Source organism: Bos taurus, chromosome 17, assembly GCF_002263795.3.
Source record: "Bos taurus isolate L1 Dominette 01449 registration number 42190680 breed Hereford chromosome 17, ARS-UCD2.0, whole genome shotgun sequence".
Taxonomy (NCBI): Eukaryota; Metazoa; Chordata; class Mammalia; order Artiodactyla; family Bovidae; genus Bos; species Bos taurus.
The window spans coordinates 18692955-18837133 of record NC_037344.1 but is presented as its reverse complement, the minus strand read 5'-3'; the positions used below and the strand labels follow the sequence as shown (position 1 = coordinate 18837133).

Here is a 144179-nt window from a genome sequence, read left to right as displayed (position 1 = left end):
ACTTTCACTTTCCTTTACACAAGCAGATAACGGTAGAAGCTGAGTTGAAACTCACGGGCAAGAAAAATGTCACCCCTGTGAAGTAAGTGGCATTTTGTAGGACAAGAGAGTAAATCACCTTTCAGGGTACTAGGTGCCCTAAAGGAGGTCATTTCCTCCCACACATCAGATCACTTTATTCCCAGGGAGTTTTACGTTCGTAGCGGCTCATTGACCATGCAGTCAGGACAGTTAGGCAGCTCTTAATAGATTAAGGGTTATTTCCTTATTATGTTTGCTAAATGGTGGTGCAGCTAATCATTTTTACCATGTGGGGAAATTTCATGAGGTCTCTCTGGCCTAGCCAAATCCCAAAACAGGATTCCCTGTTTATTCCCTTATGCCATAACTACAAGTTAGCGGAACCAATTAAAGAGTACGTAATAAGCCAATTAGTAGCTCCTTATTTTTCTTAATGAGTGGATAATGTGTGCCTGCTCAAATTACAGCTCACTTGAGAAGATTCTTTGCCATGTTGCTACTACAACTTGGCATTAGTTCATTTCTTTCAGCATCAACAGCATCAATTCAATAGTTGAGATCCTCCGTTGAGATTCCATAGGAACTGAACTTGTCCTTATGACCGTTCACCCTTCAAGTCCAGCATCACGACCAGCACTCCGCATGGCTGCATCGGGGCACCTCAGCAACACTAAGGTCAAGCCAAACCACATCCAGAGGACAGGGCACCTCCTGGAGAATCAGTTGACTCTTGGGGTATAAGGGCTATGGGTCCCCTATTTTCAAACTTGCAGTATTATCTTGCTGCCACCAGAGGTTAATCGTTACGTTGTTAGGTTCTTTTTGCCTTGATCCATGCATCAAGATCAAGCATGCAAAACAAGCAAAACCCATCCAAGGCCAAGGCTGAGATCCTATCCATGGATGATGTGAAAAAGATAAACTCTTGGATTATTGCAAAATAGCCAGCTCCAATACCCAAAAAGAGAACAACAATCTTTAAAAAAAAAAAAAAGGAATAAAAAAGAAAATTTTGTAACTTTGTCAACATTTATTTTCACCAAACAACTCATTAAATCACTATAAAAGTCAAGGCATATGGTCGGTTTTGACAGTTTAAATTCCAGAAAGAGTTATAAGTCAAGTTAAACTCATAATACATAATGTAGTCTGGGTGTCTCATCCATGAATTATAACATTTTTATTATATTCCAACTCCAAATTACTAATGTCTTCCCTGTCCTGCCAATCTCTTGATTAAATGGGGGACTATTCAGGGTTATAAACATATATTATGGTAAAGGATGACTCCATCACTTGTCTCAGTTATCTCAATATTCTTATTTAAAGCTCCATCACTAGAGCAGCTGGCCCAACCTGAATTGTTGATTTAAAGAAACGAAAGCAGTAGGCATAAACAGAAAAAAAAAAAAAAATTGGCCCAAAATGCCCATGTTCCGTAGTCATCATCTCGCTGTGTCTCATCATATTTTTCTGTAATATCTGTGTGCCTTCAATACTTTGGTGTCCATTTTGATCACTTTAGTTCCTTCTCTTCAAAGTTATTCTTGCTTTACAGGTCTTATTCCCATAGGTCCAACTGAAGGGTATTTTATTCTGTGTCTCACACTGATAACGGGGCAATAACTTGTACCTATCAAGTCTCCTCATAAAATGGTTTAATGTCTTGAAGCTCTGCCAGTATGTCAGCTGAGGGAGTGAATCAAGTAGATACCACTTCGCATTTATTGGAGACCCACAGAGCATTAAGTCCTTAGAAAGAACTTGCTTAAAAATTATCCTCTTTTAGAAGTTTTGATTCTAAAACTATAGGACACATAAATATTTCAAAATACAAATAATAAGTTGATAAGTTTTAGTATTCTTTTATTTGTATTCATTTTGGATTAAGCGGTTTGTTCACTTTTTGCTAGTTGCAAATAAATACACATTCACGACAGAAAATTTTGAAGATTAAAAGTTATTTTAAAAATGAAAACAATAATCACCCATAATCTCAGTACCCAAAATATGGAGTGGTAACATCTTACATTTTTCACAATTAATTCTGATTTATGTTTTCCACTTACAGTAAAAGAGAAAAAATATTGTAGAAATTTCTCAAGGAGAAAACCATCTTTGTTTAGGAACATACCTATATAGACATGTTTGATTACAAAATTGAAACCCACAAGGCTTGACTTGAGTCTTCTAAAACAAGACGAAAGAATATCTAGTTGATTCCCACCCACTCCCCTCACCAGAAATGAACAAGAATTCTCATCTAGAAGGAGACAGGAGGAATTAAAGGAGAGAAGGGCAACCCTGGCATGGTAGAAGAAATGACCAGTAATTCTTAAAGCAGATCTATCTCAAGAGTAGAATAGTAATGTCTAATATGTTTTTCTGTTGTTAGTATCAATAAATTCTGTAATATTTTCTCTAATATGCTTTAATAGAATCAGTAAACACAAATCCTCTGACCCTCTGGGTCGACCACCAGACCCAGTATGTATTACAGTAACGTCTGTAATACATAGAAGCTTAAGTTGGTGGGGCTTTGGAAAGGAAAGACACTGGATAAGGGCAATATACAGCAGGATAATACCATGCAGGAAAAGAAACAACATTCAAGAGGGCAAATGCAGACTGGAAACTTAATCTGGAACCAAAGCAGAATCTCACAACCAGAAGTGATTATGAAAAATGTCACTTCCCTGGAATCCCAAAGATGATGGGAGAAACACTGAATTTCCCACTGGAATGGAGACATAAACCAAACTTTATTTAAATATCAAGGATAGACGACCCCCAGGAAGGTAGTTTTAGACTGATGTCTGCATTACATTTTCAAGAAAATACTGGACGCTTTAGATGATGATAATGACGGAGAAAATGATGATGCTGGCGGTGGTGCTAACACACTGACAGGTGGGCATGATGAAAAACACGATGGACGTGCTCTACAACTGTTCTGTCAATCAAGTAGCCAAATAAAATTCCAGAATTTGCCAAGCACTTTCAGAGACAGTTTGCTGAGGCAGATAGAACACAACTCTGATAGAGCACAATCCTGATTGCATCAGGTTTCAGATCTGGTCCCTTTAATTTCTTCTAAATCCAGTCTCCCTACCTCCGGGTAGCACTATGGAGAATCTCTGGAATTGGCTACATGGTAACGAGGGAGGTATACAGAAAGCAAGAGAGAATGGGATCAGCTAAGTATGAATCTATTTGCATAATCACCCTGTGCACTGCCCTGAATCACAGATAAAAGGAACTACAGGAGAATAACCTTGAACTCACAAATAAAACCACATGGGTGGTACCAAGTACAATTCAGTGATCAGATAACAGAAAGTCACCAGAAATTAGAAGAGTCAGGGATGTTTGGTAACTGAAGTGAAACTTTAAAGAATGTATAGAATGTTGGTGCAAACAAAGAAAGAAAGGGAGAGAGATAGGAAAGATGGAAGGAAGGGAGGGAAGGAAAGGGGGAATCAGGAGAGAGGAAGAAGATTAAAAAAGAAAGAAGATCAAAAAAGAAGAAGAAAGATGAGGGAAGATAATTCCAGGCCAGACAAGGGTTTGCTACAGCTTGGGATATAGTAGCTAGGAAGACAGTAACCCAATCAAAACAGCAAGTTCAAGGTCAGGCTAGAAATCCAGAGTAAGATAAGATTTTGAAAACTAAAAGGAATCAGTTTATTAGGAGACGGAAAGTCAGTGTCAATTCTTGATCAGGGACTGCCATGATAAAAGGGGCATATTAGGAAGGTCAGTTTTATCCAGTTAGAGGGGGGAAAGCACAGTATGGAGAACACAGAGGAGGTTGCCACAGTCATACAAGTTTAAAGTAAGAAAGGATATGGCTGCGTGGGCTCAGTAGTGCCAGCTTTGTATGTGCAAATGGCTGCATTTAGTGGGCACCTGAGAGTAGTTACACAGAAGAACAGAAATTAAGTAAGTACCTATTTCTATTTTATTATCTAAAATTCCAATGGATTAACAAAACTAATACACCTCAAAGCACAAGACAGGGTGGGAAGAAGAGGGAGACAGTGGGGAGTTATTCGGAGGAAAGCTTTTGGGTAGGAAAACAAGCAAACCCAGCGTATTCATTTCCCACTATTAGCATAACAATTCTTTTTCTGCCTTTTTGTTTCATTTTTCATCCAGATATTTTTAATACAACTTTTAAAGGTTACACAGCATTTGCAGTCTTATTAATTTTGTAAAAACTTAACTTTTACAAAATATTAGCTATATTCCCCATGTTATATAATAATCCTTGTAGCCTATCTTATACCCAATAGTTGGGACCTCCCACTCCCCTTCCTCTCTATTGTACCTCCCCCACACACATTGGCAACTACTAGTTTGTTCTTCGTATCTGTTAATCAGTTTCTTTTTCATTATATTCACTAGTTTATTTTTTAGATTCCACATATAAGTGATATCATACAGTATTTATCTTTCTCTGTGTCACTTACTCACTTAGCATAATGCCCTTCAAGTCCATCCGTGCGTGCATGCATGCATGCTAAGTCACTTCAGTGATGTCCAACTCTTTGTGACCCTATGGACAGTAGCCCACCAGGCTCCTCTGACCATGGGATCTTCCAGGCAAGAGGACTGGGAAATGCCCTTCTCCAGGGAATCTTCCAACCCAGGGGTCCAACTCGCATCTGCCTGCATCTCCTGCATTGCAGGAGGATTTGCTACCTATTGAGCCACCTGGGAAGCCCATACGTGTGTATGTGTGTGTGTGTGTGCGTGCGTGTGTGTGTATACACACTACAAACACACATCACACACACACACACACACACACACACACATCTTCTCTATCCATTCATCTGCTATTGGACATTTAGATTGCTTTCACATCTTGGCAATTATAAATAGTGCATCTATGAACATTGAGGTGCATGTGTCTTTTCAAATTAATGTTTCTGTTTTTGGTTTTTTGTATGTATACCCTGGAGAAAAATTGCTGAGTCACATGGTAATTCTATGTTTTAGGTTTTTTGAGAAATCTCCATATTGTTTTCCACGGCAGCTGCACTGCTGTAACAAATTATCACAAATTTAGTGGCTTGAATAACACTAGTTTATTACCTTATATTTCTGGGAATCTATAAATAGCATCTTCTATTTACACTCACTGGGCAGAACCCTGCCATATAGTCACACTCAGCCAGCAATATCTGTAACATCCCATAAAACTACTTCCTTTGTAGAAACAGAAAGTTTCCAAATGGAAACAAACCACTGCTTCACAGTCACACACCAAGAATGAGAAAAAGAAGGGTGAGGAAAGAGAGAAGGAGGTGGAAAAACATTTCCTCCTGGAGAACAACTTCTTGATATTTGATAGTATTTATGGGACATCAGAAGCTATTTCCAAGGGAGTTGGTGGTATGCTTTTCCCTGGAGAAATTTAAGGATTTTCAATTGCAATCAAGTGAATGGAAATAGTTTATAGTTTCTCTCTTACCAGAAAGCAAGGAAATTAACCATAGTCCTCTGAGTTGCCATTTAATCCCAATCTGTTTTCATGGCATATTTGTTTTCTATCTTCTTAGAACTGTTCAGGAAGGTGTTCCTGGCAATAAACTATAAGCTCCAAGCACAGAAATGAAGACAAGAGAAAAAAGAAGCCAGACGTTTTTAAATGATACTGAAATATTCGCACATTAATGTTGTGAATGGTTTGGTATGTCATCTTGTGTTTGAACAATAATTTTCCAGTCAATATTACCTGTCCTGTACTCAGTTGCCACAGTCATGTCCAAATCTTTGTGACCCCATGGACCGGACCAGGCTCCTCTGTCCATGGGATTTTCCCAGCAAGAATACAATATTACCTGTAATAAGTCAAATTACACACAGGAACTTCCTCCATAGCCCCAAATATGTAAATCAGAGACAGAAGTAAAAACAAAAATCATTAAATCTTTTAAGAATCTAATCACTTAAGAGAGAATATTATCACCCCAAATATTCAGTGGAAATCATCCAATTGAAAGACAGAATGTGTATATGTGTGAGTGTGAGTGAGTGTGGGTGGTGGCGGGGGGAGATGGAGGAAGAGAATTCGGAGACAGCATCAGCAAAAAGAAACAGAAGTGGTTTTCATGAATAAAACTCTGAAAACACTTCACTCCACTTGTGCAAGAATTATGGAGAGCAGCATTATTTTGCTGACCCAGCAAGATACTTGCTTAGCAAATCTCTTGACTACCTAAGAACACTCTGTCAAATTATTTAACTTGTTAATAACTTCTAAAAACAGAAAATTCTTGGCAGCCTCTTCGCTAAGAGGCATCGCTCTCATTTCAGAGCCCTCTTCGCTGCTCTCGCTGCAGTTACTACTCACCCTCATGCTCTTCAGTCTTCCTCTTGCCACCGTGGGCTCCAAATCCCAGTCTACCTACTTCTCTCTGTTCAAGAACCTGCATCACAGCTCTTCATTCTCATGTGTCCTTGCCCAGACTGAATATATTCAGTGGTTCCCTCCAATAAGCCTCTTATCTCGCCCCCTATAATTTATGAAGAGGAATTCTGTGCAGGTTTAAATGTAGTCTGTGCCATAACCAATTTAATTCAATAAATATTTATTGAGGGCCCACCTAGAATTGTGCTCTACACTGTGTGGAATATAAAAGAAATATATAGCACAGTCCCTCCTGTCAAGGAGTTTGCAATATTCCTGGGAATAAAGCTTGGATGCTGAAGTAATTACAGGATGCAAGATAGAATAGAGCAATGCAATAAAATTATGTAACCAAGGCCAAAATATAAGGCACAGACAACATTATGTTTGGTCAGGGCTGGCAGGATGGAGCTATGGGGAACTGTTCATAGAGAAGATAGAACTTGAGCTTGTCCTTAAAAGATGCATGGGTTCGACTGGGTACAGTGGTGGAAAAAGGCACTTCAGGTAGTCTGAATAAAATCAGAGAGCAAGAACAGCAGGCAGGGTATGTAAGAGGGGATTCGAGAGGCCAGGCTGACTGGAGAGAAGGGGATGGAGGTCGCAGAGTTGTGTTAGAAAAAGCTCCATGGAAAGAATACAGCGAAACCACAGAATGCCACAAAGGGCACAGTAACAAATCTGGACTTGAACTATCTGCTCTTCATTTCTCTCTCTCTCTTGATATTGATGCTTTCATTGTCAGCAGAGAATTCACTCATTGGCAACCAGCATGATGTGTTGAGAAGAACATGGGCTATGGAATGAGGAAACACTGCTCCTACCCCTGTGTGACCTCAGCAAGGTCATTTAAGTGCTCAAGCTCCAGTTTCCACAACTGTGAAAATGGGGATCTCATTGCCTGTCATAGGGTTGTTTTGAAAAATAAAGATAATGTGTGCAAAGTACCTTGTGGGTACAAGTATATGGAATACTTTATGCATTATATTCACTCAGTAACTATCTATTATTGAACATCTACTCTGTACCAAACATTGTGCTCAGCACTAGGGGTTTAAAACACATGGTGACAGTGCTTATTTTCAAGATATGAACAGACACAGTTTAAAATGACAGAAAGAGTAGCATCTTAAAGTCACATACACTTGCTGGGTTTTGAATTGGGGGAAACTATTTCATTAGTCTGAGCCTCAATTTTTTCATAAATGTGTGTGTGTTAGTTGCTCAGTCGTGTCCAGCTCTTTGATTCCATGGACGGTAGCTCAGCTAGTCTCCTCTGTCCACAGGATTTCCCAGGCAAGAATACTGGAGTGAGTTGCCATTTCCTTCTCCTGTTTATCATCTGTATAATTGGTCTAATAGTATCTACCTTATAGGCAGACATGAGAATTAAATATAAATCTGTAAAGAAATTAATATACTGCTTGATAATCAGAGGCAGTAAGGGATACTTCTTTTATAACGGAAAAGCAGACATGAAAAATCATAACAGTATTGGCAGGGAGTTAGAGAAGTTTTCATAGATGACAAAGTCGCTGCACTAAGACTTAAGAATGAATAGTATTTGCTGAATGGGCATGTACTGAGAGGACATTCCTGGAAGAGGAAATAGCATGAAAAAGGAACAGAGACATTAAAGTGACTGGCATCTTCTAAGACACGTAGGTATTTAAGTATTGCTATTTCATAATCTCAAGGAAGGAGAGAGTCCAGAAGATGACAGTGGTCAGATAGACTCGTGTCAAATAATGAAGAGCCTGGAACATCACAGGAAGGGGTAGAGTCCATCTCATAGCATCAGGGAGATGCTGAGTAGTAGGCTCACTGTTGAGTAGGAAAGTATCATGACCACCTTTGTAGGTAGGACAACTCTTTGCAGTGTGGAGGGACAAGGGTAGGAAAAGCATTAAGAAGGCTACTGAAAAATCCAGGGGAAACAAGGAGATGGAGAAGATGGGATGGTTACTTAAGATTTTTACAAGTTGGTTCCAACAGAATTAATTTTAGTTGGATTTTGGAGGAGGGTAATGCTGCGAAAGTGCTGCACTCAATATGCCAGCCAATTTGGAAAACTCAGCAGTGGCCACAGGACTGGAAAAGGTCCGTTTTCATTCCAATCCAAAAGAAAGGCAAGGCCAAAGAATGCTCAAACTACCGCACAATTGCACTCATCTCACACGCTAGTAAAGTAATGCTCAAAATTCTCCAAGCCAGGCTTCAGCAATACTGAACCGTAAACTTCCAGGTGTTCATGCTGGTTTTAGAAAAGGCAGAGGAACCAGAGATCAAATGGCCAACATCCGCTGGATCATGGAAAAAGCAAGAGAGTTCCAGAAAAACATCTATTTCTGCTTTATTGACTATGCCAAAGCCTTTGACTGTGTGCATCACAATAAACTGTGGGAAATTCTGAAAGAGATGGGAATACCACACCACCTGACCTGCCTCTTGAGAAACCTGTATGCAGGTCAGGAAGCAACAGTTAGAATTGGACATGGAACAACAGACTGGTTCCAAATAGGAAAAGGAGTACATCAAAGCTGTATATTGTCACCCTGCTTATTTAACTTATATGCAGAGTACATCATGAGAAATGCTGGACTGGAAGAAGCATAAGCTGGAATCAAGATTGCCGGGAGAAATATCAATCACCTCAGATATGCAGATGACACCACCCTTATGGCAGAAAGTGAAGAGGAACTCAAAAGCCTCTTGATGAAAGTGAAAGAAGAGAGTGAAAAAGTTGGCTTAAAGGTCAACATTCAGAAAACGAAGGTCATGGTATCTGGTCCCGTCACTTCATGGGAAATAGATGGGGACACAGTGGAAACAGTGTCAGACTTTATTTTTTAGGGCTCCAAAATCACTGCAGATGGTGATCTCAGCCATGAAATTAAAAGATTCTTACTCCTTGCAAAGAAAGTTATGACCAATCTAGATAGCATATTCAAAATCAGAGACATTACTTTGCCAACAAAGGTCCGTCTAGTCAAGGCTATGGTTTTTCCAGCGGTCACGTAGAGATGTGAGAGTTGGACTGTGAAGAAAACTGAGCGCTGAAGAATTGATGTTTTTGAACTGTGGTGTTGAAGAAGACTCTTGAGAGTCCCTTGGACTGCAAGGAGATTCAACCAGTCCATTCTGAAGGAGATCAGCCCTGGGTGTTCTTTGGAAGGAATGATGCCAAAGCTGAAACTCCAGTACTTCGGCCACCTCGTGCAAAGAGTTGACTCCTGGAAAAGACCCTGATGCTGGGAGGGGTTGGGGGCAGGAGGAGAAGGGGACGACAGAGGATGAGGTGGCTGGACAGCATCGACGACTCGATGGACGTGAGTTTGAGTGAACTCCGGGAGTTGGTGCTGGACAGGGAGGCCTGACGTGCTGCAATTCATGGGGTCGCAAAGAGTCGGACACGACTGAGTGACTGAACTGAACTGAACTGAAAGATGAACAACAGATCTAGGATGTTTTCCTTACTAGAAGGTGATGCACTTCTTGAGATTGAGAATGCAGATGGAAGCAGGTTTGGAATAAAGGTGATACATCATGTCTGGACACGATGAATTTGAGGTGCCTGTGGAGCATGCAAGTAGAGATCTGGACATGCTGTTCTGGAGTGGAGACTGAAGAAAAGAGGTGGCTGTTGATGTCAATCCGGAGGTCGCTGACATGGACGGATGGATGGAAACAGCCACGAGGGCAGACTCACCCAGGGAAAAGGACAAGAAAAGTGGCGGCCCCAGTCAGGCCTTCTCTAGCTAGCCTTAATAACTGAGCTGCTCAAGGAGATGACACTCAAATCCTTTAGGGCAAAGACCTCAGAAATAGGGTATGCTTAGGTATGCCCAAGGTCAAAAACATCCATTTTCTGGCACACCTTTCCTCCACATGGTGTAAGTTTCATTTGTCTGAAAATAACCAGAGGGAGCTCATGGAGAGAAGCTCTTGGATACTGAGGGACTACATACAGGATGACAATTATAAACACACTGTCTCTAGAAAAGCACTTCATTTACAAAGCAGATTTGACAGCTCAAGTTGCTTTTCTGGCAGAGCGATCGGCCTGGCCCCTGAGCGACCTGGTGAGCTTCGATTACAGCTTTGATGCTAGCTCCACCACAGAGACCCCCTAAAAGGGGAGTGATAGATGAGGTCCTGTCAGGCTTCATTCCCTGGGTGGCCTTGAATCTCTGCCGTTATCTGTTACCCTGCCAGCGCTGACAGTGATGAACACAAGGCAGGCAGCTAACGACACCCCGATTCATTATCCAAAAAGAAGGGAGAGCAGAAATAAAGGGAAGGTGACTGGCATGTCGAAGCTTCATTCACATCAGTGCCATCTTCCTCCTACAGGGCTGAGTGGTGAAGAAATGATGGAGACCATTTGTCCCAAACAAGGACTCCAGTGCTACTCAGAACAGAACAAGTCACAGCGAAACTTGCCCAGGAAACTGTGCCCCGGCTTCTTCATGGCTAAGCTCTTCATAAACCTTTCAGACATAAGAAAAAATATTTAGAGGGCCTGAATTTTTTTCTCAGTCCACTTGCACTCTGGAAAAACATAAAAGAATCAAAGATACATAAAACCATCGATCTCTACTGCTTGCCCAGGCTAAATTGTTATTCATTCCAGAAGAGTACACAGTTTCTCTTTGTACAATAGTATTAAGCCTGTGAGTCAGCAATAGCAAATATTTGAGGCAGGCCTAACCATTGCTTCTCATAATAGACATTTATATCTTGAAGTGGTTTCTCCCTAAACAATATTTCATCAAGATGTTTTGTGTCAACTGGTAGACCTGATGGGAAATGAAGGCTTTTTTACTTACTTCATTGTCTCCTTTTTCTTATTAATGGGATTCTTGTGATACCTAAAGACATGGTTATATATTCAATAAATACAACTTAAATTTAATGCCCAAAGAAAGCAAGGTTTTCCATCTTAATTTAATCTATTTTAATCTAGAGTGTTAATCAGAGCACTGGTTTAGTGGGACATTAAGGCAAAGGAAGTTTTTAAAAAGAGGGGAAAAAGTTTCTGGTCAAATAGACTTGAGAAACCCTGGATTGAGTACTTTGCTGCAGATTTCCTTCCTACTGGACTTCTTTTCAGACTCTTTAATATAGAAATGTACATTTTGACTCCCCTAAATAAAGTACAATCTCAATCTATATTTTCTTAGAATATTTGTATGGGATATACATCTAGACTAATGTTACCTAGAACCACACTTTAGGAACTCTTGGTCTAGACTTGCCCACAAACTCCATCTTCTTGCTCATTTACCCCATCAACAAAATCAAATGATTGTCACGCTAGATTCTAAGTATTTGGCAGAGAGAGACAGTCTATGGATGGAATAAACACTGAAGAAGATATGGTTTCTGCCCTCAAAGAATGCCTGTATCTTGAGCTATATCCTACCTTCATCATTCCTGCCCTCTGTCCCTGTCTTCCCTGTCTAAAAGAAAGCATGGGGCAAAGAAGATGCTCAAGCAAAGGGAATGACAATAATCTTAAATTTGGAACAAAGGCAATGGAGGTGATTAATACACAGGTTTTATCCTCGCTCTTTGATAAAGATCAAATTTTCTTTCTAAAAACAGTAGCACAGACACTATTCTTTATTTGGGGGAGCACTCCAATTTTTCACTGTAAGTATGAATGAAAGTGGTCAGAGCTCCAGAATACCTAAAAACTACAACATAAATTAAAAAACAAAAAAGTACCAAATCTGAGAGTGAGCACAAAAGGATAATTCACTTTGATATTATAAGACATACTATATGTTTTTGTTAAGCACCATGTTTCCTGTTATGTATGACATATACACATTGGCAGTATTTCTCATGTTGGCTGTTCAGTTTATTCTAATAAAGGAAGCCACTAGTTATGTTCAAAATAACTGAGGAGAGCTGAAGTCTGGGCTTCAATACAAAACTAAAAAGTGATAGGAACTAATCGGTTTTGTTTATGAATGTTTGTTTGCTAATCAAGCCATGGAGTAAAGAAAAAAATTGAAAACAAACTGGAATTCTTATTACCCAAAGAATTTTAAACTAGTATCAAAAGCAATGTGTAAGCTGCAAACTTATAAAGACTAGAAATGGACTATACAGCCTCTGTGATCTTTTTCATCTTCAAAAAGCAATCAGGATTCAGGTGGGGAGAAGCGATCATCCAAGAACTAAAGTAATATCTGGGGGAGATGAAACCATCATTATAAATTAGAAGTAACCCATCATTCATTTTTCTGCTATCCTCTCTCCAGAAGAAAGAAGACTCTGAAAAAGCTAACTTCATTCTTTCCTCATGCGCTCTATGAATTTAAAAGCCAATCAGGATGTTTTCTAAATAAAATGCCAAGGAAGGCACCTCCATTTTTTACCCCTTGTTGCTAGTGGCAGATTATTTGGATCCAGATGTCATGGAATTTACCAGAGATAGGATGACAATAATTCTGTGGCTTTTAACAGAATGAGTTTTCTCTTTCCACCATTTCATGTAAAATTCTCTTTCCAGTTTCTTACAACCAACTGTGTGCCTTTTACGTTTCCTGCAAAGGCATTTATTTCTGTCTGACCAATCTGAATTGTTCTGTTGCCTTGCTACCCACCAGTGACAAATATACTCCTTCATTTCTGAGTTCTCCAAGAGCTGGAGGATTGATGGGTGTGAAGAAAGAACTGGGATCACCAAGGCAAGGGAGGAATTCATCTTATTAGTCTCTGATCCAGGTTAACCACCAGGGAGACAATATTTTAAACTCCAAAAGACTTCTTAGAAGTTTCCAGAATTTCTCCAGAGACACAGATCAACAGACCAGAATAATCAAGAAAAGGGAATGAGTTTGCCAAATGCCACTCACTTGGTAGATTGTTTTACTTGAGTAAGCAAAAGACTTTTAATGGAATTATTTCAACCCAGTGAGAAAAGGAGCAGATCAACCCTCAAGGGAGGTACCTCCAAACTGCAGCTGAAGATAAAAGAAAGGGTGACATTTTCATTCCAGTCTTCAACCCTCAACACAGGGATGCAGGCAGCACTTGTTCTGAATGTGGTTCAGTTGATGCACAGCTTTCCCAGAGCACTGAGCAATCAGTGTCGTGTCCACTTAAAATAATGCACAATGATATGGGGGTCCTGGGCCCCATAATTCTGCAGAAAACTCCCCTTCTCTTTCGGCTACAAGTAACTGAAAATGAAAGCAGCCTGATTGCGGTGAGGGCTCCTTTGGCTTCTTTGATGTTTAAATATTAGCCCCAGGGCTAAGAATTAACAGCTCCCCATCAGCAAAGCAGAGTCATCTGCCCCGTTATCCTGAAGCAGGGATAAAAATTCAAATGTTTAAAAGCAAGGCCAAATTTCTAAAAACAACAAAGGAATTACACAGGGTAGAGTCTGAGTAACAAGTGAACCTCCAGCTCCCAAGAACATTTCCCAAAATGGCTCCTTTATATTTGTTCATTGTAAAGTAGAGACATACAGGCTCACTGGATTTCTTCCTCTCTAGATGCCCCTGAGCTTGAAACTGAGAGTTCAGTCAGCCCCTCCAGCTCCCTCAGGGCTCGGGTCTTTCCCAATCCACTTCTGCCTTCAACTTGATAAGCTCTTCTTTTCTCGCCCCCTCTCTCCTCTCCCTGCTCCATCTCTTTCTCTGCTCCTCTTTACTCCTGTCAATCTCCCTCCAGGAGCCTCTCTTTTCCAGTTATGGCAGCCACGGAAGCATCCATAGGTGCCCAAACTTAGCTTAGCTGGCAGGGGGCCACGGAGGCTGCCCAAGAGAAGGGAGATCCTAAGAAAGTGTAAAACTCTGAGCTGGAACTAAGCATTTCTTTAACTTGAAGTCAAAAGCATTTTCCTTAGCCCTTGCTGCATATGCTGTATTGTTAACTTCTATCAAAGGGGTTCATATCTCGGGAATCACGGGAAAGTTTCAAACATGATTGATGGCTGGTCAAAAGAACATCCTCAGCGCGATAAGCCACAGAGAGGGTCTGTGCTGAGCCAGTGCAGGGCTGCCCGGCTGTGCCTTTCAAATTCCTTTCATCGCAATCGGAGACTGTAAGCACTGCAGGGTGAGAACAAGCCAGGACTTTGTGGAATATTCTTAACTGCTAATATGTAATCCATACAGCCAGTGCTAGCAGCCCAAGGATAAAAGATTTAAAGAAATGGAGACACAGGACTGATTTTTTTTTTTTGAAAGGCAACTTGGAAGGGAAAAAAAAAAAAAACAGTGAGAATAGTAAGATTTATGTTAACCCATTGGGAGAGCTCTGGAAATCTCTTTGATGAAGGATTGAGATTGCTTTGAAGCTGACGTTATTGAAGCAAAAAGTAAGTGTGGTGCCCAGGGACGCGGGTTGACTGGGTCACTTATCAGTCTTCTGGACTTTGTGTTTCCTTTTTCTTGCAAATGCTGCAAGCTACCATACTCCTAAACGCTGCCCTACCAAAATATTCTCCCTCTGAAGAGGAGGCTTTATTTAGCCTTTGTAATTAGTAGAAACTTAACCAGTGGGACATATGTAAAAAGAACCCAGAAAAAAGAATACACAAAAACACACACATCAATACAACATGCAAGAGGTTACTAGAAAATCTTAACACTGTTACCCATATCCTTTCTTACTCTGAGCTCAGATTTCAAACATGTCGCTGCAGGAGCATGGGGATAAACCCAGAGGATATCACAGGGAGGCAAAAGTGGTTAGCAGTTTCCCCTGATAGAAGAATCATGGCAGGGCAAGTATGGCTTTAGGAGTGAGAAATAAAGATGGGGTTGGATAGAAAAAAAGAGAACAAACAGAGGGCTTTGAACCATCAAAGAATTTGCCTGGAACCGGGAATATAGTCTGTGTTAGTCGCTCAGTCCTGCCGACTCTTTGCGATCCCATGGACTGCAGCCCTCTAGGCTCCTCTGTCCATGATATTCTCCAAGCAAAAATACTGGAGTGGGTTGCCATGCCCTTCTCCAAGGGATCTTCCTGACCCAAGAATCAAAGCCAGGTCTCCTGCATTGCAGGCAGATTCTTTACCATCTGAGACATCAGGGAATATAAAAGCTTCTCTTAAACAAGTAAGACTACCAGTTTAGGGATCATGGGAGAAAGACTTAAAATTTTTTTTTTAGTGAAAGAGGAAAAAAACAATGAATGACATAATGACTAGAAAAGGATATGCAGCTTATGATTAAGGAAAATCTAATACTCTGGATTGTCCTTTCTAGCACGAGTTATTGACTACAGCTGTGCTAAGATGTTATTATAAATATTCTTTTCTATCCTTGTCAGTTGTGACCATAAAGTAATGAGGCTGATATTTTCTTGGTAAACAAACCACAGCTTATACATTTAAAGAGTGTTGATTTTCATAGAGATCAATACTCCTGTTCTCAGATTTTAAAGTCCCTGATATCAGCAAACTATTTTCTTTGTGACTAGTGTTTTGCCTTTGAAGGCAGTTTCCAAAGGGAAGTCCCAGAAATGGTTCAAACAATCACACATCAGCCTCCATGGTATGACTGGAATTAGTGCTGAGCCTTCCCAGGTAATTCTTTAGAAAGACAATACTAATCTAGGGATACAAACTCAAGAACAATAGTACAGATGTCAGGGTCTGGTCACAAAATGAAGTCATAGAATTGCTGGAGCAGGAGGAACTAGTCCTCCTCTATAGTCCTTTCCACAGATACTGAGAAATATATTAATAGCAATCTGGTTCCACTGACCAATGAAGAAACCATAGTAGAAAATATGAAAGCAAGTATAGCAGAGAATCCACCTATTCAATCAATATAGCTCATAAAGCAAAAGGAAATCACTATGCTGTCATTTGTCCTGATAAAGACATATAAACACAGCATACTCTCAGATGTTTAGCAAAAACAGATATGTCCCAGGGAGAACCAAAGACTCAACACTGTGGCCAACGTGGCTCCTAGGGAAATTGATAACAGCACTAAATGGGTAAATGCTGAAACCCACTGCCTCCCCTTAGATTTCCCACCAGAGGGCAAGAACACTTTAAGACACAAAAACTTCAATATCTTAAATGAATAAACGTCTACACACAACTCATCCTTTCCCTATAGAAGGAAGCGGTCCGGGGACCTAACAGTAAACAGATATATCTCCTCTGCAGGAGGCTGAGCAGCACAATCCTACCCAACCTCCAAGAGTGTCAAAATGACAAATCTCTTGTTGTTTTATAATATCTGGGCCAGTTTCATGTATTTTATTACGATGTCCATCCACCACTGTTGGAGTTGCTTAGGAGTTGTCGACTCCAGTGCCTTAGAATTATGGTATTCTTATGTGGTCTATGGGAAAATAAACACAGGAAACACACAAACTTGGGAACGGTTTTTTCCCTACTATTTGCCACTCCAAACCCGGGTCTCCTGCATTGCAAGTGGATTCTTTACCATCTGAGCCACCAGGGAAGCCCAGTAATCTTATTGGTTAGCTGAAGCTTTTCCTCAAATGTAAAGGTAGTAACTCTGTAAAATGTTGAACTGGGGCACTTAGAAGAGACCCAGAATTCAACACAACAGATTAACATGGTGGTAAATGTGATGAATCCAATGTTACATCACTTCTAAGGACTGGGAGGGGAGCAGGGCCCCAGGAGGGGGAGTCCCTGTGGCCACTGCAGGGGTCAGAGTCCGAAAATTATCATAGGTGACTTCATACTTGAGGATAAATCACCAAAGTCCAAGAAAAGCACTAAGAATTATTTTGAGCAAGAAACGGTGTCTTTACCATCACTGGCCAATTTCTCTGATAAACCAAGATGATGCTTTCAGTTCAACCTAAATGGGTGTGTGCTCATACACCCATAGAGAAAGAACAGGATGAAACAGTACTTGTTGAGCCTCCATCATGTGTCAGAAACTTTACATCATAATGACCCAGTGCGAGAAGAATCATTACCTCCATTTCTGCACATGAATCAGCTGAAGACTCAGAAGCCAAGTGATTTATCCAGTCACAGAGCTTGCAAATGGCGGACCCAAGATTCAAACCTGATATCTCTCTGCTATGTAAAGCTAGGTACTTTTCACATCCCCAGGCTCAAGTGACATTTAACAAGGGGTTGACAGTTGCTTCCTGCTTTCCTAAAGTCTGTACTTTGAAAATCCAGTTTTACAAAATACTTAAATTAGGAAAAAAATCTATTTTAAAAATAATTTGCCATTGAGCTCCTTCAGGAAAAAGCTCACGTGGAATATCTTAAATAAAAAGAATTTGTGTCTTGCATGAAATGGTGTATTTGTATAAACAGGGTCAATTTTCCTGATGCATCCCAAGTTTCCTCCCCCCTCTATCTCCTTACTCTTTTCCCCAACAGCAACACTATCAACAGCCCCCCAATAGTAACAAGCATTTAATAAAGAGTGGTCCTCAGGGGAGCCACAGGGCACGGCATTGAAACAGGTGAAAACAATTGAGGAGCAGGCACTTGGTAATAACAGGGCAGGGTATATCTCCCCACGTCAAGCTCCCTTCTACACTATTGCTTCGACTCCCTTCCCCAGCCTCCCACTAGAAAGTCACACAGCATCCATTTTTCAGTATCAGGCTATCATTAAATAAAACATAAACTCTGTGCTCCACAGGGCCAGGATTGGGCTCCAAACAAATTCTAACGTGCGAACAGCTCTTAAGGGTCCTTGGTTGCCATTCTGTTACCCCCATCACCAGCCTGTTTCAGATGCCTCATAACTTGTCCTCTTCGCCAGTGACTTGGCTGCAAAGCAAGTTGTTTCGAGCAGCAGATAACAACCTCCCTTGAAAGAAACTAGTGCAGCATTTTAGAAAATAGGGTCTATAGTAAATGTGGTCATGGAATCACACAGCAACCTCTCAGGACTCGTTTCCTTCAGCATCGCCCTAATGATGCTGCTTACAGCCTAAATGATGGAGAATGGCTCTCCCACACCCCCTAAGGTCTATGATGCCCCAGTATTTTCTGATATAGGGAAAACTGAAAGGATGACAGCACCAAAGAACTTTCTCCTGGTTCAGAGAGAGAGTTTGAGGTCACCTGGAGAGGGGCAGTCTATTGTAAAGATGCTTTGAGCAGAAATGAGACTTCAGAGATTGATCTGCCTTCAGGCAAAGACTCCCCTAAACTACCCAGGATGAGACACTGGCCTATTTTAAACATCGCCTAAGAAAGGGGGTTCTTAACTCTTCCCTTCTGTACAGGAATACAGAGAGAAATGGAAAGGGAATTCATTTACATCTCAAATCAGTACATGTGTGAGTCAATATAATTGGCCAAAGAAAATCTGATCCCATGATACCAGGTAAGTTATCCTTAAATCATTCATCATGAAAGTCCTTTCCTATCTATTGCCTAATTATAGGATCTGAACCAAGGAAATCCTACCAAATACTTTCCTTGATCAAAATTCTTCTATGGCTCCTTGTAATTTAAGGACTCTCATGTAAAGGAGACTGAAGACAGAAATCCCTTTGACACTTACCAGGCATGCTTTCACTTAGGGCTTTACGCTTTCCATCCCCAGAAAGCCTATGGCTCATTCCCTCACTTCCTTCATGTCTATACGCAAAGGTCATTTAAACCTTCCATTACTATCCCATTAACTGCAACACACACACACACACACACACACACACACCCTGTACCCTCTCACATTGTTTCTCTATAGATGTATCATCACCATCCAACACAGTATGTAATTACATCTTTTTTATTGTCTATCTTCCCCTATCAAAATGTCAGCTCCAAGAAAAAAGAATATTTTGGTCCATTTGCTCAATATGTTTGAGATCCATAGCTATTAAAATAGAGACTGAGCCTAATATATAGTAAGTGCTCTAACATGACTGGTGAGAGAACTGAATGAACATGTAGCTTACTGCGAGACTTAGAGTCTTAGAGTTTTGTATAAGCTAATAGATGATTACCTTTCTCAAACAGGATATGAACTAATAAATATGCAACAGTTATTCCTAGTTAGGATTCTTACCTCTAATTCTCTTTAAGAGCCCGAAATGGTGGGTTTGCAGCCGTGATTCCTGGAACCTTGGCACCCCTCTAAGACATGTCCTCTTCCCCCCAAACCCCTGTTGTAGAGCCACAAGAGGGAAGACCAAAAAGCCAAACATCTGGCTTCCTGGAGCCTGCTTCAGTTATCTGTCTTATGCACTGGCATTTTCTGTAAGATGCTACCAGGGAGGAAACTGTCCCGTTACTAAAAACAGAAAAACTCGAGCCTGGACCATGAGACAGAAAAACATGAAAAGACATTGGATACAGTGTCACAGAAATATGAATATTTATAGAGCATGTATTGTGTTCTCAGCTATGATCGGGACATTGGGAATACATAGAAAAGCAGAACATAGCCAAACTCACATTCAACCAAGTTCATATAACAGTATTTTCAGAAATTCTGGAAAATCAAAGGATCACTGAGGAAGGATTTCAGGGATATGTCCTTCCAGAGGCATCTGCTAGTCTTTTTTCATTGAAATATAACTGAAATACATACTGTGCTAGTTTCAGGTATGCTACATAGTGATTTGACATTTGCACACCTTGTGAAAGGATAACCACAGTAAGTCCAATAACTATCTATCTCCCTGCAGAGCAATTACAATATAATTGACCATGTTCCTTATGCTGTATATTACATCCCCATGACTTATTTATTTTATAACTGGAGGCTTAAAATTCCCTTCACCTATTACATGCACCCTCCCCCTCCCCTCATCTCTAGTTACCACTCATTTGTTCTCTGTATTGATGAGTATGTTTTTGTTTGGCTTGGTTTGTTTTTTAGATTCTATATATTAGTGAAATCATATTTGTCTTTCTCTGTCTGTCTTATACCACTTAGCGTAATACCCTCTAGATCCATTCATGTTGTTGCAAATGGCAAGATGCCATTCTCTTTTGGCTGAGTAACATTCCATTGTATGCATAAACCACATTTTCTTTATCCATTCATCTTATGGATACTTAGGCTACTTCCATATTTGGCTATTGTAAATAATGTTACAATGAACATTGGGGTACATCTTTTTGAATTAGTATTTTTGTTTTCTTCAAGTAAATACCCAGAAATAAAATTGCTTGATCATGTGACAGTTCTATTTTTTATTTCTTCAGGAACCTCCAGTGATATTTTCCAATCTGCTAAGTTTTAAAGACAGTTGTTAAGCAGGCAAAGCATAAAGAAGACTGACTTTCACTTTGTGACTTTAAATAAGACTTTAATCTCTTTAGGAATTAGTTTCTCCAACTCTAAAAAGAGAGGCTTCAAAATTAGCTATATGTAAAGTCCCTACAAAATTTAAGGCTATGTATCCAGCTTCTCCTACTTGTCCTACGACCAGATAACAGGAATCATTTGTTTCATGGAATATTGCTGAACATCAAATGTTTTGGCCAATTCATCTGAACATTAAGACTGTATGTGGCACATCATGATGATCAGTTGTCCCAAGGACAGTCATTTAAATTAATTGATGTTTTCTTCTATATATGAGGGGTTTTTATTGCATTGTCCAGATTCAATTTCAGTAATTCCATTATAACTATCCTAAACATCAGTTATGAAGTTATCTTAAGTATGGAATTAAAAACTTTATTGTTCACTATTAGCATCAAGTTTGTTTTTACATTTAAGATAAGACATCCTTTCACATTTAACATATTGAACAAGGAAGCAGAGCTCTCTAAATCTGTTAAATTTGGAACTAGGGAAAATTTCAAGACATTTTACTCCTCCATACTTTCAAATCATAACTAACATGTCAGCCAGGAATTTTTTAACTGTCATCAGCTACCAAACTATCAAAAGTTAACAGGTTGGCATGACGATAATGAGTGGAATTCCAAAGTATAACTGCCTGGGGAATGTCTGTGTTGAGTCTGTAGATGTGTATAAATCTCGTTACATTCATGGTACCCAAGAACCTAGTCCCTACACAGATGCATTAACAAAAATGACTTAGTGGCAAAGAAATCAAATTAATAGCAATACTTCTAAACATAAATACTAGGTTGTCCTTAATTTTAAGAGAAAATAAGGAGAAAGTGAAAGAATATGAAAAGAGATGTTCTTTTATTACGAAGTATGCAATGGATTTAATTTATAGTTCTAGTGATGTCTGGCTATATGACTGTGAATAAGGACTGTTTTATTTTAGGACTGTTGTCCTCATTTATCAAATGAGAGTAATAATACCTATCCAACTGGGGAAAACCCAAATGTTGACCAGCTGATTAATAGATAGACAAAATGTGGCTTATCAATAAACAAAATAAGAAATGAAAGTGGAAAAATCACAACTGATATTACAGAGACACAAAATATCATAAGAGAATGCTATAAAGTTATATGCAAAAAGTTGAACAAACTAGAAGAAATGGATAAACTTCTAGAAACACACAATCTTCCAAGACTGAATCAGGAAGAAACAGACAATCTGAACATAGAAATCACTGGTAGTGAAATTAAATTTCTAACTTAAAAACTCACAGCAAACAGAACTCCAAGACCACACAGCTTCATAGGGGAATTCTACCAAATATATATAAAAAAAAATTAGATAATATCTATCCTTCTCAAACTACACCAAAAATATTGAAGTGGAGGTAACACCCAAATTCCTTCTAGGAGCTCACAATTACCCTAATAGCAAAAGCAGGAAAAGAAAACACACACACACACAAAGAAAATTAGAGGCCAATTTCTCTAATGAATACAGATGCAAAAATTCTCAACAAAATATTAACAAATCAAAGTCAATTATATATATAAAGGATCATACACCATGATCAAGTGAGATTTATTCCAGGGATGCAAGAATGGTTCAATATCTGCAAATCAATCAATGTAATATACCACATTAACAAAACAAAGGATAAAAAAACACATGATCATCTAAATAGATGCAGAAAAAGCATTTGACAAAATTTAACATCCATTCATGATAAAAACTCATCAAAGTTGGTATAAAGAGAATATATCTCAACATAATAATGTCCATTTATGACAAACCAACAGCTAACATCATACTCAATGGTGAAAAGCTGAAAGTATTTCCTCTAAGATCAGAAATAAGACAAGGATGTCCATCCTCACAACTTTTATTCAACATAGTACTGGACTTCCTCCACAGCAATCAGGCAAGGAAAAGAAATAATAGGTATCCAACTGGACAAGAAGAAGTAAAACTGTTACTATTTGCAGATGATATGATGCTATTTAGAGAAAACCCTAAAGTCTCCACCCAAAAACTGTTAAAACTAATAAGTGAATTCAAGAAAGTTGCGGGATATAAGATTAATACACAGAAATCAATTGCTTTTCTATACACTGATAATGGACTATTGGAAAGAGAAAGCAAGAAAACAACCTTGTTTAAAATTGCATCAGGACTTATCTGGTGGTCTAGTGGTTAAGACTCCACACTCCCACAGCAGGAGGTATGCAGGATTTGATCTCTGGTTGGGGAACTAAGATCCCGCATGCTATACAATGCAGCTGAAACTAATTAATTAAAATGGCATCAAAAAAATAAAGTATCTATGAATAAACTTAACCAAGGAGGCAAACGACATACTCTGAAAATTACAAAACACTAATGACAGAAACTGAGGTCAAAACAAAGAAATGGAAGAATATCCATATTCATGAATTGGAACAATTAATATTGTTAAAATGTCCATACTACCTAAAGAAATCTACATATTTAATGTGATCCCTATCAAAGTACCCATGCCATTTTTCACATAACTAGAAAAAAAATCATCCTAAAATTTATGTAAAACCACAAAAGATCCCAAATAGCCAAAGCAATCTTGAGAAAAAAGAACAAAGCTGGAGGTATTATGCTCCCTGGCTTCAGACTATACTAAGTGTGTGTGTGTGCGTGCGTGCGTGTGTGTGCTCAGTCCTCAGTCAGTCCTCAGTCGTTTCTAACTCTTTCTGACCCTACTGACTGTAGCCAGCCAGGCTCCTCTGTCCATGGGATTTCCCAGGCAAAAATCCTGGAGCAGGTTGCCATTTCCTCCTCCAGGGAATTTTCCAGACCCAGGGATCAAACCTTAGTCTCTTATGTCTCCACTTTGGCAGGAAGATTCTTTACCACTGTTCCACCTGGGAAGCCTAGACTACACTACAGACTACAACAATCAGAACGATATTATACTGGCACAGAACACGTAGATCAGCAGAACAGAAGAGAGGCTCAGGAATAAAGCCATGCACTTACAGTCAGTTAATCTAAAACAAAGGAGGCAAAACTATACAATGGAGAAAAGACAGTCTCTTCAATAAGTGCTACTGGGAAAACACAGCTACATGTAGAAGACTGAAATTAGAACATTTTCTCACACCATAAACAAAAATAAACTCAAAATGTATTCAAGACCTAAATATAAGATACGGCACCATGAAACTCCTAGAAAAAAACATAAGCAGAATACTCTTTGACATAAATTACAGCAATATTTTTTAGGATCACTCTCCCAAGGCAAAAGAAACAAAAGCAAAAAATAAACTGGATCTAATTAAACTTAAAAGTTTTTATAAAGCAAAGGAAACTAACAAAATGAAAAGAAACCTACTGAATGGGAGAAAATATTTGCAAGTGATATGACTAATAAGGGAGGATATCAAAAATATTAATATATAAAACAGCTCATACAACTCAATATCAAAAGCACACACAACCTGATTTTAAAAATGGGCAGAAGACCGGAACAGACATTTTTCCAAAGGAGATATACAAATGACCACAGGCATGAAAAGATGTTCAACATCACTAGTCATTCAGGGAAATGCACTTCCAAAGAACAACAAGATACCACTTCACACCTGTCGGAATAGCTATCATCAAAAAAAAACCCACAAATAACAAATGCTGGCAGAGATGTGGGAGAAAGAAACCCTAGTATCCTGTTGATGAAATGGTAATTGGTGCAACCATTCGAATAACAGCATGCAAGTTCCTCAAAAAACTAAAAATAGAACTACCATGCGCTTGGTTGCTCAGTCAATCGACTCTTTGGGACCCCAAGGACTGAAGCCCACCAGGCTCCTCTGCCCATGGGGAATCTCCAGGCAAGAACACTGGAGTGGGTTGCCATGCCCTCCTCCAGGGAGAACTACCGTATGATCCAGCAATTCCACTCCTAGGCATAAATCCAAAGAAATCAAAAACCCTACAATTTGCTCCCCAATGTTTATAGAAGCATTATTTACAATAGCCAAGATATGGAAGAAACCCAAGTGTTCATCAACAGATGAATGGATAAAGAAAATGTGAAAGACAGATAATCAGTATACTCGGCCATTAAAAAAGAATGAAATTTTGCTATTTGTAATGACACGAATGACCTGGAGGATATTATGCTAAGTGAAATAATCAGACAGAGAAAGACAAGTACTGTATGATATCATTTATATGTGGAATTTTAAAAATAAAACAAGTTGATGAATATAACAAAACAGAGTCACAGAGACAACAAACTAATGGATAGCAGTGGGGAGAGGAAGTGGGGAGGGGCACACTCAGGGTAGGGGATTAAAAGGTGCAAACTACTTTTGTAGTGTGTATAAAATAAATAAGCTACAAGGATATATTGCACAGCACAGGGAATATAGCCAACATTTTATAATGACTATAAATGGAGTTTAACCTTTAAAAATTGTGAATCACTGTACTGTACACCTGTAACATATAACATTGTACAGCCACTATACTTCAATTTTTAAAATCTCCTGCAAAACTGTGTGGTCTAGGCAAGAGTACTGGAGTGGGGTGCCATTTCTTTCTCCAGGGGATCTTCCCAACCCAGGGATTGAACCCGGGTCTCCTACACTGCAGGCAGACGCTTTACCTTCTGAGCCACCAGGGAAGCCCATACAATGGATTATTAAACATTAATAAAAATAAGGTACTAACACATGCTACAATATGGATGAACCTTGAAAATATTATACTAAGAAGTCATTCACAAAAGGCCACATATTAAAAGAAAAAAAAAGGCCACATATGAATGGTTCCATATGTATGAAATGTCCATAAAAGCCAAATCTGTAAAGGCAGAAAGTAGATTAATGGTTGTCTAAGGTTGAGAAATAAAGACATGGCGAAGTGACCATTAATGGGCCTGGGACTTGGGGAGGGGTAATGAAAATACTCTAAAATTGAGTGTGCTGATGGTTTCCCCACTCCATGAACATAAGAAAAACCACTGAACTGAACACTTCAAAAGGTAATTGAATGCAGCCATAAAAAAAGAACAAAATAATGCAACTTGCAGCAACATGAATGGACCTAGAGATTATATTAGGTGAAGAAGTCAGACAGAGAAAGACAAATATATAATATCACTTATATATAGAATCTACAAAAAGGATACAAATGAACTTATTTACAAAGCAGAAATAGAGTCCCAGATGTAGAAAACAAACCTAAGGGTACCAGGGGTTAGAGGGGGAAAAATAAATTGGGACACTTGGATTGACATATATATATTACTACTTATAAAATAGATAGCTAATAAGGATATACTATACAGCACAGGGAACTCTATTCATTACTTTGTAATGGCTTATATGGGAAAAGAATCTTAATAAGAGGTGATACATGTATAACTGATTCACTTTGCTCTACACCTAAAACTGATACATTATAAGTCAACTATACTCCAATAAAAATGAAAATAAATAAATAAGAAAAAAAGGTAATTGTATGTTGTTTGAATTATATCTCAATAAAGTTGTTATTAAAAAATAATACCAGGACATCTCTGGTGGTCCATTGGTGACGAATCCATCTTGAAATGCAGGGCATGCGGATTTCATCCCTGATCAGGGAACTAAGATTCCCACATGCCTGGAACTAAGCCTATGCCCCACAGAGCTGACAAGCGGCGACTACTGAGCCCATGTACCACAGCTAGAGAGTCCGAGGGCTGCAACAAAAGATTCTTGAAGAAACACCTGGATCCCACATGCTGCAACCAAGATCTGAGGCAGCCAAATTAATTAATTAACCGAAAAGTAATCCCTATCAGATTTGTTGCAAGGAGTAAACAATGTAAGATATATGAAAGCTCTCCATTAAGAACATTCTATGTTATGTTAACCATATGACTGACTACTTTTATATTTCCTTGAAAAAGGTTTTTTGATGCCGTCCTGTCAATCCAATGATATTTAAGAATAAGCCTAAAACTTATCAAAGCAGTCACTATCTGCACGTTCTTAAATTAGCATATTTAACAAACCTGAAGCCTGTCCCCAAGATACAGTGGTATGCCAGGAGTCTGTCCATCTCACTAAGATCTTGTATTCCATCTCCACTGCTAAAATTTGGGGCAACAGTCACTTTAGACTTTGTCAAATTTCTGAAAGGCTCACTACTTGATATCTTACTCTGAATATAAGCCAATAAACAGACAAGGATAAATGTGCTGTAAGGTGGTTTTGACATAGGAAATTTAATGTGCAAACAGAGGGGGACTAGGTGTACATAAAGCAGAAAAGTTCAAGAGAGATTTTTCTTGTGACATAACCATGTTGATTCCAATTCAGAAGCCCATTTTCCCTTGAATTTGGAGTATATCCTGGTGAACACAGCTTTCTCTTGTTTCACTTAACAACTGCTGTTAAAATTTTAGTGACAGAATGAGAAAGCCATTCAATGGAGATTGCCAAATGTCTAATTAAACGATGCTGAAAATCAAAGGAGGAGAATCCAACTGCTAAATATAATAAGCTCAGGCATAAAATCATTGATGAAAAAAGAAAACAGCATCTTCACTTTGTCAAGATGGTGTGCATGTATTAGATATCTTCTGTGATTGTCCATTGACTAAGTTCATTAGGACCAGTATCGACTACCTTAGTTTCCACTCCACATTGATTTCACATCTGATAAAGCTAAGAGCCAGAATTACTGAAAACTCATTGTACTAGAGGAAGAAAAGGAACTGAACCTGTCTTCCTAAAATTTAAAAAAGAAAAGCCATAAAATACAAATTAAATTGGTTACCTGAAAATTTTAAAACTACGTCTAAACCAAAGACACCTAAATAAAGTTCAAAGACAAGAACCAGACTGTGAAAAATATTTGAAACAAATATGAAAGACAAAATGCTTATATCCCAACTATAAAAAGAACTTCTAAACATTAATAAGAAAAAAGCGATCCAGTAGGAGAATATAATAGGCAACTGGTTGAAGAGAAACGTCATTGTTCAGTTGTTAAGTCATGTCTCACTCTTCGTGACCCCAAGAACTGCAGCATGCCAGGCTCCCATCCTCTACTATCTCCTGGAGTTTGCTCAAATTCATGTTCATTGAGTCGGTGATGCTATTTAACCATCTCATCCTCTGCAGCCCCTTCTCCTTTTGCCTTCAAACTTTCCCAACATCAATGTCTTTTCCAATGAGTCAGCTCTGCGCATCAGGTGGCCAAAGTATTGGAGCTTCAGCAACAGTCCTTCCAATGAATATTCAGGATTGACTTCCTTTAAGATTGACTGGTTGATCTCCTTGCTGTTCAAGGGACTGTCAAGAGTCTTCTCCAGCACCACAATTTGAAAGCATCAGTTCCTCAGCACTCAGCCTTCCTTACGGTCCAGCTCTCACATCCATACATGACTACTGGAAAAACAATAGCTTTGACTATACAAACCTTTGTGGGCAAAGTGATGTCTCTGCTTTTTAATACGCTGTCTAGGTTTGTCATAGCTCTCCTTCCAAGGAACAAGGGTCTTTTAATTTCATGAGTTCAGTCACCATCCACAGTGATTTTGGAGCCCAGGAACATAAAATTTGTCATTGCTTCCACTTTTTTCCCTTCTATTTGCCATGAAGTTATGGGACTGGATGCCATGATCTTAGTTTTTTGAATGCTGAATTTTAAGCCAGTTTTTTCACTCTCCTCTTTCACCCTCTTCAAGAGACTCTTTAGTTCCTCTTCACTTTCTGTCATTAGAGTGGTGTCATCTGCATATCTGAGGCTGATATTTCTCCCGGCAATCTTGATTCAAGCTTGTGCTTCATCCAGCCCAGCATTTCACATGATGTCCTCTGTATAGAATCAAATAATCAGGATGACAATATACAGCCTTGACGTACTCCTTTACCAATTTGGAACCAGTCAGTTGTCTCATGTCCAGTTCCAACTGTTGCTTCTTGCCCTGTATACAGGTTTCTGAGGAGACAGGTAAGGTGTTCTTTAAGAATTTTCCATAGTTTGTTGTGATTCACACAATCAAAGGCTGTGTGGAAGAGGAAATACAAATGGCCAAGAAGCATATGACAATAAGTTTGCCCTCTCTAATAACCAGGGATATATAAACTAAATTACTAGGGATATTTTACAGTGATCAGATAAGAAGAAATGTTAACATTTGAGAATACCCAGCATTGGCACGGAGAAGGCAATGGCACCCCACTCCAGTACCCTTGCCTAGAAAATCCCATGGATGGAGGAGCCTGGTAGGCTGCAGTCCATGGGGTCGCTAGAGTCAGACACGACTGAGCGACTTCACTTTCACTTTTCACTTTCATGCATTGGAGAAGGAAATGGCAACCCACTCCAGTGTTCTTGCCTGGAGAATCCCAGGGACGGGGAAGCCTGGTGGGCTGCCGTCTATGGGGTCGCACAGAGTCGGACATGACTGAAGCGACTTAGCAGCAGCAGCATTGGCAAGGTTTTATAGACAGAAGGATTTATTCACCAGTGGTGACCTTGTGAATGAGAACATTCACTTCATAACACTTGTTAAAATTTTAAATGTTCATATGGGGGGTATGAACATTAAGAAACCCTAACCCTAACCCACATGTTAAACGTTAAGATATCTATTCATTTAAAAAACACTCTAGTACAGGCAAAGCTGTTCACTACAACAGAAATCGTGGAACTGTTAAATAAAATTGATGTATAGTTAAGATGTGGAATACTATATGGTAGATAAAATGAATAGACTAGAGTACATAAACTGATGTGTGTGTATGTCACCACTGATGGTTTTGTTTTAATGTAATTTCCATAAAATACATGAAATATAATGTGAATATATTATACATAACATAATGTGAATGTTTTTCATGTTACAAAAAAATACTATACATTTCACAGAAGTACATATATATGTATGTTGGTGCAAAAAACAACCATGTGGAAGAATATAAAACAAACTCATGATTATGAACGCCAAAAAGGGACTGCCACTTACAAGAGGGAGGACAGATTTAAATGATCATCAAAGAAGACTTCAGCTCAATCTAAAATGTTTTCCTAAAAAACAAAAAAGGAAAATACAGTCAAGTGTTTCTTGGATATTATTTTAAGAAGATGCTTAGGATAAAGCCAGAACAGAAGTCTATCAAAATGTTCAAGCACCTTGCTTGATGATGGATACATTTGAGGTTGTTATTTTCACACATACAAGGAAGGGTGGTGGGTACCGGGAGCTGGGTATGTGTAGATGTGTTTTCCAAATCTCTCAAATTTAAAGAAAAAAAGGTAGAAAATGTGACTACTATAGTTTGATATTCAGTCATATAGAATAACAAGCCCAAATGTAAGGCGGGCCTAATTTCAATGTGATAAAAGCACCTTGCATATTATAACCCACTAACTAATCCACTATTATCCATTAGATTAAACATTGGATTAAAAACTGTATTAAGTTTTAAGCTTTCACCTTAGAAATCAGAGAACAGACCTTTGAAGAAATGAGCTGAACCAGTAGATTTTTGTGATTAAATATTACTACATAATTTGTCTTAAACACTTCTCCCTTTTAAAATGTCAAGATAATTATATGTTAAATATTACCTTAATAAGCCCTAGAAATTCAGATTTTAATTACAGAAACTTAGAAAATGTGAGTGTCTAGCCTCACATCATTTAACTCTGGCCTCAAGGAATTTGCAGGTTGTGCCAGAATCCTTCATTACCTGGTTACACACTAGTGGACAATATGACATTTTGCTTGGAAATGATATAGGATAATATGATGGAAAATAACTGCACTTTCTCTATTGTGCTTCTCCTGTAAGGCTATAAATAAGTTGAATTGTGCTCCCTTGATTTATGTTTATGACTATTATTATGATGATTTATTTGAGGTTGAGTGCTGACAGTGTGCTGAGTGCTATACCAGACTCATAAGAAGAAATGGTTATGCCCCAGAGGCTTACATACCAAGACAAACAATTCAGTCATAAAACACACCAGCTAAGAGATGCTTAATCTCAGCAGTGCAATGCTTCTTGGAGTTTATCCGTAGGTGGAGAAAATTCTCTCCAACTGGGGGAAGGAGGTTAATGCTCTTTGAAAGACTTTGAGGGCCAGTTTTCAATAGAGATTTCATATGGGGGTAAATAAACATCAAAGTGCATGCTCTGAGAGCATAATAAAGGGGATAATCGATGGAGGGTTCCCCAGCAAACAAAGAGTTTTAGGTATTGAGTTAGGTATGGTGGATATAAGACTGCCCTTCAAGGACCTCAATCTAATGGGCATACTCAACTGTATGAGTCCAGGTAGGTTCAACGTACTGTTTTTATACAACCATCTTAAATCTTTTCTGGAATAATATTGGTTATGGACATCTAACTCTCCAGCCCAGTGTTTCAAAACATATATTTTTAAAGAACACTAAGTTTAGAGGATGTTTTTAGGTAGGGCAAAGTTTGAAAACCTGTGGATAAACAAACTTGAGAAATGCTGGGTTAAAGTGAAACAAGTATCTCTATTGCAAGAATTCTCAGAGTCATCATGAAAACTGTGGATCTCTGAGTCTGAGTGCAAAATAATTTTGGTAGAGTATTTCACAGGATTAGTACTGTGGAAAATACACATCGGGAAATACCAAGGTTGGTGGAAGAGAGAAGGAAAGAATGAATTAAAACATTTTGTTTTAACCATGATGGTTGTTGTAGTTCCTTGTTTCCTGATTCACTTGCTCAAAAGACATAATGTGCTCCAGTGTCTCTTCCAGCTCAGCTAAACAGGGCACAATGCTTTTCACCACCTTCCAAATGTGGTTGAAAGGATAACAGGGGTAGAATAAGGCACAATAAATAGATCTACACATTTGTGGTAGCCAGCCTCCAAGATGGTCCCCAATAATCTCTGCCTCCTGGTATCCTACCTTTGGGTGGTCCCCTCCCACAGTAAATAGGGCTGACTTCTGTATGGGGATTCCCAGGTGGTAGAGTGGTAAAGAATCCACCTGCAATGCAGGAGACGCAGCTTTAATTCCTGTGTCGAAATGATCCCCTGGAGGAGGACATAGCAACCCACTCCAGTATTCTTGCCTGGAGAATCCCATGCAAAGAGGAGCCTGGCAGCTACAGTCCACAGTGTCACAAGGAGACGGACACAACTGAAGTAACTGAACACACACGTGTAACCAATAGAGTACTTGGAAACAATGAAGTGCAACCTCCAAGGCTAGGTCATATAAGACATTAAATCTTCTAACTTGCTGTTCTGGGATCACTTGCTCTAGGGGAAGCCAGCTGCCATATTGTGGGAACACTCAGGCAGTCCTACAGAAAGACCTATGTGGTGAAGAAAAGAGTTTCTACTGACAGCCATGTCAGTGAGTCCTCTTAGAAGCAACAAGTCCTTCAGATAACTGTGACCTCAGCCAACATCTTGACTGCATCCCTATAAAAGACTCTGAGCCAGTACCACCCAGTTAAACTGTACTCAAATTCTTGAGCTACAAAAACTGTATGAGATAATGAAAATTTGGTGTTTTAAGCCACTAAGCTTTGGTGTAGTTTATTACACAGCAATGGATAACTAATACTGCATCAGATTTTTCATGATCTCAAATATTCTGTCCTATGTGTCTTGAGTTGGGGATTCAAAGAATTTGATCAATAAAACCATTGCTTTCCCTGCATACAAGGTTATAGTCACTTAATCTCAATCAGTACCAAAACCAAAAAGTTCTGTATGGCACTCTAGGAATATTCTATCACTACCCAGTTCACCAAAAACGTTCTATTTCCTAGATGTGAGTGTATGTGTGTTCAACCGTGTCCAACCCTTTGCAACCCCATGGACCTTAACCTGCCAGGTTCCTCTGTCCATGGGATTTTCCAGGCAAGAATACTGGAGTGGATTGCCATTTCCTTCTCGAAGGGATCTTCCCAACCCAGGGACTGAACCAGCATCTCCTGTGTCTCCTGAACTGGCAGGCAGGTTCTTTACCACTAGCACCACCTGGGGCAGGGCAACTTCTTGAGGAACTGATAAAATCACAGAGATAGCTATTAAGACTCTTTGGGAAAACAGGCCCCCTGACCAGGTTACTAAGAGTCAAGAAGTGGCTTCTACTATGGGAGTCGACACTGGTAGTGTCTAAACTCCACTATGGGGTAAAGCAGAAGGATCAAGTTGAGCAAGTAGAGGTAAATCCAGCTCACCCCTGTGGAACACTAAAAAGGAACTGAAGAGTTTCCAAGGATGAGGGCAAGATTGGGAGAAAGAGAAACAATACAAATGATCTGAAGAGAGTGGTTCAGAGACGCAAAAACACGATACAAGGCAAAGGGGGCTGGAGCCAAGATAACAAGAATAGAGAAAGTAGGTACAGAAGGGCCGGCCGAGGGCATCAATAGGAGCCCTGTAGATGGGAGTTGTAAAGAATGCAAGCAACTTCGGATAGACAGTAATCCAACTCAAATATGTGAAAATCTTCAGAATGTTCAAGAGAAGCAGGCTGACCAAGAAAAAACAGATACGTGAATTAAGCCCTATGGCTCAGAGGTTAAAGCGTCTGCCTCCAATGCGGGAGACCCGTCTTCGATCCCTGGGTCGGGAAGATCCCCGGGAGAAAGAAATGGTAACCCACTCCAGTATTCTTGCCTGGAGAATCCCATGGTAGGCTTCTCTGAGCGACTTCACTTTCACTTTTCACTTTCTATGGAGTCCCCTCAGAGCAACATGTCCAAAAGAGGCTGCATCAGCATGCGTGCACCAAAAGGGAAATGGAGCATAAGAAGTTCCTCTCTGAGCTATGACCTTGATATGTGTATGTGTGCCTTGTGTGCTGAGTCATGTCTGACTCTTTGTAACCCTATGGACTGTAGCCCACCAGGCTCCTTTGTCCATGGAATTTTCCAAGCAAAAATACTGGAGCGGGTTGCTGTTTCCTTCTCCAGGGGCTCTTCCCCATCCATGGATAGAACCCTCGTCTCTTGCATCTCCCGCATTGACAAGCAGATTCTTTACCAGTTGATCACACCCAAAACAAGTGAGGGGCAAAGAAAGGGGGAGGGGGAGGGAAGACACACAGAAGTGTGTAGACTTCTTTGCTGGTGGCAGCTACCACTCTCCTTGAGGAAGCTGGGAAACCCTTACTGGGTTGTCTAGTTGAGCATGGGATTTCTGGGTGAAGAGGTGAAACATCTGGACCATGGGCACCTCTACATAAGTGTGTGTGGTGCTAAAGTGTGTGTCAGGCTCCTTTTGCAACACTGGCAATCTTTGGGGAAATTCTGCATGAATAAGTTGGAATTATTTTCTCCCATTGCACCGAGTCCAGAAATAGTCCATGACCAATGATCCATTACAGCTGCCGGTAGAAATAAATTTCCTTACAACTTTGCAACAGGCTCAATACACAGTCTTGCCCATGGAAACGCACGTAGCAGTAATCAGTATTCCTCTCCGACTCCAGACCTGGTGGATAATTACAATTAAGCTTCAATGGATTAGCTGCCAGCAGGACAGTAGATTGTGGTATTTTACATCTGTACTTTTTCAGCAAACTTGGGTATGTGAGGGTTTTTTTCCTTCTCCATGGAAAACAAAAAGTTATTTCCAATTAATTCAGGAGACCATCAAAATTACTGAAAATTGTGTTGTTCCCCGTGATGGGATGAATGAGGTATAGAATGACTCTCCTCATTGTGTTAGAAATGCAAGGGTCACTCGCATTTCTTACAGAGCCCCTAGTTTACATTTTTCAATTAGGAGATAATCAGTGTGCCATTATGAGTAAAAATTGTTGGAATGACCTTTTGGCTGTTGCTTTAACCAGCAAATCTTTGGGGAGGATTTGATTGAAAGCATGACAGGAGAACAAGGCAAGTTATACTGATGATAAATAAGAACAATTATCACACCTATTATCTGATAAATAATTTATTGTGATTTGCCATTAATCCATTTCAAGCCACCTCCTGGATAAAAACACACCCCAAAGACTGACTGAATTCAGCTTTTCCCACATCATGTCAGAAATTCTTGTCTGAAAAGCACAAAGGAAGCACTTACCTGGAATATAAAGAGCTGTCACGGTATACTTGATCATTTTAATCAGTGCAGATAAATTATGCCCCTTATAGAAATGGTAAATCAGTACTTCTCTGTCAGTTTAAAAAAAAAAAATCTGTGAGGTGTTTTAAGGAGAAGCCATAGCTCAATACTTAGGAGTCTGTTTTGTTTTTAAATCTTGTCTTCCATTCTTGTTAAAAGCCATCAGCCTATGCATTTTCAGTCAAAGCCTGCAGCATATTTCTAATTTCAAAGTGTACATACTATTATTATAGGATAATTAAATTCTTTATAATACTCCATAAGTCCAATTGGTAAGGATTGGTGGAATATATAAAAATGATTCTCAGTGTTAGAGTTTAGTGGCAAATGTTGTTTCTGCTACTGCGCTCTTCTTCTTGATAATTCCAACAGGCATATATATATATATATTATTTTTAACCCTGGTGACAGAAAAGTAATGTGGACCTTTTGGACATAAAGATCACATTTGTCTATAACTTCCCTGGTGTCTCAAATGGTTAAAAATCTGCCTGCAATGCAGGAAACCTGGGTTTGATCCCTATGTCATGAGGATCCCCTGGAGAAAGAAAACGCACCCCACTCCAATATGCTTGCCTGGAGAATCCCGTGGACAGAGGAGCCTGTTGGGCTACAGTCCATGGGATCGCAAAGAGTTGGACACAACCGAGAGACTGAACACCATGGTCACTTAACATCTTGAAAAAAATTATACTATTTTTTCCCTTTGTGCACTCGCCTGATGCATGTATGACCCCATGGTGTCTCTTGTTCCAAGACCAGGTTTTAATTCTACTTTTTCTCCTCTTTTGTAATTTTTGTTCCATTTCAAAGATGGGTTTTTTTAAGTAAATTAATTTGACTTTTTGTTATTTACCTCTGATGTTAAACATATGTTCTTTGTTAGATTTTTTCTCCATGCTTTATTCTCTTGATGTTTTTGGTTACTGTCTTACTATTATTTACTTAGTCATCCTATCAGCTTGGATTCATTTCATAGGATTCCAGAACATTTTTTAATCAATAGAACATCAATGTTGGGCAGAAATCCCTGTACCATTATCAGAAATTACAAACTGTCATGGTTCCCCCTACTGAAGAATTGAGTTATGGACCTAACGTCAAAGGGTTCTGTCTTCTGCCTGCAGGTATCTGACAGAGATTAAAATAGTCTTTAAGGTCTGTTGAGAATGTGATTATACAACTATTCAAGCAATTGGACATCTTCAGCATCAGGAAATTCTTCCTCAGAGCTACCCAAAGCCCTCCAGCTACAATAAAAGCTCATTTTAAACTTGACTTTAGGACTGGGTGACTCAACAAACTCCTTTATTTTATAGATGAGAGGACCATAGAAAAGTAGACACCACAGTGTTTTATGGTCAATGTACCCTCTGCAGTGAAGGGGGCGGGGGTGGGAAGGGGTTGGTAATGGTGGGGGGAGGTCTTGATAGGCATTCCCTACCACTCCTTGGAAGAAAAGTTATGACCAACCTAGATAGCATATTCAAAAACAGAGACATTACTTTGCCAACAAAGGTCCGTCTAGTCAAGGCTATGGTTTTTCCTGTGGTCATGTATGGATGTGAGAGTTGGACTGTGAAGAAAGCTGAGCACCAAAGAATTGATGCTTTTGAAGTGTGGTGTTGGAGAAGACTCTTGAGAGTCCCTTGGACTGCAAGGAGATCCAACCAGTCCATTCTGAAGGAGATCAGCCCTGGGATTTCTTTGGAAGGAATGATGCTAAAGCTGAAACTCCAGTACTTTGGCCACTTCATGTGAAGAATTGACTCATTGGAAAAGACTCTGATGCTGGGAGGGATTGGGGGCAGGAGGAGAAGGGGACGACAGAGGATGAGATGGCTGGATGGCATCACCGACTCAATGGACATGAGTCTGAGTGAACTCCAGGAGTTGGTGATGGACAGGGAGGCCTGGCATGATGCGATTCATGGGATGCAAAGAGACGGACATGACTGAGTGACTGAACCGAACTGACTCACAAGCAGAAGGTCTTTTATTCACCATCATGATATGAGGTGGGATCAACTTCATCAACCTCAACCAGAATAGTTCTGAAAGACCCCAGCCACACGTGCTTTACAGAATAAAGCAAGAGAATACAAAATTATGAGTGCCCTTCATGACATTATAGTTTTAAATAATGGGGGAATTCCTGGATTATAAACTTAAGGACAAGGCTATTTTTCCTAATACACTCAATTTCTAATATGTCATACAGAAGTGACAAGACCTCTCTCCATGTGAAATCATAGAAACTGTTTAAAATAAGCTAAAAAGACCAGAAAAAAATCTGTAGCGCTTTCTCTTGCCTGACACGAGAAAGAGATGTCACTAATGTAAATCAGTACAGCTGAAGGTCTGGTGATAATGCAACATTCAGTCTTGTCATGCCAATACCATGAGAATTAACAAAAGGGAGATTTTTTTTCTCTTTCTCTCTCATGTCTCCCTGTTATATATATATATATCTTTGTGCCTATCTCAATGTGTGTGTGTGGCTCAGATCCCACAGATACAGTACCAGTGAAGAACAGATGACATGAGAAAAAGTTTTCTATTCTCTTTCAACCAAAATTAGTATGAGTTTCTTACAGGTGTGTCTCTCTTTTTAAAAGACAATCCACTTTGAAAACTGATGATCATCCAATTCTCCCCACCTAAAAGCTCTCAGGGAAATTAGGTAGATGCTGTTTGATTTATAAAGACTAGCAGATGTCTTTTCTTTGAAGGAATTCCAGATATGGCCCTTCTGTGAGGATGCTTGTGACAGAACATTCCAGCACTCCCTACCAAGCAGAACAAAGCTCCCATTTCACACAATTCCAGATATCCTCAGGCCTTCTAAGTTACCACCTGTGGTTGGATCTAAGCAAACAAAAACCTAAAAGAGGAGACAAATCATCAGTAAATCTCTTAGGTACCAATCCACAAATACTAGGAGGCAAGGGAAATAACCAGGAAGGTCCTGAAGTGATGCTAAGGAATTATGATCTGGTTGGCATCAGGGAACCTGTTAGGATAAATCAAATGACTGAAATGTCAATACTGAGGAATGCAAACTGTGAAGAAGAGAGGACAAAGAGGTGGGGAGAAAGGGCTCACGCTACAGATCAAAGAGTTGGACTTACGATGAAATACAGATGGAGGATAAAGGAAGTAGCCGTGCTGAAGCTTTATGAGTTAGGGTAAAAGAAATATACGAAATAAAGGGGAATTAGCAGTGCGGGTCCTCTGTGCACCACTAAATCAAGATGAACTCGCTGATAAATTACTGTAGAGGGACGAAACAGATACCCATGTCCCATAAATAAATAAAATGTAGCATGCAGTATCAGTCTTGGCATAGATGTCTCATCTCTCTGTTGCTGTCCACTAAAAATTTCCATGTTCTTCTCCGCCTTTTCCTCCTTCTGACTCTCAGGCAACCGTGGGTACTAAGACCTCTGCTTAATTTCTTACCTTTGAATTAATGACAATATTCTGGGTTTCGTTTCTTTAGGTCCCTTAGATTGTGACCACTTGGAGTTTAAAGGCACAGTATAAATAAACCAAACGTAAGTAAAATGCTAAATGACAAGATCACAAAACTTGCTACTCTAGATTTCAATTTCTGAGACATTTCTTAAGGGATAATAAAAAGAGCAAAATGCAGGTCATCCGGGAATTTTTAGAGTTGTGTTACTATTAGCTGCTTGTTTCATAAAGTGGAAAGGGCAGCGAGAGGTGAGGCAATTTGGGCCTGCTCACGAAAAACAAGGAAGGAACCATCAGGAATCTGGAGGTAAAGGGCACTTGGGATCGTAACCTGATTCCATTTGCTATGCTGAGAGGAGGCTGATTTGTGCAACTTCTCCCAAATACACAAAATAGGAAAAAGGTGAAGCCATAAGAGAGAATTCTACCCTGAAAGTTAAAACTCACATGGGAAAAATCTGTGAAGCAAAATTACACTGTGAAATGTCATTCTCTAAAGGGCTTAAACAAGAAGTGTGATAAATGTTATTACTCTGCAGTGCCATACGGGTGTTGAGGACTCAATCACTGCTCTGATTTTGCCCAACAAGTGCAAGAAGGCAGTTAGAGGAAAACAGACCCTGTTCCAAAGTGCTTTCAGGTTAAAGGCTTCAGGGAGAGAAGCAAAATGGGAAAACCACTAATACAGCCATCAAGCTCATAAATAACTTTGAATCATCACTGACTAGTTGCCCTCTAAGGTTTAAAGGCAACTTAAGGTCAGGATAAACAAAGAATGAATAGAGTTAAAGGTCAGAAAAGTTCAGAGAAATTCCACTTAAGAACCAAAGGAAAACCAGCCTAAACCAATCTTTAAGACTGATTTTCTTAATGATCTCAGCAAAACAGTTGCAAGAAACCCCCTAATGTCATTCCAAGATCAAGCAAGTATGTCTAAGACTGGAGAACAGCTGCACTTCTAATCTGGGATACAGATAAAAGAGCATCTAAACAGTTAGAAATTAACACCCACAGGGATGATGCCCAGATACGTGAACACAGAAATTGTACAAAATGCGTGCATGCATGCATGGTATGGAGATATATATGTGTATGTGTGTTTGTGTGTGTATATTATGTCATGTAATCCTGAATTCTAGTTTCAGTACAAAAGAGACAGATTTCATTAATTGAAAGTGTCATTTTAAACTTTGTTTCATATTTAATTTTGACCTTTGAAATGAGTCAACATTACACATACATAATATATAATATAAGCTATATTATCCAAGTTGTGATCAAGTCTTCCCAGGCTAAAAACACCCTGACGACATCCTCCATGAGCCAATAAATTAAGCATCTGAGGATACCATGAAAGAGAAGAGCAGAAAGAGCCAAGAATCAAAAGAAAGGAGTTTATTCTCCAAATTCCATTTGCGTGCATGAACAAAGAATGTTCCCTCCCAGGGCACAAGGCCACTTTCAAGTTTATTAGTAAACCAAAACTACCACCAAAACCAAGATCAAAGACTTTGAGCAAGAAAAATACTTTGGGGTTTAGGCTTTCCCAGAAAGGATCCCAAAAGACTACCCTCACATACCTGCACAGCCAGACAGGAAAATATACCAATGACATATTGAATTTTTTTAAAAGAAAGTTATAAAGCAAGACACATGGTATAATCTCATTTTTGTTAAAATACAAGCACAAGTTATAAATGCACATATTTTATAAGCATAGTAGAAGATCTGAAAAAATACTTTAAAATCTCTAATGGCATTTACTCAAACAGAAGTGAAAGTGAAGGGCTGACTCCTATTTTGAGAATTCACTTTTGTATTATAGTAATTGTGTCTGATTTTTATAATTTTGTAAACCAACATTAATATTCTCAGAAATTAACCTTGAGATTTCCTAGCTGCCTTCTATGACTGTTTGTTAAAGTAATATTTGTCCATCCAAATTCTAGAAAATCTCTTAAAGTCAAGAACTGACATTCTCTTAAAAGACAAAAGTAGTCAAATCACCTATATCCATAATAACTAGTTGAAGAATACACAAAAAGATATAAAATATGACGTGAGAAATGGTAAACATGGGGATGGGGAATTAAAATGTAGTGTGGTTAGAATGTGTTCAAACTTAAGATATCATCAACTTAAAATAATTAGATATACATCAGTCTTATGGACTCTGTGGGAGAGGGAGAGGGTGGGGAGATTTGGGAGAATAGCATTGAAACATGTATAATATCATGTATGAAATGAGTCGCCAGTCCAGGTTCGATGCACGGTACTGGATGCTTGGGGCTGGTGCACTGGGATGACCCAGAGGGAGGGGAGGGGAGGGAGGAGGGAGGAGGGTTCAGGATGGGGAACATGGGTATACCTGTGGCGGATTCATTTCGATATTTGGCAAAACTAATACAATATTGTAAAGTTTAAAAATAAAATAAAATGTTAAAAAAAATAGATATAATATATTGTTATTATGAACCTCATGGTAATGGCAAACCAAAAACTTAGATACATGCACAAAAAAGAGAAAGGAAGCCAAACATAAAACTAAAGATAATCATCACATCACAAGGTAAGAGAGAAAATAAGAGGAAAGGAAGAAAAGAGAACTACTAAAACAATCACAACACAATTAACAGAATAGCAATAAGTACATACCTATTGACAGTTACTTTAAATGTACATGGATTAAATACTCCAATAAAAAGATATAGGCTGAATGGATTTAGAAACAAGACCCATATATTTGCTACCTATAAGAAATTCACTTCAGATATAAAGACATACACATAGTAAAAGTGAGAGGAGCGGGGGGAAGGTATTCCCTCCAAATAGAAACAGAAAGCTGGAATAGCTATCAGTTCAGTTCAGTCGCTCAGTCGTGTCCAACTCTTTGCGACTCCATGAATCACACAGCACACCAGGCCTCCCTGCCCATCACCAGTTCCCGGAGTTCACTCAAACTCATGCCCATCGAGTCGGTGATGCCATCCAGCCATCTCATCCTCTGTCGTCCCCTTCTCCTCCAGCTATACTTAGCTCAAAAAATCTCGATTTTACAACAAAGACTGTAAGAAGAGACAATGGGTGCTATTACCTAAGAAAAACAGACCAAACAAGGAGATAACAGTTGTAAATATATATATTCCCAACATAGGAGTAAAATTAACAAACGTAAAGGGAGAAATTGACAGTAACACAATAATAGTAGAGGACTTTAACACCCCACCTACATCAATGGACAGATCATCCAGACAAAAAAATCAGTAAAGAAACACTGGCCTTAAACAACAAACTGGACCAATCAGATGGATTTAAAGATACATTTCATTTCAAACAATCCATTCAAAATCAGAAGAACACACATTCTTTTCCAGAGCACATGGAACATTCTTTAGGACAGATCACCTGCTTTGCCATAACACAAGTCTCAATATATTTCTAAGAAGATTAAAATCATATCAAGCATCTTTTCTGACCACAGTGCCACAGGACTAGAAATCAACTATAAGGTGGGGGGGAGGAGGGAACTGCAAAAAAATAAAATACATAGAGGCTAAAAGTATGCTACTAAACAAACAATGGGTCATTGAAGAAATCAAAGAGGAAATCAAAAACTACTAGAGACAAATTAAAATGGAAACACAACAATCCAAAATCTATGAGACACAGCAAAAGCAGTTCTAAGAAGAAAGTTTATAGCAATAAAAAAGCCTACCTCAGGAAACAAGAGAAAATAAACAACCTAACATTAAACCTAAGGGAACTAGAAAAAGAACAAACAAAATCCAAAGTTAGCAGAAGGAAAGAAATCATAAAGATGAGAGCAGAAATACATGAAATAGACACTAAAAACAACAGAAAAGATCAATGAAACTAAGAACTGGTTCTTTGAAATTGACAACCTTTAACCAAACTCATCAAGAAAAAAGAGAGATGATCTGCCCAAATAAACAAATCAGAAGTGAAAAAGAAGTTACAATGGACACCAAAAAATACAAAAAATCATAGTTGATCACTATGAACAACTATCTGCTGATAAAGTGGATAGTCTAAAGGGAATGGATAAATTCCTAAAATGTACAATCTCCCAAGACTTAATCAGGAAGAAATAGGAAATGTGAACAGACCAATTACCTGTAATCAGATTGAATCAGTAATTTAAAAACTCACAACAAACAATTCCAGAATCAGATGGCTTCACAGATGAATTCTACCAAACATTTCAAAAAGAGTTAACACCTATCCTTCTCACACTATTCCAAAAAACTGCAGAAGGAACACTTCCAAACTCATTATATGAGGTCAGCATCACCCTGATACAAGACATCACACATAAAAAAAAGAAAATTACAGGCCAAAATCAGTGATAAACATAAATGCAAAAATACTCAACAATATATTAGCAAATCAAATTCAACAATACAGTGAAGGGATCATACATCATGATTAAATAGGATTTATTCCAGGGATGCAAGGATAGCTCATTATCTATAAATCAATCAATGTGATACATCACACTAACAGAATTGAAGAATGAAAATAATATGATCATCTCAATAGTAACAGAAAAAACTTTTGACATAATTCAACATTCATTGATGATAAAAACTCAACAAAGTGGTACGAAGGCATGATACCTCAACATCATAAAACATCATATGACAAACCTACATCCAACATCATACTCAAGAGTGAAAAAGTGAAAGCACTTCCTCTGAGGTCAGGAACAAGACAAGGATATTCACTCTCACCATTTTTATTTAACATAATACTGGAAGTCTTACCCAAAGCAATTGCACAAGAAAAATAAATAAAGAAGCCAAATTGTAAAGGAAGAAGTAAAACTGTCAGTGCTTGCAGATGATATGATACTTTATATAGAAAAAAATGAGGATGAAACTCCCTCAAAAAAACCATTAAAACGAATAAATGGATTCAGCAGAGTTGCAGGATACAAAATTAATATTAAAACACAGGCAGGACACTCTCTGACATCAGCTTTAGTAGTTCTTTGTGAAGCAAACAAAAGCAAAAACAAACAACTGGAACCAAGTCAAACTAAAAAGCTTTTGCACAACAAAGGAAACTATCAACAAAACAAAAAGGCCATCTACTGAACAGAAGATATAGAGATGGCCAACAGGCACATGAAAAGATGCTCAGCATCATTAATCATTGAGGAAATGGAAATTAAAGCCACGAGATAACACCTCACACCTGTCAGAAGGATGGTTTTCAAAAAGACAGCAAATAACAATTGTTAATAAGAATGTGGAGAAAAGGGACTCTCTGCACTGTTGGTGGGATTGTAAATTGGTGTAGCCATTATGGAAAACAGAATGGTGGTTCCCCAGAAAATTAAAAGTAGAACTTCCATATGATCCAGCAACTTCGCTTCTTGGTATTTATTCACAGGAAACAAAAACCCTAATTCGAAAAGATATTTTCACACCAATGTTCACAGAAGCATTATTTATTTATAATATCCAAGATACAGAAGCAACTTAGGTATCCATCAATAAATAAATGGATAAAGAAGATACGATATGTATAAGCACATATATACACACATATATACGAATATATATATATGATATATATGCACATATATACACACATTATATATATGTATATACACAGTAGAATATTACTCAGCCATTAAAAAAGACATCTTGCCACTTGCAACAATAAGCATGGATCTAAACAGTATTAGGCTAAGTGAAAAGTCTCACAGAGAAGGCCAAATACTGCATGATCTCACTTAAATGTGGAAACTAACAAACAAAATGAAAAGAGTCATAGATACAGAGAACAAGCAGGTGGCTGCCAGAAAGGAGGGAAGCCTGGAGGCGGTAGAAATAGACAAAGGGGATTAAGAAGTACAAACCTCCAGTTAGATAATAAATAAGCCACAGGAATATCATATACAGCATGAGAAATATGGCCAATAATATTGCAAAAACTTTGGGGACAGACTAGATATTGCAGTGATCATTTCATAATGTATGTAAATGTCAGATCATTATGTAGTATACCTGAAACTAACACAATATTGTATTTCAACTATATTTCAATTAAAAAAAAAGAATTTCCCTTTACTATGAAAGATGGAATATATATACACACACATACATAAATACATACACATATATATGATATATATGCACATATATACACACATTATATATATGTATATACACAGTAGAATATTACTCAGCCATTAAAAAAGACATCTTGCCACTTGCAACGATAAGCATGGATCTAAACAGTATTAGGCTAAGTGAAAAATCTCACAGAGAAGGACAAATACTGCATGATCTCACTTAAATTTGGAATCTAAAAATTAAAACAAAATGAAAACAGTCATAGATACAGAGAACAAGCAGGTGGCTGCCAGAAAGGAGGGAGGCCTGGAGGTGGTAGAAGCAGATGAAGGGGATTAAGAGGTACAAACCTCCAATTATATAATAAATAAGCTACAGGAATATCATATACAGCATGAGAAATACGGTCAATAATATTGTAATAACTTTGCATGGGGACAGATTAGACATTGTGGTAATCATTTTATAACGTATGTAAATGTCACATCATTACGTAGTATACCTGAAACTAATACAGTATTGTATTTCAACTATATTTCAATTTAAAAAAAAAGAATTTACCTTCACTGTGAAAGACCGACAAGGCTGTGGTCCTAGTGTGATTAGATTGACTAGTTTCCTGTGAGTATGGTTTCAGTGTGTTTGCCCTCTGCCTACTCCAGTACTCTTGCCTGGAGAATCCCATGGACGGAGGAGCCTGGTGGGCTGTAGTCCATGGGGTCTCTAAGAGTTGGGCATGACTGAGCGATTTCACTTTCACTTTTCACTTTCATGCATTGGAGAAAGAAATGGCAGCCCACTCCAGTATTCTTGCCTGGAGAATCCCAGGGACGGAGGAGCCTAGTGGGCTGCCATCTATGGGGTCGCACAGAGTCGGACATGACTGAGGTGACTTAGCAGCAGCAGCCCTCTTGCAACATCTACCCTCTTACTTGGGTTTCTCTTACCTTGGGCGTGTGGTATCTCTTCACCGCTGCTCCAGCAAAGCGCAGCCATTGCTCCTTACCTTGGACGAGGGGTATCTCCTCACCGCTGCCCTTCCTGATCTTCAACGTGGGATAGCTCCTCTAGGCCCTCCTGCGCCCGCGCAGCCAGGGCTCCTTGGACATGGGGTTGGTCCTCCAGGCCACCACCTCTGGCCTCGGGCGTGGGGTAGCTCCTCCTGCCAGCTGCCCCTGGCCTCAGGCTTAGGGGCGTGGGGTAGCTCCTCCCGGCCGCCGCCCCTGACCTCAGATGCGAGGTAACTCCTCTCCTTGCTGCCCCTGAACTATGGAATGAGGTTCGTGACATTGTACAGGAGACAGGGATCAAGACCATCCCCATGGAGAAGAAATGCAAAAAAGCAAAATGGCTGTCTGGGGAGGCCTTACAAATAGCTGTGAAAAGAAGAGACGTGAAAAGCAAAGGAGAAAAAGAAAGATATAAACATCTGAATGCAGAGTTCCAAAGAATAGCAAGAAGAGATAAGAAAGCCTTCTTCAGCGATCAATGCAAAGAAATAGAGGAAAACAACAGAATGGGAAAGACTAGGGATCTCTTCAAGAAAATCAGAGATACCAAAGGAACATTTCATGCAAAGATGGGCTCGATAAAGGACAGAAATGGTAAGGACCTAACAGAAGCAGAAGATATTAAGAAGAGATGGCAAGAATACACAGAAGAACTGTACAAAAAAGATCTTCATGACCCAGATAATCATGATGGTGTGATCACTGACCTAGAGCCAGACATCCTGAAATGTGAAGTCAAGTGGGCCTTAGAAAGCATCACTATGAACAAAGCTAGTGGAGGTGATCGAATTCCAGTGGAGCTATTCCAAATCCTGAAAGATGATGCTGTGAAAGTGCTGCACTCAATATGCCAGGAAATCTGGAAAACTCAGCAGTGGCCACAGGACTGGAAAAGGTCAGTTTTCATTCCAATCCCAAAGAAAGGCAATGCCAACGAATGCTCAAACTACCGCACAATTGCACTCATCTCACACGCTAGTAAAGTAATGCTCAAAATTCTCCAAGACAGGCTTCAGCAATATGTGAACCGTGAAGTTTCTGATGTGCAAGCTGGTTTTAGAAAAGGCAGAGGAACCAGAGATCAAATGGCCAACATCCGCTGGATCATGGAAAAAGCAAGAGAGTTCCAGAAAAGCATCTATTTCTGCTTTATTGACTATGCCAAAGCCTTTGACTGTGTGGATCACAATAAACTGTGGAAAATTCTAAAAGAGATGGGAATACCAGACCACCTGATCTGCCTCTTGAGAAATTTGTATGCAGGTCAGGAAGCAACAGTTAGAACTGGACATGGAACAACAGACTGGTTCCAAATAGGAAAAGGAGTTCGTCAAGGCTGTATATTGTCACCCTGCTTATTTAACTTATATGCAGAGTACATCATGAGAAACGCTGGGCTGGAAGAAACACAAGCTGGAATCAAGATTGCCAGGAGAAATATCAATAACCTCAGATATGCAGATGACACCACCCTTATGGCAGAAAGTGAAGAAGAACTAAAGAGCCTCTTGATGAAAGTGAAAGAGGAGAGTGAAAAAGTTGGCTTAAAGCTCAACATTCAGAAAAGAAAGATCATGGCATCTGGTCCCTCACTTCATGGGAAATAGATGGGGAAACAGTGGAAACAGTGGCAGACTTTATTTTTCTGGGCTCCAAAATCACTGCAGATGGTGACTGCAGCCATGAAATTAAAAGACTCTTACTCCTTGGAAGGAAAGTTATGACCAACCTAGATAGCATATTCAAAAGCAGAGACATTACTTTGCCAACAAAGGTTCATCTAGTCAAGGCTATGGTTTTTCCTGTGGTCATGTATGGATGTGAGAGTTGGACTGTGAAGAAGGCTGAGCACCAAAGAATTGATGCTTTTGAACTGGGGTGTTGAAGAAGACTCTTCAGAGTCCCTTGGACTGCAAGGAGATCCAACCAGTCCATTCTGAAGATCAGCCCTGGGATTTCTTTGGAAGGAATGACACTAAAGCTGAAACTCCAGTACTTTGGCCACCTCATGTGAAGAGTTGACTCATTGGAAAAGACTCTGATGCTGGGAGGGATTGGGGGCAAGAGGAGAAGGGGATGACAGAGGATGAGATGGCTGGATGGCATCACTGACTCAATGGACGTGAGTCTGAGTGAACTCCAGGAGTTGATGCTGGACAGGGAGGCCTGGCATGCTGCGATTCATGGGGTCACAAAGAGTCAGACACAACTGAGCGACTGATCTGATCTGATCTGATCTGATGAAAGACAGAAAGATTGAGCTGATGTTCCAGGATAATGAGACAAGAAACACGATAACTACATATAACACATAAGCCTGGTCTGGGTCTGAACCAAAGGAAGTTGCTTTTTTTTTGTCTTACTTTAAAAGACATATCCAGTCAGTTCAGTCACTCAGTTGAGTCTGACTCTTTGCGACCCCATGGACTGCAGCATACCAGGCTTCAAATTTGAATAAAGTCTATAGGTTTAATAGTGTTGTCAGTTTAATCTTGATTTTAATAACTGTACTGTGGTTACGTACATGCTTAGAATATTCACTGAAGTATTTAAGCATAAGGAGCATCTATTTTGTCTTTCACTTACTCTCAATTGGGTCAACAAAACATAGATATAGATGGAAAGAGAGAGATGACAGCAAGCATGGTAAAAATGTTAACATTTGGGCAACCTTTATACTATTCTTGCAACTTTTCTATAAATCTGAAATATTTCAAAATAAAGTTTTAAAAAAGACAGAAGGAAGGAAGAAAGGGAGGGGGGAAACTTGCCTTGCCTTCTACTCCTTCCTCACAAATGATGGTCCAGGAGTCTTCTGCTTTGTTTGTTTAGTTGGTTTTATTCATTTACACAGTTTGATCTTGTCAGAGGAATCTGATGTATCTTCAGAAGGAAATCGAGTTTTCACAAATACTCGAGACTAATTTAGCTAATAAACATCTCAGGGTATTTCAAAAGCAAATGTTTGATAGCAAGAGTGATTGACCTTACTAACAGGGCAGAAGATAAAAGGAATTTAGACAAAGTTAGAAAAAGTCAGTAGCAGGACTGAAAACAAAAACCAAGTTTCCAAGCAGCTCATTCAGTATGATTTTTTTAAGCCAAAATTTTGTGATGCGGCAGCTATTCTACAGTGGAAAATTGCCCCTGGGAAGAAACAAGAGTTCATCAAAGGCAGAGGGTCAGAGTCCTCTGTCTGCTGTGGAGAGACACCGGTCATATTGCTATGCACCCCATAAATCACAAATAATAATATCCTGAGGCATTCTCTCCTGTATTAAAAGATAAGAACTCTGTTTTTGTTTCCAGAACCATTGCTCTCCTTCCCCGCTTCACACAGCTCATGTAATTCAGAAGATAGACTTCATTCAAAGAATGAAAAATAGTTAAGTCTGAATCCCGGTGCCTCTCTTCATCAATTCAGCAACTGCAGAACGTTATCTGCCTTGTAAGTACTCAGCTCCCTCTAACAAGATGAATTTCTTTCCTAAAACAGGTTTGTACTTAGGGCTTCACCACCAGCAATGTTAGCACCACTCTGAGAAAAAGATGCGTTGCTATATATGGGCTTTATAGATTGCAGGTAGACCTCCTCTTTGGAGAAAAGAGATACACAGTAGTCATAAATAATGACTCTTCACCAAAAAATGACAAGGAGGCATTCTCCATGAATTCTGGCAGAATCAGAGGGGCAGGCTCCAAAATCATCACCCAACTGAAGATGGCTTCAGAGGTTTGCTGCAGACAGCAGTCTGCAGTCTACCCAAAGTGTAATCCATACACCAGCAGCTTCAGTGCCCCCTGAGAGCTCGTGAGAAATGCAGAATCTCAGGCCCCTCCATGCTTATGTTGAATCAGTATGTGCATTTTCACAAGATCCACAGGATATTTGTATGCACTTTGGAGTCTGAGAAACACCAGACTAGAGGGAATTATGCAGTAGACAGTTTGAGCCTAGAAGCTAAAGGAAAACAACTGTGTGCACATCCACACACGCGCGCACACACACACACACACACACCCTGGGACCACAAAAGGACACCCCGTTCTAGCCTGAACTACCCACAGGCTGGTACCCAGCGTGCTGCCATCTCCCATCCCTCCACTCCACCACCCCTCCCATGGTCTTGGATCCATGACCCACAGTCAACCTAAGTCAAGGACGGGTGCTGAGAAGCTTCACACCCTATTATCCCAGAAGGATGATCAAATGATTATTATCTTTCATTCTATTAATGTGATGAGCCACATTTACTGATTTGCATGTGTTGAAATCATCTTTGCATCCCAAGGGTGAACCCCTCTTAACCATGTGATATACACATCCCTTTAATGTGCTGTGAATACCGTTTTGTTGAGAATTTTTGTGTCCATATTCATCAGGGATATTGGCATGTAGTTTGCTTTTCTTATAACCCAACTGCTTGATTTTAGCTGTCTGGGAGACAAAAGGAAATAAATGGAAACAAGTACACTTACTGAGTGACTACTAGGTACCAGGCCCTGTCCCTACGTCATCTCATTGCTTCTAACAACCATGCAAAGGTAACAGCATCAGCTCTAACTTACTAATTAAACAACTGAAGCTTTGCCCTAGATCACACAACAAGAAAATGTTTAAGTTAGGATCCCACTCTGGACTGCAAGTTCTATTCTTTCTCCTGTACCACAGTGACACAGAAACTGAGATTTCTAATCTTATTTCTTGAAGGGAAAAAGGAGCCAGTTCTATACGACTCCACTTTCACAGGAAACTAGATTCTGTCCACGGCAGGATATCTGGTTTCAACAAGGAAGAAATTGTTCAAGTTGTTATGGAAGATGGGAAGGAAATTTATGAAATGTGATGAAATCTTTGTCTGACCACCTTGTAAGCACCTGTAGAGGTCAACCAAGCCAAATATGTCCCAGAGCACGCATTTCCCTTAAAGCACTGACTTGAATGACGACATGAAGAGGAACCCACTTCCCTAAGAAGGTACCCATTCCATTTAAACATGTTACCCTCAAATGGAGTCAAGTAGGTCTCAGTTGTTTCTCGAAAGCCACACAGAATAGTCCAAACCCCTTTCTTCAACCACCCTTTAAGAACGGAAGACAAAAACCAGGACACACACAAAACAAGAATTTCTCTTCTGCCATTAAATACACTTGGTCTTTAATCCCTTCCTCAGATGACAGGATTTTCAATCCCTTTTCCATTCTGGTTCTGCCCCTAGGCACACATCACGCCCCACATGAGCACCCGTACCTAGCCTGTCTCGCAATTATGGCCAGCGTGTGGCTGAGGCAGAGTCACGTTAGTTTCACCCTATCTGTCTCTTTCCATCCTGATTCTACCCAGCCCCTCACACACAAGCTGATCCCAAATGTAATCCATCTACGGAGGGGCGATGCTGTGATAACTGCACACATGCATTAACTCTCCGAAGTGTTTCACCAACCCACTCACCCACCTGCCTCCGAAGACTCCCGTTTTGAAGTGGCAATGTGATCAATCAAGTCGGTTTCGTGTTCCACAGCCCACACAGTACGGAGAAAAATTAATGACACCAACTGTTCTTGCTAGAGAAGCAACTCAACTAGACAGCAGCCTTCATGACAATAGGAAAGGAGCTCTTCACTTTCAGTCATCCTGGAAGAAGAGAAAAAATACATGTATGGGGGAGCAGGGGTACTTGATGTATAGATGAAATAAAAAGCCATTTGCCCAAAGGCCACAGCAGAACTTGCTCTACTGGCCTAAGTAGAAGTTAGGCTTCCTCTTCTCACTCAGTGCTTAAGCATTTCACAGACACCAAAGGCAATGAAGGCAGAGACTTGATTTAGAGTCTAAACTCAGCCCCTGTGGTTTGCAGATTGGGACTTCCCAAGCAACTCAATGGAAATGGATAGACTACAAGGACAGAAGAGTCCCCTCCACGCCATCCATCATAGTCTCCCAGAGGCTCCGCTTCGTTTCCTGCCCACCAGACCCAGGGAATACAGACCCAAGCTGGCTACATTTCTCTCTCTCTCTTTCTCTCATTCATTCTCTCTCGTATTCTTGCTCTTTCTCTCTCTCAGTCTCTGCCTGCCCCTCATCCCTGTTTCAAGACAAGCCCAGGAGCCAGCCTCTTCATTGTAGAACTCACATCCACCCCTTGCAGGGGGAGAAGCATGACCTCATCTGGTCAGCTCTACACATGCCGGCCAGGCCTCACTCTCCCTCTCACCATCCTCAGGAGGTCAGAGCCTCTCCATCCTCCTTATTTCTATCTACCCAGACCTACTCAGATTTCCATACTCTTCCTTACACATTTGTTCTTAGATCAGATTTCCCATTACCAGCTTTATTGACATAGAAAGAGCATAGAGTGGTTTGGAATTTGGATATTAGAGCACTAACTAATCTGGATGTTTACAGCAATGGTTTTCCACCCCTCTCCAGCAGAGACCTGGGGCATCTCTGGAACCTTCTCAGTGGCCAAAGAATAGCCTCCAAAAGGGTTTTACACTCCTTCACCTTTCTCACATTTATATCTAGGAACTCTCTGTGGGGCTTTTCTTTGATAGGAATACTCTTCCACTCAAGAGAAAAAGCAACATTAGTACAGGGAACCATATTCCTTCCCTGTTATCACCCTACAAACCACAACACACACACACAGGATGATGAGTGCCTTCCTCACCCGGCCATGAAAGAGAAGGAGCTAAGGAAAGCCTTCAAGCCGGACACTAAAAAGCCACCAACAGGCAGAATGCTTCTGCTTCAGTGTCTCACAGTGCTCAGAATGCACGATACCAGACAACGCGGGATCACCTGGGGCCAGCTGTTCATTATTCAGATGTGAAAATAGAAACTCACAGAGGTTAATGGCTTGCTTTATTAACTCAGAAGCGAAGTCACTACCACAATTTTTTCACATGGGAGACACTCTGTGTTGAAAGAATAAATGTTTACATAATGAATGTGTTACTATATACCTGACTCCTTCCAGAAAAGAGTCCAGGTAGTTTTCAAAGAGACATAAAAACAAAAAAGAATGGTATTTAATAGGAATGAACAAAGAACGAGTGGCTGTGATTAGAGTTTTCCTTGTCTCAAATTCAAGCTCCAAAAATTTGCTCTTTGCTGTGACAAGTACTCCAGACTTTGAAAATTTACATTCATTGCACTTTTCTAGGCTGTCCTAAATTTTGAGTGATGAACAATTTCCTACTGAGAACTTTAAATAACCAGTGAGATGCCAAGGAGGACTTGCAGGCAAGGAGGTGTCTTCACGGGCCATGTGTTATATTTAGGTGGATCCTGCCTTGATTTCATGAAAATGTGTTTGCTCTTCTCTCAAGACCAGACGCTTTCTACTTGCATCTGCTATAAGAAACAGGATCAGGTTGTGACAAAGAGCAGGCCAAGCCGAGGGCCTAACAGGCCACGTAGATTGACTGGACCTTCCTGTGCGGGTCCCTTACAGGATGAGGCCACCGTCTCAATTCTCCAAGGTTCACCCAGGGATCAGTGACAACAGCGTCCCCCAGGGGCTTCATCAGACACGCGGGACCTCCGATTCCTCCCCAGACCCACTGGACAGGAATCTGCATTTCAAAAGATTTCCAGGTGATCTGAAGGCATGTTCAAGTTTGAGAAATAGCCATCCGTAGTATTCCTGGGCTCTCAGATATGGACATTCACAAAGCAGCCAGAGAATAAATACAGCCTGACCCGCACACCTGGAACAGGACACATAAATGCGAGATGGTTGTTTTGTGGGGGGAGGGAGAGGGAAGCTGGTTTGAGTTTTGTTTGCTTTTAGAGCTTCTCTGTTGTCGTCCTTGTGGCTTGCTCTTCAGTGAAAATATCAAATGAAAGTCAAATGGGAAAAGGGTGGTTTTTTTGAGCCAATTTGATTAGTCATACCTTGGCACACGCTGACAAAGGGATTCGCCCCCAGGGGGTACCATTGTTCTTGAGGACTGACTTTGTTGGAGAGAAAACTTTTGTTTCCAGAGGCGTAGGCCACACAGCACGGAGTGGAATAGAAATATGGCGATTATCCAGTTCATTTACTTGCTGTACACAGTCAGACAAACCAATCCAGGTAGTACGGGCTATAAAAAACATTCAGAGATGCCGGAATTATCTAGGTTCACTGCTAACATTGTTCCAAGGCACTGGATGAGAGCCAGACTTGCACATCACTTTGTGCTTTTAAACATAGTACCAGGGGAACCTGTACCAGCAGACTTAGAAAGGAAGGGGCAGGTGGAGGTAACCCCTAGACCCAGGCGGCATCTGATGGGGGTGACATTAGGCTTGGCAGAGCTCCGGCTGCACTGTCTGCAAAGCACTTATCACATGGAAGGCAGGGCGGCCTGCCAAAATACAGACACCGGGACCAAGCAAAGGATAATTGCTATAAATCCCATACAGAGAGCGAAGACAGAGATGTCAGCAAAACACGTCTCCTGGCTGGATAGCAGCACACACAGGACTGCAGGGTAGAGTCGGACAAGAAAGGGAAGATCTTTGAAAAGGCCAAATTTGTTCAAAGCAGGTATGGCAGGCCAGCTGGAAGACATGTCAGTCAAGGACTAGACTCTCTGCTCCGAGGTATTTCTGTCACTTGGCCATGACAGCTTCCCGAAACGAAATATAAGGAAAAATTACAACTAGATTTCCTCCAGGCCTGGTGTACACTGATTGCAATTTCGGAAGAGTTGAGATTAACCAGAGTTTGTTCAGCCCCTCATAAGCACCAGGTCTTTTTTAAGTCTTACAAATGTGGTTATTTTGGTGGAGGAGGGGTTTAACCAAGGGATCACCACCCTTTTTTTTTTTTTCCACCACACCTTGAAACTTACTGGATCTTAGTTCCCTGACCAGGGATTAAACCTGTACCCCCTGCAGTGGAAGCATGGAGTCCTAACCACTGAACCACCAGGGAGGTCTTGGGACCACCACCCTTAAGGGGTTCTTGTTTGGACTTTAGGGATCCCTGAATTTCCTAAAATTGTATGAAAATATGATCATGTATCTTTTTCCCCTGGGAGCAGAGACCATCACTTTCATCAGACCCAAGAGATCCATGACGACAAGGTGAAGAATTAACCACTAGCTGGATGAAGGAACCAAGACCTATGGAATATTCTCTATGCAGCCTTGTACTTGGTGACATCATTTAATGTGCCTACAAACCTTAAGGTAAGTGGCATTATCCCCATTTTATAGCTAATGTGCCTACAAACCTTAATGTAAGTGGCATTATCCCCATTTTATAGCCATAAGATAAGTAAGGCTAAAGAGGACAAGAAGCCTTACCAGAAGAAGCCTTACCTAAACTCACACAATAACTGTAAGAACTGAAACATAAACTCAGACTTATCTAGTCCAAAATCCATGCTTTTCTATGAGACTATGGGCTTCCCTGGTGGCTCAGTTGGTAAAGAATCTGCCCACAATGTGGGAGACCTAGGTTCAATCCCTTAGGTTTGGCAACCCACTCCAGCATTCTTGCCTGGAGAATCCCCATGGACAAAGGAACCTGGCAGGCTACAGTCCACAGGATCACAATGAGTTGGACATGACTGAACTACTAACACAGATGACATGCTTCTTGAGTGCTTTATGGGGATGGGGCTGTGGGGTGAGGATAAGAATTAGTGAAGGGGGACTTCCCTGGTTGTCCAGTGGTTGAGACTTTGCCTTGCAATGCAGGGGCTGCAGGTTTAATTCCTGCTCAGGGAGCTAAGATACCACATGCCTCCAGGCCAAAAAACCAAAACATAAAAAACAGAAGCAATATTGTAACAAATTCAATAAAAAGCCTTTTAAAAAAACACCCACAGCAAAAAAAAAAAAAAGAAGAAGAAGAATTAATGAAGTGAGGCAGCAAGGAAAACCAATCTGACATTTTAGCTGGCTCTTGAAGAATGAGTTGAGCTGGGACATCTAGAAGTATCAGGTTGGCCAAAAAGTTTCCTCTGGTTTTCCATGCTGCTGCTACTGCTGCTGCTGTTGCTAGGTCACTTCAGTCGTGTCCAACTCTGTGTGACCCCATAGACGGCAGCCCACCAGGCTTCCCTGTCCCTGGGATTCTCCAGGCAAGAACACTGGAGTGGGTTGCCATTTCCTTCTCCAATGCATGAAAGTGAAAAGTGAAAGTGAAGTCACTCAGTCATGTCCGACTCTTAGCGACCCCATGGACTGCAGCCTATCAAGCTCCTCCGTCCATGGGATTTTCCAGGCAAAGTACTGGAGTGGGGTGCCATTGCCTTCTCCGGTTTTCCATGAGATAGTATAAAACCCAATCCTTTTGGCCAATACAATAGAAGGAAGGAAATCCCAGGTGGAGGGAACAAGGTAAGAGTCAGAGCAGTGAGAAGGGGTTAAATGTTGGGGGCAGGAGGGCGCCCTCCCTCCTATCAGATCAGGAGCTTCCTAAAGGCTCAAGAACCAAGGAATAGTCACAGGACCAAGCCCCTGTAGGGGTTAAATATCTGACTCCTTTAGTTTTAAATTTCCTGTTACCCAAACTGCAGCGCAACCAGAGGATAACCCTCCCTGCTGAAGTCCCTGATACAAAGTCCAGGAGCCGCAGCTTAATGCCTGGCATCCATTCAAACAAGTGCATTTTGTTTATTTCTAATGTGTCTGAGCCCAGCGAGCAGGTTTACAGCAGGTCAGGAAGATGCCAAGAGCTTTACCAGGGCCACCGGAGTCCACGCAGAACACACAGCCTCTCTGGAAGCAAAAGATCATCCATTAAGTGTGTGGCTTTAATGCAGCTCCATTCCCCCAAGATGCTCCTGTTTCAATATAAATAATATCCTAAGACTAAAATATTCCATGTGCACCCCCAACACATTTAATCAGGCTTTCGGATGTGCACTGACTCTACTGCAGGCTCCTGCTGCCTTCTGAAATGGAAAAGCCACTCATATTAGCATGGAATCCCATGTAATTGAATTGTGGTTTTAAATTCTGTGATTAACAGATGGTACCGTCTTGTCCCAGTGTGCTCATCTCCGTATCCCTACCCCTGGAGACACAACACACACCCCTTTGGATCACCACCAGCAGCCACGCTTTCTTTAGCCCTGGTGTTATTTTAGCATTTAACTCTCTTTTATAAAGGGGCCATCTCACAAGCATTATTAATGCTCAGGTAACAACTCCTACCAAATCTTCTCACTGGCTTGTAAATGAATTTAAGTGTATCACAGCCCAAACCTCTTCAGGCTCCCTGGTTGGGAATTCTTGAGATTTTCTTCCCCAAAAGTGAAAGTCAAAAAATATTAAAAGATAAAGGGACATGATTCATCTTGGTTCAGCAGATCATAAGTTCCTCGAGGGCAGGGAGAGTTTATTCGGCTGATTGATTTAATATTTATTGAGTCATAACTAGCTTCATGGACCATAGAAATAAATCTATTGATGCACTTCATTACAAGAAAAACCATTTCTGTCTCTAGATAGGACCAAGAAGCATTCACTTTGATGATTTCTTTCCTTTATACTGATTAACAAACTTGAAAGAGCAGCTCCTACTCTAAAAAATACATGAGTAGAAAATACTGCGTTCTGTTGCATAAAACTGGAATAAAAGATTCTCCCTTTCTGAAATAGCTATGTGCTAGGGAAAAGGGTGACTGCTGGAAAGGGGCAGAGGAATTCATCACCCCTGAAAACCTTTCACTTTCACAGCACACCATCTCAGAACGCCTGTATCGTTATGAGATCTCGAACTTAGTATTTTTTTTTAAACCATGGTTTCCACTGAAATGAATGGGCTGCACAAGGAAACTCAAAAATGTTTAAAGACATACCCAAAAAGCAGACAAACTTCTACCAGAGTCACTACTGAGGCCGGGAAACATGTGCCCATAAATGCGTTACTTACTTGTGCCTGCCAGCATATCACCTACAAGTGCTATCTTTAGGCGGGGAGGGGAATAGATACAGAAGAAAGGGTGGCTGCGGTTTTACCCACATCAGTAAACAACAGGACCATCTACCAGAACCGCACACCCCAGGGCTCCCGGATAATTGTCAGACCAACTTTTGGCAGCTCCTTATCAATTCAGTGTGGGTGCTGTTTTGTAAACACATCTAATTTGGTTTTAAATTTTAATCCATAAAGTCATTACTAAAGGACTCCAGGCTGCTGAAATGATGAACCAACTGCTTCCAAAGCAGACAGAAAGGCACCAGCGCCAGCCAGGGCTGCCTGTCCTCCCTTCTTTGCCTCCGGATTCACCTTGTCTCTCACCTCCTTCACAGCAATGTGCATGGTCTCCTACTCACCGCAGATTTTCTGTTGCTACCCAAATGCTCTCTCTCCCTGTCTCTCTCTGTGTGCATGTCTGTCTGTGTGTGTATCTGTCTTTCTCTATCAGTCTCTGTCTTTCAGACAGACAGACACACAGACACACACATATATATATACACTTGCACACAAGTTGTTTGTCTCTTTCTGATGCAGTATTCCAATCCCTGCCTCCTCTACTCTTCCAGTTTAATCTACTTCTCTAACATAAAAATTGTTCTTTAACAAAAAGATCAGTCTGAAGGAAAGAAACTGTCTTAAAGAGTTAATGGCAGGGAACATAGCTGACTGACAGATGGACTGACCAACCAAATGGCCCCCCAGCATCTCAGATATCGCCCTCCTTTGAGAATTGGTTCTCATGGGTACTTACCCACAAGAGGAGAGGGTTTTTTCAATGTAAAGATCAAACACTGAATCTTTCAAAACATGGCATATGATAAAATCTGGTTTCTCTAACAGATTATGTACCAAACCTAGTTCTTTGGAACTCATAGATTTTAACCTGTATGTTCACCCTTCATAACAACCTTGGGAGGACGGTATTAAAGCTCCTCTTCCCTGTTTCATGGGAGACTGAAGCACATGGAGGTCAAGTAACTTGCCCCAAGTCACACAAGCAGAAAGTGATTGTCAGGATTTCCACCCAGATAATTTGTCTCCAGAGTCTGCTTTTAACCACTACTCTCTGCTGCTTCTTATTTGAATGACTGCATTTTTATCTAATTAACAGAGAGGAAATTTTGCATTCACTTTTTATGCATCTATCATTAGATTTTCTCTCATTAGTTTTCTCTAGCGAAGAAAAGAGATGACTGATTTACCTAGTGGCGAATTATTACCCTATTTACCCTATTAAATAAATATTTACTCTGTTGTGCAGATCAGTAATTGCTCAAAACTCCTGTTTATGACTCCCCACCATTAACCAGAGATATTCTAGTAAACCTTTTACCTTCCTTCACCTCACTCCTTTTGACAGTCCATATACCTAACCATGGGGATTCCCTGGTGGTTCAGATGGTACAGAATCTGCCTGCAATGCAGGAGACCCAGGTTCAATCTCTGGGTCAGGAAGATTCCCTGGAGAAGGGAATGGCTACCCACTCCAGTCTTCTTGCCTAGAGAATTCCATGTTCAGAGGAGCCTGGCGGGCTATAGTCCTTGGGGTCACAAAGAGTCGGACACAACTGAGCGACTCACACAGACACACACCTAACCATATCCAAATCCCTTTCTGAAAAGCAGCCTATTAAAGAACCACTCTCAGGGACGTCGCTCAACTGCTCAGTGGGGGTTAATAGCATGTCAGAGCAACCAAGCAAATATTGCCCTGGAGACCCAAAACTCAGGCCAGGCGGCTTCCCTGGAGAAGAATCCGTGTGGATCTAGAAATTCTTCATGCGCTGTGCTGCTCTGCAATAGCCTACCTCACTTCCTTGAATTCAAAGTCAAAGTGGGCAAAATAAACTCTCCACCACTTGGGAAAGCCGGGAGACAGAATACATTCTTCTCTGTAATCATATTTTCAGGGCTTCCCTGGTGACTCGGTGGTAAAGAATCCACCTGCCAATGTAGGTGACACAGGCTCGATCTCCGATCTGGGAAAATTCCACATGCCTCAGAACAACTAAGCCCATGCAACACAACTACTCAGCCTGTGCTCTAGAGCCCAAGAAACACAACTACCGAAGCCCGTGTTCCCTAGAGCCCGTGCTCCCAGCAAGAGAAGCCTCCACAATGAGAAGCCCACACGCTGCAATGAACAGTAATCCCCGCTCGCCACAGCTAGAGAAAAGACCGCGCAGTAATGAAGACCTAGCACAGCCCAAAGCACATACATAAAATTATAAATAATAATGTTTTATGTTCTGCAGGACTGGTGTTTTTCGTGCTGTTTTTCCCAAAGTATGCTTCGTTTTAGGATCTGAAAACCCAAAGGCCCCAGGATTTTTTTTTTTTTTTCCTTCTCTTTCAAAAATGGATGGTTCTGCTTTTCATTTAAGGTGCAGTTTAGAAAGAAGCAGCCTGTGAAACCAATTAACTAATTGGAAATCACTTAATAACTGTGGCAGCATTTCGGATTTCTGGCATGGGTTCACAGCAGTCAAGAGAAATTGCTTTCCAATATTATGATAAGGTAAGCTGTGGAGGTCTCACCGGGGGTGGCTGAAGGCTGCTGTGAGCAACAATCAGCTCTAATCTGCCCACCAAAATAATGGAGACATTATAACACGGAATCCAGTGATTGGAAAGGAAGCACGACATAAAATTCCAAAGATATGCGGAGATCTGCTGAGAAGAAATGTGCAGCTGAAGTTCCTGGCTATGATGTTTGAGAGCTTCCAATCTTCATGCAGATATTATGCCTTTGAAATGGCTCTCAGAGAGACAGCCAGACATGTGGGGGAGGAGACGTGACAGGAGGAAAGGAAAAATAAATAAGAGTAAATGTTCACCCTAGCACAATTGTCCAACTAATTGTTTTAGTATGGAGAGAATCATTGTTCACATTGAGGAAATAATCCAGTTAATTGCTCAAGAGTTAACAGAGCCAGAGAAAATAAATTACCCCAAACACAATATTTTATCCATTTGCCATTTGCTTGTTCCGAGGTAGTGAGTTCTCTTAGCATATATCTAAATAGCGGAGTTCATGAGAACCAGTATCATCAGTGTTGAAAACAGTATCAGCCATCTCTAATAGTATATCTATTTCCTTTTCCCTCTATTTTGAAAGAAAAGCACAGGCATACACACAGGTCTAGGTGATTTAAAATTGCTTTGAGGTGGACCACTGGCTTCATGTGTCCTGGGCCTCAGAATTGTTTCTTGAGTACGGCAAATCTCTTTACCTCCTTTGCCTTAGTTTACTCACCTGGAAAATGGCCTGACACCTATTCAAAGAAACAGGTATTCAAATGATGGGTGAATTCCGCAAACATAGAGCCAGGCTGCTGCAAATTCTTCCAGCAATAACAAACGTTCACTTTTTCTCTCACACAGATACCATGAGTTTGGGCAACAAAGACTCTGGCCCAGAGATATTCACTGTTGTTTTCATACACAACAGAAATTCTCTACACACGCTTGTCAGTCCACTGCCAGCATGGGGGCATCACCCAGACCCCGGCTTTATTAATTTAGTAATAATGACCCACTGGGTAGTGACTTAGATGCATGCTTCGTATGTGGCCGTGACCCAAAGGAAGGAAGATGTTCTCTTTTCAGGCAGCAGAATCAAGAAATACAATGCCACTCAGATAAACTGCTGTGACAACCATTAGCCTGTTAGACAGCAGGACCAGGTTAGCCCTGTTCTCACACCTGCTGGGATATCAGGCCTTTGTTCAAAGCATGCTCCACTTTATAGAGCCTCATCCCTGGAGGTTCTTCAGCCACAAAACCCCCAGGGCAAGGAGTGCAACATTAAAACTATAATACTGATGATTATTGTCACCCTGCTTATTTAACGTATATGCAATGCCGGGCTGGATGACTCACAGGCTGGAATCAAGATTGCCAGGAGAAGTATCAATCACCTCAGATATGCAGATGACACCACCCTTATGGCAGAAAGCAAAGAAGAACTAAAGGGCCTCTTGAAAGTGAAAGAGGAGAGTGAAGAAATTGGCTTAACCTCAACATTCAGAAAACAAAGATCATGGCATCCAGTCCCATCACTTAATGGCAAATAGATGGGGAAACAATGGAAACAGTGACAGACTTTATTTTGGGGGGCTCTAAAATCAGTGCAGATGGTGACTGCAGCCATTAAATTAAAAGACACTTGCTCCTTGGAAGAAAAGTTATGACCAACCTAGACAGCATATTAAAAAGCAGAGACATTACTTTGCCAACAAAGGTCCGTCTAGTCAAATCTATGGTTTTTCCAGTAGTCATGTATGGATGTGAGAGTTGGACTATAAAGAAAGCTGAGCGCTGAAGAATTGATGCTTTTGAACTGTGGTGGTGGAGAAGATCTTGAGAGTCCCTTGGACTGCAAGGAGATCCAACTAGTCCATCCTAAAGGAAATCAGTCCTGAATATTCATTGGAAGAACTGATGCTGAAACTCCAATACTTTGGCCACCTGATGCGAAGAACTGACTCACTGGAAAAGACCCTGATGCTGGGAAAGATTGAAGGCAGGAGGAGAAGGGGATGACAGAGGATGAGATGGTTGGATGGCATCACCGACTCGATGGACATGAATTTGAGTAAGCTCCAGGAATTGGTGATGGACAGAGAAGACTGGCATGCTACAGTCCATGGGGTTGCAAAGAGTCAGACATGACTGAGCAACTGAACTGAAAACTGATGATTCTTCCTTTAATGCTTCAAAAACAACAACAACAACAACAAAAAAACAATGCTTCATTCTGACCTGGGGGGAAAGTTGTTTAGCTTATTGCCTTTCTTAGGATTTCATTTCTAATCTGCATTCTAGAAAATGACATCCTACTAATACCAAGATTATATCAAGACAATAGGGCTGATAAACTAATGTTAATTACCAGTGAAGATAATAAGTAAATACAGATCAAGGAATGTAAGGATATACCAGGAAAGCCACTGCACCAAGAATGTCCTGGATGTGAGCAGAACTCATGAAAGAGAAACATCTTCATCTTCATAAGAAAAGAAAAACCTCCAAAATATCAAAGGAGAAAAACCCTGCACGTGAACCTTTCAAATTGACTCAGAACATTTTCCAAGAGGAGGAACCTGAAAAAACATGTGATGCAGTTGATAGCATTCGAAGCTTCTCCGTCCCACTTACAGAACGTTGCTCGCTGACCCAAAGGTGAGGCTCTACCCACAAAGACAGGCTGAATGCCAACTTGAACAGCCTCATTTGCAAAGCTCAGCACTCTGGAGCTTAAATGTCCCTGCTTAACAAATGGTGAGCAATTTAGTCCACCACGTGTAGGCAAGACCAAGGCCAAAGTCTAACAATAGCTCCCCTCTCTCTGAGTCCTTGAATTAGCGAATGCTATTACAAAAAGAAAATATACTTTTATCTAGGTTGTTCCTTTTTCCCTTGGCTGTTTTCTGTGGCTTTGCCTATAAGCTCACAGTTTGTAGTTAAATTGGACAATTACTGGGCGAGAAGTGAATAATTAATGAACAGTCACTGTAGATGTTTTGGAAACTGTGACCCAATCATCGAACGAATAGCTGAACCACTGAAATAAATGACTTGTTCCACTCATTACCTGATCAGCATTTGTTTAGAGGTTCCTAGGTGCCCTATCAAAATTCTAATCAGTTCTATTTAAATTACATTTTTTGCACTGCATTGTTATAAATGCTAATTTATGCCTAGAATGGAACAGCTTTATTTCGTACCTCCTGAAGAAACGGATGAATAAAAACATACTTCTACAGGGCATAAAAGATTATCAAGGGTTCAACAACTATTGGATTTGCACTTGCCAAAACACATCCTGAAACTCAGAGCTGAAGCTTTAGGAGACAAGGACATTTGGATCCTCCCACCACAAAGCTGTCCCCGTTATGAGGCAGAGGATTGTCACAGCAGCATCTGCAACCACGACCAGGGACTTCCTGCCATTGGGGACGAGAGCAGCTTTCAGGGTGAGGAATGAAAAGAAGGGGACATTGTCACTGCTGAGAATACTGATCTCCCACATCTTAAAAGCAGATGGTTATTTCAGAATCTCTGGGTAACTTCCTCGAATTGAGTAGAATTTCTCCAAACCTGGTACCCCATCTGCTTTTTAAAAGATGTCCATCTCCACCAGCTCGCAAGAGGTGACTGAGTTATCATAGCAAATGGTAACTCCATATCTCCTTTTACAATTAGTTTGGCCTCCCAACCTTAGTACAGAGTGCCACTCTAAGCAGTGAGACGTGCTCCAGCCAAGAGGAGAGGAAGCACAGTTTTCAGGGAAAACACTAAAACCACCTGCCCTGGCTGGGCAAGAGAGTAGCCACTTGCATGAATTATTGTTGCATGAAACTGACTATTGTTAGTTTGTTACTCCTTGCATGAAACTAACAGCTACCACCAATGGGGAAGAATTCGGGAAAGGTCAAGAGGAGAGAAGAACTGCCAGCCCACATGTCCTACAGACCTCCCAGATTCATTCTCGCTGGCATCCATCTTGGCTGAGCGATGCGTACACCACCAGGAAGGATCCTGAGTCAGAATGACTGGCCAGAGACAACCTGGAAACTAACCCCATCACCATAAAACCCAAGACTGTGAGCCACGTGGCAGGGCAGTTCTCCTGGTTTCCCTTACCTCCTGCTCTCCACCCGGGCGCCCCTTCCCAATAAACCTCTTGCTTTGTCAGCACATGTCTCCTCGGACAATTCATTTCTGAGTGTGAGATAAGAGATCACACTCGGGCCCTGGAAGGGGTTCCGCCTCCTGCAACAGTTTTACACTGACGTAGAAGCCAGGCCAACTTGTGGCCTACAGGTGACCAGATGGACCCCAAGTCATTTGGGATATAGAAGACCTCAGGAGAGAAAGGAGATTGAGAGTGGTGCTCTAGAAATAGCTAGAAATCTCCTAATGAGACCAAAACAGTCCTGCTTGTAAAACTACTTTGTTCTGCTACAGGGCTTGTGGGATCTTAGCTCCTCAAGCAGGGATTGAACCCGGGCCCCCAGCAGTGGAAGTGCAGAGTCCTAACCACTGGACTGCCAGGGAAGTCCCTGGTAAAACTACCTTGATAAATAACACCGTGCACCCCACTCACTCAGGCCAGGAGGCTGCTGGAAGTCAGAGAGCCTGCCAGTTGCCCCGCTGGGAGTGGGAGGCATCAAATTCAGAATTCACTGCTAGAAGTTTTTCATAAGCTGAGGAATTACCTTGAGAGGATTGAATTTCCAAGTGCAAGTCAGCAGCTGCTGGGGAGGCTGAGACCACCTCAATCATCCTGAACCACAAGTCTCTGGCGGAGAGGGGGCGAGGCGAGGCGGGATCAGCCCGGCTTAGGGCTGCCTGGCCGGGTGTGGAAAACACGGGTTCACACAAGCATTTAACCTCTTTTAAGAAGTGCAATGTGGCTGAGGCTTAAAACAAGGTTGGAACATTTTCTCGCTTATTATCACCTTGATAACCTCTTCTTGTAGCTGAAGGAGTGTGGTGGGGAGTTGGGGTGGGAGGGCGCGCCGGAGGGGGAGGAGGGAGCGCTGCGAGAGGAGGGGGCGGGATCAGGCACCCGAACAAGCTGCTGTTTTCTTGTTTTCTGAAAACAGTTGGGAAAAGGTGAAGGAAATTTGCTCTCTAAATATTTCTCCTTTTAAACAGAAACGGTATTTTCCTGATCGCACCAGTTAATCACTTAATGGGAACAGGAAGAAGAGAATAGCTTTTGTTCATCTTCCGTGAAATCTATCCGTTAGTTTGAAAGCAAGATTTGTCTAGGAAATACTGAAGTAAGGGTGGGGTTCTAAGAGAACTAAGGGCAGGGGAGTGGGAGAAGTGAGGCAGAGCAGGAACACGTGTGTTTGAGATCTTCGTCGGGGAGATGTCATCACCTGGGACAGAGTGGCTCCAGAGCTTTTGCTGGTGGGAGTGGTCCAGCGCACCTCCCGCTCCAGGACCGAGACCAATCCTAAATGGAGTCTTTTTAGGGAAATTAAGTTGCACAGTGATGGTTCTCACTCTTGTTTAACTGATAATAATTGATCAGGGTCTTTCTAATATTCATAAGAATCTCTTCATTCTCCTTTAAAGTGCTTTGAACTAATCCCCAGTCAAAGCTATAGGATAGGGATCTCCCTGGCAGTCCAGTGGTTAAGAGACCACACTTCCACTGCAGGGGGCGGGGATTCAGGCTCTGGTTAGGAAACTAAGAACCCACATACGCTGCAGGGAGGCCAAAAGATAGGGGGGAAAGGTGAGTTTACCAGGTGGCATTAGTGGTAAAGAGCCCACCTGCCAATGCAGGAGACCTAAGACTATAAGGTTGTATCCCTGGGTGGGGAAGATTCATTCCCTGGAGGAGGTTATGGCAACCCACTCCAGTATTCTTGCCTGAAGAATCCCATGGACAGAGGAGCCTGGAGGGTTATGGTCCATGGGGTCACAATGAGTGAGCCAGGTCTGAGCGATTTAACACGCCTGCAGGAGAACAAACTTGTCTAAAAGCCATCCCTACCACCAGATGACTCTGCAATCCACCCGCCATGCTCCTGCCTGAGAATCTGAGCCCTAGATGCTATTTCTGGCCAAATCCTTGTTATCGCTTACATCTGAGTTATAGAATTTCAATTTTCCAATCTGAAAAAAAGAAAATTCAGTCACTAAGGGAATGCATACTATCTATTTATTCCTAAATTTTCACAGATGGTGATACTTGATCACCACTGTGATTATCTTCTTATTTTCATTGCAGGAATTTAACATTAACTGAATGGCCACAATTTTCCTGACTCTATCCAGGATAAATGATACGGGAGTTTCATAAAATCATCACTACTATTGACTCCAAGCCAATAATTTGGCTTTTTATTTTCAAAGGTGATGTGCTCCATCAAAATGTTCCTCATATCAGAAATATGGGCCAAGAGGTCAAATGAGAAGATGTATTCCATCTGTGAGGTGATTCACCTTTTTAACATATCAGTTAAGTCTCCATCTATATCAGTTATAAAAATATTGAATAAATCCAAAGGTGGAGAGTCCTGTGACATGTCACTGGAGACCTCATTCCAGATTAAAATCAGTAATTAATCAATATTACATATATATTATTGTTCAGCCTTTTTATCAATTACTTAAAAGATGAAATAGAAGTATATATTAAACTTGAACATGGCACAAAGCTAGGACAGTTAATATTTCAGATCCCACATGACTCAAAAATCCTTGCCAGTCTGGAGCAATGGGGGAAATTTAATATGAGATATCACAGGAATAAAGGTAGCCCTGCACTTAGGTTCAAAAAGCCATTTTAAGTATTAATACATTTTACCAGCAATTATGTGAAAAATCCGTGGGGCTCTTACTTTGCTATAAGCCACTGTAAGCCAACGGGATATGGCTGCCCCAGAATCCCAATTATATTTTAGATGACATTAGTAGGCATCTAGCCCAAAACAAGAGAGGTAATGGTTCTTCTGTTCAGTGGTCAAACATCACAGCATGAGGGAAAAAAAGTTAATACAATCTCTTTCACCAACTATGTGAATTTGAACAAGTCATGTGATTTAAGTCCTAATGTTCTCATTTGAAAATGTAAATAATAATAGCTGACAGTATGGCAGAAACCAACATAATACTGTAAAACAATTGTCCTTCAATTAAAAATAAAGTCTTTAAAAAATAATAGTTGACAAACATGCTATCATTCCATGAAATCATTATAAAATCAAATTAGAGTTTCCATGAATGTGTTTTGACAATGATAATGCAACATTACACTGGAAGTCTACTGTTATCCAAAACCATCCACCTCTTTCCAATAGATGTTCTCCTTTGGGGAACCCCACCTTTACCATTCTTGCTGTGTAGTGGGCCCTAATTCGCTGAGGCCACAGGAATTGGTTTGGAAATGGGCACGTAGCCCAGTCAGGGCCAAGGAGACTGTGCTATAACTTTTGACAAAAAAGAAGCTCTTGTTCCTTTGCTGTATTTGGTCATAAAAGAAAGTGAGTCTTAGATTGCATCCTATCACCAGGAAGAAGTCCACCTGAAGGTGAGGCTGATACGCAAGGAAGGAAGAGATGAAAGAGACAAGAAACAAATACCCTCATGTGACAATCTGGGTCAGACCCTTTCCCCAGATGAAGCCAGCATTCCTCTGGATCACGCTATATTCTAAGTCCATATATTCCATTTTTTAAGTCAGTTTGAGCAAGGTGTTTCTGTCACTTGCAACAAGAAGAGTCCTATGATTGTGCATTCGTTTAAATGTCTTGGAAAACCTAGTTATTCAAATATATGGGAAAAAATAAATGGGAGAATTTTCAAATGGAGATGTATATGTATTTTCATCCTAAAGGGAATCAGTCCTGAATATTCATTGGAAGGACTGATACTGAAGCTGAAACTCCAATACTTTGGCCACCCAATGCAAAGAACTGACTCATTTGAAAAGACCCTGATGCTGGGAAAGATTGAAGGTGGGAGGAGAACGGGACGACAGAGGACTAGATGGTTGGATGGCATCGCTGACTCGATGGACAAGAGTTTGAGTAAACTCCAGGAGTTGGTGGTGGACAGGGAGGCCTGGCATGCTGCAGTCCATGAGGTCGCAAAGAGTTGGACACGACTGATTGACTGAACCGAACTGAACTGATGTATTTCCAACAAAAATAAAGTCTGTGTTCAGATTGTGTTAGCCATTAAGATTGTTAAGAGTCTTGTGTGAGATTGTTATATTGCTCTGCTAGACTGTGCTCCCCAGTACAGCAAAACTTCATTATTGAAGTTTTGTGCCTTGGGTCCTAAGCCTTATATAAGGAACTACATGAAAATTTTGCTCTAAAAAAGAATTCTTTAGCATTCTGCCTCTGGAAAAGCCAATTTTCCAGCCTACCCCATCTTGTCTTCCTGCTGAGCTAATAGCCAGATCTCCAACTAAAACAGCAGTGCCCATCTCTGATTAATAGGACCTTTCTCCCCACCTTTTTTAATGGCTTCCTCCCATTGTGATTTCAATCAGAACATTGCTGGGAATCCCTCCTGGTGCCTCTCCAGGACCACTTCTATTGCCATCTTTTGTATACTCCTCCTCAAGAAGAGAAAAGTCAAAGAAATGTCTCCACACTCCAAAGCTGAAATCAATGTGGAAGGTGAACAAACGATAGCATTTTTCTAGCTGGAAGGGGCTTATAGCCATCAGCTGGTCCGAGGATCAGCCACAGGATCAATCTAACCCACCTGATTTTTATTTACAAGTGTAATTACAAATAAAACTTTATTTGAATACAGCATGCCTATTTGTTACATATTGTCTATGGCCACTTTCTGGCTACAAAGCAGCATTGAGTAGTCAAAGACTGCAGGGCCCCAAAAGACTAAAATATTTACAATCCAGCCCTTTATAAGAAAATTTTGCCAACTTCTTATCTAGTCCAGTCATTTAGTTTTTAAAAAGAAGCTTAGGTCAAGACTTCCCTGGTGGTCCAGTGGGTAGGACTTGGTGCTTTCACTGACGGGGTCCCAGGTTTGATCCCTGGTTGGAGAACTAAGATCCCACAAACCACGCAACACAACCAAAAAAAAGGGAAAAAAACCGCAGCCTGTAAAGGCTAGTGAATAGAACATGAGAGACCAAATCCAGATTTGTTCCACGTGGTGGTGTTTTCATGTCCAGTCTTATCCATCTACTAGATTACAGGTCGGAGAAGGCAATGGCACCCCACTCCAGTACTCTTGCCTGGAAAATCCCGTGGACGGAGGAGCCTGGTAGGCTGCAGTCCATGAGGTCGCTAAGAGTCGGACACGACTGAGTGGCTTCACTTTCACTTTTCACTTTCATGCATTGGAGAAGGAAATGGCAACCCACTCCAGTGTTCTTGCCTGGAGAATCCCAGGGACGGGGGAGCCTGGTGGGTTGACGTCTATGGGGTCGCACAGAGTCGGACACGACTGAAGCAATTTAGCAGCAGCAGCAGCGGATTACAGGTGCCTTATAGGCAGACATTGTGCCTATCTCTGTGGTATCACAAACAATGGAGCCTGAATACTGAAGTCATCCTGAAAACTAGGAAAGGGATTGAGAAAATAAGGGATCCCTTCAGAGATTTCTCTTCTATGTAACCCATCTCCCCTCCTGTCTCCACAGCCTCCAAGTATCTGTAGGCACAAACCTGTCCTTCTCCCACTGGACATCAAGCTACTCTCTGTAAGATCATCTTGAAAATGACATAATAGTATCCACCCCCCGGAAATGAGCCAAAGTGTGCAAAGCAGGTAGCACTGAGGTTGGCACGTTTTAAACTCTCAAAGAATAATAGTTTAGCGGCAGCAGCAGCATCAGAACTGAAGGCATCCTGAGATCTGCCTGGGTATTGGATAAAATTACTGAGCTGGCTATTTCTTTTAGATCCCTCTATTGGTAAAGCGAAACATACAAGAAGGTGGGATTCCAACACTCAGTTTCTGCAAACAGTTGAATCCACATTTAATTGCCATCACCCACGGAAGTCAGAGCATTAGTCAGGGACCATTCTCCCAGATCTCAGCAGGACCTGTGGCCCTGGAAGGAGAGAGAAGATTCTTTCCCTGAGGCTAAGGCATTTTACCACTGTTTGCTCAGTCACTCAGTCATGTCCAACTCTTTGCGACCCCAAGGTCTATAGCCTGCCAGGCTCCTCTGTCCATTGGCTTCTCCAGGTAAGAACACTGGAGTGGGTTGCCATTCCCTTCTCCAGGGGATCTTCCTGACCCAGGGATTGAACCCACATCTCTTGCATTGGCAGGTGGATTCTTTACCCCTAGCACCATCTAGGAAGCCCAAGGCATTACAAATGTCAAGACATAAACAAAAGAAAGACTTAGAAGCATGTCAAACAGCATGTGTATAGTACAGACCCAACTGTGGCCGAGGACATTTGTCCTGAGCCTCCCCACAGTGAGAATGGTCCCACCTGATACCAAGGGCTCCCGTCAGACCACATAGGTTGCTGCCTAATCTAACTCTTCTTTAGATTTTATGACTGTAACTCTCTCTCCATCAATAGGAATTTGTTGTAACTGTTCTACAACATACTTTAACTGTGGGCAAAATATCCTTGTCATTAATTCCATCCTTTTGCCAAAGAATTATGCTCATGTTGTTATCTTGTATTTTGATAGTGCCTAACAGGGATGTTAGGGATGGGAAAGATTGAGGGCAGGAGGAGAAGGGGGCAACAGAGGACGAGATGGTTGGGTGGCATCACCGACTTGATGGACATGAGTTGGAGCAAACTGGGAGATAGTGAAGGACAGGCGAGCCTGGCATGCTGCAGTCCATGGGGTCACAAAAAGACAGACACGACTAAGCAACCGAACAAAAACAACGAAACAGGGATGGCAGAAAGAAAAACCAACCTCGTGCCAGAGGAAACAGCCAAGTACCCCCCCAGGTCCCCCTCCTCTTTCTGGTCTAAGAGGGCAGATGGCAATCCCCCTTTAGATCAATACCCCTCTAGGACCTAACAGGGACATTGACAGCAATGGGGTCTACCATCTCCCCTATCCAACTGCTTTTTGTAATGCTAGTCACAAGGAATAAAAATTGTTCAGGGTTGCTTAGCCCATATAGGGAACCAAATCCAATGTGGGGCCCTCTGAATGTACTCTTGGCAGCCAGAAAACATGACCAGGGCTAATAACTAGTAAACTCCCATATTAAGAGGGCTTTTCCCACCCCAGGCCCCACCCCTACTGCTGCCATCTGTGTGTGACTTTTTCCTCTCTAAGAATTCAAACTGGGTGGGGGACTGTGATTTTTTAAAAAAATCTCTTAGTAGCATCTCTACCCAGAGCTAGCCTCATCACAATTACCCTCACCAGACGAGGCAACCTCACGTTGAGAATGGATATGGTTTGCAGCCAGCACCAAATGTTTCCCCTTCTGCCTTTTTTGTCTTCCCTATCAATCAGAACATGTGAAACTCCCAAATGAAGAGTAAACACACGGCCCAGGTTCCTTTCATCTCCTAACATATGTCATGAAGGGGAAAAGGAAAAAAAAAAAAAAAACCTATTCCCAGCTTCAATCAGCCATTCGTTCTCTGCGACTTGAGCCTGAGACTGAACGGGATGCGTGGGGGAGTGGTGGAGGAGGGCAGCTGTGGGCTGACTCCTTGCAAGATAATAGGAATTCACTGCATACCTGAGTCTTGGAGTCATTATCTCCCCTGCGAGCACTTCTGTATTTATATATAATGAGATCATTACCAGGCAGCTATTCCAATTTTATTCAGACTTTAATATTTCTTGAAGAAAAAAAAATAGCATACAAAAGGGTTTGTGATGCCAACTCAATCAGACGTGCTGTTGATGGAGAATTATTCAAGTGCAAGCCAGAACAGGGGGGAAAAAATCATTTCAGAGAGGTTTCTGTCAAAGCCAAGTTCGCCTGTGATGATGTTTCCAGTGAATGTGCTGAAGTGTCCAGAGGTGAGGAAGGAAAAATAACAACTCACAGAGGACGGGCTGTGGACAGGATTAAAAACCAGGAGTGTTCGAGCCCAAGGGCTCAAGCGGGCAGGGCAGGGTGTCCTGCCGAGCGGGCTCCCACCCCGGCATTCAGCGGGTAATTTGACCAAGGAAGCAGGCGCACTCAGCCCCACTCGCCCAGTTTGGCAGGAGCAGTCAGGTGTTAGCAATTAACCCTTGTGCGGCGTTGTCTCCTTTTGTGATTGAACTCAGGTGGCTGGCAAGGTTGGCGAGACAAGTCCTTTCTCCTTTCACATTTAAAGAAGGGACTTTCTCACCGTCCCGGTACCCTCTTCAGGAAAGAGAACTGGCAGGATTTGCTTTCTCTCTGTCGCCATTCAGACACGACGGCTAGACTTGCAGTGCCCCCGCTAATCAAATATCCTGGCTGAGGTTTAATAAACCATCCTCTGTTTTCAGCAAATGAGAAAATCAAATGAAAGAAATCAAATACGGAAACCGAACAAAAAGGTTTCTTTGATGATCCAGACGGCCCCTCAGGATCAGTCTAAGCCTTGGGTGACAATTACGAAAACTGTTCATCACTGCCCAGCACTTTTAGACACACACTCTGCTAATATGAGCTCTCTGGATGTTTGAACTTTGGAGAAACATGAACTTATGTGTTCATGTCTAGCATCTACAATTTATCCTGAGATTATAAATATAAAAGGAGAATCATCTTAGCTCTTAGCTCTCAGTCCTGAACTGCAGATGAGAGTTAGCAGGGAAAGCAGGAATGGAGGCTTGTCATCAGGATCAACATGAAATTAAAGGAACGTGGGTCATTTATGGTGATTGTAATGCACCCATAATTTTTCCCCTAGAATTTCCTAACAAAGTAAACCAAAATAGCATTGGAAGAAAATTTTTGAAATGTCCATGCTATCCACTGGGCCCCCAAGCCTGATGCTAGCATAGTACTGGTAGATTTTTTTATTATCATTTGTATTATCCTATCTTAAAGAGATAGCTTGTAATGTCTACAAGTTCTGGTAAAATCATTAAGGCTATTTTATAGATCCTAGTCTTGGGATGTACTCAACACTTAGAAATCAGTTTGTAAGAGAAAGAAAGGAAGGGAGGGAGAGCGGTGATCTCCTGTCTTCGTGAAATACAGCCAGCTCCACAACAATCTATAATCTACATTCTGTAGGCAAAGGATTGCATCAAAATTGTCCTGATTTAAAAGAGACTTAAATAGAAAAATAGGAACAATTTTCTCTCCCTACGTAAATCCAAGTCATAGCAATCATTTGACGATTTACTCCTTGAAAAGGGAAAGAATCAGCCCAAGTAAGAATTACTAAATTTCTGTTGTTCACTACTTGTGTGTGTGTGTGTGTGTGTGTAGGGGGTGGGGGGAGAGAGAGAGGGATTTTTCATTTACCATTAATATGGTTTCTCCGGAGAAGCATGACGACTTGGCATTGGTCCTCCATCTGCCTCCCTTGTCCTGTTATCCACCTTTTTGGGGCTTCCCTTTCCACCTTCAGAGACAATTGGTCTCTTTTTCTCAAAAGCCACTGCCTCTGCAGCATCCGCCACCAGCCTCCACTGGTCCTTCCCTTCTGTCATCAGATATCCTTATGCTTCTCCTCTATGGAAAATGCCCCAAAGGCTGGGTATCGGGTGACGTGGGCTCCAGCCTCTGCTCTTCCATGACTTGTGTCACTGGCAAGGCTGCTAGGAGCATCATTTCTCCTCATGCTGTTTTCATGACTCGACTTTGCTACTGCCCGCAGATATAACCTTACTTTCATCCTTTCTTTAACTGCCAAATCTCCACTACCTTTGTATACTCTTCTCTCAAACATCTTACAGACAGCCTTCTCATCCAGCCCACCCCTGATCCTTAAAGATCATCCAATCCAACCTTTTTGCCAAGTCTGATAGTCTATAAGGACTTCTAATCCTTTGAACATTTTGTATATGTCTGACATGACAGAGGAAACCCTCTTTCTGAGCTCCCCAACATTTTCTGTTCCCCTATGCCTCAACTCTGTCTGGTCCTGCCTGTCTGTGATCCTGATCCCACCTATTGGCTTTAGTCATAGCGAAGAGCCGGACACAACTGAGCAACTTCACTTTCACTTTTCACTTTCATGCACTGGAGAAGAAAATGGCAACCCACTCCAGTGTTCTTGCCTGGAGAATCCCAGGGACGGGGGAGCCTGGTGGGCTGCCGTCTATGGGGTCACACAGAGTTGGACACGACTGAAGCGACTTAGCAGCAGCAGCAGAGCAGCAGTAATATGTCTGAGGGCTTCAGAGAGGAGGAGACAAAGTTCTCCAATCCAATAGTCCCCACCACCTTCCTACACAGAGATCTCCTCTACATCAAATATGTAATTGAAAAGTCATCTCTCTGGGTTAAAACCCAAGACTGTACACTAATTCATCACCTATTAATAAGAAAATAATTTCATAGATAATTAAATGTTACCTCAGAAATCAGAAAGTAACATGTTAAAAAATGCAATATAAAATGAGTCCATTTTGAGGCATGACAATTGTTGTCCGGATAGACCAAAATGAAATCATGCTCAAGAAACTAAATATATTTTAATACCTATAGAAGCACTATTCACATAATTAAAGCAATATAAACATTTCCATAATTGAGAACTGGCAAGGTGATATCCTAACTCCCCAGAACTCTGATTAAAGATGACAAATTTGATGCCCTGCCCCCAAGAGAGTCAAAGCTCTACATCTGGGAAAATTATCAATATTTGTCTATGTAGCTCCTGAAATAATGTATTTTATTGTCATAAATGTGAGAGAACACAAGAAACTACAGTCCATGTCCTATAATAAAACATAATGGAAAAGAAAAAAAAAGAAATATGAGAGAATTTTCCTTTTCTACTAAATGTTGTGGTATTCTTTTAACTATCTTCCCCTGCTCTAACCAGGGAAAACTAGTCACAGGTTTCTGCTGAGACCACAAAGACCTGATGCTTTTTCCCAAAATACTTCCTTTCACACATGCTCTGCAGGGAACAGTAAACCCTGGGTCACCGATAAAGTCTGAGAGCCTCACCCTAATGATTAGCTCACTACCTTTTAGACTTGTTGGCACTGTGTTTGGGGTTTTTTTTAATTAATTTATTTATTTTAATTGGAGGCTAATTACTTTACAATATTGTGGTGGGTTTTGCCATACACTGACATGAATCAGCCATGGGTGTACATGTGTCCCCCATCCTGAACCCCCCTCCCACCTACCTCCCCATCTCATCCCTCAGGGTTGTCCCAGTGCACTGGCTTTGAGAGCCCTGTTTCATGCATCGAACTTGGACTGGCGATCTATTTCACACATGGTAATAGACATGTTTCAATGCTATTCTCCCAAATCATCCCACCCTTGCCTTCACCCACAGAGTCCAAAAGTCTGTTCTTTGTATCTGTGTCTCTTTTGCTGTCTCACATATAGAGTCATCATTACCATCTTTCTGAATTCCATATATATGCATTAATACACTGTACTGGTGTTTTTCTTTCTGGCTTACTTCACTCTGTATAATCGGCTCCAGTTTCCTCCACCTCATTAGAACTGATTCAAATCTGTTCTTTTTAATGGCTGAGTGATACTCCATTGTGTATATGTACCACACTTTCTTACCCATCCGTCTGCCGATGGGCACCCAGGCTGCTCCCGTGTCCTGGCGATTGTAAACAGTGGCACTGTGCTTTTTATAAAGCAACTGAGTGTTTATTTCTCAGAGTCCACTCCCTAATTTTTGCAGCTTCCTAAGATGCTTCTTTCCTGCAGTCCCAGAATCTAGATCAGTGGGTAGGAAATAAATTGTCTAGATACTGTATGTGAAAGTGGCCACGGTTAAATTTCTCTTTTCTCTGCCAGAAAGATGTACTCTGGTACCAAATTAATAAGATTACACCTCCACTCTGGGGCAAAGTGCCACCTTTAATCATCTCCAGAAGGGGAACACCTGACCTTCCACTTGTTGGGTTCAGGAACAACAGGAGAAAGATCATTAAATGGTGTCAGAACCAAAAATAGCTTGTCTTTGAAGACCTTCTCCTCATGAAGTACCCTAGGACTCAAAGCAAAGCATACCCAGCTGCTATTCCACGGACAGGAAGAAGAAAAATTGAAAACCCCTAGCGAACTGTGCAACTCATGCCAATATCAGAACCACACAGCATTTGCAGGTAATATCCCTTATCTTGTACTCTGACATCATGAAATGAAATTCTAGGACAGTGTGGATTTGACTGTGAGATGATTCTTAGGTTGTCTCTTTATGAACCTGACTGGCTGTGTGGTAGGAGAAAGCAAGCTGTGGTTGGAGGGAAAAAAGAGACTCTTGCCCTGCTACTCGAAAAGTCTGCCATGAACAGGGTCTGAAGATAGGAAACGTGTGCCTAAAGGAGATATTTAGTTCTTCTCTCCATGAAAAATGATACCCGATTCTTTACCTACATGAACAGATACCTTCCTCGAGAAACCATAGAGCAGGAGTTCTTAACTGCCGTCTCTCAGGAGTTGACAAAGTACAGCCCACAGGCCAAGTAGAGCCCACTGCCTATTTTTCTAAATAAAGTTTTATTGGAACACAGTCATGCATATTCATTTCCATATTCTCTATGGCTGCTTTCTTGACACGATGGCAGAGGTGAGTATTTGCAATAGAACTCTTACATCATGCAAAGTCCTAGGTATTAACTATTTGATCCTTTATAAATGAAATCTACTGACCCTGCCCTATATCCTCTATAGCAAAGTTTAAGATAATTCTCATAATGGCCAATGTTTATCAAACTTTTCAGCATGCAGTGCAGTTACACACGTACCATGAAATAATCTCCATGGTAGTGCTATGAAGTAAGTATTTTGCTTTTCCCATTTTAAAAGTAAAGGACTCAAGGCTTAAAGAACTAAACAGATCCCAGAACTAGGAAGTGAAGGCAGGATTCGAAGCCTATCAGCCTGACTCCAGTGCCCACTCTCTTTACATGTAAACAGTATTTCCTCTAATATAATAAGAACAGCTACCATTTGCTATGTGTTTCCTGTACACTAGCTTTTGCACATACTGTTTTTAAAGCTCACCACTGCCTATGTTTGTACTTTCCAAAGATCAGGGAACAGGAACCCAGACTGGTTAAACAATTTACCTAAGATCAGACAGGTAGGAGTAAAAGAGTCAAGGATCCAGATGCCATGCTTCTTCAAATATATGCCACCTCATAACAGAAAAGCATTGAAGAGACTATATAATAAGCATTAGAAACAATGGGGCTTTCTAATTCTGTCTAGAAAGACTGTGGTTCCCCACACTCAGGTACCAGCCCTCACTTTGTCATTAGTTGTCTGGGTGTTACTTGGCACATCACTTAACCCTTTCAGGTCTCAGTTTCCTTGTTGTTGGCATAAGGAGAAAGCAAAGATTGGATGCTCTCTGAGATCTTCCAGCTCAAATATGCTCTAAACGCCCCATTCTGTCCCCTCACAGAGTTATGGTCACTTTTGCTCTGTATGTGTGTGGTCCTGGTAATTGCAAACCATCAGAACCAGTCACCTGTTTGATTTAAAGCTCCTCCCTTGGGATAATCTCTCATTATGGATCTTAATTGCTTTCCCTTCAAGAGAGAGAAGCTGAACTCAAGTCAACTCCAGTAGTCACTTATCATCATAGGGTGGCTCAGGAAAATAGCTGCTTCCCTGGAATACCAAAAGGACCCCAGACATTAATGACTCTTGCTCCTTTTTCATTCATTTCCTTGTTTCTGAGTTGGGGAATTTTGGCTAATTTATTAAACAGCCAGTAAGATCTAAATCCTGAGGACCTGGATGGATCAAAATAGTAAATGTACATTGAATATTATATGATTGTTTTCTTGTACTATAATATGTTAAATCACTACCATCAATCTAGCAAGTTAAAATAGTAAAACTTATAGTTGTTCATAAAAGGTAGGACTTTTCCAATTAGTTGTTTTATCTATATCTTATTTCCTAATCCTATTATCTTTCCTGTGGGTGTGAAGAGGAACTAAAAAGCCTCTTGATGAAGGTGAAAGAGGAGAGTGAAAAAGTTGGCTTATAACTCAACATTCAGAAAACGAAGATCATGGCATCTGGTCCCATCACTTCATGGGAAATAGATGGGGAACAGTGGAAACAGTGGCAGACTTTATTTTGGGGGGCCCCAAAATCACTGCAGATGGTGACTGCAGCCATGAAATTAAAAGACGCTTACTCCCTGGAAGAAAAGTTATGACCAACCTAGACAGCATATTCAAAAGCAGAGACATTACTTTGCCAACAAAGTTCCGTCTAGTCAAGGCTATGGTTTTTCCTGTGGTCATGTATGGATGTGAGAGCTGGACTGTGAAGAAGGCTGAGCGCCAAAGAATTGATGCTTTTGAACTGTGGTGTTGGAGAAGACTCTTGAGAGTCCCTTGGACTGCGAGGAGATCCAACCAGTCCATTCTGAAGGAGATCAGTCCTGGGATTTCTTTGGAAGGAATGATGCTAAAGCTGAAACTCCAGTACTTTGGCCACCTCACGCGAAGAGTTGACTCATTGGAAAAGACTCTGATGCTGGGAGGGATTGGGGTCAGGAGGAGAAGGGGACGACAGAGGATGAGATGGCTGGATGGCATCACTGACTCGATGGACGTGAGTCTGAGTGAACTCCAGGAGTTGGTGATGGACAGGGAGGCCTGGTGTGCTGCAATTCTCAGGGTCGCAAAGAGTCGGACACGACTGAGTGACTGAAATGAACTGAACTGAACTGACTGAAGTCACCATACAGAAGCCTTCATCATGTTAAAAGTGGCTTCCCTAGTACTCCCTTGGTAGTCCAGTGGTTAAGACTCCACACTTCCCATGCTTGAGGTGCAGGTTTCATCCCTGGCCGGGGAACTAAGATCGCACATGCTGCACAGCATGACCGAAAATTAATAAAAATAAAAACAGCTTCCTAAGCAAAACCTGAGTTCTAAAACCTGCCATATAGAGTTTCTCAAATGATGCCTCTTCTCTGCCCGAATGCCTTTGTTTTGACTGGTGGTAAAACTTCAGGGAATACTTCTGTTTAGTTTACTTCTTTAAATGACTTGGTTTTTTAAAAAGCGGGGGTGGGGGGGAGCCATCTTGCCAGTGATCCCTCTAAGCCTTTTTAATTGCAAAATTCTTTTTTATGGTGTCACTGACCTAGCCTTAGCAGAGTTCATTTCAGAAATGTGCTGAAGTGGGTACCAGCATTGACAGTAGAGGCTGAGAAATGTTTCAAGTATCACGACTCTACATTTTTCTCCTGTCTGTGGGTTCAGGGATTCATCCTGTCTGAATCATGTCTGCCCTTTGTTTATGCATGAATAAGATATTTTAGACACTTGAGGACAAAGCATAGACACTAGCCCTTCCTGGAAAAATAAGACCTAGACCTCAGCTCAGGGTGAGAACACAGACTGTCCCCAGGGCCAACTAATTTCCAAATGTGAATAAAGATACATTGGTTAGCAAGCTTCTCCAATTCTCCTATTGACCCCTAACCTTTAGCAAGACAAAAATGTCACATATAATGGATCCTAAAATTAATGGCACATTTTACTTTTCAGTTGATCAGATCAGCAAGAGTGAGGTCAATGTCTTACCTCCTCAAGATAAGAGGTTGTCATTTTGAGTACATTTAACAGCATCACAGACACTGGGTCTCAGAAAACATTAGATAGCTTAGGAGATCAGAATATGGATCCAAAAAAAAAAAGAAAACCTGCAAAAAGCCATTCAGCCTCATTCCCTAACCCTTGATAGGGCCACACCAAAAGCCTCCTGTTGCTGTATCACTTAGGAAAGCCTCTTCTTTGCCAGGCTTGGCTCGTTCATTTACTAGATAACCATTTACTAAGGACCTGCTATTTACAAAACACTATTCTAGGCACTAGGGCTTCCCAGGTGGCTCAGTGGTATAAAGAATCCTCCTGTCAAGGCAGGGGACACCGGTTCAATCCCTGGGTCAGGAAGATCCCCTAGAGGAGGAAATGGCAACCCACTCCAGTATTCTTACCTGGAGAATCCCATGGACAGAGGAGCCTAGTAGGCCACAGTCCATGGGTCACAAAGAGTCAGACACGACTGAGCACACATTTCATGGAACACAATCCTAGGCACTGGGCATGCTCTGAACACAACAAAGTCCATATTGTAATAGATCTTATTAATACATTCTGGTAAAAGAGACACAACAGGTTTCCCAACCTGGGGATCCTGCAAAAGGACTGACAACGCCCAGGGAATTTGATTTTGGGAGCCAGTGGGATTTGATTATAGAACTTCCATAGGACTGGGAAAACAGACTCTTGGAGGGCACAAACAAAACCTTGTGTGTACCAGGAACCAGGAGAAAGGAGCAGTGTCCCCACAAGAGACTGAGCCAGACTTGCCTGTGAGTGTCCAGGAGTCTCCAGTGGTGGCGTGCGTCGACAGTGGCCTGCTGTGGGGTCAGGGGCACTGAATACAACAGTGCATGCGCAAGTCCTTTTGAGGGAGGTCGCCATTATAGTCATTACCCCTACCATAATTTGGCCTCTGGCCAAACAACAGGGAGGGAACACAAGCCAGCCCATCAACAGAAAATTGGACTAAAGATTTGCTGAGCATGGCCACGCCCATCTGAACAAGACCTAGTTTTCCCCACAGTCAGTCTCTCCCATCAGGGAGCTTCCATAAGCCTCCCATCCTTATCCATCAGAGGGCAGATGGAATGAAAGCCACAATCACACAAGAGAAGATTAACCAAACTGATCACATGGATCACATCCTTGTCTAACTCAATGAAACTATAAGCCATGCCATGTAGAGCCACCCAAGATGGATGGTCATAGTTAAGAGTTCTGACAAAATATGGCCCACTAGAGAAGGGAATGGCAAACACCTTCAGTATTGTTCCTGTGAGAACCCCATGAACAGTATAAAAAGGCAAAAAGATAGGACACTGAAAGATGAACTTCCCAGGTCAGTATATGCCCAATATGCTACAGGACAAGAGTGGAGAAATAACTCCAGAAAGAATGAAGAGATGGAGTCAAAGCAAAAACAACGCCCAGTTGTGGGTGTGACTGGTAATGGAAGTAAAGTTTGATGCTGTAAAGAACATATTGCTTAGGAACCTGGAATGTTAGGTCCATGAATCAAGGTAAAAGGAAGTGGTCAAACAGGAGTTGGAAAGAGTGAACATCGAAATTTTAGGAATCAGTGAACTAAAATGGACTGGAATGGGTGAATATAATTCAGATGACCATTATATCTACTACTGTGGACAAGAATCCCTTAGAAGAAATGAAGTAGCCCTCATAGTCAACAAGAGTCCAAAATGCAGTACTTCAGTGCAATCTCAAAAATGACAGAATAATCTCTGTTCGTTTCCAAGGCAAAACATTCAACATCACAGTAATCCAAGTCTATGCCCCAACCACTAATGCTGAAGAAGCTGAAGTTGAAAGGTTCTATGATGACCTACTTCTAGAACTAACACCAAAAAAAGATGTCCTTTTCATCATAAGAAACAAATGCAAAAGTAGGAAGTCAAGAAATACTTGGAGTAACATGCAAGTTTGGCCTTGGAGTACAAAATGACGCAGGGCAAAAGCTAACAGAGTTTTGCCAAGAAAACGCACTGGTCATAGCAAACACCCTCTCCCAACAAGACCAGAGCTGACTCTACACATGGATATTACCAGATTGTCAATACCGAAATCAGATTGATTATATTCTTTGCAAACAAAGATAGAGAAGCTCTATACCATCAGCAAAAACAAGACTGGGAGCTGACTGTGGCTCAGATCATGAACTCCTTAGTGCCAAATTCAGACTTAAATTGAAGAAAATAAGGACAAACACTAGACCATCCAGGTGTGACCTAAATCAAATGCTTCATGGTGATACAGAGGAAGTGACAGACAGACTCAAGGGATTAGATCTGATAGAGTGTCTGAAGAGCTATGGATGGAGGTTCATGGCATTGTACAGGAGGCAGTGATCAAGACTATCCCCAAGAAAAAGAAATGCAAAAAGTTAAAATGGTTGTCTGATGAGGCCTTACAAATAGCTGAGAAAAGAAGAGAAGTGAAAGGCAAAGGAGAAAAGGAAAGATATACCCATCTGAATGCAGAGTTCCAAAGAATAGCAAGGAGAGATAAGAAAGCATTGCTCAGCAATCAGTGCAAAGAAATAGAGGAAAACAATAGAATGGGAAAGACTAGAGATCTCTTTCAGACAATTAGAGATACCAAGGGAATATTTCATGCAAAGATAAGCACAATAAAGGATAGAAATGGTATGGACCTAACAGAAGCAGAAGATATTAAGAAGAGGTGGCAAGAATACACAGAAGAACTATACAGAAAAGATCTTCATGACCCAGATAACCACGATGGTGTGATCACTCACCTAGAGCCAGACATCCTGGAGTGCAAAGTCAAGTGGGCCTTAGGAAGCATCACTACGAACAAAGCTAGTGGAAGTGATGGAATTCCAGTTGAGCTATTTCAAATCCTAAATGTTGATGCTGTTAAATTGCTGCACTCAATACGCCAGGAAATTTGGAAAACTCAGCAGTGGCCACAGGACTGGAAAAGACCAGTTTTCATTTCAGTCCCAAAGAAAGTCATTGCCAAAGAATATTCAAGCTACCATACAATTGCACTCATCTCACATGCTAGGAAAGTAATGCTCAAAATTCTCCAAGCCAGGCTTCTACAGTAGGTCACCTGAGAAATTCCAGATGTTCAAGCTGGATTTAGAAAAGGCAGAGGAACCAGAGATCAAATTGCCAACAGCCGTTGGATCATAGAAAAAGCAAGAGAGTTCCAGAAAAACATCTACTTCTGCTTTATTGACTACACCAAAGTCGTTGACTGTGTGGATCACACCAAACAGTGGAAAATTCTTAAAGAGATGGGAATACCAGACCACCTTACCTGCCTCCTGCAAAACCTGTATGCAGGTCAAGAAGCAACAGTTATAACCAGACATGGAACATCAGACTGGTTCCAAATTGGGAAAGGAGTATGTCAAGGCTGTATATTGTCACCCTGCTTATTTAACTTATATGCAGAGTACATCATGCAAAATGCCAGGCTGGATGAAGCACAAGCTGGAATCAAGATTGCCGGGAGAAATATCAATCACCTCAGATATGCAGATGACACCACCCTTATGGTAGAAAGCAAAGAGGAACTAAGGAGGCTTTTCATGAAAATGAAAGAAGAGAGTGAAAAACCTGGCTTAAAGCTCAACATTCAAAAAACTAAGATCATGGCATCCAGTCCCATCACTTCATGACAAATAGATGGGGAAACAATGGAAACAGTGAGAGACTATTTTCTTGGGCTCCAAAATCCCTGTAAATGGTGACTGCAGCCATGAAATTAAAAGACGCTTGCTCCTTGGAAGAAAAGCTATGGCCAGCCTAGACAACATATTAAAAAGCAGAGATGTTACTTTGCTGACAAAGGTCTGTGTAGTCAAACCTATGGTTTTTCCAGGAGTCATGTATGGATGTGAGAGTTAGACCATAGAGAAAACTGAGTGCTGAAGAATTGATGCTTTTGAACTTTGGTGTTGGAGAAGACTCTTGAGAGTCCCCTGGACTGCAAGGAGATCAAACAATTCCATCCTAAAGGAAATCAACCCTGAAGATTCACTGCAACGACTGATGCTGAAGCTGAAGATCCAATACTTTGGCCACCTGATGCAAAGAACTGGCTCATTGGAAAAGACCCTGATACTGGGAAGGATTAAAGGCAAGAGAAGGAGGGGACAACAGAAGATGAGATGGGTGGATGCCATCACTGACTCAAAGGACATAGGTTTAAACAAGCTCCAGGAGTTGGTGATGAACAGGGAAGCCTGGCGTGCTGCAGCCCATAGGGTCACAAAGAGTCAGACATGACTGAGCAACTGAACAGAACTGAGTAAAAGAGACAGGCAATAAACAAATACACAAGAAAAACATGCATGGTAGTGGTTAGTGCTATTTTGAAGATAAAATAGGATAATATAATACTTCATAGTTTAATTACTAAGTATGGTCAACTCTTTGGGGACCCCAGACTATAGCCAGCCAGGCTCCTTTGTCAATGCGATTTCCCAAGCAAGAATACTGGAGTGAGTTGCCATTTCCTTCTCCAGGGCATTTTTCCAACCCAGGAATTGAACCCGTGTCTCCTGCCTCTCCTGCATTGGCAGGCAGATTCTTTACCACTGAGCCACAAGGGAAGCCCAATCAATATAATACTAGACTACTTTCATTTGCTTTAGTCAAAAAAGATTCTCTGAGGAGTTGACTTTTGGGTTGAAACCAGAATAAAAATGATGACGTCCTGGGAAGACCTTGGTTAGGGGAAGAAGAGTCTGGACACAGAGAACTCCCAAATGCAAAGGTCCTAAGGTGGAAGAGAACTTGAAGTTTTCCAGACACAGCAAAAGCAGGGTGAGGGAGAGGAAGAGAAGTGTAAGATGAGCTCATACAGGTTGGCAGAGGCCAGATTTCGTAAGGTCCTGAGGACTTCATTGGAAAGCTTCATTTGACATAACTATCATGGGCAGCTATTAAAGGTTTTTAATAAAGCGGGATTCGTGACCAATTTTTTTTTTTTTTAAGGTGCCCTAGCTGTTGGGAGAGGAGTGGATTTTGGAAGGCAAAAATGAATGCAAGGGAATGGCTTACCAGGTGACGGCAGGGGCCCAAGTGAGAGATAATGGAGGCTTTTACTGGGTGGTACTTAGAGAGGAAGCAGAGAAATAGAAATTTCAGAGAAATGTTATGGAGCTAGAATGGCCGGATTTGCTGATGGATTTGATGTGGGGAATGAGGGAGTCACGAACACCGCTGCCATCTGGGGCCGCTCAAACACATGAAACCCATTTGCTCCTGTGGCATCTGAGATTGTGATGTTTCAGTCAAACGGTGCCAGATGCATAACCAATTGCCCTGTAGAGGTGAAATACACCAGAGGACACTGGTATATTTTATGAATTATCATTACAGAAATCATCACTGTTCTGATTTTCTCCTACAGAGCAATTTTGCTCCTTGGAGAGCCTCTCTGAGCTTGCCCACCTAAGAGTCTTATTCTTAACTTACACAAAAAGAGCGCATTTCTTCGTTTTGCTCTGGTAGCCAGGGGGCACGTGAAATAGAGAGTGGGCCAGGGATCCTGTGCTTTGTTAAAGTGAAGGGAAAATCAGCACCAGGAACATTAGCCGTGGCAGTATACAGGATTGCTCAACGGTGTATGAAAAGAAAAACCAGTCATCTGAATTGAATTTTCAGCTGGAGCCTAAGAAACCAAATTTAATCATCCACCTAAAATTATCACACAAGTCAGTACTTCCTCCCCTCTCCTTGCAAAGGGAGACCGATGCTTTATTTTTCAGTCAAGCAGGTGGCCTTGAGGCAGCTTACCAGCTGGTTGGAATCTAAATACTTTCACCAAGACAAAAGCCAGTAACATGATTGATTATCTTCTCATTGTAGAAGAGAGCCTCCCCAGCCAACCAGCGTGCAGAACTGCAATCAGATTATCACTGAACAAAACTAGACTCGGAGCTGATAAACAAAGCTGCCCAAACCACACGCCCTGATTGGCTGAGGCTTCATCTACCAGCTCAATTCCATTTAACGCATTGATTTCTAACAAGGTTCAGTTAGTTTGTTAGTTGTTAAGCCCTGGCTTTCTTTTTTCAGGCCCTGAATAGGTATCCACACTCGCAGTCAATCATTTCAATATGTCTGCCTCAGAGTTGGAATTGGTCTGGCCCCCAGAGGGAACGCTCTTCCTCTAAACCTCTCAGAAGTATAGACTTGTAAGCAGCAGACAGATTCCTCCCAGACTCCCTTCTATGTCTTCTGGGAGTGAAAAAAACACCTTGTGTACATCCCATTTAATTGGAAGCCCACAATTAAGATCCTATCTGACCATGGTGTGTTCTCCTGCATCCTAAGCACCTAAAGAACAGAATGTCCAATGGCTGATCCAGGGCATCACACCTGCGTTCTTTGTACCAAGAACCACCAGGTAAGGGTAGGGTGAGCCCAAACTACCTCAAGGAGGTGGCACTCCCAAATCTCAGTGGGTCTCCTGCCTCTGTGCTGAAATTCTCCTGGACGTCTTCAATGTCATCTGATCTCAAGCCCAGCAGGAATAGGAAAATTGAGACTAACAGAGACTCTATCATAATACACAGTTGAACAAAGGTTTCAAATACCACTTGCTCCTTGAGACTTACCAAGCCTATCACTACCTCAAATTCCTTATTGGTAAGATGAAAAGGAAAGTCACAAAATAAAACACTAGACAGAGGGGGTGTAAGAAAGAAATTAACCTTCTCCTGAATGGAAATTCCACTCAAGGGTCAGAATAACTCTTTCTAACACCTTGTAATATAACCGTGCCCCTTATTCCTAAGAAAATCAGAGGATGTCCTCTACTCTTCCAACAATCTTCTTTTTTCTTCTTTGTGATTGCCAGTGTTATGGTTTGTAATGCTTGCTACTAGCCTTGGTATTTGCACTTAAGAAAAAAAGCCCTTGTAGACAGAAGTTGTCATAGAGGCAAAAGAAGCCAAGTGCCCATTCCCCTAAAACCTCCCTCCACAAGCTCAGGGTGAAAACCAAGGGCTTCTTGCAGCAGCACATAAATCTTTCCCCTCCCAGCTCAAGCAGGTCATTTTCCTCCTCAAAACCAAACATCAGACTTGTCAAAAATGTTTCCTTATTGATCAGACAGAGACAGAATATTGATGTTAGAGAGATATTTGCTGAACTAGGCTCTGGTATCTGGGAAAAGCTGAAACTGTAATGGTGCCCCTGACCGTGAGGATTCTAACAGAGGCTCTGTCACGGTGGGGTCTGCACTGTTACAGGCACTACCCCCAGGGCAAGAATACCAGCCATCAGGCAACCTACAGGGGCGGAGGGCAGAAAGCCACGTGTCAGCTTGGCGCCCCTCCCCCCAACCCGGTTCGTGTTGCGGTGAAACCCCAGGCAAATCAGAGCTGCTTTCCCTCTATGCTTTTAGAGAGAAGCACAGAAGCATCTTGAGAGAGATTTAATAGCAGCGGCAGGAGAGAAAGGCTATTTTCCGAGGAATCGGAGAAGCCTCGGCTCCACCCGGAGGGTCCCTGCAGAGCCCTCTCCCCTCTCCCTCCTCCCCCCAACTCCCCAGGCCCCAGGCTTCTCCCCAGTCCGGCAGCAACGGTGGGCATCTTTAAAGTGTCTCCTCCCTCGGGGTGATCCAAGCTCAGTTAGGGGTCTGTTTACAGGACAGGGAAGGTAGAGAACAGACGGTCTGTGGTTCTTTTCCACATTAATAATATTCTTTATATTCGGTGGCTTTTTTATTTTTATGAGAGAAATAAATAAGGAAGAAGGAGAGAGGGAGAGAAAGAGAAGGAAGGGAGGGAGCAAGGAGGATTTTTTTCTGAATTTTTTCTTTTGTATTGGAGTATAGCCGATTAACCAGAGAAGACAATGGCACCCCACTCCGGTACTCTTGCCTGGAAAATCCCATGGACGGAGGAGCCTGGAAGGCTGCAGTCCATGGGGTTTTGAAGAGTCGGACGCAACTGATCGATTTCACTTTCACTTTTCACTTTCATGCACTGGAGAAGGAAGTGGCAACCCACTCCAGTGTCCTTGCCTGGAGAATCCCATGGACTGAGGAGCCTGGTGGGCTTGTGGTGCATGGGGTCACTAGGAGTCGGACATGACTGAGCGACTTCACTTTCACTTTTCACTTTCATGCATTGGAGAAGGAAATGGCAACCCACTCCTGTGTCCTTGCCTGGAGAATCCCAGGGACTGGGGAGCCTGGTAGGCTGCCATCTTTGGGGTCGCACAGAGTCGGACACGACTGAAGCAACTTAGCAGCAGCAGCATAGCCGATTAACAATGTTGTGATAGTTTCAAGTGGACAGCAAAGGGACTCAGCCATACATATACTTAGATCCATTCTTCCCCAAATTCCCTTCCCATCCAGGCTGCCACATAACACTGAGCAGAGTTCCCTGTGCTATACAGTAGATTCTTGGTTACGCACTTTAAATATAGCAGTGTGTACATGTGTGCTCAGTCGCTTCAGTCATGTCCGACTTTTTGTGACCCTATAGACTGTAGCCTGCCAGGCTCCTCTGTCCATGGGATTCTCCAGGCAGGAATACTGGAGTGGGTTGTCATGCCCTCCTCCAGGGAATCTTCCCAACCCAGGGATCAAACCCATAACCCTTACATCTCCTGCATTGGCAAGTGGGTTCTTTACAACTACCGCAACCTAGGGAGCCTAGCAGTGTGTACATGCCATCTTAAACTCCCTATCTATCCCAAGAAGGGAGATTTTGAAAGAGGTTAGAGGACACCTTTTTAATATTTATTTATTTATTTAGCTGTGCGGGGTCTTGGTTGCCACGTATGGGAGCTTTAGTTGAAGCATGTGGGATCTAGTTCCCCAGCCAAGGATTGAACCTGAGCGCCCTGCATTGGGAGCATGGAGTCTTAACCACTGGACCACCAGGGAAGTCCCAGAGCACACTTTTTAAATCAAAAGAAGTGACAATGAGTATGCTGATACATCATCAAGCACAGCCCCCGTGGGCACCAAGTGAAAGAGTGAGGGTCCTCATCGCAGAGGGGTCACACGGCAGCAGCAGGGGTGGGGAGGATTACCTCCCAGAATTGCCTGAGCAGCTTTCCCAAAATACAATTCTCCTCCTCCCCCTAGAGACTCTAAGGGTGATCTAACAGCTCACAATTCAGAGAAATGTCCAAGATGTGTTAAGTGAAAAAGACACGATGCAGAACAGTCTGTGTAGTAAGAGCCCGTTTTTGAAAATAACACAGACATAATTACGTGTCTTATTTGCCTGTTATTATGTGCCTAGAATAACATGGAAGAACATATGACTAATGGAAACATCTCTAAGGGATGGTGTTGTGAGGGGCTTTCACTCTTAAATCACCCATACGGGGTATTTCAAATGTATTAATCGGCATGTGTTCCTCCCTCTAACCAGACTCACAAAACCCTTTGCTGGTACAGTGGCTTGAGCAGCACATGATAGAACAAGAAACATGAGGCAAGTGCTTGATTCCAGGCAGGGAGATTCTGGCACATGCTAAGAGAACAAAAGTTTAAGGCTGAGCAAGACTGGGTGAAAAGGCTCCGCAGGCCAAGCAGAAGATGCAAGACACCACCAGGGATTCAGAGGGTGACGAGGACAGGCTGCAAGCCCCACCCGAAAAGGTCGGCTGACTGAATTTCTCTTGGCTTCGGAAAGCGGCACCCTGACTGCGCCCGCCTGGCAGGGTGCAGGCGGCGGACAATGGCGGACTCTCTTCTCCTTGCCCCACAGTGAGGCCCACCCATGGCTGAGGTTGGCTTGTCACTTAGAGACGTCCACCTCGAAGTGACACTGATCTACACCCCAAGTCTCCCCAGCACCGCCCCACACCTGCCTCCCCACCCACCTCCTGAGGAAGGTGGCATCTATTCCAAGGACACATCTCCAAGCCACCGCCTGACCCCAGATCATGCAAGATGTGAGCCTGGAGGCTGGTTACAACATAGGAGGGGAGGCCTGCTCTGGACAAGGATGGAACTAGATGGAGCAGGTGTGAACTCAAGGAGCCAAGATGGCAGTGGAAATCCACCACCCCTATTCTGTGAGCCTTTCACAGCATCTCCATTTTACACCACATGCAGGGACTCCCTCTATGATGAGAAACAGGTTTTGAAAGAATCCAGTGTGACTCAACATTCACTTTTCTCAAACCTGAACTCAAATTTAGCTCTTAAGACATTCTTCCCATCAGCTTTGTATAGGGCAATTAAATGTCTAGTTAGTGCTCTGAAGACACCTTTCCCCCTCTGCAGGTAAACAAGCCAGTGTGCATATACACACACACCACACACACATACCACATACACATCACACACAAATCACACTACACACCACATACACACACAACCCACATGCCACACACACCACGTACATAACACACACACAGAGTTGTGCTCAATCACTCAATCGTGTCTGACTCTTTGCAACCCCATGACTGTAACCCACCAGACTCCTCTGTCCATGGGATTTTCCAGGCAAGAATACTGGAGTGGGGTTGCCATTTCCTTCTCCAGGGGATCTTTCCAACCAAGGGATGGAACCAGCTTCTCCTGCTTGGCAGGCAGATTCTTTACCACTAAGCCACCTGGGAAGCCCTCACACACACACACACAAAGCACACACATACCTCACACACACACACACACACACCCCTCATGTAGTCCCTCTCCCTTCCATTTGCACAACCAGGCTGCAATATTATGCCTGGAATACTCACCCTTCCACCCCTCTCATTGCCTTAGTTATTAAATGTTGACTGAAATTCTCTTGGCTTCTGAAAGCAGCAGCGCTGTTTGATAGTCACTTGACGTGCTCTTGTGTGCCCTCACCCCATGTGAATTGGGCAGCAGTGTTGAGGGCGATTAGTATTCACCCCACAGTCACAGCCCACGACTCACCATTGCCCACTGCCTCTGCTACAAGATTGGAAATTAATTGCCCCCTACCAAAGATTATCACTCGCTAATAATCCTGGACTCTCAACACTGTTTCCAGAATGTACACTTTCATACTGGAAATGGCTTTTTACCATTTCCTGGTAGTGGCTGTAACAAGACTCCATCAGTCTCCATAGACTGGCAGATAACGATGATGCTAACAAGTGACATCTGCACAGAATGTTATAGTTGACAGAGATCTCGTCACACTTGGTTTTCACTTGTTGCTGTTCACTCAGTTGGGTCCAACTCTTTGTGACTCCATGGACTGAAGCATGCCAGGCTTCCCTGTCCTTCACTGTCTCCCAGAGCTTTGCTCAAACTCATGTCCACTGAGTGGATGATGCCATCCAACCATGACATCCTCTATTACCCCCTTCTCCTCCTACCTTCAATCCTTCCCAGCATCAGGGTCTTTTCCAGTGAGTCAGCTCTTCACATCAGGTGGCCAAAGTATTGGAGCTGCAGCTTCAGAATCAGTCCTAAATGCTAAAAGTTTTCACTTACAGAATCTCATTCAGTCCCTGAGAAATGAGATAGTAGAATAAGACTCCCTCTGCCTCCATCTCTACTGAGATGACAAAAAAAAAAAAGGTACCTGACATGAAGATGCTTGGGACAGACCTCTCTCAGCAAATTCACAAAGATGTCCCCAGCACCTCTTCTACAACTCCTGATCCCTGGTTACTATAAGGATGTGAAAAGAGGGTAGAGAGGAGCAAGAGTTTTATAACGGGTTGGGATGAGAATACACAGCCTATATTCTGAGATAGCCACACTGCTGCAAATCCTGTGCACCTTCACCAAACCCCTGTGGAATACAGGAGGTGCTGCCCCAGAGCAGAAGGGGACTCCGGGGACCAGCAGAAGTCTTCCCTCTGTCCTTGCCTTCTGACTAGAATAAGTAACTCTCAGAAGAAAGAGTGGCTTAAGTGCCATCTGCCCTGCATTCAGCTTGCTTCCTGGGTGTGCCAGCCATCGGAAGGTCAGAAGGTCGAAGGGAATTGACCTTGGAGAGAGGAAGAACCAGAAGCCAGCTCTGCACCCTCCCAGCTGGGTCTCTGGCGAGAGGAGGAGCCAGGAGCCAGCTCCGCCCCCTCCCCTCTGGGTCTCTGGCGAGAGGAGGAGCCAGGAGCCAGCTCCGCCCCCTCCCCGCTGGGTCTCTGGCGGGAGGAGGAGCCAGGAGCCAGATATGCCGCCTCCCCACTGGGTCTCTGGCATCAGCAGCTGGGGAGGAGGAAGGAGTTCTGGTTCTGCTGTGTTCGCATCCCAGCTTCCAGGACTCATCTGTTGGGAGGCACATGGTACGTCCCCCAGCCTTGCCCTGCAGTTCCACATCACTGAATGGCTATGGATGCAGCCCAAGGAGACAGAACTGTTCCTCATTTGAAGGTCAGGACCGTGATTTACCTTATCTTGGAAGGGAAAGAAAAAACCTCTTTGTCTGGAGAAGAAGGGCATGGAAGAGAAGGGGATGGAAGGACGGGCAGGGAGGTAAGAAGTCTTCTGGAGTATCAAAGAGAAACCCAAAACCTAGAACATACCCATCTGCTTCCTTATATTGTTCTGTTTCTTTTAAATGGTTTTGTTTGGTAACACCATGTGGCAGGCAGGATCTTAGTTCCCAGACCAAGGATCGAACCTATTCCCCTTACAGTGGAAGTGGAGTCTTAACCACTGGACCCCACCAGGGAAGTCCTGTACTGTTCTATTTCTGAAAATGAAGTTTGACCACAAAACACACTAGTGGGAGAAGAAACACTTCTCTTACCTCATTAAGAGTTTCCACTTTGTTTCTCTCAGAGTCAAAATCAGTGAACAGTGCGAAGAAATAAAGGAAAACAATAGAATGGGAAAGACTAGAGATCTCTTCAAGAAAATTAGAGATACCAAGGGACTATTTCGTGCAAAGATAAGCACAATAAAGAACAGAAACAATATGGACCTAACAGAAGCAGAAGATATTAAGAAGAGGTGGCAAGAATACACAGAAGAACTATACAAAAAAGATCTTCATGTCCCAGTAACCACAATCGTGTGATCACTCACCTAGAGTTGGCTGGAATGTGAAGTCAAGTGGGCCTTAGAAAGTATCACTATGAACAAAGCTAGTGGAGGTGATGGAATTCCAGCTGAGCTATGTCAAATCCTAAAAGATGATGCTGTGAAAGTGCCACACTCATTATGTCAGCATATTTGGAAAACTCAGCAGTGGCCACAGGATTGGAAAAGGTCAGTTTTTATTCCAATCCCAAAGAAAGACAATGCAAAAGAATGTTCAAACTACCACACAATTGCACTCATCTCACATGCCAGCAAAGTACTGCTCAAAATTTTCCAAGCCAGGCTTCAAAAGTACATGAACTGAGAACTTCCAGATGTTCAAGCTGGATTTAGAAAAGGCAGAGGAACCTGAGATCAAATTGCCACCATCTGTTGGATCATAGAAAAAGCAAAAGAATTCCATAAAAACATCTGCTTCATGGACTACGTTGACTGTGTGGATCACAACAAAATGTGGGAAATTTTAGAGATGGGAATACCAGACCACCTTACCTGCTTCCTGCAAAACCTGTAGGCAGGTCAAAAAGCAATGGTTAGAACCAGACATGGAACAACGGACTAGTTCCAAAATGGAAAAGGAGTACGTCAAGGCTGTATATTGTCACCTGCTTGTTTAACTTACGTGCAGAGTACATCATGTGAAATGCCAGGCTGGAGGAAGCACAATCTAGAATCAAGATTGCTGGGAGAAATATCAATAACCTCAGATATGCAGATGACACCACCCTTATGGTAGAAAGCAAGAGGAACTAAAGAGCCTCTTCATAAAAATGAAGAGGAAAGTGAAAAAGCTGGCTTAAAACTCAACATTCAAAAAAGAAGATCATGTCATCCGGTCCCATCACTTCATGGCAAATAGACGGGGAAACAATGGAAACAGTGACAGACTTTATTTTCTTGGGCTCCAAAATCACTGCAAATGGTGACTGCAGTCATGAAATTAAAAGATGCTTGCTCCTTGGAAGAAAAGCTATGGCCAACCTAGACAACATATTAAAAAGCAGAGACGTTACTTTGCTGACAAAGGTCTGTGTAATCAAAGCTATGCTTTTTCCAGGAATCATGTATGGATGTGAGAGTTGTACCATAGAGAAAGCTGAGTGCCAAATAATTGATGCTTTTGAACTTTGGTGTTGGAGAAGACTCTTGAGAGTCCCCTGAACTGCAAGGAGATCAAACCAGTCAATCTTGAAAGAAATCCTAAAGGAAATCAACCCTGAATATCCATCGGAAGGACTGATGCTGAAGCTGAAGCTCCAATACTTTGGCCACCTGAGGCAAAGAGACAACTTATTGGAAAAGACCCTGATGCTGGAAAGATTGAAGGCAGGAGGAGAAAGGGACGACAGAGGACAATATAGTTGGATGGCATCACTGACTCAATGGACATGAGTTTGAGCAAGTTTCGGGAGTTGGTGATGGACAGGGAAGCCTGGCATGCTGCAGTCCATGGGGTCACAAAGAGTCAGACACGACTGAGCTACTGAACAACAACAACACATGGACCTGCACTAAACATGGGATGGCTAATTCACATTATGGAAACCAGGAAAACACCATCAAACGCTGGAAAAGAAAAATATTGCCTGAGAAAATACCTCTTATTTATGATACATAGTAAAAACAAACAAACAAATCTGTTAAAAATAATTGTTCCAGTGCTTGCTTTGGCAGCACATATACTAAAATTGCAATAATACAGAGAAGTTTAACATGGTCCCTACACAAGAATGACACACAAATTCGTGAAGCATTGATCCATATTTTTAGACAATAAGCTCCTACTGTGTAGCACAGGGAACCATACCCAATACCCTGTAATAAACCACAGGAAAACCACATGGAAAAGAACGTGAAGAAGAATATACACGTATAACCAAATCGCTTTGCTGTACAGCAGAAACTAATACAACACTGTAAATCAACTATACTTCAATAAAAATAATAACTGTGCTTACATTGAATTTTGAGAACCTCGGTTGATTTCTCTGAAAAGCAGCAGATTGTCCCCATTTTTGTCATGGAGATTCAGTGATTTTATCCTTCTTTTTCCAACCATAAGCTCACAAGGTCTCTAGGAAAGTTTCTGACTCTGCAGGGGTCGGTCCAGAAGCAGATTTTGGAATGTGAGATGTACAAAATGTAGGACTTAACATGTTCTCTCCATGGAGGCCCTGAGCCAGATCTGTGTGCCCTTCTTTAACAGAGCAAGTAGATTGAGATGCCAGGCGCGAGGCACGCGAGGAGAGAGATCCAAGACCACCTACCCAAGTCCAGGTCCAAGAAATCCATCTAGAGAATGAACTGGGAATCTGTAACAGGTAGGAATTTCAAAGGAATTGCAACACAACACCAAAGTTAGTTTGAAGTGTGTGGATTTTTTGGTTTCGGTTTTGGTTTTTTACCTCATCTCACATTGTGCATGTGATAAATAATCAACACATAAAGACTCGACCAATAAGGTACCAAAAGGTGCATCATAATCAGGAAATTTCAGCCCTTTTTGTTGTGTGGCACTGTTTCCAGAAAGGACCCATATTAAGAATAAGCTGAGATGTCAGTGAATATATTGTGCTGGGTTTTCAGATGGATTCTGCTGTTGATTCTCTCATTTGGCTTTTTTTTTAAGTTCTGCCACTCCTCTAACCCAGGTAACATGGAAAGCTATAGGCTGGGAAGAGTCAAGGCAAAAAAGAAATGTATTTCTATCCCACCAGTATTTTATTCTTAAACTCACTCTCTGGTAAATACTTTTTAAATGGAAGAAATTAGTCTCTGCTTTTCCCTTAACTTCCCTTCCAAAAATGAAGGAGCTTTTCTGTAAACTTGCCTCTTTAACCTGCAGATTCTGTCTCAGTGGATCAATGAGAAAACGGTTTTGACAAGTCAAATGTTCATTTTTTAGGGGAAAAATAACCTTCCCTATCCAGGCTGCCGAGACTATGGCTTATGTGTTCTCAGCCCCTCAAGCTATCAATCGGCATCTCGCCACAGACATTGCCCGGATGTCTTGGTCAGCACACATTAAAGGCTTAGTTTTGCAGGCTTCCTAAAGAAAGAGATTTAACATTAGCACATGTTAGATGTTAAGGAACATCCTTCTCCATTGAAAGAGAAATTTTATTTCTCAGGGAGAAAAAAATACAACATGTAGTCACTAGGATGCATTATGAACCTGTTATTGCGTGTGGGATTTATGATCAAGGTCTCTCTCTTCTACAAGGATTCTTCAGCTAAGGGCGGAATTACAGATTTAAGGGCCCACCCGAAAATGTTCCACGGACCTTTAGCGCCATCTAGTGTATATAGCCTGTCAGTTCTAGCAAGTGTTTTCCTCTTGGAATTTGAGGCGCATGAGAGGCTCTGGCAGTGAAGGTTCAGACTCTAAACAGGCTTGGCAGAGGGCAGAGTTGGCCGACACGGGAACTGTTGTGCCTCAGTACCCTGTGCTGGGTACATGGCATTTCCCCATAGATTCCGGAGAGGGAGCTGCACCCGGATCTTAACGGCAATTTGAAAGGAGCCATTTTCAAAGCAACCTGGAAAGAGCTTTTGTTCTCTCTGCTTAGTCACCTGCTTGGAGCACCCCATCTGGAACGCACAGGGTGTGTGTGTGGCGGGGAGGGAGCAGCACGAAAATGCTCGGGGCTTGTGCTGAGCTCTGCAGTGCCAACTGGCATCAGGAAGGGACATATGCAAAAATCACACCCCGCGTGGCCTCTAAATTTAGATAAGCTGTCAACATCGTGCACTGGAGGGACCTTCTTTCTCCACGCTCTGGTTTAAAGGCTTAAAAACAGAAGCCAAGTTTAGCCCGTTGGAAAGCACAGGCGGTTCACGGTGCTGTCCAGAAGGATGGCGACTAGCCGCTTCTCGATGGAATGTGAGGGAGAACCCACCAGCCTCGCAGAGGCAGCGACTTGGGTTCGGTGCCCTCGCCCTCCTCAACCCTGCACGTGCCAGCAGACACCAGTCAGAGGCCTGGGAGAGGTCCTCCGAGCTTTTTCTTCTGCCCCCTCCACCCTTCAGGAGCCAGGAAACTTGTAAAGACAAAACACGTCAGGCATAGAGGGAAACCCAGATTCTATTGCATCCAGCAAGTCTGCATTCCCGGAGGAGAGAGGGTGACTGGAGATAGGGAAAAGGCACCATCAACCCCATGAGGCTGAAATGGCCAGGACCCATCTGTCTTACTAATGTTCTCTAGAGCCAGCCAGCGGCTGGGGATGCATCTCAAGACGATGTCAATCATTTCTACTCACCTCCACCCTGGAATGGAATCATCTCCACTCACCTCCAGACCAGCAATCCAGCCGTCGTTGCTCCATTTTTTTTTTCCCCTGCCCTATTTATCCTTATTGCCCTATTTTTTGAATTAGTTTTACTTGCCAGTAGGGAATTTAAAATGTGGGTAGGACAGAAATACGCTTTCTGGATTCCCTTGTCTATTTAATCCCTGAGCAGAATGTGTGCCTCACCATCAAAAAGATATCAGTGTCCTCATTAACCCCCTTCCTGCAAAGTAGAGCTATAAATAGTATCTGCCCCATTGGGTTATTGTGGGAATTAAGTGTGTTCATGCATGCACAACATTTGCCACAGAGTCTAGGCTCCGGATCAACTCCAGCTATCGTCACTACATTCCAGCAAGTAAAATGAGCAAGGCTCGGGAGCCAGAAGACATGATTTGCTCTTCAAAAATTCTTTTTGTGTGTTTCATGACTCTGTTCTCAGGAAACGTGAGAGTCTTCTTTCAAAGACCTCAAGCTCCTTAAGGAAGAGATGGCATTAACAGGTTCTCCATGGGATTCTGCAGCTTCTAAATTCCATCCACACCTCCAGAGACAAAGAGAATTTGAATGGGAAGATGTGGACCCTTACTGCCAACAGGCGCCTGGGGGCACCTCCTTGATGATCATAAAAAAAGGCCTCGGGGACTCTTCAGAGAAGAGGGCCCCACCATCAGCAGCTGTGATCACCTGTCGTGGAATTTCTGAAAACCCTTAGGAAGCATTATAGATGCATGCTTCAACTTCCAGGGCGGACTTGGAATTTTAATTCAATGAAAACTATCTGAACAGTCCACTCAGGAGAAAGATTGACATACTGCGGGTGGGAAAACACTAGTTCATTATTCATCCTTACTGAGAAGACAAGTAATTTCAGCCTGACGAGACAAAAATGAGGAGAGACAGACAGAGCGAGCAGGTGAGACCAAGGGAAAGAGAGGCAGGTGGATGGACAGGCCGAGGGATGGATGGATATATACGTACATATATGGAATGATAGGGCTTCCCTGGTGGCTCAGTCAGTAAAGAATCTGCCTGCAGTGCAGGAGACTGGATTCGACCCCTGGGTCAGGAAGATCCCCTGGTGGGGGGCATGGCAACCCACTCCAGTATTCTGGCCGGGAGAATCCCATGGACAGAGGAGCCTGGCGGGCTACAGTCCATGAAGTCACACAGAGTCAGACTCGACTGAGCGGCTTCACTTTCACTTCATTTGTGGAATGGCAGAGACATACAAGTACACACACACACACGCAGACCCGCAGGCCACTGAAGGAGGCAGAATGGGAGACGCACTGAAACAGCCTTTTTGTTCCTCACCCGAGAAATGCAATGGCATCCCAGATTCCAGTCTGCACATTGCCCCTTCAAAAGCTCACTGAGAAGTTCGGTCATGATCCTATCCTTATCCCAGTGCTCTTGGGAAACCTTGCCATTACCTCTTACATTACAATTACAATTGCCGTACCTGCTCATTCACTCGGGAAAATATCAAGCTCTCTTTTCCTTTTGTGGAACAGAGGCTACCGTGAAGGCACTTTTCTTTTTCTGAGACTTTTTTTCAAATAGTTTTTTTTTTTTTTTTTCCTTCTTCTGCTACGATTCCAAAGATTTTCTTTGAGCCCACAATGGAAAGCACAAAGAGGCATTCAGCTCAGCCTGCAAGATTGCTAGAAAACCCTTCATATCCCTCGAAAATTAGAGAGGCAGCCGCACTCATCAGCAAGGGTGTATAAATTTGGAAGGAGTGATTTTATAGAATCAGACCATTTGAGAACGAGGAAAAGCGTTAGTCCACCCTCCTCGTCTCGAAGATGAGGGGACAGAGGACGAATTTGGGATATAATCTTTGACTACTCACTGCCTCGTTTTTTCTCATCTGCAGAGCAGAAGAATGAGAGTGTGGTGTCTAAATTAACAGCAAGTTGATATTCAGGGCTGTGCTTCTGTTAAAGAACCAGGGTTGTCTCTTTTGAAAGCCTGAGCCCAGGCTGCCTCCTCCATGCCCCTGAACAGGAGCAACTCTTTTCCCATGCAGCCCCAGCCCCAGGCCTCCTTCACCCCAAGAAGTAAATGCAGGGAGATGTCCTGGCCAGTCCCAGGCCACCTGGTGGTTACAATTCTGTGTTATTTACTCCAAGATCACATGAAACACACACCTGTGGTGGGAAATATTTAATGCAGATGTTGGGAAGCAGCTTTGCCAAAATTGTCAGAAAAGCGCATGTGAGGAAATTACCTCCTGGTCCCTCGGTGGGGATTACGTCTTTTATAGTCTCCGTATTTTGAAGTATTTTCTTTTTTAAAGATGCAATTGTCAAAGACCGCTCCTTTGAGAGCAAGGGGAAGGGAGGAGCAGAGAGAGAAGAAAACAGAGGAAGTAACACAAGACAGGGCCCCCCACCCACAAGAACCTGAGTTGGGGGATCTGGACCCTTCCACTCTGCTCCATGGGGAGCTGTGAACCAGAGGCCCAGCTGGGGAGGACAGGAGCTTGGTGTGAGGAGAAACTCCAGGGAACCTTTGGAAGGAGGGAGGGGGCATAAAGCTGTGGTCCCCAAACTTTTTGGCACCAGGGACCAGTTTCATGGAAGACAAGTTTTCCAGGGACCTTGGGGTTGGGGGTAGTTTGGGGGAGGATTCGAGCACATGACATTTTTGTTTCTATTATTATTATATCAGCTCCACCTCAGATCATCAGGCACTAGATCCCAGAGGCTGGGGACCCCTGACATAAATGATGTAGATGCCTGCAAAGCAAGCCAGGCTCTCCCACTGGGGCCAGGCTGTATCCGAGGGGGAGGATCTATGGGCTTAAAGTGGCAGAAAAGGATTCTAACATTCAACCAACGTCAAATCAGCCTTAAGGACTGGGCTGCTGCTGCTACTGCTGCTAAGTCGCTTCAGTCGTGTCCGACTCTGTGCGACCCCATGGACGGCAGCCCACCAGGCTCTTCTGTCCATGGGATTCTCCAGGCAAGAACACTGGAGTGAGTTGCCATTTTCTTCTCCAATGCATGAAAGTGAAAAGTGAAAGTGAAGTCGCTCAGTCATGTCCAACTCTTAGTGACCCCATGGACTGCAGCCTACCAGGCTCTTCCATCCATGGGATTTTCCAGGCAACAGTACTGGAGTGGGGTGCCATTGCCTTCTCCCAAGGACTGGGCAGTGATGAGCAACTAGCAAGCACAGCAGGGCAGAGAAAGCAGGCCACAGAAGAGAGGAGGCCTTCCAGGGGCCAGGGTCTTCCCAGAGGGCTAAATGAGGAAATGCTAAAGGAGATGTAAGTGCCAGTGTAGGACGGGCCAGACTTCTCTAGAGGAGAAAGGCAAGTGACGGTTATTTGACCAGAGTCTGCAAGATCATCACAGGAGGGAGGAGGGAGCTGGAAATTGGTAAGGAAAGATGGGCTTCGAGGAGCGTGTGCTCCACTCCCCACTCTCCAAAGAGAGGTGTCGGTGGGTCTTCAATATTAATGGGGCCTCAGGGGCTACAGCATGGAGCTTTCAGCGGGGCAGTAAATAGGGTTATTTCTTTTTGAAATCCCTCACATCTTAGAGGGAAGACAGCCTGCAGGTGTTCCCTCCCAACTACCCCCATCCTAGGAGTGGCCCAGGAGTGGGGGAGGGGAGCCCACAGACCACTGTCTCTAGCCTGGGAAAGTGAGTCCGTTTTACTCGAGCTGACCAACAACTACTTTGGGGCTCGGGGTATAAACCAAATAGCGAGGGAGAGTGTCCTCTGCCTGACTCTGTGCATATGATTTCAGGGGTGAAAGGGAGTGGACGTCGTGAGAGGAACACACAGCCTGTGCAAAGCGGTTCCCAAGAGCCGTCCCAGGGCTAGCCCAGGAGTCCCCACCTAGAAAGGTGAGGGAGGAGGGTTAGGAGGACCAGCCAGCCCATCTGTCTGAGCAGGTCAGGCAGCCTCCAGCCTAATCCGACCTGGGGAGCTAAATCTGGTCACATAAAGTGAGAAGGATATCCAAGCACACCCCAGAGGGGCTTCCCACACAGTTTAAGAGAGGCAACATGGAATTATGAATTGTGACTCACAGCCATGTGAATACATAAGATGCCTGGAGTCTTTGCTACATCTCTGTGCCTGTTTCTTTTCCCTTGGTGAGCATCCTAAGGGTCCTTGGACCAGATGCCCCACCTGCCCCCAAAAATAGGAAAGCTAGAGAAAGAACCCCCCACTCTGCAACCTAGACTGAGAAAGAGAAAAGTCCCTACGGAAAAGCAGAAGATGACAGCTCAGAAGAGGAGCATCAGGGTCAGGCTGGACCTCTGGAGCGTGCATGGCTCAGTAAGTGGAAGCCAGTCGTGGGGCTTGAGGAGGGACCTAAGGGGCAAGACCTTAGCCCCGAACTGTGAGTGAGGAGCCGAGTGCTGGTCTCAGCTCTGTGAACAGATCTTCTCACCCCTCTAAGTCTAGTGTGATCAGGAAAGTAGGAACTGGCTCCTTTACTAAGAACTTGCTAGAGCAGAGACATACCAAGTGGGGAGGGGGTGGTCTGCCAAAAATAAAACTGACCCAGTTTTATTACTGCTGTCACACAAAGGCAATCGGAAGCAATGTCTGTGCAAAAAAATGCCCCTCCTTGGCAGGATATTTTATCACAGAATCACACACACACACATCTGTCTGTAGGCTACAAGGCCCGAGAGTCTTTAGTTGGAAGGAAGTCCATGGAAGAGCTTTCAAGGGCTACTCAATAATTACAAATGATCGGTGCTACACTAACAGTGAAACACTGGACTGCTGAAAAACTTGAGAGGTGGTACAATAGACCAAAGAATGGCCCCCAAGACATCAGGACCTAATGCCTAGAACTTGTATATGTTACCTCTGATTCTGTGTGTGCATGCTCAGTTGTGTCTGACTCTTTTGCGACCCCATGGGCTGTAGCCCGCCAGGCTCCTCCGTCCATGGGATTTTCCAGGCAAGAATACTGGAGTGGGGTGCCATTTCCTGCTCCAGGGGATCTTCCCCACCCAGTGATCAAACCCACGTCTCTTGCATCTCTTACATTGGCAGGCAGATTCTTCACCACTTTGCCACCTGGGAAGCCCAAATGTTAGCTTACTTGGCAAAAACTTTGCAGATATGATTAAGTTAAGGATCTTAAGAGGGGTGATTAACTCAGATTATCTCAGTGGGCCCTAAATTCCATCACAGGGTCCTCATAAGAGACAGGCAAAGGGAGATCTGACATAAAGAAAGCAGGTCACATGGCTGCTTTGAGCAGTCATCAGAAATTAGAGACAAGTAACAAATGCCCACTCAGAGCCTCCTGGGGGGAACCGGTCGCAGCCAACACCTTGATCTCAGCCCAGGAAACTGAATGCAGACCTCTGGCCTCTGGAATAGTGAGAGAATACATTTCTGTTGTTTTTAAGCCATCAGGTTTGTGGTCATTTTTTTACAGCAACCATGGGAGACTAACACAGGCAGTGAGGGATCGGTAACTGCTATGGTGAAGACCATCTTCGAGAGGAATCACAGTCCCTGCAGAAAGGACTTCCCCGGCTCCATCGCTCACTTCAATCTGTACCATCTTCCTGGACCCCAACATTCCAGGTCATCAGAGGGTATCAGGATGTACCAGAGATGAACCCAAAGTCAGAAAAACAGCTTCACTGGCTCCACTGCCCTGCCAGTTTGCTTTGTGTAGTCACTCAGCCATGTCCAACTCTTTGTGACCCCAGGGACTGCAGCCCACCAGGCTCCTCTCTCCGTAGGATTTCCTAGTCAAGAACACTGGAGTGAGTTTGCCATTTCCTTCTCCAGGGGATCGTCCCAACCCAGGGACTGAACCCATGTCTCCTGCATTGCAGGCAGATTCTTTACTGCTAAGCCACCGGGGCCAGTTAACCTCTGGCAAATCCTGACCCAAAGAAGGCCGTGCGTTTTTGCCTTTGGGACAAAGGAACCACTGCTGGAACTCCTTGGAACCCACTGCTGCTACTGCCTTTGGGACACTGTATGAATTTGCCACCAGACCAGAGTTCCTGCAGCTCATAGCTCCAAACACCCATACTGCAGTGACATCCTGGACAATTGCTGGAAAGCATCCTAGGCTGGCCAAGCCTCTCGCCCTCTGTCTGGACTGTCTCTCTGGTAAACATCCTTTGTGTGCCGTTTGGATTGCAGATCATTTATCCAGTGCATGAAGCATTTCATTAGTGACCTACTTTCTCACTCACACATCACAGAAAGTAAAATCCCTGCCTAAGGGAGAGGAGAACAGAGTCACAGTCCAAATAAACAAGTCATGTCTTAAGCCCCAATGGGCAGAAGTAAAACAATAGGCTCACCTGGGCTTAATGTCCCCCTCGAAAGAAGGAGACTTCAAAAGCAGTCAAATGCCGTAAGAATTAAGGGTGCAGGCCCGTTGATAAGCTTAGTGAAGGTGTGGACTGGGCTGCCGTTTAACCCAGTTGTGCCTCACGTTTTCAGGAGGTGTTATGCTAGAAAAACCCCTATCGGTAATGCATTTCTCTGAATCAAAACATGCCTAAATACAGGGGAGGAAGAGCTGCTCGCTAAAGAAATCTCCTTGCAAGTCCTTTCATGATGTGACTACTCCATTTGTAATTTACTTTTGATGAAAATCTGGATTCTTCTCATCATATTTGCTTAAGGAGAGGTGCAGATTTACAAGTACAAATTCAAGTGAGTTCTGCTCCAGTGCCAAGGTTAATTGCCATCCTTCCTTTGAGGAAAACTGGGATTCTGAGCCTCACCTGTGCCACTTCTGCAAGCATCGTCTCTCCTGACCCCAGAAAAGATTCCCTACCCATTTCCAGACCTCACTCGCCGAGTCAGAAAATCACCAAGGGTCCCAACAGAAGGTCCCACCTCCTGAACACAGAAGCAGGGGGAGATTTTAGAGAGCAAACATAAAGCGATATTGATATTTGTAAACAAGAGGATAAACTCAAAATACAGTAATTCTATCATATAATTAGAGAAATAGAGAAGGAAAGAATCTCAGAGAAAAACAGAGCGAAGAGGAAAGGAGGGACAGTCAAAATAAAGCAAACAAGAGAGTTAAAAGAGGTAAGTTAAATATTAGGGGAAGAGAAGGGAGGCTCTGCAGAGAAAGGTAAGTGGGTTCTGAAATTTAGAAAATCGCCTTTATCACTGGGCCTGTGAATTAGAAAGTTCCCCCTGGACTCCTCACAACTTCCATTTGCACAGTTCTATAAATTTTCAAACAACCTTCCTTTTGATCCTCACAGCATAGTGATGAACATGAGCCTTTTAATACTGGGGCGAACAGAGGCTGCTTGTTTCCTGCTCAACATCCGTGCTGCAGCCGCAAGGGCAGCACCTGCCTTGAAAGCCCAGGCCCCCTGGCTCCCAGTGCAGTATCTCTCCCCTTATTCTCCCGAAACTCAAGTGGGTGTACAAAGCACCCCAGAAGCCTCACATGCTCCTTTGATTGTGGGCAGACTAAATAAATACCTTGAAATCACCCCCAACCTATTTGTACAAAATTATGCTCATAATCTGTCTTAGTGGCTCGGGCTGCTGCAACAAAACACAGACTGAGTGGCTTAAATAACAGAGACTTCTTACTCACACCCCTGGAGTCTGGAGAGTCCGAAATCTAGGTGCCTCTGATTCGGGGTCAAGTGAGAGCTGGCTTTCCCATCTGAGATGCCTCCTCCTCGGTGCAAGCTCATGAGGTTTCTCCTCGGTCCATGCCGGCTCCTGGTGAGAGCTCTCAGGTCAGTTCCTCTTGTTACAAGGGTGCTGATCCCCTCTTGGGACCCCACCCTCATGACCTCATTTAAACCTGACCTTCCAAAGGCCCCATTCCCGAATACCAAGGGCTTTAGGGCTTCAACATACGAATGGGGAGGCGGAGTAGGGAAGACACAAACATTCAGTCTCTAATATAACCCAAGCCACAGAACCCAGGGTCTGTCAGAAGTTTCATTAGCAGTGAAGTTGTGCTATGCTTAATCACTCAGTCATGTCCGACTCTTTGCAACCCTGTGGACTGAAGCCTACTAGGCTCCTCTGTCCGTGGGGATTCTCCAGGCAAGCATACGGTAGTGGGTGGCCATGCCCTCCTCCAGGGGATCTTCCCAACCCAGGGATCAAACCCAGATCTCCCGCATTGCAGGAGGATTCTTCACTAGCTGAGCTACCAGGGAAGCCCTGTAGTGAAGCTGCTGCTTCTGCTAAGTCACTTCAGTCGTGTCCGACTCTGTGCGACCCCAGAGACGGCAGCCCACCAGGCTTCCCCGTCCCTGGGATTCTCCAGGCAGGAACACTGTAGTGGGTTGCCATTTCCTTCTCCAATGCATGAAAGTGAAAAGTGAAAGGGAAGTCACTCAGTCGTGTCCGACTCTAGCAACCCCATGGACTGCAGCCCACCAGGCTCCTCCGTCCACGGGATTTCCCAGGCAAGAGTACTGGAGTGGGGTGCCATTGCCTTCTCCGTGTAGTGAAGCTAGGTATTGGCAAAGACCGCTGGCTGAGGTAATCTGAGGAGGGATGGAGAGCTTGTTGAGGGGGTGGGCAGAAAGTAGAGAAGAATAACCCTGGAAGGGCCCCCTCATACCCCAGCCTGCACCCAGACAGAATTGCAAAGCATGGGGGTTTACCCTGGATCTTCCCATCTCTCTCCTTGGAAGCCTCCTCTCCCCGGATAGCATTCCCTCTCCTTCCAGGAAGCCTACCCTAGCCTGCCTGCCCCATTGGTTTATTTTCTCCCTGCTATGGACTGAATGTTTGTGTCCTCTCAAATTTAATGCATTGAAACCCACATCCCCAGTCTGATGGTTTGGAGGTGGTGCCTTCGGGAGGTACTTTGGTCTTGGAAGTGGAGTCCTCGTGTTGGTATCAATGCCCTTATAAGAAGAGACACTACACAGCGTTCTCGTCCCTCTCTCTTTCTTTCTCTCACAATCTCTCCCCTGCCATGTGAGGAAATAGGGAAAACAGTCCTCACTAGAACTGGACCGTGCTGGCACTGTGATCTTGGACTTCCCAGAACTTCTGCAGAACTGTGAGAAATATATTTGTTGTTTAAGCCAGTCAGGCTATGAGAAATCACATTTGTTGTTTAAGCCATTCAGGCTATGGTATTCTTGTTACAGCAGCTGGAGCTGACTAAGACACTCGCCCAACATAAAAACAAGCATTGTGCTGATCCAGCACGCAAGTCCGGATGCCACCACCACCTCAATTCCCTCTCCCCCTCTCTCTCTCACACACACAGAGTGTTGTGCCAGTAAATGTTCATCAACCCATTTTCTAAAACAGAAGAAACCCTGATCTGTAGGGTTTGCCATTTCAGTGGCATAAAAACTGCCATCAGGGCTCATTTCAAGAAACCGACATGAAGTCACTGACCAACTCGGGGGATTGCTGAAAGAGCTGGACACCAGCACATCATTACACAGCATCTTCACCCCACAGATATAACAGATGCAAAGAGCCTCAAAGCACAAACGGTTGTTAAATGTAGTAAAAATAATCAGGAAAGGGTAAGTACTGAGTTTGATCTTTGTTTCTAATAATAATTTATTGAGTTATGTTCCCATAATTTAATTCTTAATAATGACACATGGGTTTAACAACCAGCTCACAAATTTCCAGGAAATTGAACAACTGGCTCTCTCTGGCTGTAGGGGTTGGCTGAGGCAAACAATTGCCCTGCGCACCCCGCAACACCATCCCCCAGCCCTCCTTCTGGTTTGCTAAGGTGACTGCTAATCAGTGGCATTTATTATGTGGACAAAAGAGTAGCTACAAAGGCTGAATTTCAGGTAACCTGGAGGGTCTATGAAGGATCTGTATCTTGTTCTCCTCTCAACATCTGTATTTTCCAGTGGAGACTCTCCCCACCAGCTAGACAACAGACCCATGCACTGTGACACTTGGTGGCTGCTGCCCCTGCACTTTGTCGGCTGGAACACACACCCACAAACTAGTGTGGCTCCCACACATAGGGATGAGGGTGAAAAACCCAGTCAGCCACTCGTCTGGGCTGCACCACGCCAGAAGACTGGTATAGCTCCTCTGTTTTTCTCCTCTGAATTGACTGAGGACTCTGGTATTGTCTAGACAAGGCCATATTCTTCAAAATAGCCATGCACGTAGCACCGATCAAGCCCTTTCTGAAAAAGGCTCCTACAGCCCTGAGATTTGGGGGCGGGGGGTGCAGCCAGCTGCCAGCTCTGCTCCAATGCCCTTGACTAGAGGTTTCGCTTCCTTGCTCTTCTTTCCAAGCACACAATATTTGAAACAAAGGACAGCGGAGCCTGCAAATCCTCTCATCAAAGAGGCATTGACTTTTAATTTTACAAATGTGGCTCTTTTCCATAAGGAACAGAGAGAATTCATTAGTAATCTTACTCAGGAGACTTATTCCACCTGCGTGTGTCTTTCTTCTGGCGATCATATAATTACACCCCAGATTTCTGATTACAGAAACTTTTCCCCTTAACCTCTCTACAATGCTAGAACCTCTCCTTTTCCCAGTCTCTCCTTTTCTAGTCTCCCTTTTACAGAAAGAGGGAAGAGGAAATCGGCAAAGATAAGGATGCGATTCCTTCCTATCACTTGTGCTTCATCCAGATAAATGCAGTAGGTGAGAAAGCTATGCCAGTTGGACCGTCACCATCCCTAGAAAACAACTCCAATGTCAGTCCTTCCTTCAAGGGGGGGAGCAGAAGCAATCTGAACACCACCCTCATGTTCAAATAAGAGGCATTGGGAAGGAGCTCATTTGAAACAGGTGACACTACATGGGCCTGTTCATTGCCACCTACAGCAGCCTTGTAGACATCTTCACCTGTCACAGTCTATCCACGGCATAGTTTGACCATCAGCTGAAATGCACAAAGGAAATTACATGAATCAACAGCCTTTACAACTTGCCTCACCTACATCCCTCCCCTGTTCTCCTAAGCGAGGCCATTTCCAAAGTCACTCTCTGGATGAACTTGTCCCCAGTACGTGTGCCCCAGGGAGTAGTAGTGTCAGGAGAGGCACAGGGGTGTGAAACTTGGAAAAAGTCACTAACTCAAGAAGGAGGCAACATCTGACTGGCTCCTAGCTGTGGTGGCAAATGCCTAGGTCTGCTGGATGGGAGAATTCTCAAACAACGAAACATCTGAGCAGTTACCATGTCTCTCCCCTACTCACACACTCCTCATGTCTTCTTTTCAGAAAGAAAATGTCTCTTTAGCTCGATGTTATTAATTTCCAGTGATGAACAATAGGTTGGAAATTCTGAGAAAACAAACTGCTGAAATTATTATTCACCCCTTGCTCCAGATTGCTCTGTGAGCCACAGAATACATGTTCTGCATTCGGTGACGAAGGCCCCGTCCCATGTGTTTTCCCAGTTCAATCAACTGTGCTAAGAACTGTCACAATAGCCCTTGACGACAAGAAAATAAAATTTCGGGTAGAATGGAAAGCCTGACTTGCATTGTAATTCTTGCCTGCACCTGTTTTCCAAACCCCCCACCACCACCCCCCGGCTTTATTTTCCCCCATCGTTGACAATGTTTGGGAACCTTTTCATCCACCTTAATGACAAAGGAAAAGAAATGGGTTATTTTTCCAGTTTGGATAATTGCTTCTGAAATGTTGTCACAATCTTCCAAATGACTATATTTCTTTCATGTCATACCACCGTGGTTTCCGCCCAGCGCAGGTTGCGATTTTGTTAAGGGTTCTGGTCTGCTGAGAGCCTTGGGAGTCTTGTTTTGTTTTTCTGGGATTTTTGTTTTTTAAGAAAAAGACAAAGCCGAAACCAAATAAGTCACCATGATAACTTATGACAGAAAAATCAACATCTGAATCGAATGATAATACAGGAGCCAGGCAGCGGGGAGAAGAGGCGTTGTGTGCCAAGAAAAGAAAGGCATGGAAAGTTATTTAAAACTGATCGAAACCCACTAGGAGTCACAATCCCATCACAGTTTCCCTTTGGAAAAGCAGTTTTCAGAAGCCCCAATTAACCTTAATTGAATTCTGCCTTAGTCATATCTGAAATTTTAATTGACTGGGAAGTTGATCATAAATCTCTGTTCATAACGCGGCTTAGCCATCAGTAAATCCCCCGATGGCACACAGCCTTGTCGTGCACGGGACTGTCTGTTCTGCAGAAGAGGCTGGTTGATCATAAGGCAAACATTCAGCAGAGGAAGCCCCTCACTGTCAGAGCCAGGCTGAAAGCGGATTCCGACGAAGCAGGGGTTCACGTTTGTGCTGCTGGTGTCCGTGTCTTCCTAAAACACAAACTGTAGCTCCAGCCCCCAACCCCCCCAAAAAAAGAAATTATCCTTTCAATCATTTAGGACAAGTGTAATACTATTCTTGTTTTCACTTTTAGAAAATCAACCATCGGTTCACTCTTTTTTTATTAAAACTACTGCGGCCAGGGGACTATTTTAAACCTTTCAAATTACCTGAACGTGGCTATTTAACTCAAAGGTTCTCAACAAGGGTCGGGAGGCCTGTCAGAATGATCTCGGTGCCTTTTCAGAACTCCAAAGGCATATCCAAAACTATGGGAAGAAGCCTGAGCATCTGTCTTTTATTATTTATTTATTCATTTATTTGTCTGCACCAGGGCTTAGTTGTGGCACGTGGGATCTAGTTCCCTAGCCAGGGATCGAACTCAGGCCCCCCAGTTTGGGAGCAAGCAGTCTTAGCCACTGGACTTCCGGGGAGGTCCTAATCATGTATTTTAAAGAAAAAGAAAAAAGGGTAATTTCTCTGGTAGATTCTGACTTGGAGTTCTTTAATGCCCCCTAAGACCACCACTTCTCGGGTTGAAACACCATGGTTTTAGTCAAATGGACAGGCTAACTCAATCAATCAGATGGATTGATTTTTGCTTTACTACACTGAATGGATGTTTGAATGAACAAAAATTGCCAGTTATTCTGAAATAGCCTAGAAATAGTACGAATGTGATTTGACGTTGTAGGAGAGCCCTGCAATCCAATCAATGAGTTCCTCTCTTGTTCCTTCCTGTTTTCACCCACACATTCTGATCCCTCTACCATGGAGAAAAATCAGGGTATTTCCCCTGTGGGATGTCCTCCTTGCGTTTGGTTTACATTCCAACAACAGAGACTGTTAAAACTTTTTTTAAAAATCATCAACAGAAGTGGGGAAAAGTTCTGTATAACCAAGTGGGGAAATGAGTGAAAAGGTGAATTTAAAGAGCCCCTCTTGGGCCATGAGGAAAATTAGTCACTCTTCTAAAGGTTCCTAACTCTCTCCTCACTTCAACGATGGCTATTTCTTTCAGGCACTACTGATTTATCCAGTGGTGAAACTGGTCAGGCATGAAGTATGGAAACCGGCACCATGCAAACTCAGACAAAGAACAGGGTCACTCCCTCGAGTTCTAATTCACTTTCAACCTCATGAGGAATCTGAGAAGAAACTAGACTACAACAGCTAACTTCCTCTCCATACCCCACATAGATTTTCCTGAAACTTGAAATTTTGAAAAAGAAGGAATAGTGGTAAACATTACTTTTTCATAAACTTACAAACCCTCCCCTACCTTTTTTTCACCCAGTATAACTACCTCTCTCTGTCTCTCTCTCTTTTGTGCTCTCTCTCTCTCATTTTCTCCCTTATCCCCATCTTTCTCTGTCTTCGATACACATTTCGAAGCTTCTCATCCAAACCACAGTTATCAAGAATGACACTGAAGAAAGGGAGACAGACCTGAGGAAATCTAGACACCAATTAATTTTGCCCCCTACCTGCTGTGTAACTTTTCAAGCCTCCTTGGTAAGTAGGAATGAGAATGTCAATGACTGATGAAAGTTAAAGAAGAAATCTACAAAACAGGGCTCTCGTTCTATTAATTCCCTCAATATACCTCACTGAGAAGAAAACAGAGGGTATTGCATTTAGTAAATCTGGCATCTACATGGCATAAATATGGGAGATTGGCATTCGCAAATCCTGATATTTGTTTACCAGTTGGCCTATTCCAGGAATTGTTTCCAATGACCTGTAATTATGGGCCAGTCACAGAGCAAGGCCAGAAAGGGGGCGTAGACTATTTTAGAATCAATCTTTAATATTTAGGCCAATATTTCCAAAGTGCCATCAGTGAAGTGCATGCCCCATAACTATCCTGGGCCCTTATTAGCAAGGTATACTCCCAAGAGACTTCCCTTGTGGTCCAGTGGGTTAAGACTACATGCTCCCACTGCAGGGGCCCAGGTTCAATCCCTGGTCAGGGAACTATTAATAGAGCCCACATGCTGCAGCGAAGAGCCCACGTGCCACAGTGACGATCCCTTGTTGTAAAACTAAGACCTGGTGTGGCCTATACACATATATATATATATATATATATGTACACTCCTAAGTTTAATATACTCCTAAACGACGGGCGGAGAAGGCAACGGCACCCCACTCCAGTACTCTTGCCTGGAAAATCCCATGGATGGAGGAGCCTGGTGGGCTGCAGTCCATGGGGTCACTAAGAGTCACACATGACTGAGCGACTTCACTCTCACTTTTCACTTTCCTGCATTGGAGAAGGAAATGGCAACCCACTCCAGTGTTCTTGCCTGGAGAATCCCAGGGACGGGGGAGCCTGGTGGGCTGCCGTCTATGGGGTCGCACAGAGTCGGACACGAATGAAGCGACTTAGCAGCAGCAGCAGCAGCAAGCCCCTCTCTAGACCTACTGAATCACATTGCTGACAGGAGGCCCAAGAATATTGAGGTTATATTTATGCTCATTAAAGATTGGAAATCACCAATGTAGACAACAATAATTATCACTTATGAGGAATTTTCTTTTCAAGATTAGTTAAAGTGGTGTCATTGTTTAACAATTGGATTCAGAGAAATTTTCCCCAGATCTATCATTGAGTCCACAAACTAAGTCAGGCTTCTTTTTTGTTCTGTTTTAAAAATATGAAGAAATCAGACTTCTCTGGTGGTACAGTGGATAAGAATCTGCCTGCCAATGCAGGGGACATGGGTTTGATTCCTGGACTGGGAAGATACCACAAGCTACGGAGCAACCAAGCCTGTGCACCACGAGTCCTGAGCCTGTGCTCTGCAGCCTATGAGCCACGGCTACTGAAGCCCATGGACCGAGTCTGTGCTCTGCAACGAGAGGAACCATCGCAATGAGAAGCCTGAACACCACAGCTACAGAGCAGCCCTCACTCATCGTAACTAGAGCAAACCCTTGTGCAGCAACGAGGACCCAGCACAACCAAAAAAAAAATAAAGATAAATATTAATAAATAAATAGTTTTTAAAAAGTAAAAAGCTGAGGAAACAAATTTAAACCCTTTAGGACTGGGAGTGCTTTGGGTCTGATATGGCTGGAAAATCCACAGTTGCGAATATTGTTGAGGGGTCCATCAAGTAACATGGTGAATCAGAGTTTGTTACTTAACAGATCACTCCAAAATGCAGTGGTGGAGATTCCCTGCCAGTCCAGTGGTTAGGACTCTCACTGCAGAAAGCCTGGGTTCAATCCCTGGTTGAGGAACTAAGATCCCATCAGCCATGCAGCACAGCCAAAAAAAAAAAATATATATATATATATATATATATATATTTTTTTTTTTTTTTTTTTTTTAATTCAGTATCTTGAAGCAACAGTCATTCACTTGCTCTCAATTCTGAAGGTTGGTTGGGTGGTACTTTAGTTGTGACATGGCTCAGGTGAGGCTAGGTGGTCTGGGATGGCCTTGCTCACATGTCTGGAGACTCCGCTGATGCTGGGTTCAGCTCAGCTCCCCAGAGTCTCCATCAGCAGGCTCTCCAGGGGCTCCCAGCATGGTGGGCACGTCCAGAGAGCAAAGAACAGGATTAGAACTGGAACAACATCACTTCAACAACATTAATCATGGTCAAAGACAGCCCAAATACAAAGGATGGGGAAACAGACTGTACTTCTAAGAAAAGAGATGCAAAGAATTGCAGACCATCGGCAATTATAAATTCATGGCAAACACTCCCCGGTGGCTCACTGGTAAAGAATCTGCCTGCCAATTCTGGCGACATGGGCTTGATCCCTGGGTAGGGAAAATTCCCTGGAGAAGGAAATGGCAGCCCACACCAGTATTCTTGCCTGGGAAATCCCATGGACAGAGGAGCCTGGTGGGCCACAGTCCACAGAGTCGCAAAAGATTCGGACTTGACCGAGTGACTAAACAATGACGACAACAAACAAGGGTAGACTGGAAGAAAGGTGAGACGACCGGGAGCATTGCTGGTGCCGGAAACAGGATCAAAGAGCACACTACATCTGTGCGCTCACACCCTGGGCAGCATCACACCGCAGGGTCCCCTTCACCTGGTAACACTCCTTCTCTTCATATCCTTTCCAACTGAGCGTCTCTCTTCTTTTTTGTTTTCCCCTTTACTTTTTTTTTTTAATTTTATTTTATTTTTAAACTTTACAATATTCTATTGGTTCTGCCAAATATTGAAATGAATCCACCACAGGTATACATGTGTTCCCCATCCTGAACCCTCCTCCCTCCCCATACCATCCCTCTGGGTCGTCCCAGTGCACCAGCCCCAAGCATCCAGTATCATGCATTGAACCTGGACTGGCGACTCGTTTCATACATGATATTATACATGTTTCAGTGAATCTTCTTTACAATGCTAATATTATCAGGACTGGAAACCACAGTGATGGTAATACTTTCCCCCAAGCTGTTCAGCCTCAAAACCTGAGTCACCTTTGACTTGTCCTGTGCCCTCTCCCCTCACAATGGTGTATTGCCCAGCCTTGCAGACACCTCTCTGCCATGGTTATGTCTCCAGAGCATGTCCCCTGCTGAGGACTCCTGCCACATCACCCTTACGTGGGCTCGCATTACTTCCCCACCATTTACTAGTTAGGTTTCTAGGCCTCTGTGTCCTCATAATGGGAACAATAATGTACTCACCTGTCAGAGTTGTTGTGAGGATTAAAGGTATTCCCCTTGAAGTACTTAGCACAGAGACTAGCACATTTGCAAATGTTCACTGAAGGTAACCTGTTACCCTCACCTGGCACAATTCACCCTTCTTATTTACCAGATAGATTCCCCATTTCAAAAAACACACCAAGGAGTACCCCCCTCCCTGCCAAGCCTTTGAAATAAATTCCTCAAGCAAGTGTTTCACACTTGAAATTATATCTTTCATCTTTCTCACTCTTCCCCTCAAAATGTCCCATTCTTTTGAAGACTCTCACCCTTTCCCACCTACCTAAGTCACGCTCACGCTCATTTTTCAAGTCGTGCACTCACAATCACGCAGTGACCACCTACCTGCCCAGGCTGTCGGTGTCCTCATGTACTCAAACAGCCACCTGCCTCGTCCCTGACCTAGGAAGTTCGCTGTCCCCTCAAAAGGGCCCCTCTTCTTCTACACTTTTTCTCATTCTCCCTTCCTCAGCCCCAGCTTCCCATGAACCTTTCCTCCTCTGAACATCCAAAATAATACATGTGCATTTCTCTTGTGGCATTTTTCAATGCCTTAATGCTATAGTTCTGACTAATCTTACATACTAGATTGCAAGCTCTTAGAACCTTATCTTATCATCTAACTTCTGCACCTATGTTTAATCCAATTCATGCACATAACAGAACCTCAATAACCATTTTCTGAATTAAGAGAAGGGACTAACCTCTGCCTTATCAGCATCTTAGCCCTATATCAGGCTGTAAGGGTTATGTTCCAACCCATAATTTAGCTGAGCTGATAAAATAATGCACCATAACCTTACTATGTTCTGGTGTACTTGGATCAACACACAAATGTGCCTGCATATCTTCCCATATGTTTTTGAAGAACTTATGGAAGCAAGAAGTTCTCAAAACTCTCACTTGCTCTTGATATTTTCGCCCTTTTTCGTAGGATCTGTAAGTGAATTATCATCTGTGACTGATGGTATTTTAAAGTGACCCAATGGTATCTCAGTTTATCTGCTGGCATTTTAAATTGATCTAATTTATTTAATTGAATTTAATTAAACATCATCTTCACCTAATGCCTAATCTGATGCCATTTAAATTTATGCCATTCTAGTAGTTCATCCAAATCAATAAAACTGGTTTAGGGCAGTGGTTCTCAAAGCTTGGTCCCTGTACCAGTAACAGCATCAGCATCATTTGAGGATGTATTAGAGATGCAAATTCTCAGACCCCTCAATCCAAACCTACTGAATCAGAAACCCAGGGGGTTGGGCCCAGTGGGCTGTGTTTCGGCAAACTTCGGTGATTCTGAGATGCAGGCTAATGTTTATACCCACTAGTGAAGGGACTGCTGCTGCTAAGTCGCTTCAGTAGTGTCCCACTCTGTGCGACCCCAGAGACGGCAGCCCACCAGGCTCCCCCGTCCCTGGGATTCTCCAGGCAAGAACACTGGAGTGGGTTGCCATTTCCTTCTCCAATGCATGAAAGTGAAAAGTGAAAGTGAAGTCACTCAGTCATGTGTGACTCTTAGTGACCCCATGGACTGCAGCCCACCAGGCTCCTCCGTCCATGGGATTTTCCAGGCGAGAGTACTGGAGTGGTTGCCATAGTGAAGGGACAGAGTGAGACATTTCTGGGCAAATGAATGCAGATTGGAAGCTGGAAAACAAGTTTTTGGGTGAAAACGAACTACTCCTGGGTTGTGGTTTGCATAGAGGTGCAGGAGACCAACAGAGAGAGCAGATGAGTACAGGGGCTGAGAACCGGCTTCTGTGATTGGCCAAGGTACAAGATACGCATCTGTTTACTCTGGAAATAAGGGGCTAGAGACTGTGTCCCAGTGTGACATTGGCAGCACCTAGAGTTATTTTTAGTGCTGCTCTTTGTTTCACAGGTGGAAAAAGAAAATTTTAGAATGTTTCCAAAGAATGCAGTATCTAACACTTCTTAGAATTCAGGTTTTCTTCTCATCATGCGAGTCAGAAATAAAGGGTGCAGCGTGATTGATTGCACTGCAGCCCATCTTACAGTGGAGGCGCCAGCCTCACCTGCAGGTGGCCTAGCGTGCAAAGCTGGGGGGTGTCTAGGGAGCCTCACCTGATCCCCCTGAGACGGCAGCTGGGGGTCCATGTGCTGTCTCACACTCTCTCACGGGCAATAGGATTACCTTATCAACATCCACGACACCCGAGGGCCAAGCAACTCAGGTCACGTTTTGCTACATAACTACTTCTTATCTTCGTTAAGCCTGGTGACAGCTTTCCTACCAGTAGGAAAACATGCCTTAGCCCACGTTTGAGGACTCCTTGCTAGGTCAAGTTAAGCAAAATCTGTGACTTTCTGAAAAAATATATAGTATGAGCACGTAAAAGTTGAAAATTCATTCTGTATGGATTGCTGCTGCCTAAGTTCCTTAATCGAAGGATTTTCGGTGATTTCTTAGAGAATCAAATTGACTTCGGAGATGTAACTGTCTATTTAGAGATGTGCAGGAGAGGTGTAGAGAGAAAGAACAAAGAATAACAAGAAGCAAGGAACTTCAATGAGAAAAGAATTTTGCACAGAATACCTAAGTTTTTTACAATCAGAGTGTAAGTGATAAGAACTAAGAACAGAGTTGGAAGTCAAGCTGGAGCTAAAATCAGAAGTTGCTACACAATATTAGGATTATAAAGCAGTATAGAAGTGTGCACAATTCCACCCCAAACTCCCTAACATCCTTCCCCTCACCCTTCCCCGGCAACCATGAGTTCTTTCTCTAAGTTTATGAGTCTCTTTGTTTTGTAACTAAGTCCATTTGTATCAATTCGTTTTAGATTCCACATATAAGGGATGCCATTTAAAATGGATAACCAACAAGGCCCTACTGTAGAACACATGCAACGCTGCTCAATGTTATGTGGCAGCCTGGATGCGAGGGGAGTTTGGGGGAGAATGGATACATGTCTATGTATGGCTGAGTCCTTTTGCTGTTTACCTGAAACTTTCACACATGGTGAATTAGCTATACCCCAATAGAAAATATACAGTTAAAAAAAAAAAAAAAGCAGTATAGAGACAGTAAACTATATTCTGCATCCAAGGCAGGTTCTATCTGACTATTTACTGGCACTAGTGTGTATAGAAAGTGATATTCATTGACAACTAGACGTACCTTAGAGCCCCGCAGTCCCAGTAATTCTTTTCTGTTTTACTGAGGTACAATTGACAGATAAAATTATAACACATTTCAAATATACAATATAATGATGTGATATACATAAACAGTCCCAGCAGTTTTGATAGGGACAGAACCAAAGGACAAAGTAGGTAATTAAGTAATTAATCCCACTGTTGCTGCTGCTGCTGCTAAGTTGCTTCATTCGTGTCCAGCTCTGTGCGACCCCATAGACAGCAGCACACCAGGCTCCCCCGTCCCTGGGATTCTCCAGGCAGGAACACTGGAGTGGGTTGCCATTTCCTTCTCCAATGCATGAAAGTGAAAAGGGAAAGTGAAGTCGCTCAGTCGTGTCCGACTCTTAGCGACCCCATGGACTGCAGCTCACCAGGCTCCTCCATCCATGGGATTTTCCAGGCAAGAGTACTGGAGTGGGGTGCCATACTAGGGGATTGTAAGTAGAAAAAATACGGGAGACCCCTATAAGTTAATGATTACTCAAGAAACCAGGTTGCTTAACCACAAAATCAAGCAGGCTTGTTTAGCAACAAAAGTGCGCAACAGAAGCACCAGACGCCCTCAAAGCAGTAGAACAACGGTGCGGTGAGACCCACATCCTGCCCAGTGGGCTCAATACATTAACGATCCCCAGGATGGAAAGATGCTCTTTGTTCACAGACTTCAAATACGTTTTACAGTTCTGGCTTGACCATGTGGGGACAAAAAACGTCCCCTGCCCAACCTGGAGGAGGAGTTGATGATGTAAGCCTGACATCTACTCAAGAATGAGGAAGAACGTGGTCTTTCCCCCGTCTCCGCTTGTCCTTTGCTTATGAAACGGTAGCCCACTAAGTTCTCGGGGCAGCACCCTCTTGCTCGGCCACTTGTAAGCCTCACAAGGTCCTAATCTGATATGTCACTGGTCTATCACTTCACCTCTCTCTGAATTCTTTCCACACTGAGACATAAAGGACTGGAGCTCTTCGGAGCTCCCAAAAACATCGCACAATGGTTTCAATTTTAGAAGGAATTAACTTTATAATGTCCCCCCCTCCCCTGTTTCCCAGTCCCACTTCTATCAAAACCTGAAACCCAAGAACAAATACAAATACCTTCTAAAAAGGAGAAGAATCTCTCGCCCTTGACAAAGCTGCAGAAGAACTATCAGTAACGAATTCTTCCTCAGACCCTCTGCCATCCCTTCTCACCTTTCAGATTCAGGGTGTTTTACTCAGTACACAAATATTCATTCAGTGCCTAATAAGTTCCAGATGCCACACGATAAACTATAAAATCCCTGGAACACATTCCACGGATTTACAATCAAATGCAACAGGCACAGCTTTTGTCAGAATCAAGGTGCTTGTTGAAATGTTAATTCTTAGACTCTGCCTCAAATCTTCACCAGAATCTCTAGGGGTGAAATCTTAGATCTGTGGGCCTCTCAGCCACATGAGAGCCCCCTGGTCTGTGTTCATAGGGAAGCCTTTTTATCCCTCCTGACAGTTAAGGTGGCTTCATCCTCAGGCAAGTGACTGCTTCCATGAGAGGAAGGCTGCTGCATGATGGCTTCAAGGAAATGTTTTCTCCACTCTGGCCTTACACAGAGACCCCCAGATTTTAGCCAAGGCAAATGGCCCACTAGGAAAAGTGTTAGCAAGCGATCGTGGGTCCACTCGCCCCTGTGCAGTTTAGCCAATCAACTGTGGTGAAGGAAAGTGCAGTACTTATTGTAAGGCACCACGGAGAACCAGTGACTTGTGGCTCATACTCAGAAAACCCAAACTCACCCAAAGGGTTTCAGCAAAACATTCTTAAAGGCAAGGTGAAGGAGAGGCATCCCAGCATGTGTGATCAGCTCCTGCATAATTCCCTGATTGATGGTGAGGTGACACGGCGGTGTCACAGGGGTTAATGTTATCAATCCATAGGCGCCAGAAAGTCTGGGGGCTAAATGCCCATGATCCTCCAGCAGTTAATTTCTTACGTTTGGTGGGGGTTTCAGCATCTGTAAAATGACTCAGGAAATGGGGGCCAGATACTGTTATCTAATTACTTCAGAGAGGCGATACAGCAGAGACTATGGAGGAGGGATCTCCCCTGGGAAGGCCCCATAGGGTCCTGCTCGGTTACAAAGGGTGTAGTCCACTTGGCCTTCAGCTGAAGCTCTGAACCGTGAAGACGGTCTCAGCAGAGGTGGTGCCTCTTGAACTGGGTTGTACTTGGTATGTGTGCTGGGTGGAATGGAGTTTCCAGTGACTCAGCAGAATTAGAAACGGGAGACAATGATTTGTCTCCAATTTAATATCAGAATGTTTAACTCAAGGGCGACAGATATATATTTCTAGTTTTATATCCTTTGGATTTAACATACTTGGACTTGAAATTTCAAGATTTGATTGTTGAACTTTAATTTCTCACTAGGAATTGGATCATGGGAGAAACTTTATATCCATTTCGGGGTATCTCTATGAGGTTGGCATTTTATTACTAGATCTTGGCATCAGTAATTTCCTTATAATTTCTCCAAAATGATGTTCTGAACAACAGGGCTGTAGGGAAAAGGGTGCTATTTCTTGGGTCCTCTGTGTCTTCAACAGCCTTGTGGTACAATCAGTGTTTCTAAACAGCAGAAGTTTGCTGAGGGTCTGTCAAGTACTTGTTCCCACTGGGGCCCCTGGAAATTAAATGTCTCTGACTTAAATGGTGCTAAAAGACATTGAGAGAGGCTGGGACTAGAAAACTGGTAATTCAGTGGTTCTGTGGAATCAAATAGATTTATACTTAAGTACTAAAAGGCAAGACCCAAAAGCAACCATAAGCAGTATTTGGAAAGTGAGGTTTCAAATGTTCCCAGACTGTCATCAGAGAAAAACCCCAAAATGGGACCGGGACCCAGAGAGTCCAACTGACGGTTTTAAACTGCTGGTTCTCAAAACATGGAACTCAGAATGGCAATATCAGCACCACCCAAGAAGTTATTGGTCCTCTCTGTGTCTAGTCATCAGTGGGATTCTAGAAAAATTCCTTCTATGCAACATGCCCCATCTCATGACACAAAGACACAGAGCAAGAGGTCACAAAAACACGTGATGCTCGGAGGGCTAGGGTGCCCTGTAATCTCTTGTTCAAACCAAGTGAGCTAGCCTAAAAGATCAGGTTGTCAAATTATACTCACTCAAATCCAAGAGTTTACCCCAAATCAACCAACCCTAGTTGGCACCCCAGGTCCTTCCTTTCCATATCAGACACATGCCCTCTGGACAGAATAATGATATATGGGGGTCTCTAGATGAGGCTGACGTGTCAGTTCACACATCAAGGGGATTTTAGGTCATGAAACATCCTCATTTTTATACTCGGGTAGGTGTATAGATAACATGATCTTCTTCAGGAATCACGCCTTATAAATCTATAACATCTAGGTTTGTTGACCCTAAGTAACCCTAAATCAAGGTTATCCAACTAAGAACACTCCATATGAAAGGACTTTCTTATCAAATATCATTGGTCTACCAGGAGGTCCAGTTAAGAGCATGTTTGGTGGTGGTTTAGTTGCTAAACTGTGTCCTACGCTTGCAACCCCAAGGACTATGTAGCCTGCCAGGCTCCTCTGTCCATGGGATTTCCCATGCCAGAATACTGAGATAGGTAGCCATTTCCTTCTCCAGGGGATCTTTCTGACCCAGGGATTGAACTCAACTCTTCCACATTGCAGGTGGATACTTTACCACTGAACCACCGGGGAAGCCCAAGAGCATGTTTACAGGCACATAAAACCAGGCCACTTCCTTTCTTTTCCAAAAGCATTCCCCCAGGAATCAGAGGACCCAAAGATCACAAATGAGCTGATTTAACTCCTTCCTCCCCACCAGGACACTTTTGAGAGGGCTAACAAAAAGGGGCCCTGTTAGTAATTACGCCAAGACAGCAGCTATAAACTGGGACTGACCTAAATAAACCAGAATGTATTGTCACCTGCTCTATAGCACCCAGCACTGAAAGTACGTGGGTTGCAGAAGAGAAACAAGATTTGAAATGTAGGGAACCAGAAGCTAGTCTGTGGAAAATTATTTTAGTCTTCAGACATGTAAAATTGTAACTGGAAGATTCAATTCGCTTGAAGGCTAGTCAAAACAAAAGTTTCTGTCAGGAATAGATGCAACAATGCATGGTATACAACTATAGATGCAGTAGATTTTTTTTTCAAGAACTGCGCGAAACAGAATGTATCATAATTCCTTTATCAGAGGCCAAAATTCTATAGCTGTACTAAACAAGTTTGTCTATATGTGACATCACATGATTCATGCATTCTCAACTCTAATTTTTTAGAAAAAAGATTTGATCACTCAAGCTAAAGGAAGGAATGAATTATCTTTCTGTTGTCACAATAGACATTGATATTACAAAGTTATTGTTATATAAAGAGTCAATCAAAATGTGCTGCCCAAAAATGTAGGAGGAAAAAATAAAAGTATCCTAGAAAATAAATTAATAAAAATAGTTCGTTATTTTCTGAATTTCATGAGGTTTGTAGTATCACTCAGCTTCTTTTTCACTTGTTTTTCCCACCATACCCCACGGCTGTGGGACATTAGTTCCCTGAGCAGGGATTGAACCTGGACCCTCAACAGTGAAAGCACCAAGTCCTAACCATTGGATCACCAGGGAATTCCCTCTCTCAGCTTCTAGAGCTGCCACATGGTGAGGAAGGAAAAATAAAAAAGGCTGGTTTGAATCCCTGCCCTCCCATTTACCAACCACAAGACTTGGGAAGAGTCCCTTTACATCTAGTGCCTCAATATTCTCATCTGTGAAATGGAGAGAATAAGAGTGGCCTTATCACAGGGATGGACTTCTCTGGTGGCTCAGATGGTAAAGAATCTGTCTACAGTAGAAGGGAATGGCAACCCACTCCAGTATTCTTGCCTGGAGAATTCCATGGACAGAAGAGTCTGGCAGGTTACAGTTGACGGGGTTGCATAGAGTTGGGAATGACTGACTCACACACACACACGTCACAGCGATAGAGTGAAGATTAAACTGCATACAAAGTGCCTACAATTTGAACCGGTGCATAAGGGCTCCATTGGTGTTAACAATTAAGTGGGCAGGTTTCTTAACTTCTCTGAGCCTCCATAACCTTCCTTATGAAATGATGAAAATAATACCCATCTCACAGGATATAGAGGTCACTATGCAAGGATTAGAGGTCACTAAAGTCACCAGCATTTAGTGGGTATCCACAAATTAGGATTATTGGCCTTGGAATAACAGGTCCCAGTGAGACACTGAGTCCTCCTGACAGCTTCCAGAGAAGTTCTGGGGCCAGGGATCCCAGTCCCTGACTCACCACTTCCCTCTCTGGTCCCTAGCATCCTCTCACAAGCTGGTGACTCTCTAAAAGCAGCCTCATTTTAGACTTTGGATATTGTGGTTACCTTATCCTTTGTTTTGAATAAAAGCACCTAACTAGCCTTAGGGCAACAGGATTTCTGCCTTTTACATTTTATTTCATGATTTTTCTTTTTTGTCTCTCTCTTTTCAAATATACAGTGTTTACTTTATTACACTCTATATGGGGGGAGAAAAAAACGGACTGTTAATTGGAATGCCTGGGATCTGCCCATGCACAGAAATTAAATGATGCACTTGCGTCCCAAGAAGAAATGGGTATTGATTCCACTTTAACTGTCAGGGATAGTCTCTGACTCCCAACACCCGCTCTGTTCCCTCATTCCCCCCACACCCTACCCCCATCCTCAGCTAGAAAACAGCGTATTTTACGTAATGCATCTTGACTTAACTAATGGAACATCTTGAAGTCTTCATTTAAAAAACAAAAGCACTAAACTCACAGCCTGAAATGAGGTCATTTTAATGTTGTACTTGGACGAAATTCTGAAAAACTTGATACTTTCACTGAGCTCCAACCTCAGGTGTCGGTTGAATCTACTCATTGATTTGTATTCATTCATAAACCACTGAGGTCTTGTGCATTACTCTGATAGGCTCTCCTCAGAGACATGGCCAAAGAGATGAATTTTACTGCTGAGTGTCTGACTTTACAAGCCTGGGTGTTGAAGAGACACAAGATCTAAAACTAAAGAAGGAAGCAGGGAAGACAGAGGAGGGTGGGCATCAGCTGTCTTTGTCAGCAGCCATCTCTGTGTCTGAAAATAAGAATACAGCCAGCTCTGGACCCATCCTCAGGACTCATGCCCAGGCAAAATTTTGGTTTTTTCAAATGAGAGACTCTGGTAGAACCACAACTCTCAAAGAAAGAAAATTACTCATATTATCCCAAGTAATCGCAAGGCATCGTCGCCTTAAACTACTGAATCTATAACCCATGCTTTACCCCCTTTAAGAGCCCGACTGCTGTCACACTGCACGCAGATGGGCCTGCAGTGTCGTCTGGTCGTCCCTGGCCCCGAGCTGAGGCTTCTCCTCACTTCTCACTTTGCTTCTCAACCTATGCCATGTCTTCTGGATGGCTGACCATGACCTCAACTCACTCCAGAATACTGACACTCAGCATCTCTACCAGCACCAACACGTTCAAGGAAGAGAGCTCAAAAGCTGCTACAGAAATAGAGTTGAATATCATTTTTGTAAAAAATATAAACATGAGTGAATGTGTGTATATATGTGTGTGTGTATATATATATATATATACTGATATAAATCTGTATTTATATATATATGTATGTATGCATTTGTGTGTGTGTATATATATATACCCAGGCAAGAACACTGGAGTGAGCTTCCATTTCCTTCTTCAGGGGATCTTTCCAACCCAGGCACTGAGCGTCCCTGCATTGGCAGATGGGTTCTTTACCACTAGCACCACCTAGGAAACCTTATGTACAGAGCCAGATAGATAGGCATATAAGCTTAAATATTAACCGAATCAAGCTGTTTAGGTAATTTATATATTCACAGCGCTAGTGGTAAAGAACCCGCCTGCCAATGCAGGAGACATAAGAGATGTGAGTTCGATCCTCGGGTCAGGAAGATCCCCTGGAGGAGGGCATGGAAACCCACTCCAGTATTCTTACCTGGAGAATCCTATGGACAGAGGAGCCTGGCGGGCTACAGACCTGAGGGTAAAGAGTCAGACGTGACTGAAATGACTTAGTACACACACGTATTATATATTCTTTATTTCCTTCCTTCTTTCTTTGTTTCTTGCTTTCTTTCTTTCATCTGTTTCAGGCCAGAATCTCCAGGACATGATCTCTACTATCACACAGATAAACACACACACACACACACACACACAGCCATATATGTAGGCAGATAAGTTTAAACAGTAACTGAATCACGTTGTCTAGGTAACTTATGTATGGGTGTATTATGTATTTTTTCTTTCTCTCATCTGTTTCAGGCCAGAAGCTCCAGGACACTATCAAATACAATATACATCAAGAAGTGATACAAACTCCTGAACAGGCTAGAACTCTTCCTGTCTAAGCTGTCCCAGAATTTTAGGACATCCAGGCTCTAAGACACTTCACAAAGCAGGACTTTTGATTCCAACTGCAGTTCCAAAAGTAGCCCCAAGCTTCTTGAGATGCTGAAATAGAGTCTGCAGATTCAGACACGGACAGAGGGCTGTTTTCTGAGGATCCCCTGAGGTAGGTTAACTACAACTAACTCACTGCTAGTCAGGAAAGTATCAGACTAGAATTAGAATCAAACAGACTTGGGTTACACTCTCGACTCTACTACTCACTAGCTCTGTGACCTTGGGCTAAATAACTTTTCTTAGCCTCCATTTCCTCACCTATAAAATGGGGATGGTTTCCTCTGCCTTGTCAGCTTGCTGTGAAGATGAGGTTGCAAAGTGTTCAGCCAAGCAGTGCCTGGCTGTGTAGGCACTCAATCAATAGTACTAATCCATCTGAAGTGTTAGTTGCTCAGTCGTGTCCAACTCTTTGTGACCCCATGGGATGTAGCCCGCCAGACTCCTCTGTCCATGGGATTCTCCAGGCAAGAAAACTGGAGTGGGTTGCCATGCCCTCCTGCAGGGGATCTTCCTGACCCAGGGATCCAACCCGGGTCTCCTGTTTTGCAGGCAGATTCTTTACCATCTGAGCCACCAGGGAAGCCCCTGATAAGACCTGGGCTTTGGGATTCTTTACCATCTGAGCCACCAAGGAAGCCCCTGATAAGACCTGGGCTTTGAGCTTGCTTTTACGGTAGAGCAGAACACAAGCAGTCAGCATCCCGACCCTTCCAGAGGTCTGTTTGCTCTGGTAGACATTGACAAAGGGAGGCGTCAGTCTCCTCCCTCCTGAGCTCTCTACTGGGTGTGCTCCCTGCTGTGGGACCTGCAGGTCACCACTGACTTTGTGGCTGGTCCCTGCCTGGGACTCCTGGACACAGACTTCAGACACCTGCCGCTGCTTCTCTAAGGGAGCACCAGAGAGGCCGCGGGCAGCCAGCACTTCCTTTTACAATGCTCTCCCTTTCTTCTCTGCATCACTCAACCTGAGGCCACAGAGGGATGCGTAGCAGCTTTCCCTAAAAGGCTGAGAGAATTAAAGTGAAGTCCGTGGGGCTGCAAAGAGTCGGACACGACTGAAGCGACTTAGCAGCAGCAGCAACATACATTGGAAGAGAACAGAAAGCTCTGTGCAAAAGACGATGTGCCCCACGGTCGAGGGAGAGAGGTCACTCCTGGTCAGTGAGGGGCACATCCACTTCCTAACCCTGCTCTTCAGCCCTCAGGTCTGTCCACCCCTCAAAAGCATGCCTTTCCTTAACCTCTGCAGCAGGGGCAATGCTAGGTGTTGCCCAATCTTGTTTCATTTTCCTCTTTCTGGCTCACAGGAAGATTCCATTCTCAACCTACCCTGAAGTTATGTTAAGACATATGACTGAGTTCTGGACGATGGGACAGGATTGAAAATAATGTTTGCCATTTCCAGACCTGGTCATAAACTCCCTCTCTCACTGCTTGGGCTTCCCTGGTGGCTCAGACGGTAAAGAATCTGCCTGCAATGCAAGAAACCCAGGTTCCATTCCTGAGTTGGGAGGATCCCCTGGAGAAGGTAATGGCTACCCACTCCAGTATTCTTGCTTGGAGAATCCCATGGACAGAGGGGCCCAGTGGGCTACAGTCCATGGGGTCACAAAGAGTCGGACACAACTGAATGACTAACACTTTCACTCTTCATCTCTGGCTCTTGAATTTTTGTAGACCTCCTGTTCCAGACAGCGTGGTTACCAGATGGAGGAGGGCTGCCCATCCACCATGAGTGTGGGCTGTGAGTGAGGAGTAATCCATCACTGTGATGAGCCACTGAGAAGCCAGGGCTTAAGTGGGAGCACAGCACAGCAGCAATCACACATATAAATATGCTTCAGACTCAGGCTCTTCATCCACCCTTCAAAAACCCTACTACCAGGGGTTAGTCTCACTCCATGGCTATATGAGACAGCCATGACTCTGAAATCATCGAAACTAAATTTGACGCTTATTTGAGTGGGTATTTTGAGGCTTCCAAACATTACCAGGAAGCTAAAATTGCATTCTGCAAAATTCAATAATCAAATTAATTGAAACAGAACAACCACTACAGAAGACAAAGGGCTTCTGAAGTCTCACGTTTGCCTCCCCAGCTTCTGTCTCAGACTCTGCCTCCAGGGCCATCTTCCTCCTCTTTCTGACCCTATCAAAACCTTCCCCTTTAATGTGAAATCTTCGGAGGATCCAGAAAAACCCTAGATAAAATCCAGATAAACAAACTTCTTATGTTCCCTGACCTAAGGCTGAATTTGAGCCATAGTTAGAGTTTCTGCAAGTAACTGAGTAACCCCACAGGTTTGCTAAAGAATTTAAGAGTTATCCAAACCTACCAACCTTATTTCCTCAGATCTATATCCACATGCGTGTTGGTGAGGGTCAAGCCAAACATTGAATGAAACTAGCCCTGTGGAGACATCCTGGAGGGGATTAGAAAGCAAACCCCTAAACTGACAAGAGGCCTGAGCATTTGCTGAAAGACCTCCACCGAGCAACTGCAGCAGCCTTTCCTAAGTCTGTTGCTGGGGAAAAAATTCAGGCTTGCACACAGAAATCTGATGAACCTGTTCACAACTATTGTAACTGAGTTCAGATTATCTTTAAAGAAAATTCTCGTCTTCCTGCAGATGTTAGTTCCATTAGGGTTGCCTTTGACCCCAAGTTTATTAATGGCTGAACAGGGATCGTTCTCTTTTAATGGGAAGGGCCCCAGGATGGGAGGGGGAACGAGGTCCACTCCAGCTTTAGTTAATTTAGAACCAAATGTTTCCTCTTCTGTGGTTAATATTTTGTTAAAAAGATTATCCTTACCTGGAGAACCCCTCTTGAATTTCATAGTGATTGGGGAACGCTTCACTGTTCGGGTACTTCGACAAGTCTGCCTGGCCAGTTTTACACTTTCACTGTGGTACCGTCCTCAATCCTCGGGGTTAGCTGAATGTACCATCAGCACTATTAAGTCTCAGTTGGCAATCACAGAGATCCTTCAAATACCCTGGCCAAAAGAACTTCCATTGGTCCTTCTAAATTTCAGGTCCACCTCTTTGAGACCTCATAAACTCTCACCCTTGGAAATAGTCACAGGGTACCCAATGAACCCAGCCCTGCTTCTTTTGATCCACAGCTGATAAAAGGAGATATACTTCAATATTTTAAAGACCTAACTGCTTCCATTAAAAATAATCATGCCCTGGCCAAGCAATCTTTCCACAGTCAGCTCTCGGGATATAAAAGCCTTGGGCATCACACCTTTCAACCTGGAGATGTTCTCTGTTGGAAAAGATTTCAAAAAGACTCTCTTCAGTCTCACTGGAAAGGCCCCCTATCAGGTACTGCTAACCAACACTTGTATTGCCAAACTCCAGGGAACAGACTTCTGCATTCACATCACACATTCTGTGACCTGAAGGGAAAGATTTCCCAGAATTGAAGCAGATGACATCGGATGAGACAGCTTTCCCAAGATATCCAGACCAGGCCTGCTGGAAGGTTTAGAATTCACAGAAGTCTCTCTTTCATCTAGACCAAAAATTGACTGTGGATTATTATCCAAATTCATAGTTTCTGACCTTGCAAACTACAGGCTCTATTATTGATACATTTGGTTCCAAATGGTTTCTTTTGAGAACAATCCTGCTTCATTACTTCATGTTCATTCCTGCACTGTCTTCATAAACACTTGTTTAATTCCTTCGGTTTTGAGGGCGCCCTTGCTGTGTTCACAATTCTAAGATACAGACTGCAGGTAGCAAATGCATAAAAGTTTTCCCTCCTACTCCTCCTTGTTACTCAAATGTGACCACAGGAGTTTTCCAATCTGTGTACTTTACCTCTGACATGAGCCACAACACCCAGAAAAAGTCCACTGAAGGACAAAAAGGCCACTGCATACTTGTTTTAAAAGAAAGGGAAAAAAAAAAAAAAAAAATATTAAACCCTGACTCTTGACCAGCAATGCTTTATGACAAAGATCTTCATCTACAGGGGGAAATGTGAAAATTAATAAAGGGAAACATCACTAAACTGGAGTGAGGAGTCCAGAAAGGGGAGCTCTCACAGACGTACCACTCACACACATCCAGATTCCAACAGAAAGAGACATATCTTATACCTTTGGTAGGAAGTGACACCATTATTGCCAGCAGGAGGAAGGAAAAATTTCCCCTTGCCTGGCAACAGCTCAGTCAATGAGAGGCTGTCACAGCTCAGCCAATACAAAAAATCAGCCAATACAAAAAATCACTATACTTTGAACTCCCAGTTTCCTCTAATTGACATTTTGTTTATCACAGGCCCTCCCAACTTTTCCTTCTCCTCTATAAAAGAGTTTCGTCTCCATTGCTTTACGGGACTGGCATGTAGGTCATACGCCACAGTTGCATGTTCCAAACTGGAATTTCTTGCCTCTCTCAAACAAACCTATTTTGCTGGTAAAAATAACTTATTGTTTGGGTTAACAGTTTGCAAGACTGCCTCTCTCACAGTGAAGTTAATATCCTATGTAATTATGGAGACCCATATCTGTCATTTATCACCAGTCCTCCCCACACCCAAATGCAAATCAAATTGTGTCCCAGTGGTCAGCTGGAAATAAGAATCCAACCCATTGATAAGTCATATATATATATTTATATATGTATATATATATATATATGTGTGTGTGTCAAGATATGTGTGTGTGTGTGTATAGATTACATCTTCCTTACATGCACCAAGGCTTGCTCAACCTTTAAAATTATTAAAATTATTAAAATTACTATATGCAAATGCAAAGACTCCATTAAATGCTTAGCTAGGGACCGCCCTTGCTCTATCCTCTCTGGAGAAAGAGAGAAGAGGGCCATTAGTTATTATAGCCTCACACTGAGCCCCTTCTCTCATCCAAATATCCATGGCCTACAAATGTGAAATAATGTCAGGAATTAGAACTATTTTGTGTGTGTATGCCTGTACTACAATTTTTCTGAGAACAAGGCTAGCTAGCTTTTAGAAGGATCAAATAGAATTTGAAAATCACCCTACTTTACGTGGCAAGAGCTTTAAGAATATCAAAAATTTCTTACCAAAGAAAAGCATTTGCAAGCAAATGGGTCAGAAGATTTTCCATGATTATCTCTTCCAGAATAGAGCAGTTTGAAACCAGAGAAAACGGGTGTTGCCAGGAGGGGAAAAAAAAAACACACATTGCTTTAAGAGTACAAGAAAGCCGGTTCCTGAGAATCTCAGAAATAGAAATGGAATAACTTTCTCCTACCACACACATGAGCTCCGAGCACAAGAGTGGCTGCATTTCAAGCAGAAAGCTGTTTTCAAAGCACAAATGTTGGGAAATATACGAAGATATCGGTGCATTCTAAACACAGCTGTGTTTGTCCACACCCACTCTCTGCCAGGCTGTGTTTGATTGAACCTGGCTACCCAGGGGCTCCCACATTCCATTATTTAGTCCCTGGGACTCCTCTTCTCCCCGCATCATCACAATTAATGTCAGACATAGTAAATTGACTCTTATTAAATGTTGCAGCCAACAGAGAAGTTTTGATAATCTTTGGACTTTCATATTAAATGTGTTTAGAGGGCTGGGACTTGTGTTTATTCTGGGAAGAAAAACATCCAGTCACCTGTTCTGAGTGCCATGAGTTGTTCCTGCTGGGTTGACACACTGCCTCTGAGTCACAACTGTCCCCAGGAGAATGTACTTATTAGTATTGGGAAAAAAAGAAAGAACACCAGGACAGAAGATTTGCCAATCAGTTGAGCTGGGTAAATTACAGAATTGGGCAGATTATTTTGAGAGTTCTAGGTCACCCGAGTGAGGAGACCACAGAAGTTGTCAGGGAAGCGTAAAGCCCCAAGTTGTCGTCAGAATAATGGCTGCATTGCTTATCTCAGACCTGCATCGCTGCATCCGGAGGCTGCGAAAGTTAACAAGAGAAGCTGATGGTGCAGTGTCAGTGTGTCCCTAGTTAGGGCCTGAGGGGACAACCGACTGAGCATCAGCATCCAATAGATAACAACAAAAGCCATTATCTCTCTCTCGGCTGGGCTGCCAAGTGCAGGGGCCAGGATTGCCTGGTGTTTGCAGTTTCCATAGCAGCGCTGTTTTGTTCTAGCTGGCAAAGTACACAGAGAGGACCGGATGAACATGGCAGGAAATGATACGAACACCCCAAGTACTGAGCCTGGGATCTCTTGGCAGGCTTTTTGCCCTTTCTGAGTCAGCGATGGAAGTGAGGAAGGGTGCCTCTCCAGAAGTGCCTGGAAGCTAATAGCTCCTTCAAGCACAATGCCCAGCTGAGCGTGGCCGAGCATCCGAGGATAGAGCTGTGGGCCTGCCCACTCCACTTGCCAGCGCACTGAAAGAGTGCGCCGTACACTCAGAGTGCTGTTAAAAGGGTGAGAGAGCTTCCGCATGGGAAGAGTCAGGGGTGGGAGCAAGGCGAGGATACTCTCTGATGCCCCAAATTCTTTAAAGCCTTTGCTCCTCTTCCATCTGAGTGCACTTGGCCACTCACACGGCCATGGGGGGAGGAGTGCAGAGGGGTCTCTGAAGTCGTGGTCACGACTTGGAGCCGTCTTCCCTATGCCTCTGTGTGAGTGGCTGCAGGGGAGCCATCACCTTCACCCCCACCATGGAGGGCACTGGGGAGGGCAGGGGCAGGGCTGGGGGTTAATACATGATTTTTACAGAGTTCCTTTATGCGAATATTAACACAAACCAATAGGTATTTTTTCCTCCGTGTTTTTCACAAAAATCATGAATTCTACATCCTGTTCTGCACCTAGTTTTTTTTTCCATTTAACCAAAGATTTTTCAGTATTTCCATGCCAATACATAGAGACTTTTATTTTTTGCCACAGTATAGAATTGCCTAACATTCTGTTGTACCAATGTGTTGTAATTGATCTAACCAGTTCCATGTTGACAGACAATTGGATGGTTTTCTAATCTTTTGCCATTAAGAAAAATACCATAGTGAAGAAGATTGAACATATACTATTTCATAAGTGTGCCAATATATCCGTATGATAAATTCCCAAAAGTAGATAGCTGGGTGCAAGGATATGCACGTTTGCAATCCAGACAGGGATTGGCAACTTGCCCTCCGTAGGAACTCCAATGACGAGTCCTAGCCATATCTGAGGCTTCCTATTTCCCCATCATCCTTGACAAAAGAGGGATTGTCAAAGCCTGGGTCCACCCAATCTGACAGGTGAAAAATATGCTCTCTCTCTGTAGCTTTCATTTTCTCTTATTATGAGTAAGTCCCAAATTCTTTCTTATATTTTAGGGACTATTTATTTCCTTTTAGGGAGCTCTCCTTTCACAGACTTTGTCCACCGCGCTATTATTATCTTCCCGTTTTACAAGTGAGAACACTGCAGCACGGAGGATCGTGCATGCCGCAGGAAACAGCCATGAAGCGGTGAAGCCAAAATCTGGACCAAGTTCTGTCCAGAACCCGAGAGGTTAATCACCAACCCATACTCTCTCTTATTGTTTTTTTCTCTTATTATTTTAAAAAGAACTATTAATGGTGTTGTTTGTTCAGAAAGGGTACAAAAATGAGATTTCAGTTGTCTCTTCATATGTTTTACTGAGCTTGACATAAAAGATCAAAGATGAAGTTTGAGTTTCATCAGATTCGTTTTTCATCATAAAAATTCTAAAGCAACGAAGGAATCAGTGATGGAAATCTGTGAGGCTACCTGCAAGGCCACAGTTCACTTAACCTGCTCTGTACCCACTGGTTGTGGTGCTTCAGGGTAAATATTGCAAGAGTTCTGTGTAGTCCTTGACTTCAATAAGCATAGATTTTAATTAGGAAGGGCCTACAATCCGCACATGAAATGTGAAAGGATCCAAATTAGAAACAAACATACTAACTTTACTAAAGAATGGCTAAAAATAGGAAGGATACTAACTTGCCAGAACCATTCACTCATTTCTGCAACACATTTTTATTTCAGAGGTAGGCAAACAAGGATGGGCTAGAGTTAACAAAGGTTGGGTGAATACAGGTTTCTGTTCAGGAATCCTTGTGGCTCTAGGAGAGCCGATCCTACCCCAGGGACAGCGCCTCAGGCGTGCTCCACAGCTACCAGCACCCTCCAAAGTGAAGTCGCTCAGTCGTGTCCGACTCTTTGCGACCCCGTGGGCTGTAGCCTACCAGGCTCCTCCGTCCATGGGATTCTCCAGGCAAGAATACTGGAGTGGGTTACCATTTCCTTCTCCAGGGGATCTTCCCGACCCAGGGATCGAACCCGGGTCTCCCGCATTGGAGGCAGATGCTTTAACCTCTGAGCCACCAGGGAAGCCCCAGCACCCTCCAAGCCCCTGGTCAAAATGACAGACTCAGAAATGGGCACCGAAGCCCAGGCACAGCCACCAGAGTGACTCATGACTCTGCTTGGATGTCTGGGATAAAGTTCTTTTCTATTCCTCTGGAAAGTGTGAATTAAAGTCACTTTTGTTATCATGAGGAAAGCCAGAGGAAAACAGAACTTTAAAATTTAAAAAAAGCATAGCTAGCATCCTGTCGGTTTCATGATGATAGCGCCTTTGGATCAACCTCACACAAAGCCCAATTTGCTGCTGCTGCTAAGTCACTTCAGTCGTGTCCAACTCTGTGTGACCCCGTAGACGGCAGCCCACCAGGCTCCGCTGTCCCTGGGATTCTCCAGGCAAGAACACTGGAGTGGGTTGCAAAGCCCAGTTTACCTACAGACAACTCAGTGGCATGGGCCAATAACATTTCTTTATCAGGTGAAAGAATCTGAGGGAATTTCTGTGGTTTGGAATCAAGAACAGCTATGGAAGATTTATGAGAGTGTTAGTGTTTGACTGAACCTGAAGGACAAATGGGAACCTGATGATCTGTCGGTGGTGAGAACACTCCAGGACAGAAGAGTGATCTGAGCCAAGGCAGGACTGCAGTGCTTGCTGCACCTTGAAGAAATTGTTCAAGGTGTGACAGACATGGGGAGCCCCTGTGCTCCACTCCCAGTAACCTCACTGCCAATTAGTCATCTCTTTTTCACACTGTCTTAACTGATTAGTTACCCACCATTTCTCTCTTTGCTGGCCTCCATTTCTATGGGTTCTCTTCATTGTTATTCTCTCTCCAGCAAATAATGGACTCCTGCGCTTCCCTCCGGCATCAACCCAGACTCTCAACTTCAAAATATGTCAATCACTGAACATGTAAACTCTCCAGAAGGGCCAAGGGCACCCATCCTGCATATTACCCCCTCGTTGCCTGCTCCGTGGGAGCCCCTTCCTTTATCTAACCAAACAATCCTAGTCTAATTTATAACCAGACCCAGGATTGAAACTGGTGACAATTAGCTATGTAAGTTCAGTGTCATCACACTTTATTTTTACTCTGTACCTGTCTTTCAGATTTATTGGGCTTCCCTGGTAGCTCAGCTGGTAAAGAATCCACCTGCAATGCGGGAGACCTGGGTTCGATCCCTGGGTTGGGAAGATCCCCTGGAGAAGGGAGAGGCTACCCACTCCAGTGTTCTGGCCTAGAAAATTTTATGGACTGTATAGTCCATGGGGTCACAAAGAGTCAGACGCGACTGAGCAACTTTCACTTTTCAGATTTATTCTAAATAGACAGAAAGTCTTAGTCCAGACAGTCCAATAAATTTGCCATTAAGACCTTCAAGTTGATACCGATTAAGCAGGAAAATTCATTCAGCTCACTGAAGAAATAGTTCAGTTTTTTACAGGTCTATGGGACAGAGAAGGAGGAAAGAGGGGATATAGTTCTGCGTGTTCTTTATTGCCATGTGAGCTTCCCAGGTGGCTCAGTGGTAAAGAATCTGCCTGCCAATGCAGGAGGCACAGGAGACTTGGGTTTGATCCTTGGGTCAGGAAAATCCCCTGGAAGAGGAAATGGCAACCCACTCCAAAGACAAGTATTGTTGTCTGGACAGTCCCATCAACAGAGGAGCCTGGAAGGTTACAGTCCACGGGGTCACAAATAGTTGGACACGACTGAGCGACTGAGCACTGTTACTGTGTAATCAAGCTACCACAAACTAAGTAGCTTAAAACAAAATACATTTGTAATCTCAAATTATCTGTGGCTCGGGAGTGTGAGCACAGCTTAGATGGGTCTTCTGCTTAGGGTTTCAGAAGGCTACAATCAAGGTGTTGCCTGGGACTACTGTCTCATCTGAGACTCAGCTGGGAAACAATCTGCTTTCAGTGTCACTTAGGTTACTGGCAAAATGCAGCTCTTTATGGTGGCAGGACTGTGGGCTTTTGTCTTTTGCTGGCTATCAGTTGAAGGTGGCCATCAGATTCTATCGACCATCTGCAGCTTCTTACCGTGTGGGGTTACCCTACATGATTTCTTGTTTCTTCAAAGCCAGTCAAGGAGAAAGAGAGACTTCAGCAAGATGGGAGCTACAATCCTAGGTAACAGGACTGTGTACTCACATACACACAGACTCAACACCCTGTCGCCTCTGCCATAGTGCATTGGTTAGATGAAAGTCACAGATTCTACCCACATTCAAGAAAAGATGGGGTCTGAACACCAGGAAGTTGGGGTTATGAAGGGACCACTTAAGAGTCTGTCTGCCACAAAGTGACAGAAGACTGTACCTAAAATTAAAACAAAAAAGTATCCTTCTGAAGGGAAACCTGCATTGATAGAGGGAGCTAGTGACTGGGAGGTGGGGCTCAGCAGGGGAGAAAGGCACACCTTTCACCCTGAATTTTCTACATCTATGAAGTGTGATTTCCAAGAAAGTGAGTATTCCCAGGGCCTAGAGCCAGGCACTAAAAAAGTCTCCTTCTAAATATTCCAGCTTACTTCATTCTTGAGGACTGAGACATCCACTTTCCCAGCAGACTCCTAAGTGAAGCCAATCAATCAAAGAATACCAATATCAGTTCAATAACCCACTTCACCGGATGCAGCGAGCTCTAACTCACCACCATCACTGCATACTCCTCCACTCTGCCTGCTCCCTTCAACATCTCAGCGCTCATCGCAGTGGTAAGAAGAAATTGGATCTGTTAGCAGGCCCCGGGGAGAGAGAGGCACTCACAGGGGAGGCATTTGCGTGTGTCTGCGTGTGGTACGCACTCCAAGGCTGGTAACAGAGATGATGGATCCCCACCGAAGAAAAATGACAGTCGGAATGAGAAGGCGAAGCCAATTTGTCACTTAATACAAAGTCTGATTGTGCTGCAACAACAGCCTGGCACTGGGATTGATTACAAACAAGATGACACTTCCCTGTGGGCTGCCTCGCCAGTTATTATAAATAAATACCATGCGTTTTAGCATCTGCATGAGTGCAGAGGACAGATTAAACCTCCTCACCTTAGGTAGACAGTAAATATCCAGGGAGTACAATGGCCTTTCTCGCCCTACAACAGGAGTTTTGCCTCATGCAACACCGTTTCATAAATAAAATAAGGTTATTGCACAGCGCCGTGAGAACAGAGAAGGACGTAGAGTTTGATGATATTCGGACTCATCTGCATGCAGAGCACACTTGAAAGCGCAGTCGGTTTTAGTTCCAAACGGCCTAGGGCCCCTCAGCAGCCGAACAACGTTTTTGATTGTTGGCTGGCAGCGAGGTCCCAAAGAAGCGCTGGACTCCTGGGAGCATTTCCTGCAAATCAGAGTTCGCTTTTCAAGACGGAAATAGATCTGTTGGATTTTTCAAATATCTCCTCACTCTTGCCTGAACGGTTCCAAATCTGTCCTCCTAGGATTTCCAAATAAAGAAGTTATTTTAACCAAGGAATTATGGAACTTGTTTTCTATTTATTTCCTTGTGCCTGGCTTCAGACAGGGTTGAATTTGAGCTCCCGGTGAAAAATACGTTTTTGCATTTCCGTGCCTATCCACTCGTTTTCTATCTTCCTTTCCCCCTCTTTTCAATTCTCCTATCTCTCACATCTTTCCCTCCCTAAACGCCGGCACCGCAGGAATGTGCAGCCTCCCTTTTTTGATGTAACACGAGCGCCCTCTGCTGTCCAGAGTGTGAACAGCTCGGCATCCGCACAGGTTCAGAGCAGATTGAGCGGACGGAAAAAAACATACAGACGTTCTCCCTTCTCTGGGCACGCACTGGAAGTATGGTTGAAATGAATAATTTATTAAACCGCAATTGTTTATTGACTGCCCTTTCATTATTTACTTTTCCGTTATTAAACACACTCGGCGGAGTGCCTGGTGTCAGCCCTTAGCCGACTGGCAGCTTCTTTCTGAGCCAGTGATGTGCCCAACCCCCTCGCTTCTCTCCACACGAGACATTTTCGATCTCTTTTGTCAGGTCAGGGTCAAACTACAGTTGTTCTGTGATGACTTTATCAATTCTCAGTTGATAGACTCTAAATGAAAAAATGCCTACTGCTGCCTCCTCGCTGCTTAAGAAGGAGAGTTATTTGTGTAATGTTCTGTCAGTCCAGCAGGGTCTGTGACAGACACAAGGAGTCGAATGAAATAAGGGAAGAGATGTTTTTAATGCCTTTTATTAGTCTCTCTTCCTTATATCATGGAGCAGATGACAACCATCCTACGCTGTCCTTCTCAAGTCAAACAGGGTAGGGAGGAAACGTCCTCCCACCCCATTCTGAATTGAGATAATAAGCCAGACCTGCTTTAAGTAAGCATGCTAATTACTGCCCTTCGCCTTGAGCGATTCAAAGTCAAAAGCACAGGTGCAGCGGGGAGGGAGCTCTTTCCCCAAGAAGAAAACCCACTGAATCTGGATTTGAAAGGAAGCATCAGTGTGTTGGCACAGTAGTAAAGAATCCACTTACCAAGGCAAGAGGTGCAAGAGATGTGGGTTCGATCCCTGGGTCCAGAAGATCCCCTGAGGTAGGGAATGACAACCATACTCCAGTATTCTTGCCTAGAAAATTCCATGGCCAGAGGAGCCTGGCAGGCTACAGTCCATGGGGTCGCACAGAGTCCAGTAGGACACACACACACACACACATATACGCATCAGTCTGTGCCTAGGGGAGCCCCTGCTTTGGAAAGGCAAGCATATCTACCATCCAGAATTTCAGGAAGATATGCTATAGCTTCTAAATAAATGAATCACTAAATAAAACTCACTAAATAAAACTTTCTTAGGCAAAGAAAGAAGCAGAAACTCCCAACTGAATGGGAGGTTTTATCCTAAAACCCACATTTTAAAAGCTTGACATTGATCCTGTACACAAGCACAAGAAAGCCTTCAGCTAAGAGTTTTTATGCAGCAACCAAGACCTGGTGCAGTCAAATAAATAAAAAATAAATTAAATATTAAAACAAAGAAAGCTTTCACACCTCCTCCTCACCCCCCATATTGTCTGTCCTCCTGAAATAAGGCATACTTTCCTTTCCAAATAACTCGTTAGAGATTTATGTTTGAAGGCAAAGAGACTTATTACCAAATGTTGGAAAGAAAAAAAAAAAAGCCCTAACTGTAACTAAAATTAGAAATTTCATCAAATTATTCCTTTCCTCAAATTAAATATGACTTTCAAGGAAGACTCTCATCTTGACATTTTCCCTCCCAACACTAATATTTGCAGCCTCAGCATCCTGAAGGTTGGAGCATTTCCAGGGGACCCTACCAGCAGGTTTGCATAAACCAAAGCACTGGGACGGTTAGTCTGTAAGATCCGGTACTTTTCAGGGGTTATGAGTATGAAATTTGAAGTTACTCTTCTGACCAGCAGTGGCTCTGCCAGGCTATGTGATTTGAAGATGTCCCGTAAGTTGCCTAAGCCTCAGTTTCCTTGTTTGTAAAATAAATTGATGCTTCTTTCTTCATGAAATTAAACATGAGCATCCATAAATGTCATGTACATTTAAGTACTTAGCATAAGTAGAGGTGCAAGAAAGATGTAATGTGTATAAGGCACCCTTAGCCTCCTATTTTCATTCCAAACACCAGAGGGATGGCGTGCGGAGGGAGGTGGGAGCAGGTTCAGGATGGGGGGGACACTGTACACCCGTGGCTGATTCATGTAGATGTATGGCAAAAGCCACCACAATATTGTAATTAGCCTCTAAAATAATTACTTTAAAAAAAGAGAGAAAAGGGTTGTCTCATTTTTAAGCTTCCTAAATCTTGCCTGCCTCTGTTTATCCAGCGAACATGTACTGAATCCTTACTGTGTTCCAAGTACAATGCTAGGCTCTAAATTCTCAAATATGAAAAACAGTGTCTTCAGCTTCAGGAAGAGAACATCTAGATTAATTATCTAAGTAATAGAACTTAGTCTCTACTTGTAATGTCAAATGATCATCAGTATCAAGGCTGCAAAAAATAAAGAGCAGCCTTATTTTGGTCTTAAGAACTGCAGTCCGGCAGACACAGATTTGGGTAACACCAAGTTTCTGGAGAAGAGAAAGAGTCAGGAGATTATAAAGACAAACGTCACGAGGCTGTACTGTGACACAGGAAAAGAAATATTTGTCCTTAAGGGTTGGCTGTCATGAGTTATTTTAGGACAAGTGTAAGATAAGTATCTCAAGTTTCTGGCATTAAAAGGTCAGATTCCATCCAGGCTGAGATGTGCATAAGTCACACTTCTTCAGTGGCCTCTCAGCTCCATTTTAGAGAACTGTCTTAGCAATACCAACTCTATTTTGATTTTTCCTTTCACAGTTACTGGCACAAAAATAGTTGGTGTCATATATGGCCATGGGACATAGATAAAATTCACTTTAGGGGAAGATGTTTAGGAATAGAAAATAACTTTTTTTTAGTGTATTTCTTAAATACAAAGTAGTTATGTCACATCATCCATTCAGAGTAACACAAAATGCTAAAAGTTTAAATTTATAAATCGATGTATTTTGAAAGTTGGCACAATTTTACAAATGGTATCGAAGCCCCAGGATATTCATATGTTTGTGGGTTGTTTTTTTTTTGCAATCACCTGTTTTAATTTTCCTGTTTTTCCCCCTGTGCACTCACATAAGAAATCATGAGAAGGAGGGAAAAAAATGTCATCTTGATTATAAATAAACTTATATCCTCACCAGTGACAAGTATAACAATTTGAGAATTTCAAGAGTCCAGAAGTTCAAGTCTATCTTTTTCTCTTTTGGGTCCCTAATTCCTAGTCCAAAATCTGACACAGAGTAGGTATTAACAAATCTTTTCTAACAGAAGGAGGTTAACAACATAAGGACTGATCGAGGCTCTTTGGGGAAGCACCCACAAGGGTTCACATTCAGCAGAGGCGAGAGGGCCAGGTGCTCTACTGAGACGTGTAGCATCCCCCCCCCACCACCACCCCCAAAAGCTGAAACCCGTGCAAGGAGACACCCAGTGGTGAACCCACGGGACACACTTGGAAGCACCTAAAGAGACATGCCATGCGGAGAAAACACAAATAGAATTTCAAACGAGCTCCAAATTGATTATTGGGAATTTAATACACATCCAAGATCCAAAATTCATCTCAACGGTTAAGCACTAAAATACAAGGGATAGGCTGTTCCAGTGATAAAGTCAAAGCCAATTTTGACCTTATCATCCAGAACCCAGACATTCAAAAGTTAGCAACAGAGCCTAATAGTACATTTTTAAAAGGTGCAGACAAGAGAAAGTCATAATTAGCCTGTGGATCTGGTCATTCCCTCCAATTATTTCCATTTGCTTCCAAATGTCTGCAGCAAGTGTATTCTCTCTATACCAGCAAAGCAGGCACACTTATTTTTTGATCAAATTGCTTCCTACAGGAGCTCTTCCAGCCAATACTGATTTCTCTGTGTTCCGCCTAACAGACGAGAAATATAAAGAAACTTTACTACTAAAAAGTAAAGAAACTACTAAATCGGAAATTATCTCTGAATTAATTATGATGATTTTAGAATATCACTACCATTGAAATATTTATTTCTAATCTTTCTATTAAATTTTAACAAGGATTATTAATTGCACTTGTTCAGTTCAGTTCAGTCGCTCAGTCATGTCTGACTCTTTGAGACCCCATGAACCGCAGCACACCAGGCCTCCCTGTCTATCACCAACTCCCAGAGTCCAACCAAACACATGTCCATCAAGTCGGTGATGCCATCCAACCATGTCATCCTATGTCGTCCCCTTCTCCTCCTGCCCTCAATCTTTCCCAGCATCAGGGTCTTTTCAAATGACTCAGCTCTTTGCATCAGGTGGCCAAAGTATTGGAGTTTCAGCTTCAACATCAGTCCTTCCAATGAACACCCAGGACTGATATCCTTTAGGATGGACTGGTTGGATCTCCTTGCAGTCCAAGGGACTCTCAAGAGTCTTCTCCAACACCACAGTTCAAAAGCATCAATTCTTCGGCACTCAGCCTTCTTCACAGTCCAACTCTCACATCCATATATGACCACAGGAAAAACCATAGCCTTGACTAGATGGACCTTTCTTGGCAAAGTAATGTCTCTCTGCTTTTTAATATGCTGTCTAGGTTGGTCATAACTTTCCTTCCAAGGAGTAAGCGTCTTTTAATTTCATGGCTGCAGTCACCATCTGCAGTGATTTTGGAGCCCAGAAAATAAAGTCAGCCACTGTTTCCACTGTTTCCCCGTCTATTTGCCATGAAGTGATGGGACCAGATGCCATGATCTTCGTTTTCTGAATGTTGAGCTTTAAGCCAACTTTTTCACTCTCCTCTTTCACTTTCATCAAGAGGCTCTTTAGTTCTTCTTCACTTTCTGCCATAAGGGTGGTGTCATCTGCATATCTGAGGTTATTGATATTTCTCCTGGCAATCTTGATTCCAGCTGGTATTCCTCCAGCCCAGTGTTTCTCATGATGTACTCTGCATATAAGTTAAATAAGCAGGGTGACAATATACAGCCTTGACGTACTCCTTTTCCTATTTGGAACCAGTCTGTTGCACTGGTAATGCCAGGTAACACATTTAGTTACAAAACAAACAAACAAAAAAGGCAAATGTAATGGTTGAGCCACATTGAGGTTATTATGGAAAATGCAAAGAGAAACCTTAGAACAGTTTGAAAGGCAGAGAGGGGAAAGAAGAGGAAGTTTTCTCGGAAGACTTGATTGAGCCATAAGCTTCCCCTCCCCCCACTCCAGCTCCACCTTCCTTTCCATTTATATCTGGATACACACACATACGGACTTCCCAGGCGGCACTAGTGGTAAAGAATCTGCCTGCCAATGCAAGAGACATGAGATGTGGGTTCGATCCCTGGGTTGGGAAGATTCCATGGAGGAAGGCACGGCAACCCACCGCAGTATTCTTGCCTGGAGAATCCCATGGACAGAGGAGTCTGGCGGGCTACAGTCCACGGGGTCACAAAGAGTTAGATAGGACTGAAGTGACCTAGCACACACACACACACACACGTGACCATTTTGAAAGGAATGAGTAAATCTGAACCCTGAATATATCCAAAGCCAAGGAAGGGACTTGGTATTTGAGAACCTCCTAGCACTTCGAAGACCACTCTGTTGTCATGTGGAGGCAAACTGAAGGATCAAAGCATCGATTTTCAAAGTATTTTTCTATTGTGAGATATTTCAGAATATTTTCAAAGGAAAACAGGAAAAAAAAGGAGGAAGACACGGAGAGGGAGAAGAAAGAGACGATTAAGTCTCCCCAGTGGAAAGGAGCTGGAGATATTTATACAAAGAAACTTTCTTCCCATAAATGTATCTGTCCACCCTGATCAGAATTTACAGAGAGTTTATCATCCTAAACCCAAGCACTTTTCATTATTTTTATCCGAGAAACAGAGGATGCTTATACTGTAAGTACTTACACATTTCCCGAGCAATGATGCTGAGTGCAAGAAGGTGTTACTATGTCCCCTTGCCTCCCTCTCTGGTTTATAAGACACTCTCAGGAGAATCATGAATGCTGGGAATGGATTAAAATGATGTGAGGTCAAGGAAAATGGTGGCTACAAACAAGACCTATGTCATGCTTCCAAAAATACAGTTCACTCTAGCAAGCAGCAACCAAAGAATGTTTGATGAGCTTGGAGAGAGAGAAGGAATAGGACTCTCTGACAATAGGCTGAGCTTTCTTCTGCACCTTCTATAGGGATCTATTAAAGAAACAGGAAATGGAAAGAGAAGCTCAGTGTGTGATTAATGTCAGTTACTATTACTTTTTATGAAGTTCTGCTGAAAGGCCTTGGGTATAGACTGGTATATAACAAGGTAAATCCATAAATAAACAATCACCTGCATTCCACCATTATCTGCCGCAGCCCTTGTTGTGAACTTGTTGAGACTTGGTGAGGTTACAAGAGAGATTCTCGACAGAGGGTAATATCAGCTTGTCACTGCGCCAATATGCTGAACAAAACAAAAAAGATTTGTGGCTTCTGTCTGGGAGATCTGATGGATTAGGGTATTAAGAGTCTTCGCTTGTTGGTAAGGGAAAAAACGAATGCTCAAATCCCCCTTGCCTTAGTGCTTGCTTCTCGGCACTTTTATGGATGGTTTCGCTCTGATTTGGAAAGTCACTGAAACTAGGAGCCTCTATGGGCCAGTGATGGGTCTATGAGAGGCCACACGTGGCCTTGCTTATAATAAGCCATGTTGATCTATGTGTCACCAGGGGAGAATGTTGGGTAACAAAACACATATTTTCAAGCAAGTGATAATGGTGCCTTATGCTTGCTTGCATGGTGTCTTTTTTTCTGGACGCGTCTTCAAGCATTTTACAAACTTGTATAAAGGGTCCCTCACCAGTCATTGGGATGCAGTCGTATCTAGGGTAGGAGAAAGACAGCCACTCTGCCGGGAAGCCAGTGTGTTTTCAGGAAGAAAGGTTATTTTCCTGGTGTGCTGACAAAATTCTCTAATTGTCTTTTTTCTTTGGGCTAGTGAGCATGGGGTTCAGCACTATCCTATGGGAACAAGCTGGGGCTCATGACCTGCTGCCCTCACCCCTCACTGCCCCTACAGACACTGCTCAAATGAGCAATGGTGCATTGAATTAAATATCTTAGCCAGTTGGTAATATGTGTGCATGTTGGGGAGGAGGAGTTGGGTTGCAGAGCGGGCAGTATTCTTTGCAGATATGAGACCATGCCAAGGATCTCCAGTCTTTCTTCTCAGCAGCTGACAGAGTCAAAGTCCCTTTCTTCTCCCCAGCAGCCTGGATCCCTAAACCACTGCCCAGACTGAATCCAGCAGAAATTAGTATGGGGTCCCCAAAGGGCCAGCTTCATGGGCTGTGACTTGAACAGTCACACAGGAACCTCAGATCAAAAGGGCTTCAGGATGATTTTATGCTTCATTGTTGCCATCTTAAAATTCGTAATAATTTTATCTTTGAACTTGTGTTTTGTCAGTGAAGTACAATGGAACACGAGGAGCAGAGAGACATGCATACATGAGGGTTTTACATCACTGCTCAGCACCCGCTAGCATGCACCATTTGCAAGGACCCCTGCATAGAGCTCCCGTGTCCCCACGGTGCATGGGAGTCTAACAGGACTCAATGTTACAGCACAGCTGAGCTAGTAGTGCCCTAACAACAATTCCTCAGTCCCCAAAAAAGGAGACCACACTTTTCATTCAAACCAGCTTGACCTGAAAGAAGTCAATAGTGTCGTCAGCAACAAGAACAACCAAGAAATCTTATCATATCCTTTCCGACTTGCTACATCCATGTATTAGCCAGCCACACTGAAAATGATGACACAGAAAGGGTGCTCCTTCCTCCCTTTCCTTACTCACAAAGCAAAAGGGAGAGTGTCACTAGAACGTGTCATATCAAGTCAGACTTTTCCGTGGAC

The 144179-nt window shown here is 42.8% G+C and overlaps 1 non-coding gene across 1 annotated transcript; it reads left to right on the top strand.

Annotated features, from left to right (window-relative positions):
* Nucleotides 1–94152: 94152 nt before the first annotated feature.
* LOC112442126 (U6 spliceosomal RNA) lies at nucleotides 94153–94262 on the top strand. The gene has a single exon (XR_003030133.1). It is a non-coding gene; the product is annotated as a U6 spliceosomal RNA (small nuclear RNA).
* Nucleotides 94263–144179: the final 49917 nt, after the last annotated feature.